A 144,179-nucleotide genomic window follows, 5' to 3' on the forward strand; every position below is an offset into this window, starting at 1 on the left:
TTTCATTTAGTGTTACTTCCGAATGCAGTGTAAACTTTGCCAAAGTGTCACACAATGCATGTGGAAAAGACTTTGATTTAAATCCAGTTACATCTTGAATGACTTCAAACAAGATGTTCTGACCGATTGGTTAAAACATCCCTAACGACTTGCGAACATTTCTTCCCTTATTTGGAGAAACACAACCCGCTTTCATTTACCGAGTGTAAACGTCCAAAATGAGACGGCATGTTCCCGTCGAATTTCGGCGTGGTTCTGCATCGCGTTCTCACTCCGAAAAGCACCTTCAGCCTGCTAAATGAATCCAGTGAAGCGTGCAAAGTATATCCGAGCTAAAGCCAGGATTTCAATGTGCTGCTCTGGCAATACATTTCCTAATCCTGTGACCTACCGAGATATTACGTCTGGAAGGAAATATGTAGGATCAGAGCAGGCTCCCATGATGTAAAACGGGTTAGAAACTCAGGAATGTGAAAAATAAATTGTGGTTGTGACACCTCCACATCCCGTGATGAAAAGCTTTCGAGTTATCTAATGAGCCTTGCATTAAAACAAAACGTTCACTTTGCAAAGGCGCTCTGGTTTGCTGTTCCGCGCTGATTTCAACTCCCTCTTGAATCAGGTCGGGGCGCTTTCCCTCAGCAGTCAGTCCGGCAGGATTTGGAGGACAAGACAGAGTTGCCTTGGTTCTCCAAAAGTTTCTGGAGCAATGCTCATCGTTTATTGACTTTTCCTTTTTGTAGAGATGAGCCGAAGGAGATGGGACGCTTTGCTGGGCATAGCCTTTCTTTTAGTCACCGCGGGTCTCCGTGAAGGCAGAGCCGAGTCGAGGCAGAGAGCGAGGCAATCACCTTTAGATCTCATCTTGAAAGGCTTGGGGGACAGCAATCACGGGGGCAGGAGCACGGTGAAGCGGTACAACACTTTCTATGGCTTGGATCAAGACTACAAGCATTTCAGTGACGAAAAAGCCGTGCTCGTGCCCAGGTTGGACAAGTCAATAGGTAAGAAGAACGCGAGAGTCCCGAGTGCGGATCCTCCACCTCCCAGCGTTAAACTGGGGAGTTTAATCCCAGCGATCATGTTTAATTCCATCTTTCGGGTAAGGGTTTACGGCATTAAAAAGGTCCCCGTTCCAAACCGTCAGCTTGGGTCTAATCCTAGAAAACATGCATCAATGCTTTTCTAATGTGCATCGCAAGAAGTCATGAGTAGCAATTTCGAAATGAACTGATTTATCAAGGGTTAGCCCATTGAAAAGATGCTTTGACATTGTGGATTTCATGTTGCGGGTTACCTTGTTCAAAGTGGGACAAAACCAAAAGCAACATTTTGAATTTAACACTGGCGAGGGGTGAGTAAGGGGGGCATTTTGATCAAAATGACAGTAATAAAATGAAGGCTGCCCCCGCTTATCTGTTAAGACAGTAGAGACCGTTGCGGGATCATGTGCTCCATTTACCCACGGGACACATTATTTCATTTGATTGGACCTCCGCTTTCTGGTTGTAACCATGGCAGAGTTGACTTGAGCTGCAGATGATGAGATATTTGGACACATTTAGAAATGTAGAACTTATCTTGCTTGAAATAAACACATGGAAACATGTGATGAAGACCGAGATTTTAGGTTTAACAAGCCAACTAACCTACATTTGATGCAATAGAGGAAATAATAATGTATGGATATTTATATCAATAAAGACTGCAAATAAACTACTGCAACTTGAAATTAAATCAGTGCGACACCAAATTTAAACGTGTTTCTTGTATTGAACGACAGCTTGGTGCAATTTGGCTTGTAGATTTATATTTACTGAAGCTTCTCATTATGACGTTTTCTATCCTCCTCAAAATGTTATAGAATTAAAATATTACAAACTCGTCGGTTAGGAAATGATACCCCACTTTATTAATGTCACCACGTTTTTAGTGTCAATATTTCCTCCCACTTTTGATTGATTGATGCACAAAAATGTCCATTGAGATGAAAACTGTAGTTGGTACAAAACCAGTCAAAGATGCCAATTCATTTTGATTTTGTAACTTGTGGATCCATTGGTCAGGATATTTTTTTAGCAGACTCTTTTTTCAGTCAATGCGAAAACATCTCAATGTAATTGTTTTATGTGATTGAAATCTGAAGTGTAGAGAAAATTGAAGAAGCAATTCACCAGAATATCATCTTTCTGAAGAATTGTACTAAGTTAAAATCACTTGAAACAACAGGGAAAATCGTATTTTGCAGCCTTAGCCTTCATTTTGGTTTCAATTCCAAACACTTGTTAAGAAAGAGTAATGATTCTTCCCAGTTCTGAAACAAGATATAAACAGTTTTCATTGGACTCTGAAAGAGAAGTGGCCAACTTAACTCATTTTGCATTATGATTAAGAAGTCAAAGTAAATTACAAGCAAATGGTGGAAGGCTGGTTGGAGTGTAAAATGAATCTGATGGCACTAGATTTTAAAAGATTGTGGACACTTGTAATCCCAATATCAAGGAGTGGAATTCCTGATCTAGTGACTGAAGAGTGACTCACATGCTTGCTTGTCAAACATTTCCGACATTCCAAGAGCATAGTAAAATACATTGTTCTGGCGAGTCACTGAGTGTCTGCAAGAGATTAATACATTAATCTGGTGTGTTTTTTAAGGGAGCTAGCATTCTGTCACCCACAGTCAAAGAAGAAGTGACAAGTAAAATCTTCAATACTAAATGACAAAAAGGAGTAAATTTGGTTCAGAAAGTGAAAAACAAATCTCTCTGGAACAAATTGCCATGGTTCAGGATATTACTTTGGTTCATTTTCTTTGAGAGCCTTTAAGTCCCTCGCAATGGATCTTCCAAAAGATACTTTTTACAGTGGGATTAGGGAGATTTTTTTGACCAAAAGTGATCTAGTTCTTCCCATCTTATTTTGGATGGGGAGGGTGGATTGAATGCAGACCAACAATCCACATCTGCTAACTAAAAAAAAGTGAAGAATGGCAGAATCAAGTTCTGCATCATCTTGGGGTCCTGCTGCTCACTGGGATTTTCCCTTGTCCTCAGCCAGATTTCAATCCCTGAAAGATTATCAATGAAGGGATGGGTAACTATTTTGGTGGGTGGAGTTAACAACACAAGGGATCTAAATCAGTGGTTCTCATCCTTTTTCTTTCCACTCACACGTCACTTTTATTAATCTCTATGCCATAGGTGTTCTGTGGGATTGCCGGCAGTGGATTGGCATGTGAGTGGAAAGAGAAATTCTTAACAGATAAGAGAAAGTTTGAAAACCAGTGTTTTCATCATACCTAATTGATTCACTATGTGCACGGTTTCATTACTCCAAAGGTAATGAGCAATGACAATTTTTCTCAAGCAAAATGTTTCAGTTACAATTGGGTTTAGAGCAGTGGTTCATAACCTTCCCACTCATGTATCACCTTAAGCAATCCCTTACTAATCAGAGCATTTATAGCATAGGGATTGCATAAGATGGAATGTGAGCTTAGGGGGCAGTTTGAAAACCACTGACCTTGGTAAACCTACTCCACATCAACCTAACACTTCCCTCCCTCACAGCCCATAACCCTCCATTTTTCATATCCATGTGCCTATCTAAGAACCTTTTATATGTCCCTTTTGTATCAGCGTGCACAATCACTGGCAATGCATTTCAGGCACCCACCACTGTCTGAAAAAAAAAATACTCTGACATCTCTATGAAATGTTCCTCCATTCACTTTAAACAAATGTCTACGGGCATTGGACATCACTGCCCTGGAAAAAGCTGTTGTCCGTCCACCCTATCTAAACTCTCATAATCTTAAACACTTTCAGTCGCTGCTCATTCTCCATAATTCAAAGATACATGAATTTCTCACTGCTAAGGTCAGAGGTTCCCACCTGCTTCAAAAGGTCATCAGTCATCCTGCTCCAAGAAGAGCAGAATGAGCTGCCTCAACGATTATCATCCAATTGCACTTTCATCTACCGTGATGAATTTCTTTGAGAGGTTAAGTCATTAATACATATCTCAATAATTACTGGAATTCAGCTACTGTCACAATTGCTTCACAGTAGATGCAATGTCACTGGCTCTCCACTCAGCTCTAAATTACCTAGAAAGCAGCAACTCATACATACAGCTCCTCTTCATTGACTACAGATCAGCTTTCAACTTGATTATTCCCTCAGTGCTGGTCAACAAGCACTAAACCCTGAGCCTCTGCACCTGTGTGCCCCCCCCCCCCCACCTAAACCCCTGCAACTGAATCACTGACTTTCCTATCAGAAGACTACAGTTAGTACAAATTGGAAATAACGACTCCTCCTCACTGAGAATCAACACAGGTGCATCACAAGCATAAGCCCTTAACCCACTGCTCTACTACCCTACACCCATGACACTATTGAAATGCGATCTATGTTTGTCGCTGACACCATGGTTGACGTCAGAATCACAGACAGCAATGAGGAAGTGTACACGAGAGAGAGAGAAAGATCAGCTAGTTGAGTGGTGTCACAACAACAACCTTGCACTTAATGTTAGCAAAGCCAGAGATTATGGACTTCAGCAGGAAATCAGGAGAACATGAACCAGCTCTCATCGAGGAGCCGGCAGTGGATTGGGACAAGAACTTCAAATTCCTGGGTGTCAATGTATCTGAGGACCTGTCCTGGAGCCTTCAAGTCAATGCATCCCAAAGAAGGCTCGCCACCACTTTAACTTTGAGGGGGGGGGGGGTGTGGTATAAGGAGATTCGGTATGTCACTGATGACTTGAAAACTACAAGTGTATTGGGGAGAGCATTCTGGCTGGTGGCTCACTGACTGATACAGAAGTGTCAACATTCAGGACAAAAAACAAATCTCTAGAGGGTTGCTAACTTGGGCTGTGGCATCAGTCTTTACTCTATCGACGACATCTACAGAAAATAAAAGCAGTCTCTATCCACAAGGACCCCTACCATCCAGGACATGGCCTCTTCAGTCAGCTACTATCAGGAAAAAGGTGAAGGAATCTGATGACGAGCACTCAGTCGCAGAAGGACAGTTTCTTTACTGCTGCCATCAGATTCCTGGATGAACAATCAACCACAGACACTGCCTTACTTTGCATTTTTCTTGTTCTTGCACTATTTTTTATTTATTTTGTATGGCAGTTTATATAAATGTTTGCACTGTGATGTTGCCACAAAATGACAAATTTTGTGATGTGTTTACGACAATAAATTCTGATTTCTTGAAATATCCCAGCTCGCTCTAGCGTTCTTTATAAAACATGTTCTCCAATTCAGGTGGCATCATCTTAAATTTATTCTGTACTGTCTCCAAAGCTTCCACATCCTTCCCACAAATGGGAAAACCAGAACTGAGCACATTACTCTAAGTGATACTCAGGTATACAAAGAGCTTACTGATTTTTGGAATTTCATTATTTATCAATTCTTGATGTTGAAATATTTATATTTATCATTACTATAGGGCTTCACGCAACATGATACATGAAATCAAATGCCCTAATTACATTTTGTAATTTCCAGATAGACACGGTGCCTCTGCAGTCCTTGGGGTGTCATTGCAAGTAGATTGAATGATAATAATTATAAATTAGAAAGATTCAAGTAGTCTGTGCTGTTTGAATACTTTTGTCACAGGCAACTACAATTATCCCAGTCAGCAAGATTGGACATGGCTCCAATCCCATATTGTTAGGCAGCATCAAAGGGAAAATCTGTTTCTTTTGATATGGAGTTTGATTTTTGTATAAAGATCAATGGAGTCGAGGAAGATGAGGGGAAAGGTGATAAGAAGAAAATCAAGTACAAATACATTGAGGGAGAAGAGTTTAATAAAATTAAGTTAATTTCGATAGAGAATTTTGAAGATGTTATAAATGAAGAATATGTAGAATTTTATAAGAGTTTGAACTTTTTTTCTTTTTTTTCTTTTTTTATATAAGGGGAGGGGAAGGGAATAAAAAGTTTATCTGATTGTTTTTCTAATGGATGTTTTTGTTCTCTCGATGAATTATAAAGAAAACTTGGTATTAATGGAAATTCTGTATCTATGTATTATTAATTATGATTTTTTGTATAACATGTGGTTGATATATGATTTTAATATTTGAACTTAGTTTTAAAGTGGATTTCATTTGTTAAATATATGTATTATGTTTGATTTAAATATATGTTTAAGGATATTATTTTAGCTTTGATATTTTTTTGTTGTTAGTAATTTTTTTTGTTGTTAAGTTTTATCCTTTTTTTTGTAAGTGGGGTTTTTTCTATTTTATTTACAACATTGTTAATTAATTCTTCACTCTTTATTTTGGGGGAGGGTTGGACTAATTTTAAATTAGACGATTAATGTTGTGTTATAATTATTGGGGGGGGTTAATTTGTGTAGTTGAATGATGTAGTATTCTAATTTTTATGATCTTATATTTTATTATTTCTTTAAATGTAATTTTTATTTTATTCATGTCATAAAATTTTAAATAAAGTTTAAAAAAAAAGATCAATGGAGTCCTTTAGATCTTCATTAAGCCAATGAACTTCTGTCAACTTTTCAATTTCTTATTGATCATCTTGAGTTCTTTACAAAGTAGCAACATGAGACATCGTTTGGCCATTGTCTTCATATTTCCTTGTTCATGACAAACCCGATCTTTACTTTGACCAGTCATATGATGAGCATATTTGTATGTATCAGTTCTGACAATAGAAATATATTGAATGAAGAATATAAAGTGATGAGATTAAATGCTCTCCTCCCTTGTTAACATATTCATTGGTGTGAATAAAAAAAGTGATGGATCATTAATAACTAAGAATAAAACAAAACATAAAATGATGGCAACACAAAGAGACTTAAACATTACAGGCACTCCTCGACTTATGACCATAATTGGGAGTGAAAGATCTCGAAATGGACATGTCGGAATTTTGCTTGTGTGTGTGGAGTACCAATGTCTTAAAGCAAACTTTTTAATCAAATCCTTTTTTCATCATAGATTTGACGATAAAAACTTAAAGCTTCCTGAATTTGGTGATCAACTTTGGTGAATCTTTCCACATTTTGGTCCGCACTTACATTGTTAGTCGGCATCCCGGGGTCCCAAGGTCCTGTACGTTTGCGTGAGTCTTTGGTTGGTGCATGTACGGTGGGTTTACATACTGGAGTTTGGTTGGCGCACCCTAGCAATATTGAATTTGTGCCCTTAACTCTCACATGCACCAACCGAAGGCTCGCGCATGCGCACAGGAATTAAGATGGCTGTGCCCAGCCTAAGGACTCCAGGATGCCGACAAACAAGGTAAGTATGCACATTTTGGCTCTTACATGCTCTTGATCTCGGTTATTAGCTTGTCAAATACAACATAAACCATGTAAATTTTATATTTTTATTATGTGTTTTTAAAAAAATGATCGTATGTGAAGATGGGCATAGGTCGCGAGTTGGGGAGTACCTGTACTTTAAAATAGCTGTATTTGTTTTTGTAATTTTTGTTCTAATTTCATACATTTAGCATTTCAAGATTATTTTAAGCATCTTGAGTGATAACAGCTTCTAAAATAAATAGGAAAGTGATGTATTTCCAGACATAAATCTCAATGTAAGAGCACTTTTACATGCTTTTAAAAAAAAAAAGTGTTTTGCACTTATTATTCATGTTAATGAAAATCTGTGCAGTAGAAATTGTAATCTAATTTGAAACTTGTGTAAAGATTACAAATATTTGCAGTTTTAACTTGGAAAGTATTAAAATAAATCTATTTTTTCCTTAGAAGTTGTTCATAGAGACCCCAACTTGAAAGGGAAGTTTTTACAGCATTTTGCAGGTAGGAATTATTTTATTGAAGCTCACTTACAAATCATTATTATGATTTTTAAAACTGATTATACTTTAATCTGTGACAAAAACATATTCTTACATGACTCTTCCTACTGACAGCAGGACCAATCTCATTCTCATCAGCGTGCAGTAAGCAATTTCACCGTCTCTATTATAATACTAGGGATTGTTCCAGGCCAGCTTGTAAGTACTTCATCCATTATCATTTATGGAAAAATGTTCATTTTTGTTTTGTGAACCATGAAGGTCTAAATTATTTGGCTGAAAAATAGGCAAATGCAAACAGCTTTGGATTTAATGCTGTTGGGCAATGTTTTTCAAGGAGTGACTAATTGACGACAGAGTTTTTGAGTGCAACTTATAATCTATTGTAAAAAAATTTTTAAAGTTGCGGGCGTTTTTGATTAGTGTATGCCAACTGCTATTTCCTGTTCTAATTTACATATATTAGGAAAGAATATTTTTTGATAAATTTCTAGCAAGCCATCATTGCCTACCCTTGACTATTTTAACTCACTTGAGATGAGGCATATGAGGCCCAATTTAAGTGCTAAATCAAATCCAGTTGATATAATTGGATATATGCCACATTTTAACTGTTTATTTAAAGATCTTGCAATAAATTATTAATTTACTTTCTAGAATGAGGACCAGAATTCAATGCTCGTTCATGCTCTGTTTGCAAATAATGATCAAAAGAATCTTATAATTTCTGGCATTGCTATTCTCAAACATTATTGACGACAGTGACACAAAATCAGATTATTTCCTGTTTTTTAATCAATACAGTGACAGACAATTCTGAAGAGAACAACCAATCTTTTCAAACATTTGCACTGAAGTTAGTCCCAGATTTGGATAACTGATTATAATTCTTGCACTTAATCACTGACAGATACATTGTGGAATTGTTACTCAGGCCACTTGCCAGGGCAGACTAGAATCCTAGAGTCAGAGTGCTATACAGCAGGGAAATAGATCACTTGGCCAGTTTGTCTGTGTTAACCAGATTGCCTATCTGAGCTTGCTTATTTACTGTATTTGGTCATTATCCTTCTAAATATTCCCTAGCCATGTACTGTCCAAATTACTGTTAAATGTTTTCACTGTATGCAATTCTATGGCTTTCTTTGGCAGCTCATTTCATATAATGCACTATCTTATGTGTGGAGAAAATAAGTTGCAGTGTTGCATGAAATTAGGGACTAGTCTGATGGACTCTTCTACTAGTAAATGGCATGGGACTGATGGATGAAGTTACCTTCTTTTTTGTTGTTGTTGCAATTAACAATGGCAAACCTTATCCAGAAGAACTTTGCATCCAAGAATATATTTTATTTTGCTGCCTTTTTTATAATTCTCTTATGTGTACATTTAAAGGCAAAAAGATAAAAGAAAACTTTGCATTTATAGATTACACCTTACGACTTTTGATTATTGCAAAAAAAACCTCCACAGCTACTTACTTGTTTGAAGTGCAGGAGAAGCAGCAGTCATTCTACACATGGCTTATCAACAAAGAGATCTTGATCATTTAATCCATTTCATTAGTTGGTCACGACAATGGAGAATTTCCCTGCTGTACTTTGAAATAGTGCTGGGAAATCTTTCGAAAGAGCCTGGTTTAAAATTTTGCAACATCGTCAGATAATCTTTTGACAAGTAATTTTGGTATTTAAACTTACATACAAATTGGCTTAGAAAACATATGAAGCATTTATTGTTCTTCCAGAAATAGGACCATTGAACAGTACAGCACAGAAACAGGCCCTTCAACCTGTCTATTCTGTGCTGAACTATTTTCCACCTCATCCCATTGATCTGCACTCAGCCCTCTTCCATACCCCCTCCCATCCACAAACCTATACAAATGCATCAAATCAGCATCTATCACTTCTGCTGGCAGCTCTTTCCACTCTCTCACCACCCTCTGAGTGAAGAAATTCTCTTTTACATTCCCCCTTAAACTTTTCACCTTTCATCCTCAATCCATGTCCTCTAGCTCTTCTCTTAGTGGAAAAGGACCACCTGCATTTACTCAATCTATACCCCTCATAATTTTGAAAACCTCTATCAAATCTCCTTTCATTCTCCAACACACCAGGGAAGAATGACCTTACTGATTTATCCCTCCCCTGCAACTCAAGCCCCATCTACATCCTTGTAATTTTCTCTGCAGTCGTTCAATCATATTGCTGCCTCTCCTGTAGGTAGGTGATTAAAATGGCACACATATTCCAAATTTTATCTCGCCAATACCTCATACTATTTCAAAATAACATCCCAACTTCTGTACCCATATTTTGGCTTACGAAGACTAATGTGCCAAAAACTCTCTTTATGACACCATTTTCAAGGAATTATATATCTTTATTGAAAGATTCCTCTGTTCTTCTGCACTCGACAATTCCCTACATTTTATCAAGCAAGTCTTATCCTGGTTCATTCTCCTAAAGTGCAATACCCTGCATTTATCTGGCTTAAATTCCATCTGCCATTTTGTCACCCATTTTTACAGCTGGTCCAGGTGAACCAGATGATTCAGACAGACAATAGACAATAGGAGCTGGAGTAGGCCCTTCAGCTCATCAAGCCAGCACCGCCATTTTACAGATCATGGCTGATCACTACTATCAGTACCCCTTTCCAGCCTTATCTCAATAACCCTTAACTCCTTTGCTCACTAGAGTCTTATCTAACTCTCTTTTGAACATAATCAGCGAATCTGCCTCTACCACCCTCTGTGGCAGAGCATTCCACATATTCACACTTCTCTGGGTAAAAAAAATGTTTTCTCATCTCCTTCCTAAAGGGCCTACCCTGTATTCTTAAACTATGCCCTCTAGTCCTCGTCTCCCCCATCATTGGGAACAAGTAATCCGACTTCACCCTGTCTATCCCCCTGATCATTTTGTATACCTCAATCATGTCCCCCCTCATCCTTCTAAACTCCATCGGATACAAGTCCGGTTTTTCTAGCCTTTCAGCATATGTCAACCCCGCCATCCCTGGAACTAACCTTGTAAATCTGCGCTGCACACCCTCTATAGCTAGTATGTCCTTCCTCAAAATTGGAGACCAGAACTGGATGCAATACTCCAGGTGGGGTCTCACCAGGGCCCTGTACAACTGCAGAAGGGCGTCTCTGTTCCTATACTCCAATCCCCTCTTTATGAAAGCCAACATGCCATTTGCCTTCTTCACAGCTTTCTGAACCTGCATGTTAGCCTTCAGTGACCGGTGAACAAGTACACCCAGATCCATTTGCACCTCCCCACTCCCTTGCTTGTCTCCATTTAAATAATACTCAGCTTTCCTATTATTGCCCCCAAAATGGATAACTTCACATTTGCTCACATTGAATGTCATCTTCCATTCAGCAGCCCACTCCCCCAACCTGTCCAAGTCCCTCTGCATTTTCCTGACATCCTCCTCACACCCCACACTGCCACCCAGTTTAGTGTCATCTGCAAATTTGCTCATGTTATTAATAATCCCCTCATCCAAATCATTTACATAAATTACAAACAACTGAGGACCCAATACCACTCGTCACATCCTGCCATCCTGAAAAAGACCCGCTTACTCCAACCCTTTGTTTCCTATTTCTTAACCAATTTCCTATCCATGTCAGCACCTTACCTCCAATACCATGCTCCCTGATCTTGCCCACTAGTCTCCCGTGCGGTACCTTATCAAAGGCCTTCTGGAAGTCCAAATACACCACATCCACTGGCTCTCCCAAGTCCACCCTCTTTGTCACATCCTCGAAAAATTCCAGAAGGTTAGTCAAGTATGACTTACCCTTAAGCAATCCATGCCGACTAGCCCTTATACTATTATTTCTGCCTAAGTGTTCTGCTATTACTCCTTTTATGATAGATTCCAATATCTTCCCCACCACTGACGTCAGGCTGACCAGTCTATAATTTCCCGTTTTCTCCCTCCCTCCCTTCTTAAAAATCGGCACCACATCAGCCACTCTCCAATCCTCAGGGACCTCCCCCGAATCTATGGAACTTTGGAAAATGTCGACCAGTGCCTCCACAATTTCCATAGCAACTTCTTTAAGCACCCTGGGATGCAGCCCATCAGGCCCTGGGGATTTATCAGCCCTCAGTCCCAACAATTTACTCACAACCTCCTGCTTCTGGATCCGGATATCCATTAGATCCCCTACTTCCCCAGGAAAGTTTCCCAAGTCTCTTGATACCGCATGACCACTACCCCCTAACTGACCATAACTTATATCCTCCTTGGTGAAGACAGTTGCAAAGTATTTGGTAAATTCCTCAGCCATCTCCTTGTTTCCGGTAATAATTCCACCCTTTTCCATTCTTAATGGACCAATTTTAGACCGAACCAATTTCTTCCTCTTCACATATTTAAAAAAGCTTTTGCTATCCTCCATTATATTATTTGCTAATTTCCTCTTGTACTTCATTTTCCCCTCTCTTATGACTTTCTTAGTTACCCCTCTGATGCTCTTTGAAGGTTTCCCAATCCTCTAACTTCCCACTCCGCTTCGCTATCTTATACTTACTCCCTTTGGATTTGATATTGCACTTGATTTCATTAGTTAGCCACGGCTGCCATTTGCATCTCCTAGAGCCTTTCCTCCACTTTGGAATAAATTTGTCCTGGATCCTGTGGAAAAATGTCCAAAAATACCTGCCATTTTTCCCCAGTTGTCCTCCCAGCTAGTGTATCTTTCCATTTTATTTTGGCTAGCTCCTCCCTCATAGCTGGATAATCCCCTTTATTTAACTGCAGTACAGATGCTTCCGACTTCCTTTCTTTTTCCCTTTCTAATTGCAGCTCAAAAGTAACCATACCATGGTCACTATTCCCTAATGGCTCCCCTACATCGAGGTCACTTATTAACTCTGCGTCGCTGCACAGCACGAAGTCCAGAATCGACTTCCCCCTGGTAGGTTCCTCCACTAGCTGCTCCAAGAAAGTATCTCGTAGACATTCAATAAACTCACTCTCTTGTGTTCCTGCCCCCGTCTGATTATCCCAATCCACCTTCATGTTGAAGTCCCCCATAACTACCGTATTGCTACCACTTTGACATGCCACTCTTAATTCCTGATTTATACTTCTACCGATATTTGAGCTACTTTTCGGAGGCCTGTAAATGACCCCCATTATGGTCCTCATGCCTTTACAATTTCTTAATTCTATCCAAACAGACTCTACCCCACCTGTTTCAATGTCTTTCCTTTCAAACGCCTGAATTTCATTTCTTACCAACAGAGCTACCCCACCTCCTCTTCCTAACTTTCTGTCTTTTCTATAGGACGTGTACCCGGGAACATTTATTTCCCAATCCTGCCTTTCCCGCAGCCATGTCTCCGTTACTCCAACAATGCCATAACCTCCCATCGCCATTTGCGCCTCAAGCTCATCCATTTTATTCCTTACACTCCGTGCATTCATACACAATACCTTGATACCATATCTCCTTTCTCCCTCCACCTTTGTTCTCGATGCACTTGCCCCTACTCTCCTATCACTTTTAGTTCCCTTTTTCCTTATTGTTTCACCGTCTAACGGAACCACCCCTATATGCACTCTCCTATCTGCTTCCCTATCAGTCCTGTTCCCTTCCCCCTGCCAAATTAGTTTAAATCAAATCCGACAGCATTATTAAACCTAACTGCCAGTATATTGGCCCCCGTTGCATTCAGGTGTAAACCATCCCTCCTGTAAAGGTCTTGTCTTCCCCAGAAGAGATCCCAATGGTCAATGAACCCGAATCCCTGCACTCTGCATCATTCCTCCAGCCACACATTTAACCTCATGATTTTATTATTTTTGCCCCCACCCACGCACAGCACAGGTAGCAGCCCCGAGATTACAATCCTGGAGGTCCTGCTTCTTAACCTCCTTCCGAGCTCACGGTAGTCCCTCTTCAGGATCTCCTCCTTCATCTTATCCACGTCATTTGTACCCATGTGTATCAGGACTTCTGGCCGTTCACCTTTCCCCCCCAGGATACTCTGAACCCTATCCGAGACGTCTCGCACCCTGGCTCCTGGGAGGCAACACACCATACGAGAACACTTGTCAGGTTCGCAGAATCTTTTGTCTGTTCCCCTGACGATGGAGTCCCCAATGTCCACCTTGTTCCCCTTCCTTCCTTTCCGCACCACCGGTTCCTTTGGTGCAACCTCTGGCAGGTTATCTTCCCCAACTACATCCAATACACTATATTTGTTGCTAAGAGCAGTAGCCACCGGGGTGCTCACCACAGAGCTAGCAACTTTCCCCCCTCTCCTGACAGTAGTCCACTACCTGACCCCCCCCCCAATCTAGGGGTAAGCACTTCCCTGAGCGTTGTATCTATAAATTCTTCACTCTGCCTGATAAGCCTCAGATCATCAAGCTGCAACTCCATTTCTTTAATTTTATTCTTTAATACTTGTGTCTCGTTACATCCCCTGCAGGTATGTCCTGTGGGAAGATTTAAGGTCCTGTCACTTACCTCCTCACTCTCTCTTGCGAGCCTAAGGTCATCAAGCTGGAGCTCCAGTTCATCAACTCGGCCCCTAAGGAACCCCACCTCTTCGCACCTGGCACAGATATGGTCATTTGGGAGGGTGGAGGTCACCCATGGCTCCCAGATCTGGCAACTTGAGCAGAGCACTAACCCCATAGGCATGACTCAGCCTTTTAATGTAATGGAATGTACAGTGCACTCACCTAGGAAGGGCTAATAAAAACAGCCAACCTTTCTCTCCGCCTGCTTTCGCCGAAGCCTGATGAGCCAAAGCCTGGAAGTCACACTCCTTCACTGTGCCACTCACTCACTGGGCCACTCGCTCACTGGGCCACTCGCTCGCTGGGTCACTCGCTCGCTGGGCCACTCGCTCGCTGTCCCTCTTATTTATTGGCCTTTTACCAATTAACCACTACACGCTCTCCTGTACGCCCGCCTGACCAATGGCCGCCTCCGACGCCGACTCCTCTCCGCAGGCCCCGGTAAGAGACTTTTAAAAAAGCTTTCTTACCTGCCCCCGACTCTTTTCTTCTCTGTCCTTCTCCTCTCTCCTCTCCTCTCCCGAATGCAATATATGACAGTTCAATTTCTGCACTTAGAAGTTTGAGTGAATATCTTGTTAGGCCCAAGGGATTTATCCTCCCTTATTTTCCTTAAACAGAAAACACCTCCTCATACTGAAATGCCAGTGGAACTCAGCTAGTCTTTCAGTCTCCATAGGGTACAAAGGTATATTTTTGGGTCTGAGCCCTTCTTCAAGGAAAAAACGTAATGAGCAAATTACAGGAAATCTCAGAGTGCAGACTATTCTGGCAGAGGGAGCAATCCAGACCAATAACGGGAGGATATAGTAAAAGTGGAGGTGAGAATTGGTTATGTCTGTGCAAAAGAACACAGGGAAAATGGAGAGGGACAGAAGGAGGGTGAAGGTGATAGGGGAAGAAGTGATGGGGTGGGGGGGAGGTTTAATGAAAGCCAGAGAAGACAATATTAATGCCATCTAGTTGGAGGGTGCCCAGTCGGAAGGTGAGGTGTTGTTCCTCCAATTTGCGGATGGTTTCAGTCTGGCAGTGCATGAGACCATGGACAGGCATGTCATCAAGGGAATGGGACAGGGAATTGAAATGGGGGCAACTAGGGGATCCACACCATTAACAGACAGAGCTGAGGTGCTCAACAAAGCAATCTCCCAGTCTGCGCCCAGTCTCTCCGATATAGAGGAGACTATAACGGGAGCACCGGTTGCAGTAGATGACCCCTGCAGATTCACAAGTGAAATGTTGATTCACTTAGATGGACTGTTTGGGGCCCCAAATGGTGGTGAGGGAGGAGGTGTGGGTGGAAGTGGAGCATCTCCTGCAGTCATAGGGGTAGATTAGTGGGGAGGGTGGAGAGTCATGGAGGGAGCGTTCCCTGTGGAAGGCGGAGAGGGGAATATGTTTCTAGTGGTGGTAGGTAGCGGAAATGGTGGAGGAGGATGTGTTGAATGCAGAGGCTGGTGGGGTGGTAGGTAAGGACAAAAGGAATCCTGTCCTAGTTGTGCGAGGAGGCAGAGGGGGCCAGGGCAGATGTGTGGGTAAAGGAGGATATGTGGGTGGGGGCTGAGTTGATGGATGTAGAGTGAAAGCCACATTGTTCAAAGAAGGAGGACATCTCTGATGATCTGGCATAGAAATCTTTGTCCTGGATGCAGATGTGATGGACACTGAGGAAATGAGAGAATGGAATGAAATCCTTACATCCGAGAGTGTGTGAAGAGGGTTGGAGTAGCTGTGAGAGTTGGTTGGTTTATAGAAGATAACTGTTGACAGTTTATCTTCTGAGACTGAGGCAGAGAGACACAGAGAGAGAGAGAGAGAGAGGAAAGGGAGAGTGTTAGTAGGGATGGACCAAGTGAATTTGAGGTTGGGGTGGAAGTTGGCAGCAAAGTGGATGAAGTGAAGCAACATTTCAAGGGTCATCTACTACAAAAAATAATTGCGGAAAAATTTACCTCCTACTCTGTAATCTGCATATGGCCCATGACCTCACTAATCTTTTGTCTCTCTTCTATAGACTCTCTGTATATCTCATGAGTAAATACAGATGCAATAAATCCATTTAAGGTCTCTCCTATCTCTCTTGGCTCCATGCATAGATGGCCACTATGATCTTCAAGAAGACCAGTTTCGTTTCTCTAATCTGTCCTGTCTGAACATTGCTGCGATATTTTCCCTGACCAGCAACACCACCCTCCAACTTTATCGCTCCCTCTTTACTACGTCTAAAACAATGGTACCCTGGAACATTGAGCTGCCAGTCTAGTCCACCCCTCCTGCAACCAAGCATCACTAATGGCCACAATGTCATAATGCCACATGCTGATCTATGCTATAAGCACGTGCGCCTTTCCAACAATACTTGCATTGAAATACACACAACTCAGAACATTATTCTCACCATGCTCAATCATTCTATTTCTATCTTTGTCTGCAGGTTTAATAACATTTTTATCCACCATCTGCTCTAGCCTTCTGGTTCCCATCTCCCTGCGTCATTAATTTAAATCTCCAGAGCAACACCAGAATATTGGCTCTGCACTCGTTAGAGATTCACACAGCCTTTCCGTTGCAGGTCCCACGTCCCCTAGAAGAGAGGCCCAATGATCCAAAAATCTGACACCTTCCCTGCTGCATCATCTCATATTATCCTCCTATTTCTAACCTCACTGGCACATGGCATGGGTGGCAATCCTGAGATCAGCCCTGAAAGTTCTTTTCTTTAACTTGGTACCTAACTTCCTGAACTCATTTTGAAGGACATCATCACCTTTCATTACTGGCTGAGTCACGGTCCCTGCACGCTGTTTAATCTTTGATCATGGTAAAAGCTGTCTTCTGTGAATGATTTTCTCCCCATTTCCCCCCCCCCCCCCCAGCAATATACTCATGTGTTACAACGTATGTTCAGACTATTCTTCAGTCTTAAAATACACTAAATCTGTAAATTTAGATTGGGTCATCATTATAACTCAAAAGAGATTGAAATCTTGTTCCATCAACGTCACTGTCATACAAAGACCATCATAGAATTTCAGGAGCTTAAACCAGTGTGTAAACTACTATCGGAAGTCATCTTACACTGGATATAGAAAATAGAAAGATGTTATTCTCTGGCAAACAAGTTGCGTGTTCAGTGTAGCAGATATGATGATTTGAATGCCTTGTGTTCCATGAGGTCCAGTCATCTTGGTTGATTTAGAAGCTACATATGAAGTGAATTAAAATCAATTGGCACCACCTGTACACATTCCAAATCTGAATTTTTGAAAATATGTCATATACAGTAGATCCTACATGCTCAAGCTTTCTTCAAAATGGTTCCATCAGCAAAGTTTATAAAAGGTTTGCCTAGAAGATGCTGGGCGACACAGTGATGTAATTTACAATAATATACAGGGGCAGACATTTCACTGCCTCCCTGCCCTGGTATCATATTGTTTCTTCCAGTGTGATGTCTGATTAAATCTTCCACTGGAAGATTGGCTCCTGGTACAACAGCTTTGCACAGCACAATGTGAGATGGCACAGGATTTCAGTCTCACAAGCCAGCTGCATTTGCAGAGTGGCTCCAACAATACATTAAGTTTTGGTCATGAAGCATTATTTTCATTGAAATGTTTGTGGGGATCATTGAAAATGTATAAAGTAATATGACAAAAAATCATTATTTATCACCAAAACACTAAAAACCCCATTGAGAATAGTTGGTCTAGCACCCTACTGAGGAATGACCTGTAGGATTCCATGCAAAGATGGACAGTGAGTAGGATCCCAGATGCTACTTACCTCGATGGGGATTATAATTTGCAGTCAAAAGAAAAGGATGGTGGGTTTAATGTTTTTAATTATTTCAGTGCATTTAATTGACAAAACTCCCTGCTCAGCATAGCATCATTTTAGAAGCTGTGGCAGCAATTAGGGGACAGGGGACAGGCACAATGGACTCTGGGCCATGCTTTGGGATATTAACAAGTTAGGGTGGGGTGGGGAGGTGAATGTGCAGCTAATGAGATGGATGATCAACTGACGGTGCCCTCTATCTACCAGAAATGACTCAGAATATGTAACCCATCATGTTTCCCTGAAACCCTTTAAAACATTCAACATTAGTGAGTTACTTTACATTCCAGTGGCTCTGTGATTTCACAGGATATGCATGTGGACAGAACAATTACAAATATAATTTCATACAGACAATAGAAAAACATTGTTTATTCGAAGAAAATAAGTTGCATAAATTTCAAAAATAAATGGTGCAGAAACAGCAAAGATGAAAGTCAAGTACAGTACAACTCCAATTACCTGAAATGGTTGGGCAAGGGCCCGTTTCGGATAGACAGTTTTTTTGGACAACTGGTCATTTTCTAAAAACAGCCCAGTAGCAACAGCAAATCAATTGTATCAATGTTTGAACAACATCAGGAAACATTTCTAAGCATTAAAATAATGTTTAAGTCTCACCAAAAAAATGCTGGCCGATCACCGACATCTCCCCACTGAGGCCCCGCCCCTGCCCAGGAGCTCAAGGTGCCCGCTGCTGGCAGAAGCTCGAAGTCCGCTGCTGCCGCTGCCAGAAGCCAGAGGTTCCCACTGCCGGAGCCAGGAGCTAAAATGATCCTCTGCTGCCGGTACCGGGAGCCCAAGATCGGCTGCTGCCCCCAGTCACTTCTTCGGCTCTGAAAAAATTAAACATGTAGGTTAGTTACCAATGGAATGGTAACCTGGAACAACACAAGTCAGATAAAGTCGGGATCATGGTGCACTTCCTGAATAATACTTGCAGTTGTGATTACAGGGATGACAGATGGATATTCAAGTCATGGTGGAACAGGGAACAGTCAGAAATCTGAACCTTTTAAGGATCTGATTTATATCAATGATTTAGATGAAAATTATTAGCAAATTTGTGAATAACACGAAAATGTTTTGTAATGTAGATAGTGAACATAGAACATTAGAGCACAATTCAGGCCATTTGGCCCATAATGCTATGCTGATCCATATATACCTACAAAAAAAAACTAAATGTTTCCTACCTCACAACCCTATATTTTTCTTTTATCCATGTGCCTGTCTAAGTGTCTTTTAAATTCCCCTATTGTTCCAGGTAACATTACCACCATTGGCAATGCATTCCAGGCACCCACAACTCTCTGTGTAAAAAAAACACACCTGATGTCACCATTAAATTTTCATCGCTTCACTTTTGTACAGGTGTCCCCTGGTGTTTGCTATTCCTGCCCTGGGAAAATGATGCTATCTACCTTATCTATGCCTCTCATAATCTTGTAGATATCTGTTCAGTCTCCTCTCATCCCTCTTCCCTCCAAAGAGAAAAGCCCGGGTTCTGCTAACCTTGCCTCATAGGACATATTTTCCAATCCAGGAAGCATCCTGGTAAGTCTCCTCTGTCACCTCTCTATAGCTTCCTATAATGAGGTGATCAGAACTGAACACAATATTCCAAGTGTGGTCTTGCTAGAGATTTATAGAATTGCAACATTACCTTATGATTACTGAACTCAATCCCCCGATTAATGAAGCCCAACATAACAGGGACCTACTTAACTGTCCTATCCACCTACGTAGCGATCTTTACAGATGTATGGATTTTCACCCCAAGGTCCCTCTGTTCATCCACACTGTTAAGTATCCTACTATTAACCGTGTACTCTGCCTTCAAGTTTGACCTGTCAAAATCCAGCACGTCACACTTACCCGGATTAAACACTATCTGCCACTTTTCCTCCCAACTCCGCATCCTGTCTATATTCTGTTGTAACCAATGACAACCTTCAACACTATCCACAACCTATGTACCATCTGAAAAAAATGCTGACCCATCCCTCCACCACTTTGTCCAGGTCATTGATAAAAATCACAAAGCGCAGGAGTCACAGAACAGATCCCTGCAGAACTTCACCTGTCACCGACCTCCAGACAGAACACTTCCTGTCCACTTCAACTCTCTGCTTTCTACACGTAAGCTAATTCCAAATCCATGCATCCTATGCCTCATGACTTTCTGAATGAGTCTCCCATGGGGGACCTTGACAAATGCCTTACCCAAATCCATAATGCACCATATCCACCACCCTACATTCATCAATTGTTTTCATTACTTCCTCAAAAAATTAATTTAAGCTTGTGAGGCATGACCTTCCCTTCACAAAGCCAAGCTGACTATTTCTGAGAAGAGTATAATTCTCTAAATGCTCATAAATCCTGTCCTTAAGAATCCTCTCCATTAATTTGCCCACTACTGAAGTAAGACTTGCTGGTTTATAATTTCCAAGATTCTTCCTATTAACTTTTTCAAACAATGGGACCACATTTTCGATTCTCCAATCCTATGGCACCTTCCCTGTAGCCAAGGAGGACACAAAGATCATTGACCATGCCCAGTAATTTCTTCCCTCCCTTCCCACAGCAACTTGAGATATATCTCATTCAGTCCTGGGGACTCATCAATCATAATGTTTTTGAGAAGTTCCAGCACTTCCTCTTTCTTAATCCAGCACATAAGCTTGTTCAATTTCACCTCACCTTGACCAAGTCCTTTTCTCTGGTGAATATTGAAGCAAAGTATTCATTTAGGACCTCCCCAACCTCATCCACCTTGTCATCCTTCTGTTCTTCACGTATGCATAGGGTGCCTTAAAGTTTTCCTTAATCCTATTTGCCAAGGGCTTTTCATACCCCTTTTCATGCTCTCCTCAGTCTTAAGTTCCTTCCTGGCTACCATATAATTCTCAAGAGACCTTTGTTTTTTCTTCCTATACTTCTTTTTTCCTCTTAACTAGCTGCGTCTAAATTTTGTCAACCATTGTTCCCTTTTCCTACCATCTTTTCCCTGTCTCAACTGGACAAACATATGGAGATCCTAGCATAAGTGGTCCCTAAATATTCTCCACATTACATCTGTGCCTTCTCCCGGAAACATCTCTTCCCAATTTACTCTCCCTAGTTCCTGCCTCATCCCATTGTAATTAGCCCTTCCCCAATTAGACAATTTCCCATTTCATCTGCTTTTTTCCTTGTTCATAGCTCTGCTAAAGCTCAAGGAGTTGTGGTCACTATCACCAAAATACTACCCCACGAGAGGTCTGTCACCTGACCAGGTTCATTACCCAGTACTAGATCCAAAATGGCCTCTCCTCTAGTCAGCTAGTCCACATTACTGTATCAGGACACTCCTGACAAATTGTTCCCCATCTAATCTTGAAGTAAGGTGCCAGTCAATATTTGGAAAGTTGAGGTTTCCCAAAACAACAACCCTGTAATTTTTGTAACATTCCTGTGATTTCAAAATCTGTTTGCTTATCTGTTCCTCAGTGTCCTGAGGGCTACTTGAGGTGCTATGCACTATTCCCAATATAGTGATAGCTCCCTTCCCGTTTCTGACTTCCACCCACACTGACTCAGTAGACGCTACCTCCACAGTATCCTCCCTTTCTGCAGCTGTGATACTATCTCTGACCAGTAATGATACTCCACCCTCCACTTTTACATCCCCCTCCCCCATTTTATCGATTTTAACGCATCTAAACCACGGTAGCTGCATCAGCCCATCCTGTCCTTGCATCAGCCCATCCTGTCCTTGCATCGGCCCACCCTGTCCTTGCATCGGCCCACCCTGTCCTTGCATCGGCCCACCCTGTCCTTGCATCGGCCCATCCTGTCCTTGCATTAGCCATGACTCTGTAACAGCCACAACATCATAATTCCACATATTGATCCATGGTCTAAGTTCATTTCCTTTATTCCTAATATTCCTTGTATTAAAATAAGGACATTTCATACCCTCCAACTGACTACATATATGCTTCTTCCCCTGCCTGTCCTTCCTCACAAATATTGCAACATCCTTTCCACCTGCTTCTCTATTTCCTGACCTCACATTCTGATTCCCATTCCCCTGCCAAACTAGTGAAGACTGTTGCCAAAGATTGCAGTGGGATCTTGACTGGCTGGGCAGGTGGATTGAGCAATGGTTCATGGAATTTAACCATATAACCACTTACAGCACAGAACAGGCCAGTTCGGCCCTACTAGTCCATGCCGTAGCAAATCCCCACCCTCCTAGTCCCACTGACCAGCACCCGGTCCATACCCCTCCAGTCCTCTCCTATCCATGTAACGATCCAGTCTTTCCTTAAATGTAACCAATGATCCCGCCTCGACCACGTCTGCTGGAAGCTCATTCCACATCCCTACCACCCTCTGCGAAAAGAAATTTCCCCTCATGTTCCCCTTATAATTTTCCCCCTTCAATCTTAAACCATGTCCTCTAGTTTGAAACTCCCCCTTTCTTAATTGAAAAAGCCTATCCACGTTTACTCTGTCTGTCCCTTTTAAAATCTTAAACACCTCTATCAAGTCCCCTCTCAATCTTCTATGCTCCAGAGAAAAAAGCCCTAGTCTGCACAACCTTTCCCTGTAACTCAGACCCTGAAATCCTGTCAACGTTCTCGTGAATTTAAAACAGAGAAATGTAAGGTGCTGCATTTTTGGAGGTTGAACATGGGTAGGACTTACACAATGAATGGAAGAGATCTGGGGATTATTTTAGAGGTGAGGAATCTATAAGTAAAGATACTTAGTACCTAGAAAGTGGCATCACAGATTGGGTGGTCGAAAAGTGTTTCGGCTCATTGACCTGTCAGAATATTGATTATGGAGGTTGAAATGTCAAGTTGCAGTTGTACAAGACGTTAGTGAGGTCCCATTTAGAGCATCATGTTCAGTTTTGGTTACTGTGCTGGAGAGGGTGAAGAGAAGATTTACAAGAATGTTATATTGGATTTAGGGGCCTAAAATATGGGGAAGGGTTGAGAAGGCTGGAACTTTTAATTCTTGGAGTGAGGGAGTATCAGGAATGATCTTAAAGAGGTATTCAAAATCATGAAAGGAATAGATCAGACGAGCACAATTTTTGCCTGGAGTAAGGGAATCGGTGATCAGAGGACAGAGATTTAAGATGTAGGAATTGAGATTTAAAAAGAACCTCAGGGATGCCCTTTCTACACAGAGGGAGGTGGGTATATGGAAGAAGCTGCCAGAGGAGGTGGTTGAGGCATGTACTATTGCAACATTGAAGAAAAATTTAGGATGGATTCATGGATAGGATGGCAGATACTGGGACTAATGTGTGTGGGTGGAATATTTTGGTCAGCATGGACAAGTTAGGCTGAAGGGTCTGTTTCCATGCTGTAATACTCTATGTACCAAGAATTCACATCCAATACATTGACTGGTCATTTCTACCCATGGATGTTGTCTGACCTGCTGAGTTCTTCCAGCAATTCAGTAATCCAGCATCGCAGCTTTTGTTTCTCTACCACAACACCCTTAATGGTGTGAACAAGACAATAATATTTTATAGCATAAGGGAGGGGAAATAGTACTGGATTTTTGTGTAAATTAGTTTTTAGTTCACAATGTATTTTTATTCTTCAGAGGGAATGTTCTTAAGTAAATAAATTGAATATTTTTGACTGGGAATATTTTTACTTTTTGCATTCAAAGAGGAAATAGAGCAAATAGCTGAATTGCTGTATCCATGATTTTGAAGGCATGAGATTTAAACTGCTGTATGTTGTCTGACACCACAAATGTGAATCAGAGCAAATTCTACTGTGGCCCATGGCAGATAGAAGTTGATGAGCCAAGTGTGAGCTCCATGAAATAAAAAAAAACAGGTTGGTCTTCCATTCAAAATAATCAAAGTTGCTACTTCTTGGATGACCACCAACATGTTACCTTCCTGAGCAGTTCAGGTCTTCTACAAGCTAACTGACGCTTGGATATATCAGGTAAATTCAGAGGCGTCCTTAGATTATATCTTATTTTGAGCTAGCTTTCTTTCACTCCCATCTACGTCGCAAGTGATCTTTTCTATTATCCCTTTTCCCTCATATATTTGTCAGCAGTAGTACCAGAACAACTCCTCTATTCCAACAGTCATGCGTGGCAGCAGACTTCTGTGTTATTATAAAGAAAGAGAAAATCTGGAAAGTTCTTTTTCTCTATCCAGTCTCATTTAATTAAAAGTTGGCCACAAAGCTAGTTAGAGTAAATAGAAGTTTTTAAAATTTTTTTGAGGCATCCCTGGATAATAAGTACAACACATTTGTTACACCCCTTATCTAGGAAACAGCAACAGATGGATTGCACATATTTTTGAAAGCATTTTGTTTTCCAAGCCACATTTGTAGCTTTGATAAATCAATTTGGAGAAGGCAATAAGCCAGTTTAATTTAGCAGTGATGATCAAGTTTTCTTTCCTTCCGGTGCTGCCTCTTTGACCAAAAATGTAAATAGACTGTTCAAATGCATATCATGAAATTTGATGATCAAACAAAACTTGTTTATGTAAGTTTTGAAGGGTAAAATTTGCAAGAATTTTCCTTGGCCATTCATTCTCAGCTCAAATATAACATGAGTAATGTTCCCATATTCTGTCGATTGTGGAAGTCTTCAGCAATGTGATTTAAACCAGTTCTGGAAAAACCCAGGATGAGTCTTTTCATTTTGCCACACCTGCCATCTTATGTCTTTTTTGAGTGAGAATAGTATTAAAGACAGAAGTAGAATCACTTACAACAGCAAGAATTAGCCTGAAAGTGTCTGGACTTTGTTAATGTGAACCTGTTATCAGCACCTGACCGTGGAGATGCTTGAAATTTAGGACTTAATGAAAGGCCAGTTTGTAGCTCACAATGCGACCTTGTTTCCTTCGTAATATTTTTTTATATGGAAGTATTGCATTAAATGTGGCTTTGTCTGAGTCGATAACCAGATTAATCTAAGCTAGGGTGCCTTATGTCCTTATGAATCTTCTGTTATTTCAAGCAGTTCAGAGAGACACGGCACTCACACAAAGCAAAACAACAGTCAAGATGAAAAGAAAAATATTTCACATCAGAATCTGAAACAATAAAAAAATGGAAAAAGGGCCTGTATGTTTCAAAACAGTTAATCATTTCTCTTTAATAACATAATTGGTGCAAATATTAATTTAATGTCCCCAGCAATAATCTAAACAAAATCTTATTTTCTTGATTTTGTGGTAGAATTATACTATCTATTTAGACATAGAAGAGAGGAGACAAAACTGGATTTAACTGTGACGTGGCTTGTTTCCTGCCTGCATGGATGTGGGTCCCATTTCTAAATTCATAACTCACAATTTTTTGAGCTCCCACAACTTCATTGCATTAACCAAACTTTTGTTGAAGGATTCCTTTTCAAAGATAGTTACAATGAAAAGGCCAGGCCATTGGGTCTGCTCAGCTTAGGCGTCTTCAGGTGCGCAGCTAATCACCAATAGATAATAAAATAAAAACTCCTTGCTGTTGTGTCAGGTGATGCATGGCTGCTAATCTGATTGTACAAGTATCACAATAACTCCACTTGTCAGTGTCAACTCTAAACCTTTTCCTCTGCACTGCCAGTAACAGCTCTAAACACTTTCTCACAGATTCAGAACCAGTGAGCCCTCACCTTGAAAATACTGTTATTTTAAAGATTCTAAGATGAATTATTTTCCTTTGTATCTTCAATGCATGGGAGCATGTTCCCTTTGAAGAGTGTTTAATAATATAAAATTCATAAGAACACCTGATATCCTTGATAGTTTAATCTATTGGTTCTCAGGATACTTGGTTTAGGTAAAGACTAGTCTCTTCTAATTTGTTTTATTTCATTTATAGTCATTTTTAGTGAGGAATATATTTTCATTTAATTAGGTATTTTCAAGAAATTCCCACATTCTTTAGGGTTAGTGTTTGGTTATGATCAAAGGTTATTGTCATGTCATAGTACATTCAAATATAATATATATGATGTACTTCAACTTTTATCTGCTGTGAGGCAAGCAAAGTTTTGACATTTTATCTGCTGTAAGGCAAGCAAAGTTTTGAACTTTACTCGGCACTCAAACAATAGCAGAGAAAGAGAAGGAAAAGAGAATCCTTCAGAGACATCGAGTGTCCATAGATTTGCCTCCTGCACTCCTGCATCCACATGGACTCCAGTTCAAACCATTGGCAATCTGAGCCCCAGATCCAAAGATCAGGAAACCTTCAGCACACAAAGCCCTTTGGCAGCCCTTGCCCTCAGCACCCTTTTGAATCCTGGTTTCGATACTTGGTTCCCATGAGTCGGTCACCAGAAGCCGGCTGCCTGTTTGTGTCCTTCAACCACAAGTTGCCAATTGTCCACAGCCTGTGTCGTCCTTCAGCCACTGACCCCCTGGCTGGTCCATTGTCATGGTCACCATCCTCTAGGGTCATTCCCTATGCTTCTCCTTCTCGGTGGGGGGGGGGGGGGGTGGTGTTCTCCTCATTTCTTGTCCATGCACTGGTCTGCTGCTCCCACAGAGTTTTCAACCCCTCATGATTTGCTGCTCAGCCCAGGTGCCACCGTGTTGGGCATGGGCCCTGAGGATTGCATGATTTAAAAAAAAATGCTGTTAAGTTCTTTTAACAACCTATTTAAAGCCTGCTTTGGGCTTTTGGCATCAGAAAAGGGCAGTATGATCCTGCTGAGCAGCACTATGTCTTCGACCCTGCTCTCTAGGATCTGAACCAGTGGCAGTCCTAGCAGACTTAATTAGACATGATGAACTGATTGTCATTTATTTTTGATATTCTGTCCAGGAGAGGCAGAACCATTTTTTCTTTCTTCTCCTTCCCAGGCCACATGCCATCTTGTGGTGAGGGCCACTCCCCATAATAAGGGGGTTTAGTGCTGATCTTATCAGTACTTTTTCTGTTTATTTTTGTATATTTTCTCATTTTTATTTTTTGGGGATTTCTTGTTTTTCTATATTTGGAGATGTTTGTTTTTATGATTAGCTGTGGAGCTGAGATCTACTGGATTAGGAGATGAGAGTTATATATCTTTAAAATTATATTATGGTGGTAAATAATTTGAATTATGTAATGTTTAATGTGAATGGGATCAATAATCCAATTAAGAGGAAGAAATTGTTAGCTTATATTTAAAAAGTTGAAAGTTGATATTGCTTTTTTTTCAGGAGACATTTAACAGAGAAAAAAACATCAAAAGTTGAAAGGGGAATGGGTTGGTCAAGTTATAGCTTCATTTTTTAATTCTAAGGCGAGAGGAGTAGCTATTTTAATTAATAAAAAGTTTCCATTTAAATTGCAATCAGTAGTTATTGATTCTGTGGGAAGATTTGTTTTGGTGAATTATCAAATTTGTTCAGAGATTTGGACTCTTGTGAATATTTATGCACCTAATATAGACGATGAGAAATTTATTCAAAACACCTTCCTTTATGAGATAAGTGGAAAAAGTATGATTTCACCTAAAATGCCTTTATATCACAATAAACTTTTTCCCTATACTGTTAATAATCAGTTTTTAAAGATATGGAATCCGTTGGGGATTAAAAGGTGGAGGATTGTTTTGAGGCTGGGAAATTTATTTATTTTAATCAAATGAAGGAAAAATATAAAATTCCTAATAATACATTTTTTGTTGTTGTTACCAAGCTTAACTGAAAAGTTAGGTTACAGTTTAAAATTACTTTGAAAATCTGCTTTAGAATTACTACTCACTAAAGGAGATATAAACAAATTTATTTCAGAGATGTATAAATTATTACAAAGGAAAATGTCTAAATTAAATATTCATAAATCAAGATTAAAATGGGAAACTGATTTGAATAGAAAGATGAAAATTATTGGAGAAATTTATGTTGAGATAATATGACAAAACTTATTAATGTAAGTTACAGGTTAGTCCAAAATATATTTTTTTACATCAATTATATTTAACCCCTAAAAAAATTTAAAAATAATTTTTGGATACAAGTTAAACTACTTTTGGAAAAAAAAACTTCTATTTTGATCCAATGTTGTTTTTATTAGGCGATATTAAAATGATTAATTTAAAATTAAGATTAACTATGTATCAAATTGAATTTTTATGATTAGCTTTAGCTGTATCTAAGAAATGTCTGGCTACATTTGGAAATCTGAAATGAAATCTTGTATCCCCCTTGAAAAGATAATTTATAATTAATGGGATAAATATCATTTCTTTTTTAAGGGATGGAGCCCATATTTACAAATTGGTTTGAAGATAAGAGCTCTCAATCTGTCCTGGTGATGATTCTTGGTATCTCAGCAGTAAAGATGAATTATATACATAATTAATTATCTCCTTCTTGCTTTTAGTGGGTAATTGTAGGGGGAGGAGGGTGGTGAGGTAAGGGAAAGGGGTGGGGCGTTTGGTTTTTTCATTTTTCTATATATACATATATATTGTCCACATATATTCTTCTTTATATGTATTTTATTACAATTGAATGTAATTGTAGTTTTAAACTTTTAAAATAAAGTATTCAAAAAAAAATAAGCTATCAAGAAATTTGATTTCTCGTCCCTGGTTTTCCACCACTTATTGCAGGCTCTTTTGTCCTTTGTACATGATGGATGAATGATGCAATCTCTGTTTCCTTAGTTATAGTACTGTATTGGGACTTAATAACCAGTCAATCATGAGGGGGTGCCCACATTTATATTCATAGAAAGGAGTTTTCCTTCTCTCTCCTGCACCTAGTTACAGCCTTTAATGGAGTTTTTCTTGACACTCTTTCCAGTGATTATCACAGCAAAGGCAGTCCAGTTGAGAACCCTTCATATTGCTTCCATCATGAACTACATTGGCCCAAAATCAGTGCATGTTTTATGTATTTCTGGCCAAATTCATAATATTTGGCATAACATCTGATAGGTCTTTAGTGGTGTGTGCAATGTCTGTTGGCACATCAAATATAGAGGTGAAATCCAGACTTCAGAAAAAAGCCTTGAGGTTCAACAAAATTTCAGAAACAATTAATCATTCTTGGCGCTTTCCAATCATTGGGACATCTGACATATTTTCTAATAACCTTCTGAATTCTGATTCAAGCAATATCTCAAGCTTCCTCTTCTATGCCCCTTTTGAACCCACCAATCCCTTTCCTCCAATCCTATAGCTTATAGCCTTGTCACTTCACTCTGTCCTCGCCCACCGGGAGAGCAACTCCTCATATGCCAGGTTGTTGTTCATTGACTTCAGCTCCATGTTTAATTCAATCGTACCCCAGAGGCTCAGTTGGTTGTTTTTCCAGACTCTTTTGTGTAGTCTTCCAAAGGCGCTATTTGCCTTGGCGAGTCTGTTGTCTATCTCATTGTCGATCCTTGCATCTGATGAAATGGTGCAGCCGAGATAGGTAAACTGGTTGACCGTTTTGAGTTTTGTGTGCCCGATGGAGATGTGGGAGGGCTGGTAGTCATGGTGGGGAGCTGGCTGATGGAGGACCTCAGTTTTCTTCAGGCTGACTTCCAGGCCAAACATTTTGGCAGTTTCCGCAAAACAGGTCGTCAAGCGCTGAAGAGCTGGCTCTGAATGGGCATCTAAAGCGGCATCATCTGCAAAGAGTAGTTCACGGACAAGTTTCTCTTGTGTCTTGGTGTGAGCTTGCAGGCGCCTCAGATTGAAGAGACTGCCATCCGTGCGGTACCGGATGTAAACAGCGTCTTCATTGTTGAGGTCTTTCATGGCTTGGTTCAGCATCATGCTGAAGAAGATTGAAAAGAGGGTTGGTGCGAGAACACAGCCTTGCTTCACGCCATTGTTAATGGAGAAGGGTTCAGAGAGCTCATTGCTGTATCTGACCCGACCTTGTTGGTTTTCGTGCAGTTGAATAATCATGTTGAGGAACTTTGGGGGACATCCGATGCACTCTAGTATTTGCCAAAGCCCTTTCCTGCTCACAAAGATAAGCGTATACAGAGCCGTTATCATACCCACACTCCTGTTCGGCTCCGAATCATGGGTCCTCTACCGGCACCACCTACGGCTCCTAGAACGCTTCCACCAGCGTTGTCTCCGCTCCATCCTCAACAGCCATTGGAGCGCTTTCATCCCTAACATCGAAGTACTCGAGATGGCAGAGGTCGACAGCATCGAGTCCACGCTGCTGAAGATCCAGCTGCGCTGGATGGGTCACGTCTCCAGAATGGAGGACCATCGCCTTCCCAAGATCGTGTTATATGGCGAGCTCTCCACTGTCCACCGTGACAGAGGTGCACCAAAGAAAAGGTACAAGGACTGCCTAAAGAAATCTCTTGGTGCCTGCCACATTGACCACTGCCAGTGGGTTGATAACGCCTCAAACCGTGCATCTTGGCGCCTCACAGTTTGGCGGGCAGCAACCTCCTTTGAAGAAGACCGCAGAGCCCACCTCACTGACAAAAGGCAAAGGAGGAAAAACCCAACACCCAACCCCAACCAACCAATTTTCCCCTGCAACCGCTGCAACCGTGTCTGCCTGTCCCGCATCGGACTTGTCAGCCACAAACGAGCCTGCAGCTGACGTGGACTTTTTACCCCCTCCATAAATCTTTGTCCGTGAAGCCAAGCCAAAAGAAGACCCCAGAGGCTGATGGAGCAGCTGTCCTCAGCACTGGATCCTGGACTTCCTAATGGAAAGACCACAATCTGTCTGTGTTGGTAGGAGAATATTGAGCATTGTGTGCTCAGCCGACTCCTGTTCATGCAACTAACCTACAACTGCATCACCAGATCCAGCTCCAACAGTGTCATCGAGTTTGCAGATGACACAACAGAAGTTGGCCTCATCAGCAACAATGATGAATTGCACCACAAAGAGGTCAAAAATCTCGTGAAATGATAAGAGCGTAACAACCTGAGTCTCAACATGGACAAAATGTAGGAGATGATCATGGACTTCAGGAGGTCCAGGAACAACCACCCTTCACTTCGCATCAATTACTCTGTAGTGGAGAGCACTTGGAATTCATTTAACCAGTGACACTCAACATCTCCTCATTTGTCAGGAAAGTGCAACAGCAACTGCTCTTGAGAAGACTGAAGTAGGCAAGGCTATCAGCATTAATTATTTTAGCCTTCAATAGGAGCTCTATCAAGAGCATCCTGGTTGGCTGATTCACAATGTGGTATGATTACTATAGAGAAATGAATTGGAGCTACATTCTCTGGAACATAATAATGGCAGAATCTCCCTTCCCCCCTCCCACCCCCCCCCCCCCCCCCAAATCAATGTGATCTACTGGGATCATTGTCTGAAGGGGCCTGCAAAATCATTGAGCACCCCTTCCAACCTGCACACAGCATCTTTCAACTGCTCTCATTGGGGAAGAGATACAGGAGTATCAGAGCCAGCACTACGAGGCTGATGAACAGATTCTTCCCAAGGGGAGTGAGAATGCTGAATCATCAAATAAACTGCTCACACGAACCATCTGAGACTATTGTATTCTTTTTTAAAAATTTTATTTATCAATACATTTATTATGAATCAATTACAAAGCATTTGATATACAATCCAATTTTTCATACATGACATTTTTAATAGTTTTACCTCCTCCCTACCACCCCCAACTCCACACCCTCCTACTAAAGAAAATATCCCATAGAAAAGAAAGAAAAAAAGAAAAAAAGAAAATAAATACTCTTCAACTAATCCATATAATTCCCGGTAACATATATATATATATATGTATGTATCATTTCTGAGAGTTAGAAATGGACATATTATAAATATTGCTTAGTCAACCAGGATTCTCCTTGCCATACTACTATATTACTACCAATTATTAAATATCATATTACAAGAGAGAATCCAAAAGATTATTTCACTACTTAATACTTTTTTAAAATTTAAAACGTAATATTGATAAAAAACAGAAATTATATTAAAATAATGGCATCTTATCATCAAAATGGGAAAAGGAATCAAAAACAGATTGGCCTCTTATTTGCATGTTTGGACACCAGATCTTCAAAAAATCTTTAAATCTATTTCTCAAATTATAAGTAATTTGTTCTAGACCAGTGGTTCCCAACTTTTTTTATGCCCCGCACCCCTAAAAGCAATTTAATATGTTCTCGCACCCCTTAAAGTAATAATTAATTTAAGAATAAAGGTGAAGGTGACCAAAACAAATATGTATAATCAATTTTTAATAATATATAAACAAAAATGAAACATATAAAAAAGAAAAAATATTACAACAAATTAAAAGTTGCATAAACCCTACAAAAAAATTAAATTTTCATCCATGCGTGAAATTTCTTTCAAAAAAATTAAAGAACTAATGTTCACATGTTCATAAACCAATTTAAATTTAATGACTCTTTTGTTCCTGTTTATTGCTTAAGAGCTTTTCAAAACGTGGCACTTTGTTCCTGATAGCAATCAGCACGTCTGCCTGTGCACCCAAGCGATTTCTAGATTTTGTCTTGACTGACACAAGGGCACTAAATCCAGACTCGCATAAGTATGTCTTCGCGAATGGGATGAGCACAGTTAGTGCTTTTTCACAAAGTCTTGGAAACATGTCCATTGCCGAACACCAATATTGTTCCAAAGTGTTGCTTTCAAACTGCATTTCAAGAACATGATTTGTGCACAGTTCAATAAGATCTTCCTTCAGCTCTTCATCATCCGACATATTATCCAAATTGAAGGAGTATGGATTTATAATCCATTCTTCAGAAGTTTCCAGTTCTCCTCCTCCAAAATATTCATCAAATGACTTTGATAGTATTTCCAAATGATCCACAATTACTTCACACACACTTGGAATTTGGGACTCATCATCATTTCTTTGAGTGATGGAAAATTTGAAAGATTCCCTCTTTTAACTCGTCGACACCAAAGATGTAACTTTTCTTTGAAAGCATTTAACTTTTCGCAGCATTTCAATATGTTTGTTTTTCCCTTGAATAGATACACTCAGGTCATTCATATGAGTGAAAATATCACTCAAATAGACTAGCATTTGGTTGAATTTTTGTGATTCCATTTCTCTGGGCAGATAGTAGTCACATTCCTTTAGAAAAGCTTTGACTTCTCGCAGTTTGAAGAAGCGCATTAAAGCTCTCCCACGTGACAGCTAGCAGACTTCCGTGTGGAAAACCAAAACTGAATTCTCACTTCCAAAATCTTCAGAAAGCGACTTGGAGGCAGTGGTTCAGAGCACAACCCCTAATCCAGTTGATGGTCTTCACAGAAGTGTCAAGGACCTTTTTCAACTTTGGAGGCAATGTTTTTGATGCCAAACCATATCGATCAAGAAAACAGTGGGTACCTTGCAAATGTGGAATCTCTTGTTTCATCAGTGCAAAAAATTCTGATTTATTTCCTAGCATTGCAGGGGCACCATCGGTACACACAGAACCAATAATTTGGATATATAAGTCATATTTCACAAAGATTTCCTTCACACACTGGAAGACATCTTTTCCTTTTGTGTTTGTTTTCAGATCTTCACAGAACAGGAAATCTTCCATTCCGACACCATCATGGACATACCTCAATAATGAGATGAGTTGACTGCAATTTGCAACATCAGTTGTTTCATCCAACTGGAGAGAGATTTTCAAGGGACTAGCCCTGATATCTGCGATAACTTGGTCCAAAATGTCCAAACTCAAATCACCAATTCGGCTCTCAATAACATTATTTGATAACGTCACTAATTTAAGCTTGTTTGAGGTTTCCTTTCCCAGAACAATTGTTGCCATTTCTAATGTACATGGTTTTATCACCTCTTCTGCAATTGTATGAGGCTTCTTGGATTTGGCTACTTTATATGCCACGTGGTATGAAGCCATCAGTCGTGGTTTGTCAGCAGATATAAAACCTAATTTTTGGAAGGGTTGCTCGAGAATCAAGGCGGGCCCTTTTAGCTTTTAATGATTCAACATCATGGCCTGCAACATCTGGTCCACCATGCCGGTTGTTGAAGAGTTCCTGCAGTTTAGATAGCTTCAAATTTGCGTTTGAAAAGACAGCATCACAAAGGGTTTTTGCAGATCCTCAGTTGTTCTGGTGCAAGTGAAACCAAACTGCACATAATCATCAATCCATTTCCTTTTCTTTGACATAATGAAGGGTTCATTAATAATTTACATAACACAAATAAATAATAAGAAATAGAAATCAAATGTAATTCACTACAAATCACGAAACAAGAAGTTTGGCCCCCATTTTAAATGTCCTGATTTAAAATAAGTTATCGGGCGATGCCATTTAAAAGGGAACAGCCGTCGAAATGAGCTAAAATTCATAGAGAATCTCATTCTATTGAATAGAGAAAAAAGAGGGCATCCCCATCTTTAATTTGGACTTTTAAAACAATCAATATTTTTATCTTGATTATATAGGACAGTACCCTTAATATAAACAAAAAAAACTGAAATGTTATCTTGCACCCCTTGGGGGTGCAAGCACCCCAGGTTGGAAAACCCTGTTCTAGAGGAATACAACTTCAGATTTAATTATGCCAGGATTCCTGCATTAAATCAGTTTCTAGTTTCCATGAAACCATAATACATTTTCTAGCAACTGCTAATGCAATTTAAAAAAAATTCTTTCTGCAGCCAGCTAATATTTGAGTCTGAAGATATAACAGATAAATCTCTGAATAAAAATAATGCAGGGTTTCGAGGAAACAAAATCCATATAACTTGCTTTAAGAAAACTATCAAATTAGTCCAAAACTTATTTAATTTAGAGCATGCCCACGGGGAGTGTAAGAAGGTTCCACTTTCCTGTCCATGTCGAAAAAACTTATCTGATCAACTCTATTTCAAGATATAAAGCTTTTGAGGTGTGATGTATAGGTGGTGTAAATAAAATTATACTGAACCATTTTGTAGCAACATTAATAATACCTTTCACATTATCTCAGCCGAATTGTAATCAGCTATAAGTATATTTAAATTTTCTTCCCACCTATTTTTGGATTTAGTCAGATTAGTCTTTTTAATCCCTTTTAAGAGTAATTGGTACATAACTGATATATATTGTTTAACATTCAATTAGTTATAACACCTTCGATTTCATAAATTGGTAATAACCAATAACTTGACAATAATTTGTTCCTCAAATACACCCCTAATTTGTAATATCCAAACATAGTATTGTTTTGTATTCCACATCTTTCTTTTAATTGGTCAAATGACATTAGTTGTCTATCCTAATATATCGTATTCCTTTATTTGACCAATCAATAACATTCTTATTACCCACCTTAAACAGTAACAATGTATTGTTTACTAATGGCATATTTGCTAGTCCATATATCTTTATTCCTATCAACCCATACTTCATGTCATACTTCAACTAAGTGTCTAATTATTGGGGTGTTCACTTTCCCTACTAATAAAGTTTCATTCCTTTTATACATCACTTCTTTTAACTTTTGCTCTCCAATTTTACTCATTTCAGCCTTTACCCATGCTTCCTTGTCTCCCTCTTCAAAGAAAGAGGAGAGAAACCATAATTGTTCTCCATTATAATAGAGTTCAAAGTTAGGTAGTTGTAGCCCTTCTTGTTCATATCTCCAAGTTAATTTTTCTATAGCAATCCTTGGCATTTTACCTTTCCATAAAAAGTTCCCAACTATCCTATTTAAATCTTAAAAAAATTGTTTGGGAACATTAATAGTTGTTATGCCAATACATTAGGTAATGATTGAAATAAATTTTGGACTCTTGGAAAGATATTCATTTTTATACAATTAACTGGTCCTATCAAAGTTATAGGTAAATCTATCCAATGCTGTAAATCTTCTTCAATTCTTTTAAATAAAGGTCCATAATTAATTTTATAAAGAGAATCTAAAGATGTGTTTATTCTAATATCCAAATAATTTATTCCTTCTTTAGGCCATTTAAATTTTGAGGCTTGGCTACATTTTGTATAATCACCTACTGTCAAAGGTATTACTTCACTCTGGCTCCAATTAATATTGTAACCTGACACTGTCCCATACTGTTCTAACAATTTCTGCAAATGATTTATTAAGTTCTCAGGATCTGTCAAGATTACTAAGATACAAAAAGAGCCGGGGATAGAGGCCATTTCTGTCTAGTAGATCTTCCCAGGCAAATATAGTTTTACATAATACCATTAGTTATAATTTGTCCTCTAGGTTCCATTTACAAAGCTTTTACCCACTTTATGTACGGCCTAATCCATATCTATCAAATGTATGAAATAAAAAGTCCCACTCAACTCTATCAAAAGCCTTTTCTGCATCTAGTGCCACTGCAATACTTGTTTTTCCTTTCAATTGTACCCAATGAGTCAGACTTATAAATCAAGTTACATTGTTTACCAATTTTAAATTTCTAATAAAACTTGTTTGGTCTTTGGAATTATTTTTAACCAAAATTAATTAAAAATCTATTAGCTAACAATTTTGCCAATATTTTGTAATCTAAATTCGATAAAGATATTGGTCTATAAGAAGCTGGTATTGATGTATCTTTGTCTTTTTTCAAAATTATTGTTATGATTGCAGTTTTAAAGGAGTCAGGTAGATCACCCTATTTGGTCACTTGTGTCAGTATTTGCATAAAAACTGGGATTAAAACATCTCTAAATTCTTTATAAAATGTGGATGTAAAACCATCTTCACCTGGTGATTTATTATTCTATAAAGAAGTTATGACCTTTGCACTTATCATAAAAGAAGTACCCAATCTCTGTTGCTCAGCTGTACTTAAGCTAAATAACTTTACCTGATTTTTAAAAACTCAAGATTTTCCCGTTATCTTTTAGTGACTCAGATTGATACAGATTAGAATAAGATCTTTGAAATGAATCATTTATATTACTAGGTTTGTATGATATTGTGTCATTTCCTATTTTAGTTGCTGTGATTACTTTAGATTGCTGTTCCATTTTTAGTTGCCATGCCAGTACTTTGTGCACTCTTTTACCTAGTTCATAATATCTTTATTTACTACTCAAGATTACTTTCTCCAACCTAGAGGGTTGCAAAGTATTATATTGTAATTTTTTCTTTAACAATATTCCTTTATTTCAATCCAAGGAATGTTTCTATAGATCCTTCTCCAATATTGTTATCCCCTTTTCCAAGATATTAACGTGAGACATAAAAATCCTTTTTAATTTTAGCAGAGAAGCTTGTTAGTTGACCTCAAAATAAACTTATTGGCCATTGTATCTTAATTCGTGGCCAAATAAAGTTTAATCTGATCTCTAACAAACTGACAAAATTCCTCTCTCTTCAGTAATGTATTGTCAAATCTCCATCTGACAGTTATGTCTTGCATATCTTCCAAATTAATTACCAATAATATGGGGGAGTGGTCCAAAATACATCTCACTTTATACTGAACTTGCTGTACTCTACCTTGAAGTCTTTCTGATATTAAAAGCATGTCAAGTCTTGAATAAGAATCATGTTGATTAGAATAAAAAGAATAATCTCACTCTCTAGGGTTCTGTTTTCTCCAAATATCCACAAGGTTAAGTTCCCGCATTACATTTTTGGTTTTATCTGCAGCTTTAGATTTAATAATTGACTTTGATGACTTATCCAATAAAGGATCTAAACAAAACTTAAAACCCCCTCCTACCAAAATATTGTCCGTAGCTTCACTTAAATACAACGAAGTTTCCTGTATAAATTTACTATCATCCAAGTTCAGTGCGTATGGATTCAATAACGTCCCACATTCCGAATATATTTGTCAATTAATCATTACAAACCTTCAAAACGGGTCAAGAATTGTATCATTTACAATTATCAAAATATTCCTATGAATCAAAATTGCTATTCCTTTAGCCTTAGAGTTAAAATGTGATGCAACTATTGTACCTACCCAATCTCTATTTCATTTTGAATATTCAGTTTCCGACAGATGTGTCTCCTGCAAAAATGCAATATTCACCTTCATTTTCTTTATATGGGATAATACACTCTTTCTTTTTATAGGGTGCTGAAGCCTGTTAACATTAAAACTGACAAATTTCAATTCATTAGCATTGTAATATCATAAATAAATCAATCTCTGGTCTCATAATACAATTAATTTCCTTCGTTCTCCAACTTCTCAAACACTGTAGCACAAGACAAAACTGAAATACCATCTGCAAATATTTAAATACATATAGAAGAGTAAAGAATAGTAAAGAAAGAAATAAGACAGATCCCCAAGCAATACCATAGCACTCTAGGGCACCGCTAGGTCCCTCCATTATTCGGATTGCAGATGGATTCACAACAGTGTCCGTAATTCTACAGAAGCCAGTCATAGGGGCTCCTACTCTTCTGAGTTATAAAAACAAATTTCTCTATTAAAAAAGAAAACCAACAATGCATACAGGCATACAGACTCATTATCTTTCAGAAGGAAGACAAACCATAGTCTTTCAAGTGCCCAGACTTCCCTCTTTTCTTTTCATGAGAGAAAGTTTTTCAGCAAATTCATGAGCATCTGCTGGGTCAAAAAAGATTTGACTTATTTCTCCAAGGATAGAAATCTTCAGAGAAGCTGGATACTGCAAAATAAAATCCTTTTTTTTTTCCACAGCTTACTTTTAATTGGATTGAAGCTTTTACATTTTTTCAACAATTCAGCACTAATGTCTGGATTAAAAAAAAGGTTTTCCATCCACATCCAATGGGGCTTTCCTTTCTTTAGTATTTTCAGCTGTCAAATCTCTAGTATTTTTTCTTTATAGCGGAGAAACGTAACTAAAATAGGGCATGGATTCTCATCAGGTTTAGATTTATAGACTCTGTGTGCTCATTCAATTTGAATTTCACCATATTTTCTTGCAGTAGTTATTGTTGCATAAATTGTAACATATTAGAGCCTTCTTTACCTTTTTTCAACCCAATAATTTTAACATTGTTTCTTCAGCTAAAATTCTCCAAAATGTCCATTTTCTCAGCTAGTTTTTAGTGAGTTCTTTAATCGTATAATTTCTCTCATATGGCCCATCCATTTGTAAAGCAGTGTGTTCCATCTCCAAGTTTTTTTTTTAACCTTTTCTTCTGTCTCATTTTGTCTCTGTTGGATCCCTTTTACCAGATCATACACTTTGTTGATTTTAACATCTGAGTTCTTAATGTCTTGTCTAATTAAAGGCAACTGTGAGAGTTCCTTTATAATATTTTTCAAAGAGCCAGTGACATCCTTTTGGTATTGTTTAATATGGTGCAGGATCAATCAGTTCTGTAGCTTCCTCTGATAACTCTTCTCTGTCATTATCACTATCACTTTCTTCTATTTTCCCTACTGGCTCATCTATTTCTATTTCCCCCTCTTCCCCACCAACTGCTTCTTCTTCCTCAGGTACCTGAAATTCAGTCTCCATTGATTGTTGTTTGTTAGTTTCATTCTTTGTTGTGTCCTCTTCAGTCTTCTTCCTGATCTTCGGGACCTCCATTGCTGTAAACAGTCACTCCGTTATAACTTTGGATATCCACCGCACATGCGCTGTTAAGTCACACCCCTCCCCAACTCACCCAGGCATCCCTGCTGTTGCAGGGACGCCTCAGGTTGCTGGGTGGCAAGCCTAGTCGCCCGACAATCAAGTAGAGGTGCTGCAACTGTTGGTCCTTTCCTTGTGTGTTGGCTGTCTGTCTTTCACCTGTTTTGTTTTGTCTTCCTCCTCTGTTGTCCGTTTTGTTGCCATGTCAATTGTGTTCTGTACGTCTTCACATTCAATTTAATTGAGTTTTAAATTTGTTCTGTCCCGGAGGGGAAGGTTTTCCACTTCTAGTCTCTACGTTATCACGAGACATCCCCCGACTCTTATATTCTTGAAACAATATTTATTTGTATAGAGATAATACTTGTACTGCATATGTATTAATTTGTCTGTATGTGTGTAATGTCTGATTGTGTGTCTGTATATTTTTGAACTGAGGTCCAGAGTACTCTGTTTTGTCAGGTTGTACTTGTACAATCATATGACAATAAACTTCACTTGACAATCCCAAAACCTATCCACCTGCATCTGGGTTTGGATTTGTGTTTAGAGATGTATGGCTATTAAAAAATAGTGTCTCATGTTTTGGAACCTGGGTGGTACTAACTTCCCACGCAACTGGTTTATGAACAAAAAAAGCCATTGTTGAAATATACAGCTCCACTCAATAGCATCATGCATTAGGTTTTTCTTTCAGTAATATGAAGGAAGTAAATTCAAGGAACTTCAGTGTCCTGTCCAATTGATACTTAGCACCTGTGAGCCAAAATGCTACTCTATAATTCCATAATTACTATTACTGATTATTTGAACTTAAATAATTGAGCTCCAGTCTCTTGCCCTGGTAACCTTCATAAATATTTCTGACTACTTTTCTCACTTTTACAGATACGAAAGAAACCCAGGATAAATATTTAACATAATGGCTTGAGATAAGGCTGGTGGCTGATTCTGATTCAATTGCTTTAGAAGAAAAACAGTGACCGCCTTTTACTTTCTATGAATGCTGTGTGATTTGCTGAATTTCATCAGTTTTTCATGTACTGCAAGAGTCATTGGTATTTGTATTAAAATATGAAAATTTAATGTATATTCTCTCAGTTGTCAACACTCCTTTGGCAGTATTTCACACTTGATCTCATCAGCCCCAAAGTATTCCCTCCATCTGGAATACATTCCTTAACTTTCTCCAGCTCTTAAAAGATACTGTTGGCCAAATGTATGGCATTAATGTGGAAAGTGCAAATTAGCTTTAACCTGTTGTGTAAAGAGTTGAATGCAAATGTAACCATGGAGAAAATGGATAAGAAGTAGAAGTATCCCCAACTACTTTCCCACTGTTACAGATAAAGCTGGTGACTGATTCTGATTTCATTCATTTTAGAAGAAGGTTAAACTTTCCAATTATGCTTACAGGACCCTCCACTTGCTTCAGACTGGATTTTACAGGATCTAAATACTGATAGTTAGGGGATGAATTTGGACAGTCATGGTCAGATTAATGACTTAATGAAGGCAGAACATCAAGTCTGACCAATTTGAATGAGTTTTTCTGAGAAAGGAGGTGACAAAGATGGTCGATAATTGTAGGATAGGGGATTGGATGTTGTCTATGCAGACTTCAGTAAGTTATTTGTGGTAGGCTGATTCAGAAGGTACAGATGCGTGGTATCCATGGTGAGTTGATAGTTTGGATGTGAAATTTGTGCAAAGAAGACAGAGTCTAGGGATGAAAGCTTGTTATCTGGGCTGGAAGACTGTGACCAGTGGTATTAATATATAAATAAATGACTTGGATGAAAAAGCATATGGGTAGATTAGTAAGTTTGCACTTAATACAAAGATTGTTGGAGTTGTGAACAGCGAAGAGGGATTTTAAAAACATAGCAGGATATATCTCAATTTTGGATAAGGGGTGATAAATCATAGATAGAGGTTAATGCGGAAAAGTGTGAGGTGTTGCATTTTGGGAGGGGAGGTCAAATGTAAGCAGAATGTATATAGTTAATGTCAGGGTTCTAAAAGGTCTTGCTGTGCAGAGGGATGTGGGACTGCAGATCCATAGATCCTTGAAAGTGGCCACACAAGTAGATGGGGTGATAAAAAAAAAGGCATTTGGAATGCTTGGCTTCATGGGATAGAACAGTGAATATTAAAGTAAAGAGTTCATGTTGCAGCTATATAAACCTTTGATTAGGCTTTTTTGCCATATTCGGTTCAATTCTGGTTGTCCCATTGTATGAAATATCTGGAGGCTCTGGAAAGGGTACAGAAGATCTTGCCTGGTTTAGATGGTACAAGCTATGGAGAAAAATTGGGCAAACTCAGGTTGTTTTCTCTGAGTGCAGGAGGCTGAGGTGTGACCTGATAATGTTTTATAAAATAATGAGAGGCATTGATAGGATGGACAGTCAGATTGGTTTCCCCAGGATAAAACTGTCACACAGTAGAGAACGTGTTTAAAATGAGGGGCAGGAAGTTTAAGGGAGATTTGCAGGACAAATATTTTACAGAGAAAGATATGTGCTTGGAATTGGTTTCTGCTGTGATGGAACCAGGTACAATAGTAGCATTTAATAGGCTTCTAGATAAATTCATTAATGTGAAGGGACGGATGGATTAGATTCAAACAATAGAGGTTTAATTTAATTTGGACATCATGTTCAGCACAGTTATGAGGGCTGAATGGTCTGTTCCTCTGCTGAACTTTTGATGTTCTATAAATTCATTGAAAGACCCTTCACATAAGGCTTTACCACCTCCTTTAAACCACTTCCTGCATCATTTTATCATCTGACAATACAGCTAATCTTTTCCTTCCTGCATGCTCATTCATATCATGTAGACATCACAGCATATAAATGCATTTTTTTTTAGTAGGAGTTTAATCTATATCAGGATCCTGTTTGTTTTAAAGGGGGCAACAATGGTGTAACTCTAGCCTGAGGAAAAACATATTCTCCTGAATATGTCTTAAGACCAGGAGATATGGTCATACAATTTAATCAAGATATGCCCATCATTATATTTTTAGCAAGCTAAACATGATGTAGCCAAGTATTTACTAAGACATGAACTTATTTGTGGTTCTCATGTGAAATCCTGCTTTGCTATTTTAATGCTCAGCAATTCAGTTTTATCTGACAATTTTACATTGTGCATCTACAGAATACTCTATCGAGTGAATCCAGCAATAAATCCCAACTTCTTCTTTGGAATTTGCCAGTTGTACAAATACAATATAAATTTTTTTTAAAATCAAAAGGGTTTTTTTTTCCCTCACTAAGCCATTTGCTTTAATTTGCACAAGAAATAATTTGTCAAGCAAGTACTCTGGAAAAGTGATTACTTTGCAACTCCAACAGTAGGAAGAGCCAAACTGTGTAGAATGGATCCTGGGTGTCTTGTACCATTATTCAATTAGTTAATAGGCTGGATTGACCAGATCTTCATCCATTAGGTCTGAAAAATATGGTTAGCTCATTGCAGTGTGCCTGTAGCTTATTCTACAATTTTGTGCAGAATTCTCTGAAAATCAGATGATTTCCTGCTATGTCTCTAGACTGAAGGTTAACCCCAAGGGTGGCATCTCATCATGCTGAGATGAAGGGATGCTAAGATAAACATCACATATAAAGCCCCACTTGAATGATAGCCTCAGCCACTGCATCATTGCAGGAGGTTGTGAGGGGGTTAAGGAGGAAACTTACTGAATATTGAAAGGATTGGATAGGATTCATTAGCAATGGTGTCAGAGGTTATGGGGAGAAGGCAGGAGAATGAGGTTGAGAGGAAAATTACATCAATCATGTTTCAAATGCCAGAAAAGGCATAAGGGGGAAAATGGCCTATTTCTGCTCCATGACTTTGTGTGTTAGAAGCAGTAGGATCTATGGATGCTCGATGCCTCTTTGCTTCTCGGTGGTGGCACCATATTTGTCTTTGCATGGCAAACAAAGGGAACATTTCTGTGCAAATGACACTAAATAGACTCTTGATTGTGAAAATAATAAGTAGTTAATTTTTAACCTTATTTCATTTATTTTTAATGCTTGTAATTAACTTTATGGATTTAATGTGTTTTTATATGAACTTGTATGATGCTGAACCAAGCCATGAAAGACCGCAACAATGAAGACGCTGTTTACATCCGGTACCGCACGGATGGCAGTCTCTTCAATCTGAGGCGCCTGCAAGCTCACACCAAGACACAAGAGAAACTTGTCCGTGAACTACTCTTTGCAGATGATGCCGCTTTAGTTGCCCATTCAGAGCCAACTCTTCAGCGCTTGACGTCCTGTTTTGCGGAAACTGCCAAAATGTTTGGCCTGGAAGTCAGCCTGAAGAAAACTGAGGTCCTCCATCAGCCAGCTCCCCACCATGACTACAAGCCCCCCCACATCTCCATCGGGCACACAAAACTCAAAACGGTCAACCAGTTTACCTATCTCGGCTGCACCATTTCATCAGATGCAAGGATCGACAATGAGATAGACAACAGACTCGCCAAGGCAAATAGCGCCTTTGGAAGACTACACAAAAGAGTCTGGAAAAACAACCAACTGAAAAACCTCACAAAGATAAGCGTATACAGAGCCGTTGTCATACCCACACTCCTGTTCGGCTCCGAATCATGGGTCCTCTACCGGCACCACCTACGGCTCCTAGAACGCTTCCACCAGCGTTGTCTCCGCTCCATCCTCAACATCCATTGGAGCGCTTACATCCCTAACGTCGAAGTACTCGAGATGGCAGAGGTCGACAGCATCGAGTCCACGCTGCTGAAGATCCAGCTGCGCTGGGTGGGTCACGTCTCCAGAATGGAGGACCATCGCCTTCCCAAGATCGTGTTATATGGCGAGCTCTCCACTGGCCACCGTGACAGAGGTGCACCAAAGAAAAGGTACAAGGACTGCCTAAAGAAATCTCTTGGTGCCTGCCACATTGACCACCGCCAGTGGGCTGATATCGCCTCAAACCGTGCATCTTGGCGCCTCACAGTTTGGCGGGCAGCAACCTCCTTTGAAGAAGACCGCAGAGCCCACCTCACTGACAAAAGGCAAAGGAGGAAAAACCCAACACCCAACCCCAACCAACCAATTTTCCCCTGCAACCGCTGCAACCGTGTCTGCCTGTCCCGCATCGGACTTGTCAGCCACAAACGAGCCTGCAGCTGACGTGGACATTTACCCCATCCATAAGTCTTCATCCGCGAAGCCAAGCCAAAGAAAAAGACATGAACTTGTGTTTTTATGTTTTTTTATTACTTAATTTCTTTTAATGAACACAAAATATCAGAAGACCATCACAGCTTTAGTTTCTGCTACCTGCAGCCTGAATGTGACTTTTTTTCCCCCATTCTTCCCTTTGGAATGGCTGCAGTGCCAAGTCCAGCAAGGTCTCGTGACTAAAAGATAAAATCCATCAAGCCATCCTGTGAAAGATAAGGTGCACACTGGTTCCAGTGATGGCAGATGCTGGAATCTGGAGCAATATGTGGATGTTGCATGACATGATTTTCCAGCAGTGTGTTTTTGGTATCTTAGCTTAGACTACCTACTGTGAATTTCACATTTTACTCTCTTACCTGACAGAATCTTATCAACATCATTCTTAAAAATTCCTGCAAACCTAATTCTCAAGTTTCATTTATCAACTGAGAGATTGTGAGGGTAAATTACATGTGTGATTACTTCCATTTTAGAATTTGTGATCTTTGGGGCAAAGATGACTATCAAGGCCTTCATCACATCTGCATCTTGGATTAATTATTTTTAGTTTGTGTTTTTTTTGAGATTGGTGAAATTACCTTTTTAATTTTTTTTCTCTATCTGGATTTACTCCTTTAATCTTTGCTTTCATCAATATTTCTTTTTGCTATTTGGATTGACTTTCTTGGTGGATTTCTTGCACAGGACAACAACAAAAAATGAGATGCATGTCTCTAGGTCCTAATTCTTATCCATTTTCTGTCTGGTTACATCTGCATTCAACTCTTTATGCAACAGGTTAAAGATAATTTGCATTTTCCACATTTATGCCATAAATTTTGCCAATACAGTCACCTTTAAGAGCTGCAGAAATTTAAGGAATATATCTTCCAGATGCAGGGAATAATTTGGGCTGATGAGATCAAGTGTGAAATGCTGCCAAAGGAGTGTGATTTTGACACCTGAGAGAATATACATTAAACTTTCATATTTTAATACAAATACCAATGACTTGCAGTACATGAAAAGCTGATAAAATTCTGCAGATAACACAGCATTCATAGTGTGGTGATATGTAATTACACCACTAGGTCACCAGTGGCACATAAAGCAGCCCAGAGCGACAGTCTAGCCTTCCAGGTTTGTCTTGCAGAGAGACAAGACCTCTTAGTGTACATATTGGTTTATTAAAGCTGTCTTATACTTGCACTGCTGGTGCGGTTATTGTCAGTACAATATGTCATAGTTAAATGTAGACACATAGAAAGTAAAAGGTGATCACCATTTTGGATCTGAGCCCCTTCGTCAGTAATAATATCCAATAATTATTAGTTTATTGTAGGATATGATTTCTGATCAATATTTTTATCACTAAGGTTGCATATTTGGCTTCCTGCACAACTAATGGCTTTGATATACAAGTCAAATTAATTGAATTCCAAGGAAAAGTTAGCATGTAGTGCAAATTCAAAGCAAACATGAAAAAAAAACAAAATGTGAATACAACTTTTGGTGGATAGAAAATTGTAGAGGTTCAAAAATATAGACTGCTGAGTAAAAGCAATTAATTCACAGAAATACATTGAATGACAGTAGTGAGATGTTCCAAACCACCTGCTGCCTTAATGAAGCCTATATTTGATATGAAAACTTCTTTGTATCCATTTCTGAGGTTGGAGCTTACACTGTGAGCTGAGCAATGTCAAATTTGTAAGACTTCGTCTTCAATCCTATAAATGAAACTAACAATTAAAATGAATCCATGTATGTCTATTGATTGATCTCATGATTTGACCCCAAAATATCTGTGAGTAGTAATGAGCAAGTTGGAAATCAGGGCAAGGCACAATCGGGATAATATATTGAATAGGATTTAACCAGTACATCAGCAAATCATCCAAGCTGATGTTTGAAAAACTAAATTTTGCCTGTACTTTTGGTTATCAGGCAATTCTTGTTAGCACACGAATATGGCAATGCATGTTTAGAATTGAAATTCATTGTCTATTCTCCCACTTGAATTATTAGAAACAAAACAGGGTGGGTGCATTTATAGCCTCATGTGCTCAATTCTTAAAAATTACAACTGCAGAGGTCTAGTTGTTGTCACAAGTGTAAAATTTAACAGTATTTGCCAGAATTAATTACTGAGCTTATGGACAAACAAATGAGTTTCCATTGCAACATTGGATATATTGGTCAAGGAAATGGAGAGGAAGTATGATGTTCATTCTCAGAGGACCAGGAAGACTTCCAAGTTAGGGTGACATGGTTAGCAACACCATCATTAATTGGGATTTGAATCCAGGGATATCTGTAAGGAGTTGGTACATTCTTTGTACAATATAAATGCAACATGCAAGCGCTCTAGTTTTCTCCACCTTTCATAGCCTGGAAAGGCTTCTTACCATGCCTTGTGTCTAAATTAAAATTTATACTGAATGGCAGTGGAAGGGGAAGGTGCAGATGCAGGAGTGGGTCCCCAAGACCTGGATGTAATTGGTTCAACATGTTCACTTAGCATCTTAAAGCACTTGTTGGGTTATCGAATTTGCATGAAAATAGTTTGAGTACAATGAGTGGTATCCTGCATGAAATGTGAACCCACAAGGATAAAGGTGAAAGAACATTAAAAAAAAACAGGTGCAGGAGTAAGCCCATCTGGCCCATCGATCCTGCTGCACTATTAACAAAATAATGGGTGATTTGGCCATGGAATCAGCTCCACCTATGTGCCTTTTCCCTATAAACTTTAATTTCAAGCATCACACTGACTTTAAAATATTTAAAGAGGCAGCCCCTATTGATTTCACAGGGAGAGGTGCTCATACTGCCTATGCACTTTTCTTGGTTTTGCTGAACCACTGCAACAAGGTCCAGAAACAATAGGCAATGAATAAGTTGCATGAATTTTAATGTGGAGCCTTAACCAGGCAGGATGGCTGAAGATTAATTGGGTGCTGTGATACCATTATGCATAATCCAATTGGACATCTATCAAATCACCAAGAATTTATAGAAATTATCATAAATTACACATGAATGTATAATTTTAAGTAAGAATTGATTGTGAATACAAATTGTTGATTAGCTCTGCTGAATTAGATTGTGTATGTAAGAAACAACACAAAAACCTTGATAACATGATTTTGACTGCAGGCGGCTTCTTCTTTGTTTGAATGTGTATTTGATTTATTGCTTATGGAATGCTTTTTATTTGCAAAAGAATATTTTGAAGAAATCCATTGAACTAAAATGTTTTGGACTATTTTTTTGATCAATCCTAAGAACCAAAGTTTCTGATAATAGAATTTTCACATGCAGCATAAAACCATCAGAGTCTGTACATGCACAAAGAAAAGAATTGTTCAGTTACGAGGAAAGATCAGGAAGTAGGACAAATGAAAAATTCTCACACAGTCTAGATCAAAATACAAGAGAAACCATGATCAGGCACCTTCTCTTATTTTTTTAACCAATGTGACAACCGTGCAGCTCCCTTAAACTTTCCCATTGTGATTTTTTTTAAAATTTAGACATACAGCTTGGAAACAGGCCATTTTGACCCATGAGTCCATGCTGCCCAATTTACACCCAATTAATCTACACAGTACATTTCGAAAGGTGGGAGAAAATGGGTGCCCCATGGAAAACGCACACAGGCACGAGAAGAACGTACCAACTTCTTACGGACAGCACAGGATTTGAACCCCAGGTCTGATTGTCAAGGCATTGCACTAACCACTAGATAAACCATGCTGCCCCAATATACACATGTATTTAGCCAAATACAGACTAGGGCATGCTTCTCATTTGGCCTAAGCAGTGTCAAGATCAAACTTTATTACAGCCTTTACTCCAACTCATTATTTTCCGATGCCTCAGGGCGATGGAATTACCATCTCTCTCACTTCAGATCTATTGACATTCACCTGTTTTTCAATAACAATATTTCCCTAACAAAAATGGGATGGCATAGTTGGCAACGCTTTGACAGCGTCAGCGATCGGGACCGGGGTTTGATTCTCATGTTGTCTGTAAGGAGTTTGTAGATTTTCCCTGTGTCTGTGTAGGTTTTCCCTGGGGGCTCCAATTTCCTCCCATTGTTCAAAATGTATAGGATGTTGTGGGGGGGGGACTGTAGGTTAATTGGGTGTAAATTGGGCAGCATGGACTCATGGGTCAAAATGGCCTGTTACTGTGCTGTATATTTAAATTTTAAAATGTGAATTTTGCAACTATTAAAGGGTAGAGTTTTGATATGTTAGAGTTAATTAATGTCTCTGTGTTAAAAACCTTCAGATTATTATAATACAGTGAGCCCACCTCACTGACAAAAGACAAAGGAGGAAAAACCCAACACCCAACCCCAACCAACCAATTTTCCCTTGCATCCGCTGCAACCGTGTCTGCCTGTCCCGCATCAGACTTGTCAGCCACAAACGAGCCTGCAGCTGATGTGGACATTACCCCTCCATAAATCTTCGTCCGCGAAGCCAAGCCAAAGAAAAGAAATTATAATACTGTTATTCTGCAAACATTGTAAAATTTATTTTTTAGAATTTTACTGGAACTTTTTGTTTTGCAACCTATTTCACAGTAAGCCTGTCATGTGTGAATGCTTAAATTGTTTGTGTGATTGCTATTTGATGATAAAGGATTTTTCTTTAATATTTCATTCCCATTCTTGACAGAGAGAAGTGAATGATAACATTTACCAAAAATGGTGCAACAATTATTGACTGGAAATGGGATTTCACGCACAAATTCTGTGCTGAGTTTTATGTGCAGTGTCACTACCAAATCACAAGCTCTTTACAAATATGTGAATGGTGAAATTCACCTTTTAAACATTGGGTGTTTCCTTTGTAGTTTTAGTGCTTTGAAGTGCTAGTTGCATCATTCCCAATGACAGCTGTAAATGACCATCAGAAGTATGTCACTCTCCAAGATAAGTGATAGAAACAGTGCAAAGACGATCATGGGAGAAGAGTAAGGATGTATGTGTTCACTGTGTTAGACAAAGCCCCTCTCCTAATACCCATTCCAACATCCCAAGCTATTTTAAATCTAGACAGTGTAAGGAGTAGTGCAGAGAGGTTGGGTAAATATTTAATATTTTAATTTCTGTGAGCCACAGATGAGGAAGTATCTTGTTTACTTTATTATGTAGAATAGCCACCTGCCATCAGCTTTTGTTCATTTACTGCTCTTTCTCTCTCTCCCCACCCCGACACTCCCACCCACTGTCACCCGCCCCTCCTCGCCTTTCCAGGAGTTTGGTGTCAGAACTGACTAGAATGAATCAGTTCCATGAGATAACTTTTGACCATCACCAGTTTTTAATTCAGTGAAAATCAAGCTTGAGACCTGAACTGCGATTGAGTGTCAAGCAGAAAAATTATGCGAGTTGTGAGGGTTGCATTTATCCCAGTTATGTCCCAATTATTCCAGCCCCACTTGAGGTGGCTTTGTAATTTAACATCATCATGCTTTAGTACCAGGTCACAGATTAGAAAGCATTTTGGAAGTTATTGAAGTTTAAAAGGCTCTGAACACCTGTAGATTTTTAATTGAAATCTATTATATCAATAAAGATCTGATTTTATTTATTGAAATTTGATAAAATGCACTTCCTTGCTTATGAACTAGATGATTTCATAGTTTTATTTGGGGTGCTCTTGGTTTTACGCTGAACATAAACCTTCAATAATTGTAAAAATGTTCGAGAAACCCAACAAGTTGCACAGCGTTATGTGGAAAGATAAAGAAACATGAACATAATGTTTTGGACCTGAGCCCTTCATCAAGGTATGAGCAAAAGGCAGGCAGGTACCTGAATAAAAAGGTGGAGGGGAGTGGGGTAGGGAAAGGAGAAGAGCACAGGCTCACAAACAAGAGCTTATGGGTGGATGTGAGTGGGAGTGGTCGAGAAAATGTGTGAAAGGTGATAGGAGAGGGGATAGCTCTCTGAATGGAGAAGGGAAAGGGGTTGTCAGCTGGAGGAAAGGGGACAGAAGGATGGGGAAGAGAGGGAGACTGGGAGTGGCCAAGTGGAAATGGGAGAAATCATTGTTAATGCTATCTGGTTGGAGAGTGCCCAGATGGAATATTAGGTGTTGCTCCTCTACTAATCTGGTGCTCCCACTGTGGCCTTTTCTACACCAGAGAAACTGAATGCAGCTGGGAGATTTTTTCCACTGAGCACCTTTGTTCTGACTGCAGCAAAGACAAGGATCTCCCCATGGCCAACCATTTCAATTATGTGCCTCTCTCCCTTGCCAGCTTTTATGGGCTTATGCACAGCTAAATCATGTCCATCCATAAACTGGAGGAGCAACACCTAATATTCCATTAAGAAGCCCTCCAATAGGATGGCATTAACATCAATTTCTCTGGTTTCTATTAGGCCATTCCTCTGTCTCCCTCTTTTTTCCATCCCTCTATCTCCTTCCCTCTAGCTCTCCTCCCCTTCCCTCAGTTACCCCTCCCCCATTACTTCTCAGCTATTTTCTCTTGTGATCTCCCACTCATCTGCCACTTCCGCTACCACACCTGAGCCAGTCAGATCTTTTATCGATTTTCTTAATCACAGCATACACTTAGAAGGAAAACTCAACCCAAAATAAAGACTGTTAAGATATGGTCAGAAGGAATTTCCTTGCAGCTGCAGAATTGCTTTGAAAGGACTAACTGGGACATTTTTGAAGATCAGGATTAGGAGGTGCATACATTAGCTGTAATCTGTAATATGCAGAACCGTGTTGACAACGTCACTGTTGACAAATGTATTTGTGTGCATTCCAACCAGAAGCCCAGGATGACAAAGGAGGTCAAAACTCTTCTCCAGGATTGTAACATTGCCTTCAGGTCTGACAATAGAGCACAATATAGTGAGCCAACCTGAAAGGAGGCACCAGGGATGCTAAAGTGGCTTATCAAAAAAAAGAGAATTGAGGAGCACTTTATCAATAATGACCCATGGAGAGTATGGCAGGGCATCCAACATTTCCCCAATTACAAACCAGCAATGGTATGACTGTCAGCAGTGATGCCATGCTGGCCGAGGATCTTAATGGTTTTTTTACTCAATTTAATGAACACAACACCCTCTTTGGTGTCCAACAGCTATGTCCTCACTGTGCAGGAGTATGATGTGAGATGGGTGCTCAGTCCGGTGAATCCAAGGAAAGCCACCGGCCCTAACGGTGGGACAGGAAGGGGGCTGAAGGAATGTGCATACCAGCTCACCAAGGTCTTTACAGAGATCTTCAACCTGCCCCTGTCTAAATTCATCACCCCACCTTGTCTGAAATCTGGCACTATCATCCTACTGCCGAAGAAGAATGACATTGACACGGATCTGTGCGTGGAAGGTCGTGTTTGACCAATCTTGTTAAATTTTTTGAAGAGGTGACTAGGAATGTTGATGAGGGTAGAGCAGTGGATGTTGTCTATATGGACTTCAGTGAGGCCTTCGATAAGGTTCCGCATGGGAGGTTAGTTAGGAAGGCTAAGTCCTTGGGTATTAATGTGGAGATAGTCAAATGGATTCAACAGTGGCTGGAAGGAAGGTGCCAGAGAGTAGTAGTAGATAATTGTTTGTCAGGATGGAGGCCGGTGACAAGCGGTGACCTCAGCGTTTGGTATTGGGACCGTTGCTGTTTGTCATTTATATTAATGATTTGGAGGATGGGGCACTAAATTGGATTAGTAAATATGCAGATGATACTAAAATAGGGGGAATTGTGGATGATAAAGAAGGTTTTCAAAGATTGCAGAGGGAATTAAACTGCTTAGAGGAGTGGGCAGAAAAATAACAGATGGAGTTTAATGCTGATAAGTGTGAGGTGCTTCATTTTGGAAAGAATAATCAAAGCAAGACATATGTGGTAAATGGGAGGGCATTGAAGAATGCAGTGGAGCAAAAAGATCTAGGAATAATGGTGCATTGTTTCCTAAAGGTAGGAGCGCATGTGGATAGGGTGGTGAAGAAAGCCTTTACTATGCTTGCCTATATAAATCAGTGTATAGAATATAGGAGTTGGGAAGTTATGATGAAATTGTACAAGGCATTGGTGAGGTCAAATTTAGAACTGTGTGCAGTTCTGGTCACCGATTTATAGGAAGGATATTAACAAGATAGAGTGCAGAGAAGATTTACAAAAATGTTGCCTGAAAGATTGAGCAAATTAGGTCTTTATTCCTTAGAACATAGAAGGCTGAGAGGGGATTTGATAGAGGTGTTTAAGATAATGAGAGGGATAGATAGAGTTGATGTGGAAAGGCTTTTCCCATTGAGAGTAAGAGAGATGGATACAAGAGTCATGGGTTGAGAGTTGATGGGCAAAGGTTTAGGAGTAACATGAGGGGGAACTTCTTTATTCAGAGAGTGGTTACTGTGTGGAATGGGCTTCCGGGAAAGATGGTGAAGGTAGGGTCAATTTTGTCATTTAAGAAAGAGTTGGATAAGTATATGGGTGGGAGGGAGATGGAGGGATATGGACAGAGTGCTGGTAAATGGGATTAGAGGAGGGTACTTGGATCAGTGCGGACTAGAAGGGCCAAATTGGCCTGATTCCATGCTGTAATTGTTATATGGTTATATTAACGTCCTCAATGACTACTGTCCAGTAGCACTTACATTGGTCATCATGAAGTGCTTTGAGAGGCTGGTCTTGCAACATAGAAAATCCAGCCTCCCACCCACCTTTGATCCATTGTCAGTTTGCCTACAAGGCAAACAGGTTTACAGTGAATGTCAGTCCCACTGCTCTTCACACTGCACTAATCCACCGTAAACACCAAGGGAGCTATGTGAGGATGCTTTTTACAGACTTCAGTTCTGCCTTTAACACCATCATCCTGAGTAGACTGGTTACAAAATTTGCTAAATTAGCATTTTCCAAATCTATTTTCTCTGGATTAAAGACTTCCTAACAAACTGCCCCCAGACTCTTAAAATTGACACTCATCTCTCCTCTACCCTTTTACTTAGTACCGGCTCCCCACAAGGGTATGTATTAAGTCTCATCCTCTTCTCCCTTTATACCCATGATTGTGCCTCCATGTATTCTAGCAACACCATCAAGTTTTCAGGTGACACACTGTTGTTGGATTTGTTTCAAAAGGAGATGAGACTGCCTACAGGGATGAAGTCCAAAGATCGACAGAGAACAATCTTTTCTTGAACTCCTCAAAAAAAAAGAAATTATAATAGACTTCAGGAGGAACAGTATAGTTCCAGACCTTTAATATGTCAATGGAGACAGGTTTCAGGGTACGCACTTTGCTGAAGCTCTCTCTTGGACTACCAATACTATTGCAGTAGTTAATAAAGGCACAACAACAAATCCATGCCCTGAGGATTCCTAAGAAGGTCAAACTGCTGGAGAAATTGCTGGTGTCCTTCTATCGCTGCTCCATTGAGAGGGTGCTGGCCTTCTGCATTCTGCTATGGTTTGCCAGCTGCTCAGCCACAGACAAGAGGGACCGTCAGAGGGTCATCAGTTCGGCCCAGAAGATTATTGGCTGCGCACTGCCCTCTTTGGAGGATTAACACAGATCTCGCTGCCTCAGTAGAGTAGCTAACATCCTGAAAGACCCTGACCACCTTGGTCATCATCTGTTTAACCTGCTGCCCTCCAGTAGAAGTTTCAGGTCCATTAAATCATTGACAAACAAACTTAAAAACAATTTTTTACCTCAGAGCTATACATGAACTGAATATGGCTAAACATTGAATATTGTATTGTTTTATTGTGTTGTTGTTTTTATATTTTATTGTTTGATGTGCGTGTGCACTGTCAGGATGTGCGCTTAATTTAGTTGTACTTGTGCAGTGACAATAAAGGCTATCTTATCTCCACCTATGACCTTTTATCTGTGACCCTGTGCTCTTTGCCCCACTTCTCCTCCACCATATTAGTGAAGAGCCTGCTTGCTATTTTGCTCATATCTTGATGAAAGGCTTAGGACTGAAACATTGGTTATGTATCTTTATCTTTACTGTGTTAAGAATGCTGCATAACATGCTAAGCTACAATTATAGCACCTGCAGACTTTCTTGTATAACTTCAATAATTGCAACATTTGATTAAAATTGTTGACAGGAGTAATTGTTTTTAAAAAATATTTCATTATAAAATGCCATTTTGTTTTTTTTCTGCTTCAGACTACAAAAGGTGTGCAAGGTTGCTCACAAGATTAGCCTTGAGTCCTATGTGTGCACAACACTAAGTATTTTGCCATGTAAGTATAAACGCATGAAATGTTCATATACTTAGAAGCTGAACCCTGCAGTGATAGTTAATACTGGAGTGTTCAGGGTTAAGGCAGGATTTGATTAATTTTCAATATTTGCAATGTTAAAAATGTTGGTCTATTTTAGAAGCTGGTTAGATTGGCATTCCGAAACAAGCAAGATACCAATCACATGAGCAAACTTGGGAATCTTAATAAAATTTTTTTAAAATGACGAAGATTTGCAGAAAATCTAGACACTTATTCATGTGCAAAGAAATTATAAATATCTTCTGCATATTTGTCACTAAATTAGTAAGATTAAACATAAAATACAGGTATTCCTTGATTTATTAATGTTTATTTATAGATTTTTCACTGTAACACATTTCACTTTTCATAGTAAACATCTTCAATTTGTGAATCTTTGCCATAATGAATAGAATAGGATTCTCTACCCAATAGAATATAAAATACTAAAATACCCATTTTTTTCAGTAAAACCAATTATATCAATTTCTGACATTTCTCTCGCAAAATGTTTTCCAATAATGCATTCCATTCTTAATACAAGATGTTGCAAAAATATTTTCCCCCACCCCCCTCCTCCTCCCCAAGAAAGAAAAAGAATAAAAAACCTAAACTATTTATTAATCACTATTCATATTTCCCTACATAATTCTGTATCTTCTAATTATTAATTGAGAGGAGTGGGTGACGTGGATGATGTGGATGGACTTTTGTTAACAAATTCCATAAATAGTTCCCATATCTTAAAAGTTCCCAATCTGATGCCTTAAACTATAAGTAATTTTTTCTAATGGTATACAATTTTGTATTTTAGTATTCCATCTATCCATCATAATAAAATTTTCTGTTTTCCACATTAATACCACTCATTTATTTGCTACAGCTATTGCTATACTCAATTGTACTTGATATTTATCTAACTTCAATTTTATATCTGCTTCATATATATTACCAAGTAAAAATATTCTTGGGACTTTTTGCATTTTTATCTTCATAATTTGTCTTAATAATATGCTCAAATCGTTCCAAAATTTTAACACAGGACAAAACTGAATGTAGAAAGGTCCCTACTTCTTTGTTACATCAAAAACATTTGTCAAAATAATTTGAGTTAAGTCCATTTAATTTATATGGAGTATAGTATTAATTGATGTAAAATATTATACTGTACCATTTGATATCTAACATTCACTGTATTTATTGCACTCCTTTGCACAACCTTGACCAAAGTTCTTCCTGAATTTGCATATTTAAATATTGTTAAATGCTGATAAAAGATTTTTTTTCAGATTTCTTCTTTATGACTTTTGAACAAATGAAAGTCAAATATGAAATACAAAATAATACAATTTTTTTCTTATTATCAACTTAAATCATATTTAAAAGGGAAATTAGGCACATATCTAAGACTCCCTGAACAAAGTCAATTTGAATATTTAATTACAGATACATTTATTGAGAAATGTATTACTAATATGTATACAAAATTACAAGATACTATGGGTAAACAAAATTATATAAATCAAAACAAAGATGGGAAAAAGAAAAAAAGAACTTTCTCTATTGCACATAGGGATGTCATCTAACACATATGTTTGGAGAATTAATTAAAACAATTCAGAGGAGATTCTCGCAGGTCTAGAGGCATAGGAAGAACAATTTTACAAATTTAAACCTAATATTTAGGTATATGGGTGTCAAATTTGCATATTTATTTCTCAAGCTATATGTAATTTTTCCAAAGAAATACAAGTTTGAATTTCTGCCTTTGACCTTGCCATACCTAGACATATATCTATTTCCAAGTAACTGCTATAAATTTCCTTGTCACTCTTAATGCAACTTTAACAAATTCCAATTGATATATTGATAATTTTAACTTAGGTCTTGTTCCTTCAATATTTCCTAATAGAAATAAATCTGAATATTGCAGAAATATGACATCTGTATCTTGTTCCAAAAAAATTCCCTAAATCCACCCCAAAATATCTTACCTTAGGGCAAGAACAAATTGAATGAAAAAAAGTTCCCTCATGTTCACTACACCTAAAACATTGATCTGATAAATCTGATTTCAATCTATTCATTTTCTGTAGTGTAAGATAAAACTGATGTAAAACATGATACTGAACTAATCTCTACCTTACATTAATAGTATTAGTCATGCAATCCCTACATTTATCTTCCCATCTTTGTTCATCAATTACAATATTCAAATCTAATTCCCACCTCTGTATGGATTTACGAACACCATGCTTAAGAGTTCCTACTTTCATAAGAAGTATATCATAGAAGTACATTTCATAACAATTCCTCTCCTGTTAAGAAGTTCTACTTCAGTACATCTAGGCAACAACATGGTTGATCCTAACATCCCTCACATATGCTCTTAATTGAAAATAACAAAAATTATTATTTTGCATTAGTCCATATTTATTTCTCAATTGCTCAAATTAAATTAATTGGCCTCTTTCATAACAGTCTTCAACATTTATAATCCCCTTATGAAACAAAATATCCAAAAATTGATTATCTTTTTTTAAAAAGATATGAGAATTTTGAAGTCATTTTGGGTGATATACATCCTCTTAAATCAATTTCATAATTTATTTTATTCCAAATATTATTCCAACAATGGTATTTCTTTACCACCAACCATCAATTCTGCATCCCATTTATATATAAATTCTTCTGCTTTTCTCACTCCTATTTTATTCAATTCTATTTTAACCCATGCTGAGATTTCTTAAAGAAATCTTATTTGTGCTGTTTGATAATAATTTTTGAAATTAGGAAGCTGTAAGCCTCCTAATTCATATTTACATGTTAACTTCTCTATAGAAACTCATGACGTTTTACCTTACCAGAGGAATTTCCTTACACATTTATTCAAATCTTCAAAACATTTTTGAGGTATTAAAATAGGTAATGTTTGAAAAATGATATGATAATCTTGGGAATATATTCATTTTAATACAATTAATCCTTCCCACCAAAGTTATAGGTAAATTAATCAATTAAAAAAAAATCCTCCTTAATTCTTTTAAGCAACTATAAATTATTCCATTTATATAAATTATTTCAAATTATTATTTAAAACCCTCTTATGGCCATTTAAACTGGGTATCTCTTTGACATTGAGTATAATCACCTTCTGTTAATTAATGGTATATTTTCACTCATCCCAATTTATTTTATAACCCAAAATTGTACCATATTCTTCCAATTTAACATATAATTTTCATAAAGATTCCTCAGGCTCCCTTCTTCACCTTCCACAGGGATCTCTCCTTCTGTGACTCCATTGCCCACTCATCCCTTCCCACTAATTGACCTCTTTGGGCCCTATGCCCATTCCCCATAACCTTTTATGGCCTAGCTAATCAAGAACCTATCAATCTCTCCCTTAAATAAACCCAATGACTTGTCCTCCACAACTGCCTGTAGCAACAATTTCACATATTCATCTTCCTTTGGTTAAATACCTCCACATTTCTGTTCTAGGAGGAGACTCTTTAATCTTGAAGTCTTGCACTCTTGTCCTGGACTCTCCTACCAAACTTTCTACATCTACTCTTTTCATGCCTTTCAATATTTGACATGTTTTATTCAGATCCCCCATGTTCTCCTGAATTCCAAGATGTACAAGCCAATAACCATCAAGTGTTCCTCATGATAAACCTGAATCGTTCCCTGAATGATTCCCTGAATCATCCTTGTGAACATCCTCTAAATTCTCTCTAGCATTAGCACATCCTTTCTTAAATGAGGATTCCAAAACTGTTCACAGTACTCTGCAAGGTCTCACCAGAGCCTCAAAAAGCTCCAACATCACATTTTTATTCTATTCCTCTCGAAATTAATACCAATATTGCATTTGCCTGTTTATTTCTTCAACCAAGCGACACGATATTTTACTTTTCAACATTTTATTCCATTTGCCATTTCTCTGCCCATTTTCCTAATCTGTTTAAGTTCTTCTGCAGCCTCCCTGTTTCCTCAACTCTACCTGCTCCTTCACCTACCTTATCAACTGCAAACATGACCACAAAGCCATTCATTCCATAATTTAAATAATTGATATGTAAGGTTGAAATACTGACCCCAGTGAAACAGCATGAACAAGTGGAAACCAATTAGAATATGACCCCTGTATTCCAACTCTGCTTCCTCCCAATCAGTCAATGCTCCATCCATGCAAGTATATTTTCTGTTATATCATGGGCTCTTATCTTGTCAAGTAGTTTTATGTGTGGCACCTTGTCAAAGGCCTTCTGAAAATCCAAATCTCAACATTCACTGCATCTCCCTTTCCAGCCTGCTTGTCACTTCTTCAAAGAATTCCAACAGGTTTGTCAAGCAAGATTTTCCCTGAAGGAAATCATCTTGCCATCTGCCTCCAAGTACTCCATAAACTCATAATTGAAAATTAACTCGTATCTTTTCAGTCTCTGACAGTTTATAATTTCTTTCTGCTGCCTTCTTCCCTTCTTGAATAGTGGGGTGACATTTGCAATTTTCCAGTCCTCCGGGACCGTCAGAAAATATTGATTCCTGAAATATCATTTCCAATGCCTCTGCAATCTCTACTGCTATTTCTTTGAGAACCTGAAGGTGCCATTGATTTGGTTGAGGTGACTTATCTACCCTTAGACTATTCAACTTTCTGAGTAGCTTTTCCTTTGAGTGCATTCACTTCCCTTTCCTGATACCATTGGAAATCTGGCACACCATTAATGTATTCCACAGTGAAGACTGATGCAAAATATTCATTTAGTTTGTCTGCCATCTTCTTGTCTCCCCTTATTAATTCTCCAGTGTCATTTTTTGTCGCCTCTCTTTTACTCTTATAAACTTGAAGAAGCTTTTCGTATCCATTTTGATGAATGGAAAGACTGAATACAGACTGCAAAATTGTTTTACTAACCCCATTCACTCTGTCTGCAGCAATGGAAGAGATCTCTCAGTGGCGAACTAATTTAAATCTGTGCCCCATTTCCTTGCTGACATAATTGTCCATGGGCCTCATGCACTCTCAAACCAAGGCCACCCGTAAATTGGAAGAGCAACACCTAATATTCCATCTAGGCCATCTCCAACCGGATGGCATTAACATTGAGTTCTCTGGTTTCTGTTAGGCCACTCCCTTGTCTCCCTCTCTTCCCCATCCCTCTCTCCCCTCCCCCTACCACTTCTTAGCATTTTTTTTCCTCATGCCCTCCCACCCATATCTACCTAACCTCTTACCTTTGACCCTGTAGTCCACCCTCTGCCCACTCCCCCCCCCCCCCCCCACCATTTTATTCAGGTGTCAGCCTACTTTCTGCTCATACCTTGATGAAGGACTCAGGCATTAAATCATTGGTTATGTATCTTACTTTTGCTACATAAAGAACACTGCATGACAACATTTTTAAATGTAGACACACAATGACTCCATGCCGTCTAAATACACCCAAATGACCTACAACCCCAGTAGGTTTTTGAGTGGTGGGAGGAAACCAGAGCAAATACACATAGACATGGGGAGAATGTACAAACTCCTTACATACAGCAGTAGATTCAAACCCTGGTAGCTGGCACTGGAGCTAACCGCTACACTAACTCTGCCATTCTTGCTGAGATTCTCCAGTACTTATTTTTGTAAACTGCAATCACAGTATCTGCACATTCTCTTAGTTAAGTTCTAAAATGAATACACAACTTGCTATATTTAAAATTGTTTACATGGGAAACTGATGCACTTCCTAATCCATTTTTTTTTGCAGTCCCAAGACATTGAAGATGGAAATCTGTGTTGCCTCAGAAGTGCCTTGAAAATGTCCCCCAAATGGATTGGAATTACAGCTGATGTTGCTTTGGTTTACAGCATTATTTATTTAACTGCTGAATGCTTTTTAATTTCCATGTGAATGTGTATGTGTGAGAACATTCCACTTTGTGTGCTGATTAAGCATCTTTGATTTATTACATTGCATAGAACTCAAGATAATTATTTATTGAAATACTTTCTTTATAATGATCTGCACTTATAAAATAATTTAAAGAATACTCAAATCCCAAAGGGAAACACTATCCTAATGAGTTCACATATAGACCTTCCTTTTAAGAAGCTGCTAGCAATGGATCAAGACAATACATTTCGAGCCTTAGTAGTTCTGTTGAACAGTAGTGCCAAAATGGTGATATTCTAATCAATAGGATGGGAGATGTAGGATTGTGTTTATAAAGATATAAGATATGAATAAATGAAGCCCTCATTATTCTCAGAGCTAATTACCACAAAAAAATTCAATGATTGCTTTGAGTTTGCCCCCTCCCCCCCTTATTACATTCCATAGGAGCTCTAAAATGAACTTTATTCGATACAAATTAATAATGAAAATGTAATTTCTTTAGTTCTGAATTTCTGATACAATGTACTAAACATTGAGACTATAAACTCAAAATGTACCTTGCTTTGGAATAGTATTTCATAGCTATAACAAATTACCATTGATAATGGCACTTGTATAAAACAATGCAAATAATGTAAATATTGGAAAAGGCTGGAATACAACAGTGCTGTTTGAAGGAATAAATTATAGTAATAACAAATATTTGGCTATGTATTCTGAGTTTATGCCATTTTTGGCTGATGTTATGAAAATTGGGTGGCACTGGCTCTATTACTGTGCTGTACGTCTAAAACAAAAACCAGTCCCATCGGCCTGCATTTGGCCTATTCTGGTATCACCCAAGCATTGAACCCCAGTGTAGTGACCTCAGTACTATCCATAAAAAAGCCGCTCGGAGGCTGAGTGGGCTCTTTGCTTTCTTGTGTTAGAGGAATTCATGATGAAGTCCAGATGAGTTTTAAAATGGTTTATTAATTAACACAAAAGAACTTGCAACATCCATGGTAAAGATCTTAAACTTGGTAACAACTAATTTCTTAACAACCAGTCTCTTTGGTAACGTAACGGTTGACAACAGAAAATATCAAAGCCTCACTCACCCACCATCTATTTCCGCCATTACAGTCAATGTAGACTAACTAACTGCTCCAACTCCTGCGCATGCACCAACTCAGCCCCCTATTCCATAGTGCGTGCGTGCAGCCTCCGGACCCTGGGACGCCATCGACCCCTGTAAACACAGTAAACAATGAGCCTTTGGCTCTTCAGCCCATAATTATTGTTTCAAATAATAATTACACAATTATAAATAACAATCAAATACAGTGCATTCCAATATGATGTAGATCTTCTTTCTTCATAGGCCAGAGGTTACCAGTACATAAAAGTCTATAGTTGTGTTGGTGGGCAAGGTTAAATAGAAAGTCAGTGTTTATGTTATTTTTCCACCATCACAGCATAATAAGAACCTATCTATGCCTCTCATAAATTTGTAGACTTTGATCACAACCCCATTCATCCTTCTACATTCCAAAGAGAAAAGTCCCATTTTTGGCTACCTTGCCTCATAAAACATGCCCTCCAATCCAGGCAATATCCTGGTAAATCACCTCTGCACCCTTTCCATAGCCTCCACATCCTTCTTATAATGAAGCAACCAGAACTGAACAATACTCCAAATGTGGTCTCACCAGAGACAAAGCTGCAGCATAACTTCTCTACTCTTGTACATAATCCCTTCTATTAATGAAGTCCAGAATCCCATAGGCTTTTTTAACTATCCTATCTACCTGAGCAACTACCTTGAGGGATGTATTGACATGAACCCCAAGATCCCCCTGTTCATTCAAACTCTTAATTAACTAACTGTTAACCCTGTACTCAGCTTTTCAATTAATCCTGCCAAAATGCATCACTTCACAGTTGTCCGGATTGAACTCTATTTGTCATTTTTCTGCTCAACACTGCATCTTATCTATGTCCTCTTGCAACCTGTGACAACCTTCAGCTTCATCTACAATTTCTCCAATCTTCACGTCATCCGCAAACTTACACAACCTTCTGTATCATCATCTAGATCATTTATAAAGAATCAAGAGCAAGGGACTGAGAACTGATCTCTGTGTCACTCCACTAGTCACTGCCCTCCATGCAGAGTACCTCTCTTCTTCCTACAAGCCGATGTTTTATCCAGATAGCCAAGGTTTCACTGGTCCCTTGCCTCTTGACCTTCTGGATGAGTCTCTCATTGGGACCTTATCAAATGCCATACTGAAATACATATGGACCACATCTACTATCCTACCCTTATCAATTTCTTTTATCACTTATCGAGTAACTCAGTTAGGCTCATAAGGCACAACCTTCCCTTTACAAAGCCATGCTGACCATTCTTGAATAAATTATACCTCTCCAAATGCTGGTAGATCCTATCCTTAAGAATCCTTTCCAAGAGCTTACAAATCACTGACATGAGACTCACCAGTCGATAATTCCCAGGACTCTCCTTATTACCTTTAAAAAAAAAACGACTCTGGTGGTGTGAGCAGTGGAAGAAACACAACCACCATGTTGAGGGCCATTAATGAATGTTTTTATTCAAATTCAGCGTGCCCCTTTAAGGGCAGCATGAGCTCAGTCACCTGGTGCATTGAGACATCATAATCACTGCCCAGGGTGCACGCTGGAAGGGATGCTGGAGTCAGAGAGAAACTTCTGATGATGCCATTTCCCCATGGCTGCCCCACCACGTGGCGATACAAGCGGGGCCGGTTTGCCATGAGGATGTGAGCCGCCACATGATTACATTTGTCATTTTCCAATCCTCTGGCACCTCCTCCATAATCAAAGAGGTTTCAAAGACCGTAGCTAATTTCACAATTTCCTGCAATTTCTTCTCTTACCTCCCACGGCAACCTAGGGTATATCTCATCCAGCCCCGGGACTTATCAATCTTGATGTTATATAGAAGATTTAACACTTCCTCTTCCATAATCACCACATTGTCCAGCACATAGTCCTGCTCTATTTCGACTTCTTTGTAAATACCAATGCAAAGTTTTCATTCAGGACCTCCCCTACCACCTTTGCTTCTAGAGACATGTTGCTTCTTATCTTTTAGTGGTACACCTTCACTTTTGTCATCTTTCTATTTTTTAAAAATATATGAATAGAACACTTTGGAGTCATCCTTAATCCTGCCTGCCAAGGCCTTTTCATGCCACCTTCAAGCTCTCCTAATTTCCTTAAGCTCCTTCCTGGCTTCTAAATATTTCTCATGAGCCCTATCTTTTCCCTGCTTCTTATATCTAACATAGGTTTCCTTTTCCCTCTCTACAAGTCACCTTACCTATTTCATCATTCATGGTTTCCTTTTCCTACCATTTTTTCCTTGTCCTAGTGGGACAAAGCTGTCCTGGACTCAGCTTAATTGGTCCTTTAACTTCCTCCACATTACTTGTGTGCTCTCCCCTTTGAACATTCCCTAGTTCCTGACTAATCATTTCATAATTAGCTCTTATCCAGTTAATCACTCTCCTATTTAACCTGAGTTTGTCTTTTTCTATAGCTATACTGAAGCTAAGCGAGTTGTGATCACTTTCACCAAAGAGCTCCCCCACCATGAGATCTACCACTTGACCTGGTTCATAACCCAGCATCCGATCCAACATGGCCTCTCCTCATGTCAGCAGGTCCACATACTGTGTCAAGAATCCTTCTTGAACACACTTAACAAATTCAGCCCCATCTATCCTCTTTGCAGTCAGGAGGTCCCAGTTAATATTAGGGAAGTTAAAATCTCCCATGACTACAATCCTGTATTTTCTGCTCCATTCTAAAGTCTGCCTGTTTATCTGTTCCTCAGTGAACAGGAGACTATTTGGGGGCCTATAGACTACCCCCAGCACAGTGATTGCTCCCTTCTTATTTCTGATTTCCACCCATACTGACTTGGTAGACTCACCTTCCTCAGTTTCCTCTGTTCAGCTGTGACACTATTCTTAAGCAACAATGCCACTCCCCACCTCTTCTTCCTCCCCTCCTTTTTTTTTCCCCAAACAGCTATACCCTGGTACCTGCATCATCCAATCCCATCCTTTCTCCATGCAGGTTTCAATAATGGGTACAACATCATAATTCCAAGTAGTGATCCATGTTCTAAGTTCATCCCCTTTACTCCTTCTACTCCTATCATTGAAATAGATATATTTCAACCTTTCTAACTGGCTGCATTTATGATTTTCCCCCTTCCTGTCTTTCCTCAACATAGGACATTGCGTCCTGCTTTAATCCTACTAGCCAAGTGCTTGCATTCACAATCTGATTCCCATCCCCTGCCAAACTAGTTTAAACCCTCCTGAACAGCTCTAGCAAACCCTCCTGCCAAGACTTTTGTCCCCTTCAAATTCAGGTGCAGCCCATCCTTTTTTATATAGAGGTCTGACCTTCCCCAGAAGTGATCCCAATTATCTAGAAATATCTAGCCCTTGCCCCCTGCACCAACTCTTCAGCCATGCATTCATCACCCACAGCTTTCTTTTAGTACCCTGTCCAGCACATGGCACAGGCAGCAATCCTGAGATTACCACCCTTGAAGTCCTATCTTTTAACTTACTACCTAACTCCCCAAATTCCTTCGTGAGAACTCATCTCTATGCCATTGGTCCCCACATGGACTAAACATCCAGCTGCTCCCCTGACCCTTTCCAAAATGCTGTGGAATCAATCCTAGACATTCCTGACCCTGTCACTTTAGAGGCAACAAACCAACCGGGAGTCTTGATACATTCCAACAAACTTCCTGTCTGTCCTCCTAACCAACAAGTCCCCTATTACTTTGACTCTCCTCTTCTCAGCCTTTCCCTTCTGAGCCTCTGTGCCAGATACTTGACTGCATCAACCTATCCCTGGCAGATCCTCCCCACCAAAAATATCCATAACAGCAAACGTATTGTCAGTGGGAACATCCACAGGTATAATCTGCACTACCCATGCCTTTTTACTCCCCTGACAGTCACCCAGCTATCTGTGCTGTCTATTTGGGGTGACTACCTCCCTGTAACTCTCGATGACTGTCTCTGCTTCCTTAATAACCCACAGTTCACCCGGCTCCAGCTCTAGTTGCTGAACTCGGTCAGTAAGTAGCTGAAGCTGAATGCACTTTCTGCGGGTGTGGTTGTCTGCAACAAATATACCTTCCCAGATCTCCCACAGCTGGAACAATTCACAACCCTAGCTAACTTCATTAACTTTGAAGGTTGGTAATTTTTTTGCATTCAGTATGGTTGTGTGAAGAGGCAAAAGATTTTTTGGAAAGAATTATGTGTTATCTTAGAGAAGATACTAAAAGTGAAGGTTAAATTAGATCCAAGAATTTTTTTGTTGGGAAATATAAATGATGAAGATACCAGGTTTGAATTAGATAAACAGAAAAAGATTTTTTGAGTCTAGCAACAACAATAGTGAGAAAGTGTGTAGCTAAATCGTTAAAATTGGAAAATAATGTTAAATTAGAAGAATGGTTTTATCAAATAAAATATTGTCTCCGATTAGAAAAAAATAGTTGTAATGAGAGATGGTTATGATAAATTTTGACAAATATAAGGAGCCTTATATGAGATTTAGAAATATAGACTAATCCTGACATTCTAATCCAATTCCCCCATGAAAATATGGTACCGTCATCAAGAAATATTTTATGGTATTATTAATGTGGTTATAATTAATACGGCCTAGGTAAGTTTAATTGGGTTCTCTAACTACCTCTGAGGTAGGTCAGGGACCCGGTTGGATTCTGAGAATCCATGGCCATGGATTCTGAGAATCCTAGGCCATGTCCACAGGTGATTTGCAACCAGGTATGGTCCAACCTAGGAGGGGAGGCAGGCCCCTCCAGCTCGGGTAAGAAACCTGCATAGGAGAAGGCCACTCCAATATAAAACCTACGACCCAAGGACCTCGCTGCCACGTCCCAGCTTGCTTGGCCACGGCACACGAACCATGGGTGTAAAGAGTGGGGCCAGTACTGCGCACACTGCACTCCACCTAAAAGCTCCTTTGCGCAGGCCTGAGGTCAGGTCCATGTCCTCCCCCTTCATGTCCTCCCCTCAAAAGATGCTCACAAACTCAAGCTAGCATGCTGGAACATCAGAACCATGCTAGACAAGGCTGACAGCCACCGACCTGAATGTCGGTCTGCCCTCATCGCACATGAACTCCTCAGACTTAACATCGACATAGCCGCTCTCAGTGAAGATGTAGGCAGATGTAGGCAGCCTCCAAGAACGTGGCGCGGGCTACACACTCTACAAGCCTATGGATGAATGATGCCTATCTGGTGTAGGCTTCATGGTCAAGAACTCCATTGCCTCCAAACTCGAAAACCTCCCGACAGGCCACTCGGACCAGATCATGTCCATGCGACTCCCCCTTCAAAACAAGCATCACATCACCCTCATCAGTGTCTATGCTCCAACCCTCCAGGCAGAACCAGCAGAAAAGAACAAGTTCTACACTGATCTGCGCAACCTCATTCAATGCACCCCTACAGCCGACAAGGTTGTCATCCTTAGCGACTCCAACGCTCGCGTCGGCAAAGACTCAGAAACCTGGCCAGGAATCCTGGGCAAGCATGGTGTCGGCAAGTGCAATGACAACGGGAGCCTCCTGTTGGAGCTCTGCGCAGAACAGCGGCTTGTCATTACAAACACCCTTTTTCAGCAGAGGGACAGCCTGAAGACTACCTGGATGTATCCCCGATCCAAACACTGGCACCTCCTGGACTACGTCCTGGTGCGATAAAGAGACAAACGAGATGTGCTCCACACCAGGGTCATGCCCAGCGCGCAATGCCACACTGACCACTGGCTGGTTCGCTGCAAGCTCAACCTTCACTTCAAGCCAAAGTCTAGGAACAGTAAACCCCTCAGAAAGAGGTTCAATGTTGGAGACTTGGAGTCAGACGAAATGAGAGAAAACTTCCAGGCAAACCTCAAAGCAAAGTTTGAGGATGCAATCCACCTCACGGACTCGTCTCCTGAAACCCTCTGGGATCAGCTGAAGACTGCCATACTGCAATCCACTGAAGATGTACTGGGCTTCTCCTCCAGGAAAAAGAAGGACCGGTTCGACGAAAACAACCAGGAAATCCAGGAGCTGCTGGCAAAGACGCGAGCTGCCCACCAGGCTCACTTTGCAAAGCCGTCCTGGCCAGAGAAAAAAATGAGCCTTCCATCGCGCAGGCAGCCATCTTCAGCGCAAACTCCGGGAGATCCAAAATGAGTGGTGGACTAGCCTCGCCAAACGAACCCAGCTCAGCGCAGACATTGGCGACTTCAGGGGTTTTTACAAGGCTCTAAAGGCTGTGTACGGCCCCTCACCCCAAGTCCAAAGCCCGCTGCGCAGCTCAGACGGCAAAGTCCTCCTCAGCGACAAGATCTCTATCCTCGACCGATGGTCAGAACACTTCCAATCTCTTTTCAGTGCCAACCGCTCAGTCCAAGAATCTGTCCTGCTCCAGCTCCCTCAACAGCCCTTAAGGCTAGAGCTGGATGAGGTCCTCACCCGGGAAGACATACAAGGCAATTGAACAACTGAAAAGTGGCAAAGCAGCAGGTATGGATGGAATCCCCCCAGAGGTCTGGAAGGCTGGCGGCAAAACTCTGCATGCCAAACTGCATGAATTTTTCAAGCTCTGCTGGGACCAAGGAAAGCTGCCTCAGGACCTTTGTGATGCCATCAACATCACCCTGTACAAAAACAAAGGCGAGAAATCAGACTGCTCAAACTACAGGGGAATCACGCTGCTCTCCATTGCAAGCAAAATCTTCGCTAGGATTCTCCTAAATAGAATAATACCTACTGTCGCCGAAAATGTTCTCCCAGAATCACAGTGCAGCTTTCGTGCAAACAGAGGAACTACTGACATGGTCTTTGCCCTCAGAGAGCTCCAAGAAAAGTGCAGAGAACAAAACAAAGGACTCTACATCACCTTTGTTGACCTCACCAAAGCCTTCGACAACGTGAGTAGGAAAGGACTTTGGAAAATACTAGAGCGCCTCCGATGCCCCCCAAAGTTCCTCAACATGGTTATCCAACTGCACGAAAGCCAACAAGGTCGGGTCAGATAAAGCAATGAGCTCTCTGAACCCTTCTCCATTAACAATGGCGTGAAGCAAGGCTGCGTTCTTGCACCAACCCTCTTTTCAATCTTCTTCAGCATGATCTGAAACAAGCCATGAAAGACCTCAACAATGAAGACGCTGTTTACATCTGGTACCGCACGGATGGCAGTCTCTTCAATCTGAGGTGCCTGCAAGCTCACACCAAGACACAAGAGCAACTTTTCTGTGCACTACTCTTTGCAGACGATGCCGCTTTAGTTGCCCATTCAGAGCCAGCTCTTCAGCGCTTGACATCCTGTTTAGCGGAAACTGCCAAAATGTTTGGCCTGGAAGTCAGCCTGAAGAAAACTGAGGTCCTCCATCAGCCAGCTCCCCACCATGACTACCAGCCCTCCCACATCTCCATCGGGCACACAAGGAGTGCCTAAAGAAAGCTCTTGGTGCCTGCCACATTGACCACCGCCAGTGGGCTGATATCGCCTCAACCTCTTTTGAAGAAGACCGCAGAGCCCACCTCACTGTCAAAAGACAAAGGAGGAAAAACCCAACACGCAACCCCAACCCACCAATTTTCCCTTGCAACCGTGTCTGCCTCTCCTGCATCGGACTTGTCAGCCACAAACGAGCCTGCAGCTGACGTGGACTTTACCCCTCCATAAATCTTCGTCCGTGAAGCCAAGCCAAAGAAGAATTAATACAATGAATGTGTTCTTTCTTTTCCTATCTGTAGGGGTTAGGGATGGTGGGGGTGAAAATTGAAAATTATTTAGTATCTATTGTGTAATATTATTTCAAGTTAATTTGAAATGCATGAAGATACTAATAAATAAAATTTTCAAAAAAAAAATCTTTGAATGAAAACTCCCTTGATAAGACTTACCTTCTTGGATTCAAGCAGCAGTTCTACTCAGTCGCTGCTCGATGAAGGTGCTGAGAGATGAAGGTGCAACTTTAATGCCTCACACCATCACTGGTTACTCCTGGGCCTGTTTCTCCGTTTAGGTAATGCTGAGTCTATGAACACAACGACTGTGCAGCTCGAAACAATTTTCTCAATTCCTCAAACCTGTAGCCAAAGATCCAATCACTGCCTCAACACTTAACATTAATAAATCTCTTAAATATTTAACTCTAAGCATTCAAACAAGCATGGGTTTAATAGAGCAAAGACCATACCCCACACTCCATATTCAGAGTCGGTGTCAGAACAAATCTAATCATCTAATCAGGAGGCATTAGGGTAACTGTCGGAGGTGGGGGGGGGGGCACAAACTTCTGTTCAAGATTCAATCTATCATGTAAATGCTTGATAACAACCAACCCAGTTACAATTTAAAAACATGCTGCAAAGTCTTTCTTACACACACAGCACAAAATATAGTCTACTTGTAAGCCATGTCCTTTTTTTTCTCTCTCTCTGTCTGTCTTTCTCTCTCAAACACACACTGCACCCCGCGCATCATTAGAACATCATTTGAAATAGACTACCAATGCACAATCACTCAAACAGCTGTTGTTGAGAATCCAAGAGACTTTTATTCATTGAAGAACCAAGGTACATCCATGCTGACCTGCACTGAGGAGGAAGTCATCTTTATCCAGGAGCCTGTGGGAATGGCCACAGGTACAGTTGGCCAATGGGTGTGCCTGACCTGTCAATTATATGCAAACATTGGATACCACATTCACCACTTGTTTTCTTAAAATAAAAGAGTCCAGCGGGGTGAAGTGGAACTTACAAAGTCACAAATTAAGTTTCTCAGATAGTTTGGTCATTTGTTAGGATTGTCGTAGTCCTGGTTGTGATTGCAGTTCAGTGACGGGATCCTGGATGCCTGTATGTGCTCACCGGTGCTGTGTTGATGGATAAGCGCTGATGAGTCTGGTGTATCCACCCTTGGGGCAGGGGCAGGGTCAGGTGCTTTGTGTGTGCTCAATGGTGAATGTTGTGTGGAGTGATCCACAGAGGTCTCCAGGGCCCCTGGGGAGCCATCCCTAACAGAAATGGTACCTTTGTAATCATCAGGGTATGCCACATAGGCACATTGGGGATTGGTATGGAGAATGTGTAACCTTTCGACCAGGGTGTTGGACTCATGGCTCCTCGCATACTTCTGGAGTAGGACCAGCCCTGGGGATTGTCAGAAATGCCGGCAGTATTGCAGGTTTTCTGGGAAAGAAAAACAGACATTCATGCAGTGTGGCAGTGCATAGCAGTTTCCTGATAGAATGGAGTGTCTCCTGAAGGACCTCTTGCCAGCGGGAGACTGGGAAATCCTTAGACTGCAGGGCCAGGAGGACGGCCTTCCAAACCTTCGCATTCTCCCTTTCCACTTGCCCGTTCCCCCGAGGGTTGTAGCTTATGGTCTTGCTCGTGGCAATGCCCCTGGCCAACAGGCACTGGCACAACTTGTCACTCACGAAAGAGGACTCCTGGTCTCTGTGGATATAACTGGGGAAGCCAAATAGAGTGAAGAGACTGCACAGGGTCATGATGACTGTGGTAGCGGTCATGTCCGAGCAGGGGATGGCAAATGTGAAATGGGAGTATTTGTCGATGATATTGAGAAAATACACATTTTGGTCAGTTGAAGGCAGAAGTCCTTTGAAGTTGACACTGAGATGGACAAAGGGGCGGGGGTCTTTTATTAAATGCATGCTATCTAGTTGGTAGAAGTGTGGCTTGCACTCAGCGCAGATCTGGCAGTTTTTTTTGTCATGGACCTGATCTCGTCAATGGTGTACGGCAGGTTGGGAGCTTTGATGAAGTGGAAAAACATGGTAATTCTGGGATGCCAGAGATCGTGGTGGAGGGTTTGTAGGCAGTTGTTCTGCATGCTGGCACAGATAGAGCATCAGGTAGCTCATTAAGTTTCCCTAGCCAGTTCAAGATATCATAGTTGTAGGTGGACAGTTCAATTCTCCACTGCAATATCTTGTTGTTTTTGATTTTACCCCTCTGCTGGTTGTTAAATAGGAATGCATCTGCATGTTGGTCAGTTAGCAGAGTGAATAGTTTACCAGCAAGGTAATGATGCCAGTGCAGCACTGCCTTGATAATGGCTTGGGCCTCCTTCTGGACTGAAGAGTGTCAAATTTCTGTGCCCCGCAGGGTACATTAAAAAATGCGACTGGCCTGCCTATCTGGTTAAGGGTAGCTGTCAGGGTGAAGTCTGACACATCGCTTTTCACCTGGAACGGGGTGGATTCATCCACAGTGTGCATTTTGGCCTTGGCAATGTCTGCCTTGATGTAATTGAAGGCTACACAAGCCTCCAATGTCAGAGGGAAGGATGTGGATTTGATGAGGGGGTGGGCCTTGTCTGCATAATTAGGGACCTATTGGGCATAATAAGAGAAGAACCCAAGATGCCTTTTCAGGGCCTTCAGGCTGTAGGGAGTGGAAGTTCCAGAAGTGGCTGCATGTGTTCAGAGTCTGGGCCAATGACTCCATTCTCAATGACACAGCCGAAGATGGCAAGGAGGGTTGTGTAAAATATGCATTTGGCCTTATTATACATAAGTTTGATGAGCTGAGCAGTTTGGAGAAATTTCTGGAGGTTGATGTTATGGTCTTGCAGGTAATGGCCGCAGATAGCGACATTGTCACGATATGGAAAGGTGGCCTGAAGCTCTACTGGTCCACCATGCAGTTAATCTCCTGCTGGAAGATTGAGATGCCATTCGTAATGCCAAAGGGGACCCACGTGAAATGGTAGAGGGCCACCTCAAACCCCTTATACTGGAAGTTCTCCGGGAGGATAGGGAGCTGGTGGTACGCCAACTTCAGGTCAATGGTCAAGATCCAGCACTGTGCAATTTGGTTCACCATGTTGGCTATGTGGAAGGGGGTATGCATCCAATTGTGTGTATCTGTTGATGGTCTGACTGTAATCGATGACCATCCTGTTCTTTTCTCCGTTCTGCACTACTACTACCTGTGCTCTCCGAGGGCTGGTGCTGGGTTCAATGACCCCTTCCTTGAGTAAGCACTGTACTTCTGCCTGGATGAAGGCCTGTCCCCAGCACTGTACCATCTACGTTTAGTGGCAATGGGTATACAGTTGGAGGTGAGGTTGGTGAATAACGACAGGGGAGTAATTTTAAGTATGGAGAGCCCACAGGTTGTGCGTGGTGCGTGGCTCAGTTGTTGGCCATGTATGCTGGGGGGGACGGGACGTGGGGGGCTATGGAGGGTGGGTGGAGCACAGCAGTCCTTCGAAAATTGAATGTTATATACAGTGAGGGCTGGATGGGGCCCATCGAACTTCATCATCACGCTTTTAAGGTGACATTGAAAATCAAGCCCCAGTAGTACATCAGTGCTGAGCTGCAACATTACCAAAAGTTTAAAGTCTTTATAGCCTGTACCCCGTACTGTTAGAGTCATCATGCAGTAGCCCCGGACATCTGCCTTGTGTGACCTGGAGGCAAGGAGACCTTCTGACTCATTGGCAATACCATGAGAGAAAGATGCCGCACTGTGTTGGGGTGTATGAAGCTCTCTGTGCTCCCACTGTCAAATAAGCAACTCGTCAAGTGGCCCTTTACCTTAATGTCCATCATCGACCTGACGAGCTAGTGTGGGCTGTCCTGGTTGAGTGTGATGGAGTCCAGTGTTGATCACTGCTCATCACAGCTGTGGAAGACAGTAGCACCCAAGATGGAGGCCACCATGGTTTGCACATTGCGCTGCTGGCACCCGGTAATGGCGGTGTCCAGAAAGGCAGCCCCCACAATCCATATGCGGCACTGCTAGGAAGCAGTTTTGACACAGATTTTGGCGTAGCGTCTCTTCTTCCCGCAGCTGAAGCAGGTTGAAACCTTTGCTGGGCAGTGTTTCCTCTGGTGCTTGCACAGGCTGCAGAACTAGCACTTCAGGTGCTCCCAGAGCACCGCAGCTGTGGTCGTGTTGCCAACAGGACAGGGCGATGGTGGTGGGAGGCGTTCACGGAGCACTGCTGCCGTTGTCGGGTTGTTAGCACAGTCAGAGGGGTGTGTCCTAAGATGCCAGCATCCAGGGTAGCCATGAGTTGTCCGCATTGTTGGTCAAGTATGTCTTCATGTTCTGGAGGGCCACCTCTAGCATACCTGCCAGCTCGAATGCTCTCCGCAGAGTGAGTTCCCCTTGTTCCAAAAGTCTCTGGGGGATGTACTTCCACCTGATCCCATGATGTAGGTATCTGTGATCAGGTCCTCACTGTACTCCACACCAGTCATGGCTTTACATTCAGAGGCCCTGCTGAGGGATTGTATGGCCTGAAGGTACTCAGCATTGGACTCACATTGGATCACTGTTTGTGGGTCACAAGTAGGTGTCTGGTATAGACAACATTGATCTTCCATAGGTACTGTCCTTTGAGGATATCCATGGCCTCCTGGTATGATGTAGCATCTCTGATCATGGAAAACACCAGGGTGTCAACCTGGGAGAGCAGCAGGTGCAGATTATCGATCTCTGACAGCATGATGGTCGAAGATGCCATGTAGCCAGAATTGGAAGTTGGTGATTGAGGGTTGATTTCCAGCTTTTCTGGCTTCAGGATCTGCTCCATTGTAAAAAAAAACTTTCAGTGAATAAAATTGATGCACCATCAATTACTCAAATGACTGTTGTTGAGAAACCAATAGGCTTTTGTTCACTGAAGATCAAAGGCACATCCATACTGTTCGCTGACCTGCAATGAGGAGGGGGCAGTGGAACAGTCTCCTACATCAGGAGCCTGTGAGAGGGGGTACAGGTACAGTCGGCCAATAGGTGTGCTTGAGTAGATAATTATAAGCAAATAGTGGTTTACCACAACCATATACTAACTTTTTTTGAAAATTTTATTGCAAAATACAATATAAAAAACAAAAAAAAAACTATAAACTATAACCCCTCCCCCCTACTAAACTAAAAAAAACCCAGAGCCTAAAATAATGATATTAAATATTCTCTGCTTGGTATGCCAACTCTACAACATTTACTTAAGTTCTATTGACATATACTTTAAATACAAACCCCGCATATCTATAAAAAATAATTATTTCTTAAATTGTATGTTTTTTTTCTAGGTACAAACACGACTGGAGTTCATTATGCCATCTTTGCAAACTCAATTCTACATCATTTTTCCATGTAATAGCTATACATTTTCATCTTTAAAAAGATGAATATGGTTTAATCATTTGTAACCCCATAAATGGCACATTAATATAACCTAATAAACACATCTTTGGATCCAATTGCAAATCAATCTTGAACAAACCTCTCAAAAACTTTATAATTTCCTCCCAAACATATTTAACTTTCTTACATAACCAAACTGAATGTATAAAAGTACCTTTATGCTCTCAACATCTAAAACATAAATCTGTTAAACTAAATCCATATCTCTTCAATTTCTCAGGAGTTAAATAAAATTGATGCAAAAAATTATAATCATAATGAGGAACTGGTCTCGGTCATCTCGCGCAGCAGGCCAACAGCCTCCATTCGTATCTCTGCACCAGAGGTCAGCACAGAGTCAATCTCAGACAAAAAGAGATGTTATGTCATTGAAGGATTTTAGAATGACTGACACAGTGGCAAGATGTCCCGTCACAACATTGTGTCCTTTTGAATTGTACAATCTAGTAAGGAGATAAAAAGTCCACTCCACCCCCCCCCCCCCCCCACCAACTTTGTTATCAAAAGTCTCTATCTTCCCTCGTAAAGGCAACTGGTTTTCTGCAATAATCTGACAACATCAATAAGGGAGGCAACATAATATCTGTTCTTTGTTCTGTGTTGAAAAGTGTTGAAATCTCCTTTCCAGTATTGACACACCTCTCCCACTCCTTCCACAGTGTACGGCAAGAGATATACTCCTTTGAAGATTCACGTTTATGAAATCCCCAATCTCTCTACACAGCATTTTTCCATTTACGAAAGTCACACTCACAAATGCATCCAGTGTCCGAGAGGTACAAAGTTTGGCATTGAAGTCTTGGCCTGTGGGTGGGTGGAGTGGCACAATAAATTATTTGGAGGGGCATGGCCTGCAAATGATGCCAAACCTGGCCATATTACATCTAGATGTTCCAGAGCCTTTGGTACATTTGAGCCAAACAGCAACTCTATCTCAGAGCCAATTTCAGGTAGATGAACATTCCTTGGATGAGACCACCTATCAATATCATTTAATTTGGGATATTTCTTTTGTACAGAGGCATAGTCTTCTGGGCGTATATGCCTGGGAGATCTCAAAAATTGTCTCTGTCCAGACTTGAAACAATGCTGATTTCAATGACCTTCCTTTGACCTATAGCTCTCAATAGAATTCTTGACCTTCTTCCCTGAAGATGAATATTATTCACTGTGGAAATGATGCAGTACTGCTTGGGTCTAGAAATGTATATGTATGCACTGTTGCATTCCCCTTCTTGGCCTTGACTTGTACAGGCACTATTGAGTGTTTGCAGTTACCTTCATAGGCCCAGGTAAGACCATTTGCCTGAACAGAGGCTACAGAACAGTTTTCAGCTGCTTCCTTTTTTTTGCTTGTTCCTTTCCTGTTTCTTTATTTCTTTGGTGGACATGCAGCATTCTGGGATGCTTTAAATCTCATATGTTGCTGCTGAGTCACTTTCTGCAGTTTTTGCTGATGTGTCCTTTACACAGAGAACAAAACATAATCTGTATTCCTTTAGGAAAGAGATTGTCTCACTATGTGCCAACTTTTCCAACTGTGGACACATTTCCAGAGCATGCCCACCTCCACAGAACAAACAATTCTTCACAGCAGGCAAACTCTCCTTTTCATTAGTTCCTCCATCATTTTCCTTATCTGCAACTGTTACCCTTTTATTCTTAGACGAGGCTGTGACGTGGGCCTCCCCACATCTCTGCTCACGGTTGGAGTGTCTTTGATATCTACAAAGACTGGCTCTGTTGCAATCTTCACTTGCCTTTCGAGGAAATGCACCCTATCCTTAAAGTTAGTTCTTTGATTGTACTGTTTCTGGAAATCACAGGCCATATTTTTTCATATATCTTTCAGCCAGTAGGACAATTTCCAAATAGCAGGCTTGTCAAGTTCATGCATGTGTTGATGTCTTCCATGGCATTACATCATCATCTTTGAGAGAGGGTGTGTGCTTGAAGAGCTTTTGTGTCATCCGGTTTTATCGACGACCATGAAGGAGCCTTCTCCATATAAGCTGTAGCAATTTTATGCTCGTCGCCAAAATGCTCCTATGTAGGCAACTCTTTACAAGTTCCCTTGGCTGTTCCTTTGTGTTCTGTTCCAGATAATAGAGACAATCTCTGAGATTTTTGTTCTTGCTTTCAATACTGAGTTCAAAGGATTTAATGAATGCTTGGTACTGAAGTGGGTCACCATCAAAAACTTGAACCTCCTTCTTGGGCATGGAAGAAAAATACTGTAGCTGGATTAATTGATACAGTGATTTCATTTTGCCTTTCCATGACAGAGAGTATGTTGCTCTGTTCACCGTTGCCTGAAGCAGGTAATGTTGCTGGTGATGTCACATGTTTCCCCAGATTTTTGATGCTTGACTAGAGTGTCAAGGGAGCTGCATTGAAAGATTGGGTTTGAGCTACTGTCCTGCCTGTGGTTGTTATTATTGGTGTTTGTGGATTGGTAACACAGTGCCTTGGGAGGATTTTTCCATGTGTATGCGTCCTGTAACTGTGGTACAAAAGGATCTGCCTGAACATTAAATGTTTTCCTTTCCTGTTGTCCTTTCTCAAAATATGACTCAGAACCATCAGACACTTCAGAGAAGTTACTTCAAACACCGGATCCCTCTGAGGCCCTGGCCTTGGCCATACTTGCAGCATTGCTTGCATCCAGCTCTAGCTGGTCCTTTTCTCACCTTAGCTGCACCTCCTGCTCTTCCTCTTGTTCTTTGTAGCACTATTGACCAAGCACATTAGACAGAGCTTTAATCACCTTAAGACATCAACACATCTCACATGTTGCTGGCCCGATTTCAAGGCAGGTACTGAGGGAGGAATTTGGGCATAACAGCCTTTATGGGGATTACTGGGGTGAGGAGTCACAGGTGCAGGGAGTGGGCCAGCTCATGTAGAACATACATACAGAGCGATACAGTGGTTGCATCACATTCTTCTAAGGCATATTTATCCTTAAGCAATTTTTGTTGTGCAACAAGAGCAGCCATTTCAGCCTCAGCCTTTATACATGGACTGGAAACGCTGGAGCTTGATCCAGAGAAACTTTGTTTGCTTCTCCTGCTTCCAATAGTCACCTGGTGTTATTTCATCCTGCATGTCTGATGTTGCCTTAATACTTAACTCTTTCTTAGAGTTACTAATTTCTCCTCTCCTGGAAATAATGAACCAGATTGAAGAAACACAAAACATGCCAGATTCATGTAAAACAGCAATAATTACAGTAATATCAAAGATGGGGTAAGATCCACTAACACCAGCATCGTATAGACCAATATCTCTACTTAACTCAGATTATAAGATAATAGTAAAATTATTAGCAAACAGATTGGCCGACTGTATACCAAAAAGAGTAAAACTAGATCAAACTGGATTTATTAAGAAAAGACGAACAACGGATAATGTCTGTAAGTTCATTAACTTAATCCATGCAGTACAAGGAAATAAGACACCAACAGTGGCTGTTGCTTTAGACTCAGAGAAAGCCTTTGACATGGTAGAATAGAATTATTTATTCAAAGTATTACAGAGGTTCAACCTACCAGAGAAATATATTAATTGGATTAAAGCATTATATAAGGGTCCAATGGCGAAGGTGACCGTAAATGGATATATATCAAACCAATTTAAATTAAGCAGGTCAACTAGGCAGGGATGTCCACTATTTCCCTCACTGTTTGCTTTAGTAATAGAACCATTGGCAGAACTGATAAGAACAGAAAGTAAAATAAAAGGGATAAAAATAAAAGAGAAGGAATATAAAATCAGTATTTGCAGATGACATCATAGTATACTTAACAGAACCAGAATTATTAATAAAAGAATTACATAAGAAATTGAAGGAATATGGAGAAATATCGGGGTACAATATCAACGCAAATAAAAGTGAAGCGATGCCAATGAATAATGCGGATTTCACAAAGTTTAAAAAAAAATCACCATTTAAATGGCAAACACAAGCAATCTGATACCTAGGTATTAGACTAGATAATAATCTAGGCCATCTATACAAATTAAATTATAGGCCATTAATGAAGAAATTACAAGATGACTTAGAACATTGGAAAGATTTACCACTAACACTGATAGGGTAAATTGCATTAAAATGAATATATTCCCAAGGATGCAATACCGATTTCAATCTTTACCAATTCCCTTAACAGAGAAATTTTTCAATGAGCTAAAGAAAATAATAAGGAAATTGTTATGGAAAGAGGGAAAACTGAGGATAGCGATAGATAAATTAACAGGGGGCTTTGCAGCTACCAAACTTTAAGAATTATTATAGAGCAGCTCAATTAAGATATCTATAAAATTTTTATCAAACAAGGGAAAAACCAGATTGGACCAGGATAGAGCAAGATAAAATAGGGGAGAAGGTACCAGAACATATACTTTATAAGTGGGATGAAAAACTGGTGCAATATAGAAGTTCACCAGTACTGCACCATCTGCTCAACATTTGGAAGAAGATTCAAAAATAAATTACCAACTACCAAATTTATTACTGACGCAAAATCAACTAATCCCTTTCACAATAGATAACCTTTCCTTTAGAGAATGGGTGAGAAAAGGGATTAAAAGAATAGAAAATTGTTTTTTTGGAAATAATTTATTATCATTTGAACAAATGAAGTACAAATATGGAATAACTCACAGTACATTGTTTGCATACCACCAACTGAAAACTTACTTAAAGGACAGATTGGGAAGCAGACTGAGGTTACCAGAAGGAAGCAGCTTTGAATATGTGATTACAGACACAATGATAATTAAAAGATTTATAACAAACATGTACATCAAGCAGCAAGAGAAAGAAAATGATGAAATAAGCTGTAAACCCAAACAAAAGTGGGAACAAGATCTAAACATAAAGATAAAAAATGAAATATGGGAAAAGCTATGATCCGGAACTATGAGAAATACAATAAACACGAGGTTATGCATGATACAATATAATTGGTTACACAGGCTATACACCATGCCCCAAAAGTTAAATAAATCGAACCCAACAGTATCAGATAGATGTTTTTGCTGTAGGAAGGAAGCGGGAACAACAGTAAGTGCAATTTGGGCATGTGAGAAAGTGAAAAAAATTTAGGAAGACCTAAATCAGATATTAAATAAAATCACAAAAAGCAACATACCAAAAAATCCAGAGATCTTTCTTCTAAGTAATATAAGAAGTAAAGAATTAGGCCTCGAACTGGATGAAGTGCAAAAAAGATTTATTATGATAGCCTTAGCTGTAGCAAAAAAATGTATAATGTCAACTTGGAAATCAGAAGTGAGTCTGAGAGTACAGCAATGGTACATGGAAATGAATAAATGTATTCCATTGGAAAAAATAACATATAATTTAAAAAATAAAGTCACATTATTTGAACAAATTTGAGAACCGTACATGGAACACAACAGAGAGGGTCTACCGTGGACCTCCACCCCCAATTGATAAAATGAGAAGAAGACAAAATGAACTGACCCAGTGTGTAAAAATAGATGACACAATTTTCTTGTTTATTTTCATTATGTGATGACATTGTTTAATTGGTTTATTGTATTGTATATGTTGAACATTTAATGCATTTGGAGGGGGGTGGGAAGGAGGGAGGGAAAGGATGGGGGAAAAAGAGGAGAAAATGACACTGTGTATATTCAATACGGAAATGTTTGTGTGTATTTTGGTTAATATGGTTCATAGTGTTAAAAATAAAAAAATATTAAAAAAATACTTGACTCTCCAGTTGGAATTCCACATCTTTTGCATCTTCACAACCATTTTGTGACACACCTTCAGCCATTTTCAAGTTGCTGACTTTCAACTCAGTCAATGTCTTCTGCAGTGGTTTTAATCGCACCTCAGCAGTGATATTGGTGGCAGCAGCATCTCCATCCAACTGTTCACCGAGCTCGAGCAGCAAGCATGCCCAGCATGAGCAAAAGCACAAAATCAACAGTCCGTAATGGACAAGTGGCAGCACCTCCCAGCTGTGTTCAAACTAAATAAATACACAGAAGGAATCCCCAAAAGCAATCTTATCGCTTCTGATGGCTGTGATGCGCTGCTGTCAGCGAGCGAGTTTCCACCACAGCAACAGTCAATGATGTCGCTGTGATTCTCAACAAATGACTCTGCCAGCATGTTCATAGGACATTCTGCTCTAGGATTAGAAGCCTGGACCCTTCTGTGGCCGTTGCTCAGACTGATGGAGGCAGATTGCTATCACTGGCATTTCCAACTTGGCTGCCATATTGCTTTCAGTATCGCTCAAAACCAAAGAGGGAAATACCAACAATATCCAATTCAATTCTGTTCAATAGTTTCTGTTGACTAAATATAGTGACTACTATCCATAAAAAAAGTCGCTCGGAGGCTAAGTGGGCTCTTTTCTTTGACACATTAGAGAAATTCACGATGAAGTCCAGGTGAGTTTTAAAACTGTTTATTAAATAGCTTAAAAGGACTCTAACATCTATGGTTACATTCTTAAACTTGGTAACATTAAATGTCTAGTGACCTGACTCTTCAGAAACGTAACATTTGATTCCATCAATAATGGTCAACAGAAAATATCGGAGCTTCACTCACCTACCATTTATTCCATCATTTCAGTCAATGTAGGCTAACTAACTACTCCAACTGCACACAACCCCCGTGCAGGCATCAACCCCCAGTCCATAGCACAAGCGCACTGGAAGATACTGGACACGTGCAGCTTCTGGACCCCAGGATGCCTTCGATGCCCTCAATGCCCATAGCCAAACCAACAATGGTAAGCAATGAGCCTTTGGCTCTTACACCCATATCAACTTCTTCACTGATCAAATACCAGAATGTGCACCCCTTGGTTATCTCTGCTTAACATCTTTTAGGCTTTGACTCTGCCTCCATCCTCCTCCTCTTCCCCTACTTAGTTCCAACTACCTATCGTTTCCCCTCTTCACCTGGTTCCAACTATCGCTTGCCTGCTCTTGCCCTATCCCTCTTGCTCTCACTTCTATATACTGTTCTGGCTACTTCTCTCCTACGCTCTCAGTCCTGATGCATTTTCACAACATTAAAGATTGACTATGCTTCTGTTGCCACTGATATTGTTTGACCTGCTGAGTTCCACCTGCTGCTTGTTTTTCTACTCAAGATTTCATCATCTGCAGTTGCTGTTTTCTCCTGATGCATTTCACTTCTTATTCTTTCAGAATCAGAATTTATTTTCATGAATTTGTCACAAGATCCATTGTTTGGCAGCAGTATCACAGTGCAAACATTTGTATAAACATATTGCAAAATAAATTAAAAACAGTGCAAGAAAAATAAAACAATAAAGTAAGGCAGTGTCTTTGGTTAATTGATTATTCAGGAATCTAATGGTAGCAGGGAAGAAGCTGGCCTTGTGACACTGAGTGCTCATTTTCAGGCTCTTGTACCTTTTTCACCAATGGTAGTAGAGTGAAGAGGGCACGGCCTTGGTGGTTGGGGGTCCTTGAGTATAGAGGCTGCTTTCTTAAGAAACCGTCTCTTGCAGATGTCCTTGAAATCTGGTGCCCTTGATATTGCAGGCTGAGCTTTTTCTTGACCTCAGCATTGCCACCTCTTTACCAGACAGTGATGCAACCAGCCAGAATGCTCTGAATTTCAATGTCTCTCACCGAAAAATGCACTCCCTGAGTCTAACCCAGGCCAATGCTTGCCTGATTCTCACCAACACCCACACACCACTCTCACTGAGACCCATTCTCATCTGAGTCTCATAATTGGCCAACACTTCCCTGAATATCACTGAGACACAAGCTCACTGGGTCTAACCCTAACCCACACTCCTCAGTTACATAGAGGGCTCAGGTTGCCTTTTCTTGCACTAAAATCACACAATCTCTGAGCCTCACATAAGCTTGCTCTTTCTTGAGATTCCGAGGATCCCACTCTCTCAAGTCTCACCAGGGTTCACATTCCCTGAAAATTCACCTGAAACCCAACTCCTCTACTGAAACTTTATTAAGTTCATTGGAGAAATGATCATAACATTGTGTGACATCAACATTCAAAGTTCAGATGTCATGATGTCATGACATCACGTACAACCCTGAGATTCTTTTCCATGCAGGCCAAGGAGAATTCTACTTATTGGTAGTGCACAAAAGTGTACTCAAGAAAAAGATACATATGCAAAAGAGAGAAATGGATACAAACTGTGCAATATAGAAAAAAAAATAATAAATATTTAGTAATAAATATTGTGCAAAATAAGAGTTCTTAAATGAGTCTCTGCTTGTTTGTTGTTTCATTGAGTCTAATGGTGGAGGGGTAGCAAATGTTCCTGAACCTGATGGTATGTCTTGTGGCATCTATACCTCTTTCCTGATGGCAGTAGCAAGAACGGAGCATATCCTGGGTGGAGTGCATCCTTGGTGATTGCTGCTGCCCTCCAACGGCAGCATTCCATGTGGATTTTCTCAGTGCTGCCGTGATTTTAGCCTGTGATGCTGTGGGCTGTGTCCACTTCCTTTTGCAGGGCTTTCCATTCAGAAATAGTGGTACTTCCATACCAGGCCATGATGCAGCTTGTCAGCACACTTTCTACTACGCATCTGTGGAAGTTCACCAAGGTGAACATAGATGTCATGCTAAGCCTCCTGAGAAAGCAGAGAGGCAGACATTTTACAAAAAAATGTGACAACCTTAGTGTGTTAGGTTCAGGAAAGGCCCTCTGAGGTAGTGACTCCCTGAAATCTAAATATTCTCATCCTCTCCACTACTGATCCCTCAATGAATCCTGGATCATGCACTTCTGATTTTCCCTTCATAAGGTCCACAATCAGGTCTTTGGTTTAGGTGACTGAGCGGCGAATAAAAATCTAATTGAAAGTCTGTTGGAAAATTCAAAGGAATAACATTTGATAATGCAGAAAGCCAGCTAGTTTCAGCACCACTTAGTTCCAACCCTGCTGGATTATTTGAGATTTACTATATTTACTGATACATATAACTAGTATTATTAATTGTACAATAACAGTGTAATTTTGAGAACCCATCATATCGAGTATTTACATCCTGTGTAAACATCAAGTCCACGCTGCTGAAGATCCAGCTGCGCTGGGTGGGTCACGTCTCCAGAATGGAGGACCATCGCCTTCCCAAGATCATGTTATATGGCGAGCTCTCCACTGGCCACCGTGACAGAGGTGCACCAAAGAAAAGGTACAAGGACTGCCAAAAGAAATCTCTTGGTGCTTGCCACATTGACCACCGCCAGTGGGCTGATATCGCCTCAAACCGTGCATCTTGGCGCCTCACAGTTTGGCGGGCAGCAACCTCCTTTGAAGAAGACCGCAGAGCCCACCTCACTGACAAAAGGCAAAGGAGGAAAAACCCAACACCCAACCCCAACCCACCAATTTTCCCCTGCAGCCGCTGCAACCGTGTCTGCCTGTCCCGCATCGGACTTGTCAGCCACAAACGAGCCTGCAGCTGACGTGGACTTTTACCCCCTCCATAAATCTTCGTCCGCGAAGCCAAGCCAAAGAAAAGAAACATCATGTAGTTTTTATTCAAATTGATGATGATTTTTATTGACACTGGTGATTTCATTTATTGATTATGGTTGTTCTATCAATAATAGAATGGTAGGTCTGTCATTTCAAAATATTATAATATAAATAGGTTGAAGGCCAGTGCATGTTCATTGATAATGATTTATATTAACCATACCTTCTGATAACATCTCTCTCTCTCTCACTCTCTCTCTGCTCCCATACTACAGTGCCAACCACTTCAATGCACTCGCCTGACTGCACTGAGGTTTTGATTGTGGGGGCGGCCAAGTGGCAAGTTTCAGGCAGTATGTTGTCACTGAGATGCAAATTCCTCTCCTGCAAAATACTTCACTAAGGAAAATTGTTTCATTTTACAATCTATTTTAAAGGCAATGATGAGTTTACTAGAAGACTTATGTTTTGAATGAAAAAAATAATAATTTAAGAATCACAGCCTGGGAACTAGCCCTTCTGGCCCACAAGCCCCCACTACCCATGTGACCTACTATCTTGCAAGTCTTTGGAACGTGGAAGGAATCTGGAGCATCCAAATGAAACCTGGTCATGGGGAAAACATACTAATTCCTTACAGACAGCACCGGTTTGAATCTGGGCAGTGGCGCGGCAATAGAATTGTGCTAAATGCTATGCTAACCCTACTGCCTTTAAAGTGCAGGCAACATTCCTTTGTTCCTGTAGGTTTACGTAACTTTAGGCGACTCCAGAAAATGGCAAACAATGGTGCAACGTGGCAATAACAACTTAGCTGAAGATTGTCATTCATCCCTATAAATGTTGCAGGTCTGAAAGTTGGGTTCTTTCAGCCGCTTTGCACATTTTGAGAGTTACAACGAAGGGCAATGGCATGACCAAACTAATAGTGTGGAGGAAACACAGAGGCTGCAGTAGGATTTAGACAGATTAGAAGAATGGGCAGAGAAGTGGCAAATGTAATATAATGTCAGAAAGTCGACAGTTATGCACTTCGGCAGACTATTCTTTAAATGGGGGTGAAAATCAAAAATACCTAGATATGAAGGGACCTGGGAGTCCTCATGCAGGATAGCCTGAAGGTAAATTTGCATGGAATCAGCGGTGAAGAAGACAGATGCAATGCTGGCATTCATTTCAAGAAGAAAAGAATATACGAGCAGTGATGTAATGTTGAGGCTTTATAACGCACTTGTGAGATCCCATTTGGAGTATTGAAAGCAGTTTTAGGCTTCTCATTTATGAAAAGATATGGTGACATTGGAAAGAGTTCAAAGGAGGTTCACTAGGATGATTCTGGGAATGAAAGGGTTATCTGACGAGGACTGTTTGACAGCTCGTGATCTGTACTCATTGGAATTTAGGAGAAGGAGGGGAGATCTCATTGTAACATTTTGAATGTTGAAAGCCATGGACAGAGTCGATGTAGAAAGGTGGTTTGCCAAATGGTGGGAGAGTTTACGACAAGAGGGCACAACTTCAGAATTGAAGGGTGTCCGCTTAAATTTCTTCAGCCAGAGGGTGATAAATCTATGGAATTTGTTGCCACAGACTGTTGTCATTGAAGGGCAGGTCATTGGGTGTATTTAAGACTGATTGATAGGATCTTCAGAGATGACTAGGCAATGGGGTTGAGTGGGAAAATGGGTCAGCTCAAGATTGAATGGTGGGAGAGACTAAATGGACTGAATAGCCTATTTCTGCTCCTATTTCTTACTGCATCAATGATACTGATTGATAATAATGTCTGCCTCCCAGTAAACATTTGGTATGCATAAACATATACTCATCAATGTAGCATTTGGTGTTATTCTGCCATAAATTTGCATGCTCATTGGACCAGGACTTCAAAAGAACTGGTAGACCTAATGTTTGCAGTTTTAATGTTGGAAAGGTTCATTATATTGACATTGGATGGAAGCAACCTGGCTTCCAGTTTTTTTCTCTGAATACTTGGAGAAAGCCTGGTCTCATCAGCTCCATTTTAATACAGATGTTTTTGGTTGATACTATTCTCAAATTATTTGTTTACACTTATCAGCATATTCAATGCCAATGGCTAAATATAAATCTCAAGATATGACAATAAATAGAAATAACAGATTGCTTTTCTATTTAACTTCTTCATTCTGCAAATAGAATCAGTAATTCTCACAAAATCTGTTTGGTGGACAAGGGGCCTATTGAGTTCTAATATAGAAATGAAGTGGAGCTAGAATTGCTAATGAGTGAACAAGCATGGGAGATGTCTGCTGGATTTCATGGAGAGTTGCAAGTTAATAATCAAAACTTCCTTGTATCTAAAAAAAAATAGGTTTTTAAAAATAAACAGATGGCTTTGAAGAGTCATGAGAAGAAAACATGGCTTGTCTCGTGGTTTTAACATTTGAATGTTATATAAGCAAACTATTTGTGCAAAGAAGTAAAGGACAATAATCAGATTAATCGTGAATGATAAAGCGATAACCTTTTGTAAGAAAGATAGAAATAACAGGAGACACAGGGAGAGGGTTTGATAAAATACTGAATGAAAAATAAGGGCTGAAGTAACCTACATTTCAAAATATTCAAGAACATTTAAGCAAGCAAAAGATATGGAAAAAAAAAGTTTTAAAATGAACCGTTATATATACCTACACAAATTGGCTGTTTGCAGATGACTCAAAAACTGATTGGTCAAGATGACATAACTGTGACATTGCTAAAATATGGTTTTATAGAAGAGCATATTTTTTAAACCGAGTACCTGAAAAATAGAAGGAATTACCAGAATCCATGATAACCTAGACCAAGACCAAATGGAACAGGATGCAAAGTGAATATCCATAAAACCAGTTTCCTGTCCTTCATCATCCCATGTCTATTGCTCACTTCAAACATGCTAATGTGAATCAGGATTGACTCACGGCTAAACTTCTATTATTTGTGTGAGCTTTGCAGCAGATAGCAAAATGTGAACAATGTTATTTACAGGGAATTATGATGCATTGAATTGTATTAGAAAATTGAACCAACCTCAAACTTAATCAACCTTTGACTCTTTCTAAAAGGAATAGCAGTTAATTTCCAGAAAAATTGAAACCGGAATGGGGAAGATGAGCAGTTACTGGAGAATATTAACCTTTAGATATGTAATGGATAGCACTGAAGATAGTAGGAACGAAAGGGGGTGGGAAGCCAACAGAAGCGAGACAGAGGGCTGAAGAAAAGAGAGAGAGAAAGAGACCAGGGGAAGGGCTTAACAGAAATTGAAGGTCGATATTGATCCTGTTTGGTTGGAGACAGTACATGAGGCATTTCGCAGTACATGTGACCATGGTAAGACATGTCATTGTGGCAACAGGGTATAGCATTGAAGTGGTTTGGCACTTGCTATTGCAGTGAACAAAACAAAGGTGTTCAATTAAGTGATCTCCAAGTCTACATCCAATCCCCCCAATGTACAGGAGGATGTAGTTAATGACCCCTTACACAGCCACAGATGAAGTATTGCTTCACTTTAAAGGATTCTATGGGACTATGAATAATGGAGAGGGAGGAGGTGTAAGTGCAAGCATTGCACTTCTTTCCTTGATAGGGAGAGGTACCAAGAGAATTAATGGTCGAAAGGGATGAGTGAAGGAGAGTCACCATAGTGATCCTATGGACATTGGAGGGAGGAGGGGATGGTAGTATGTCTGGTGGTAGGATCCCATTGTAGGTGGTAAAAATCAGAGAATTATGCATTGGATACAGAGACTGGTAAGGTGGTCAGTGATGACAAGGGACCCTGTCTTTGTTTTAAAATCTTTTTTATTAATCATTTCATAGGTAAATAATTCCTGAGGAGAATAGAAATACAATTAAAAAGAGAAAAATATCACAATATGACATCATATGATATAACATATTAAAAAAAATAATCATCTGGGCTTCACCAACAAAGAGAAAAGAAATAAAATTAAATATAGGCTGAAAGGGAAAATAATTATACTAGGTCATGTGGAAATAATCTATAAAAGGTTGAGAAATCTCTTCAAATTTAGCAGAAGTATCAAATGTACGACTCCTAATTTTCTCCAAACTTAAACATGACATAATTTGAGAGAACCATTGAATCAAATTAGGTGGATTTGAATCTTTCCATTTAAATAAGATAGCTCTTCTAGCCAAGAAAAGCCACTTCTGGAATTATAATTCCAAATATATTTTAGGGGACCCCTGCCTTTGTTACATTGGGAAGCGGCAGGAAATGTGGATGAAGGCCAGATTTAAATTTAGATATACATTAGGTAACAGGCTTTTCCAGCACATGAGCCTGTGCTGGCCAATTACACCCAATTAACCTACACCCCTCATTTTGAGGCATGGGAGGAAATTGGAACACTCAGAGGAAACCCACACAGATATGGGTAAGACATATAAACTACATACAGACAATGCCAGATTTGAAACCCAGTCGCTGATGCTAAATCAGCATTGCGCTCTCTACATTAACAGTGCCACCCAGAAGTATATGTTCTTCTGTTCTATCGAAGGAAAGAGGGACTTACAATGGAAGCTATTGTAAGGTAAAACATCATGAGATGGGAATGTGTAAGGAGTTACCCTGTACAGGGCTGTAACAAGATGTGAATGCATCCTTGTACTTACAAGATAAGAGAGACATTGATGGATTGAGAGGCAGGAAGCTAGCAGGGAAAGGATAGCAACAGTTTTAGTCATTGGACAAGTAATGATATGATGATGTTCTAAGCACGTATCCAAGGGTATAAAAAATCACCATTTTGCTGATAACGGCAGAATGCATTCTCCGACTAACATGGTTAGTTGCAAGTGTTACAATCCGGTAATAAAGAACAAAGAACCCTGATTTCGACTCAGTCTGGTGTTTGTCTCACTCATTCATGAACAAAGCAGACCTAACACTATGCATTGACAGTTCATCATATTAATCAGGGAGTGATCCATTTGATGAATATATTTTCTGGTTGTGACGAAGGGAATTTGAATTGAGGAGTTAACTCTGTTTCTCTTTCCACATATGCTGCTTGACCTACCTAACGTTTCCAGAATTAGGTGCTTGATTTTTCATACTTCCAACATTTGCAGTTGTAGATTTTCATTGACTCTTGAACATGCACGTGCTGCCCTCTGAAGAATTCTGGTAATGTTTGTGCATGTTTATTATAATGTTGACCACTTTCCTCTTGTATGTTAGTCAACTTTCTTCTTGTTTCCTCTTGGTCGTCTGGTGGATGGATTTTGCTTGGCAGGGTTGTCCTGTACTTTCTACCATTCAGAAGCTCTGCTGGGGATTTTATGTCGGCCCTCAAGGATGTTGCTCACAGTGACAGAAAAGTGAGATAGGGATCTTTCTTTGTCTCTCAACACTTTGTGAGAGTGTCTTTAATTATCTGTACATGCCTCTCAATGAATCCATGGCCCTTGGGGTAATGTGGTGATGATGTAGTGATGGTGAATCCATATTCTGCAGCCATTTCTCTGAATTCACACGATATGAATTTGGTCCCATTGTCACACATCACTTGTTCGGGTATTCCCTGTTCTGTGAAGAGTGCACATACTGCTTTCAGGTCCTTCACTTTCCTGATGAAGGGGAATTTGGAGTAGTAGCAGGACACAATCAGATACCATTCTGGGTTTTTTGTGAACAGGTCTGCTCCCACTGTGTGCCATGGCCTGGCGGGTATTCTCGCAGGTATCATCTCTTCCTTTAGTTGTGTACTTCTGGCATGCCGGACATGTAGCCACCATGTTTGCGATGTCCTTATACATCTTCTTCAGCATGATGCTGAACCAAGCCATGAAAGACCCCAACAATGAAGACGCTGTTTACATCCGGTACCGCACAGATGGCAGTCTCTTCAATCTGAGGCGCCTGCAAGCTCACACCAAGACACAAGAGAAACTTGTCCGTGAACTACTCTTTGCAGACGATGCCGCTTTAGTTGCCCATTCAGAGCCAGCTCTTCAGCGCTTGACGTCCTGCTTTGCGGAAACTGCCAAATGTTTGGCCTGGAAGTCAGCCTGAAGAAAACTGAGGTCCTCCATTAGCCAGCTCCCCACCATGATTACCAGCCCCCCCACATCTCCATCGGGCACACAAAACTCAAAACGGTCAACCAGTTTACCTATCTCGGCTGCACCATTTCATCAGATGCAAGGATCGACAATGAGATAGACAACAGACTCGCCAAGGCAAATAGCGCCTTTGGAAGACTACACAAAAGAGTCTGGAAAAACAACCAACTGAAAACCTCACAAAGATAAGCGTATACAGAGCCGTTGTCATACCCACACTCCTGTTCGGCTCCGAATCATGGGTCCTCTACCGGCACCACCTACGGCTCCTAGAACGCTTCCACCAGCGTTGTCTCCGCTCCATCCTCAACATCCATTGGAGCGCTTACATCCCTAACGTCGAAGTACTCGAGATGGCAGAGGTCGACAGCATCGAGTCCACGCTGCTGAAGATCCAGCTGCGCTGGATGGGTCACGTCTCCAGAATGGAGGACCATCGCCTTCCCAAGATCGTGTTATATGGCGAGCTCTCCACTGGCCACCGTGACAGAGGTGCACCAAAGAAAAGGTACAAGGACTGCCTAAAGAAATCTCTTGGTGCCTGCCACATTGACCACCGCCAGTGGGCTGATAACGCCTCAAACCGTGCATCTTGGCGCCTCACAGTTTGGCGGGCAGCAACCTCCTTTGAAGAAGACCGCAGAGCCCACCTCACTGACAAAAGGCAAAGGAGGAAAAACCCAACACCCAACCCCAACCAACCAATTTTCCCCTGCAGCCGCTACAACCGTGTCTGCCTGTCCCGCATCGGACTTGTCAGCCACAAACGAGCCTGCAGCTGACGTGGACTTTTTACCCCCTCCATAAATCTTCGTCCGCGAAGCCAAGCCAAAGAAAAGAAAAGAAGTAAACTGCTGACTTTGCATTTCTCCATTCCCATGTGGTCTTGGTGCATTTTCTGGAGAATTTCCTTTTTCATTGTCTCTGGTATCAGCAGAGACCCTGCCAGCAGTACACCATTCTCCAAGGATATGTCATCCCTGACAGACCAATACTGACATATTGTAGGCTGCACCTGTTTTATCCTTTCTGGCCATCCCTGTATCACCTGTTGGGAGAAGCAGCTGCAGCTCCTCATCCTTTGCAGTTTCTTCTTTAATTAGGTTTAGTTTGTTATTGGTTACCCTGACGAGGTGATGTATCTCGATTTCCATGTCATTCATTTCATATTTTTCATTTGGGGAAAGATGTGACAAAGCGTCGGCAAGCACCATTTCCTTCCCTGGCCTATACTTCAAGGTAAAGTTATAATATCAGAGCCGGAGGAGTAGACTCTGTAGTCTGGCTGGTGCCTTGCTTAGGTTCTTTTTCTGGATGTGTTCCAGCAGGCGATGATCACTCTCTACCACAAACTGTCTTCCATAGAGGAATTTGTGTAATTTTTTGCATCCATATATGACTGCCAACAACTCCCTTTCAATATTGGTATAATGGGTCTCTGCTGTTGTCAGGACTTTTGAGGCAAAGACTATCGGTTTTCCTTCCTGCACCAGTGTTGCACCAAGGCCTCTGATGGAAGCGTCTACTTGTAATAGGTGACAGTTTTTTTTTCTCTGTCATAGTAGCTCAGTTCTACTTCTCTGCAGACCACTTCCTTAAGCTTGCCGAAATCCGATGGTGACCACTGAAACTCCACATCCACTTTCAGGAACTCTCTGAGGTTGGCTGTGTGGTCTGATATGTGTGGGGTGAAGGAACTCGTGTACTGGACCAGGCCAAGGAATGGTCTTAGTTCCTTTATTTTCTTTGGGTGGTTCATTTCAGCAATGGCTGTTACCTCCTCTGGGCTTGGCCTGACCCCTTCAGGTGTGCACACCATTCCAAAGAACTGGTGCTCCTCCACCTTAATGATGCATTTGTCTGCATTGAGTTTGATGCCGGCCCCTCTTGATCTCTCCATGGTCTCATGTAGGTGGAGATCGTGGGTTTTCCCGTCTCTGCCAAAGATCTGGATGTCATCTGCAATGCCGACAGCACCCTTGCATCCCCTATAGGTCTCATCTATCTTTTGCTGGAAGATGTCTTGGCTCACCTTTAGGCTAAGAGGTAGGTGTAGGAACTTGTACTGGCCAAATGGAGTGTTGAAAGTTTTTAGCAGTGTTGATTCTTCATCCAGCTTCACATTCCAATACCCATTCTTGGCATCTAGCTTAAGCTGCTTTCAGGTGCCCAGAATACTTGACTGTAAAGCCACCTATTCTACCCCAATGCAGCTGTCGGGTGGCCACCTGAAAGTGGAGAACCCGGCCAGGAGGAGCACTTACCTAACCCTCCTCCTATAGGTATATTCTCCAGCTCAGAGAATCCCCCATTGTACCTGAAAGCAGCAGCAGGCAAAGTGGTTAGCAGCTTTCAGGTGGCTAGCAGTCCCCGCTGCCTGACTGTCCCCCGGCATAGGACTACAGGGCTGGGGCGGCCGTTCAGCCCTGATGTCTCGCGCCAGGGAGCTGTGAGGCAGTGGGGAGGGGGGCTGTCAGGCTGCAGGGAGGGGTGCTGTCTGATGGCTGCCCCTGACCTGACTCAGGAGCCAGCGTTTGCTCTGCGGCACCTCTCCCCACTGCAGACCTTTCAGGTGGCAGAACATCACTTTCAGCGCTGCCACCTGAATGTCCCTTTGCAGACACCCGCTGCTGCTCTGGAGCCACATTCTCCAGGTGATTCCTCCTGAAAGCAGCTTTACTGAAGATTTTGGATCTCGCTGGTTCAGAAGTGATGTCTTCCAGCATTGGTATTGGATAGTGCCCTCTTTTGATTGCTTGGTTTAAGTCTTTGGGGGTCCAGACATATTCTTAGGTGGCCATTCAATTTTTCTTTTACTACTATAGAATTTACACAGTCAGTTTGCCATTACTCGTTTTTCATCCATTTCTTCCAGCTCCTGCTTTAACCTTTGTTTCAGTTCTATTGGGACCTTCCGTTAATTGGTTAAATGATTATTGGTATATATTTTAGGTCTATAGTAATGTGGTATTCAAAGTTCCCAAAATAACCGACTGTGTCATCAAAGCATTCAGGGTATATGTCCATAAGCTCGGCTTTATTTGTGATCGGAGGGCGTTACTCATGCGGGGTGTCACTATTGATCCTCTTGGACATTTTCTTTTCCCTGATCTCATTGTTTACAGAGATTAGCTGTAATTTCTGACATCTATTCAGGCCTAGGATTCCTGGTCCATTGGCGTCAACCACAAAGAACGTGCATATGATGCTCTTTATGTTTGCCTTTTATTTGGACTTTCCCTAGTTGTTTAATGACGAGGCCATCATAGGCTGTGAGCGTGACATTTACGGCTTCTAGTGTGCCTTCCTCTGGGTACCCATTCTTTATGTGCTTGGGTAACATCTGGCGGTACAGTCTAAGCGGGAGGACGTTGCTTTGTGATCCTGTATCTAACTTTATTTTCAAATTGAATATTATTGGTTTGTTTCTGATCTTTCTTTTTACTTGGATCATGGTGTGCAATTCATTTTTTTCTCCCTTCCCTTTCTTGGACATCTCATGGAGGAGTATTGTTTCGATGCCAAGCATCAGTGAATTGGAGTCACTGCTGTCACTTCCCTCAACATCGTGTACTTTTCTTCTGTATTCTCGGTTTCTCTCTCTTTTCATGTCAGACCTACACACCTCTTCCCAGTGATTCACCTTCACACAGGTCCTGCACTTCGAACCATATGCAGGGCATTTCTTGCGGTCATCAAAGGGGTGTATTCTGGCGCATCTCCTGCAGTTATCGGATGTCTGCGACTTTCTTTGTGTGCATTTTATGGCATCAAACCTTCTATCTCCGTGCTGCATGCTGGCCTGCATGGAGAGGGATTGCATTTGCCTCCTACTGGCCTCGAAGGCCCTAGCTGCATCTACCGCATCTGCTAGTTTCAAGCTGTCTTTTCCTATAAGAGCTTTCTGCATTTCAGGATGAGCGCTTCCCCAGATTAGTTGGTCCACTATTCTCTCCTCGATTTCTCTGAACTTGCATTTTGCTGCCATGTTCTTTTGCCTTGTGAGGAAATTATCTACTGACTCCTCAGGCTCTTGTTTTAATCCCTGGAACTCGTATTGCTTTATTCTATGGTTTGATTTCGGTTCCAGATGAGAGGAAATTTTTTTAACTATCCTTTCTGGGTTATTTTCTTCCTCTTCAGCCAGCTCCCAGCTATTAAACAGATCTAGTCCTCGCTCCCCCATCCAAAGAAGGATGTAACTTATCTTTTCCTCTGGTGTGATTCCCTTGAGGGAACTTTTGAATGCCAGGTTGCACTTCTGCTTGAACTTTTTAAAAGCCTCTATGACCTCATCAGCTTCCCCATCCCTGACTGGGTGTAATGTTGCTGCTGTGGCCATTTTCTTCTCCAGCTCTGGTCGTCAGGTAATGCTGCTTTTTTCCTTTGTTTCTTCTCCTTGTATTTATTTTAGTTTATCGAGATTTTTTTTTCTATATGGTGTGGGTTTCTATCAATCCCCTCACTGCTACCATGTTATGTCCTTGGTTGTATCATCGGAGGTCTAAGAAAGGGCTGGAAGTTTAGAAGCACAAATCTTTACTCACATTAGATAACTGGTCATGTATTGACATACTGTCGCACTGAGCATGCTCACCACTCAAGCGTGATGCAGCTCTTACAGTCTTGCAGTGTTCATGCTCCAGAATAAAATAGTCCCAAGTTTCCTCTGTATATAACACAGTCTTTTTTAACTCAGTGTTGAAGTGTAGGCCTTTGAAATTTGATGCCCAGAATTAATGTCAAACTGATGGGAAGACTGGAGTTGTGGCAGCTACAGACTCACGAATTCTCCTTGCATTGCCTTTGAAGAAATGTCCATCCACATGAGCTGTGGTCATAACACTCCTAGTCCTTCAGTAGGCAAGACTCGAACTGGGTGGCCTCCACAAAACTTCCAAGACCCTGGCACCGGTCTCCAAGTGACCTTCACAGTTAGTCACAATCAAAATGAAGCACTTTGCTTTCCAAAAAAACACTCTTGGCACAGGTCAATCCACCAAGAAATCCCAGTCATTCACAGAGCACTCTTTCCTCTGAATTCCACAGAATGGCTGGCCACAAGCTGCTTCAAAAAGCTGTTTTCTCTTCAGCCGTTAGAATGATTCTCCCCTGCAAAATTACAATGTCTGCAAATGTATCAAATCTGGAACAGACTATGACAAGCCTTCCCTCAGTTCTTCCAATGTATTGCATTGTTGCTGAGCTGTGACTTGTGATGGTGCTTGTTTGAAATGTTAACTGTAACCATTCAGTTCTTCCTGTCTATACTATCCCTTACAATGCTAATCCTATTTTACTAAAATGGGAGCTTGTAATAATGGTTTGGACCAGAAAGGAAAAAAGTGGGGTCATAAATTAATTGTTATTTACTTTCTCTTACCATGACTCCATCTGTTCTTTTCTAGTTCAAACTACTTTTATTTGTGACACCTCTCTCGTCCTCTATCACTTTGACAGTTTTGAGTTCCCAGCATTTCAACATCAATTACAATCATACAATCTTACGATACCTCTGCCTCACCTCAGGATAACAGAACATAGTACAGTACAAAACTGCATGGGTCCTTTGGCCCACAGTGTTGTGCTGATGTATATAAATCTATTCCACTGTCAATCTAACCTTCCCGACCTCACAACCCATTTGTCTTACATGATGGGCTTATTTTAGAATCTTTTAAATGTCTCTATTATACCAATCTCCACCATCACCTCTTGCAATGCATTCCAGGTATCTACCACTCTTTGTGTAAAACAATTATCTCTGATGTCTCCCCTAAACTTTCCTCCACTTACGTTAAACAGATGTCTTCTGGTATTGCCCATTGCTGCCCTGGTAAATAGTGCTGGATGTCCACCATATATATGCCTCTCATAATCTTATACACTTCTATGAAGTCATCTCACTTTTTCCATTGCTCTGAAGAGAAACATTGTAGTTCAGTCAATCTTTCTTCATAAGATATGCTCACAAAGCCAGGTAACATCCTGGTAAATTTCCTCTGCACCCTCTCTAAATCTTTCCTACAATGAAGTGACTAGAACTGAAATTAAGTGTAGTCTAACCAGAGTTTTATGGAGCTGCATCATTACCTTGTGGATCTTGACCATAATCCCCTGACTAATGAAGGCCAACACATGATATGCCTTTTTAACCAGCTCATTAACTTGCTCGCAACCTTGGGATCCCTCTGTTCCTCTACACAGCTAAGAGTTCTGCCATTAACCATGTATTCCACCTTCAAGTTTACCTTCCAAAGTGCATCACTTCAGACTTTTCCAAATTGAATTCCATCTGTCATTTCTACATACAACTCTGCATCCTGTCTCTATCCTGTTGAAACCTATGAAAACCTTCCACCTTATCCACAACACCTTCAATCTTGGTGTAATCTGCAAATTTACTGACTCATCCTTCCACTTCCCCATCCAAGTAATTTATAAAAATTACAAAGAGCAGGGATTCCCTAAAAGACCCCTGTGGAACACCGTTTGTCACCTCCAAATATTAGAATGCAAATATTAGAACATGGCAGCAAAATGCAAGTTCAGAGAAATCGAGGAGAGAATAGTGGACCATTGTCAAATGATAAAGTGTCGCCCTTCTTCCTGCGACCCTACTTTCTAAGCTTTCTGCACTGCCATTTGCAGGCCCAACACATAACCTAAGGAACAGCAACTCGTGTGAACAAATTATAACCATCTGGACTCAATACTAAATTTGGAGAGTGTTTTTTTTCACTTGCCAAAAGGGTGTGAAGGCTCAGTCACTGAATACTTTGAAAACAGAAATCAGTAGATTTTTTTTTAAATAGTAAAGGATTTGGATTTAGTGCAAGTAAGTGTTAGCGTGCTAAAGGATCAACTTTGATCTTATTGAATGACAGAGCAGACATGTTATGTTATTATGTTCTAAACTGGCTCCAACACTTTGTCTAAGTGGAAATTAAAAACATATTTTCTCTTTTCAGTAGTTTTTCATCACTTTCCTTACGTTATTTCTTCATTTTAAAATATTTTTCATTGAGTTTAATGAAAAACAAACTAAATACAATGGAAGATGAGGGTCCAGCAAAGCATACCAATCTACCACATGCATATGCCTTAATTAATAAAATTGTGGTTATTGTAAAGGTTAAAACCTTTTGTCTTTCAATTCTTAGTTATTTTTGTGTCTGTCTCTTTATGAGAGCTATTGTTTGTGGTGTTACCATAGTGACTAATATCCAGACAGACTAACAGCTTGCTCATTATTCTTCAGGATGTAGAGAAGGCGTGAGCAAGAGAATTTTTTCTTTGAATTGTGTTCTCTTTAAATACTTTTTTGTCTATTTAAATACTGTTTTGCATCTCTTTTAAGTTTGTTTATTTCTTTAGGCTAGTATCTCAAAGCTTTTGTATCATTACACAGTGAATGCTTTGTTACTCATAAGACTTAATGTGAAGTTATGCAAAATGCTTATCTGTTTTATCAATGAATTAAAGCTACATAAAGCAGCAGTTACAGAGTTAGATTATTGCATTAAAGAGATAAAAATTTGGAAAACTAGCTCACACTTTTGGAAGATTATACTGTAAAATTAGGATATATTAGAATAAGGAAAGTGTCATCTATAGTAATAAACCATAAATGAAACCCATATCTTATCAAATGTGACCTTAAATTTCCTGATGTTATGTCTAATTTTCTCTAAACTGAAAAAGGGCAGGGTTTTCTGTAATTATTTCAAGTGGGTACATGAAAATTCATCTTTCCATTTCAAGAGGGTTTAACTTCTGGCAAGCTTTGTAGAAAATGCTAAAACGTGTCTTTGATTTGACATTAAATTTATATTATCATCTTTGGAGAAACCAACTATTACTATTAATGGGCAGGGTTCAAGATTAATCCTGAAGATATCTGAAAAGGTTTAAAAAAAATCTGTCCAAAAATTTCCTAATTTGGGACATGACCAAAACATGTGTGTCAAAGAAGCTTCAAAAATGTTACATTTATCACAGAATGGATTGATATCAGGATAAATTCAAGACTGTTTAACTTTATAAAAGAGCACTCTATGCACCACTTTAAATTGAATCAAATTGTGTCTAGCACACAGAGCAGAATTATTTATTAGGCCTAGAATTAAGAACCAATCTTACTCTGAGAAGGATAAATTAAGATTGTTCTCCCATTCACTTTAGATTTTTCTTAAGGAAATTGTCTTTGTATTTAATATTTTGTAATATAAAGCAGATATTATACCTTTATGTACAAAATGTAGTTCAAAAAAAGTTCATCTATAAAATTCAGATCAGGAAGACGTGGAAATTCTGGAAGTTTAGATAGAATAAAATGCCTAATTTGGTAATACCTAAATAAATGTTTATTTGGCAAATTAAATTCTACCATCAATTTTTATGTAGATGCAAAATTTAAAGCTTTTAATTCCTATCTGATTTCATTCTTCAAAACCTGCATCTAAAACGTAAGGCTGGAAAAGATGATTAGACAGAATTAGACTAGTGAACAAAAATCCCCCAAAGCCAAAAAAAATTCCTGAAATGAACCAAAAGTCATTACTAAATTCTTTGTTAATTTTGAAATAGAAAAAGGTACGAATGTTCCTAAAACTGCACATATCGATGTATTTTTAAAAGATTGCAACTCATTTTCACTTAGGGTGGTCGTCTATTTTATCAAATCGTAACAACAATAACATATTGCACAACAATAGAATCTAAAAATTGGGTAATGACAAACCGCTGACATTTCTTGCATTCTGAAGATAAATTTTATTTAATCGCGAAGTAACAATGATTCAAATGGTTAAAAAAAGATATAATCATTGGTAATGACTGAAATAAATACAAAAAAAATTTGGCAAGATATTCATTTTGATTGAATTAATACCATTGTCAGAGAAAATGGTGACCATCCAGATAATATTATTTTAATTTGATTACTATGACCTGAACTTGTGAATATCAAGGTATTGTTATTTCACACAATGCCCCAGTAATTTTAAATTTGGAATATTCCAATATTCCAGTGACTAAAAAACAATGGTGATTTGACACTACTTAACGATAAAATTGTTTTGATTTTTCTAGAAAAAAAATGCAAAATTTCTTTGCTGTTAACTCCAGAAATTTCTGATTTGATAGTATGGGATACAATGAAAACCTACTCATGTGGTCAAATTACTTCATATACAGCTCATATGAATAAAATGATTAGGAAAGAAAGAATGGATTTGATTAATCAGATCAAACAGATTGATTTACAATTTGTGCAAAATAAAGACCCAGAATTATATAACAATTCTTATTGAACTTAAAACTAAATTTGATTTATTTTCCACCCATCCAAATGAACAACAGATACTGAGGACTAAAAGTCAATTTTATATTCATGGTCAGAAATTGGAAGGAACTTCAGCTAAAAAAAAAAACAAATTAAGAGGATATGTCTCTCTGATGGTAAAACCTTAAAATACATGATGTTGAAGGAGATTTTTTTATATTAAACTTTATTCTTCTAAGTTTAATAATGAATAAGATTTGATGAAGGATTTTTTTTAGATAGTTTGAATTTATCTACTCTTTCTCGTGAAAACCAGGAAAGTTTGGAGACTTCAATATCACAAGATGAATTATAAAAGGCAATATCTTCTTTACATTCATGCAAATCTCTGTGTCCTGATGGGTTTCTGGTTGAGTTTTATAAATTACTTTCTAAATTACTTTCTAAAGAACTTGCTTCACAATTACATTTGAATGAGTCATTTCAAGAAGGAAAGTTATCTCCTTCATTTAGTGAGGTTTCAATTATCATAAAAAAAATGAAGGGCCCAGAGGATTGTGCATCCTTAGACCTTTCTCTTTACTGAATGTCAACATTAAGATCTTATCAAAGATCTTAGCTCATAGATTAGAGAATATTCTTCCTGGAATAATTAATATAGATCAAACTGGATTTATCAAAAATAGATATTCTTATTATGTCATTCATAGACTATTAAATATTATGCACTCTCCTTCCACACATTTGAATAAATATATTTGCTCTTTAGACACTGAAAAGGTGTTTGATAAGGTAGAATGGGAATATCTGTTCACTACCTGAGCAAGATTTAATGTTGGGCCAGTTTTTGTTCAATGGTAAACTTTTATATGCATGCCCAACAGCTTCAATCTGTACCAATTTCCAACAATCAAATTTTTTTTTTAAAATTACATCGAGGTACTAGACAGGGTTGCCCTCTAAGTCCCCTGTTTTTTTGATCTAGTGGTGGAACCGGTAGCTGTTGCTTTATGTGCAAATGAAGATTTTAAGGGATTATTATTGAACATCAGTTATCTTAAGATAAAAATAATGATTTACATTTTGAGTCTAGCCCAGAAACCTCAGTTCCAAAAATATTGTTGCTTACACATTTTAATAAATGTTCCAGCTATAAATTTAATTTACATAAGAATGAAAGGGCTCTCTTACTTTATACTATAATTTCCCTTTCAAAATAGTGTAAAAACAATTTAGATATCTAGGTATCATGATAACTAAATGAAGTGCCAGTTGATAAAGTAGACAAAGATGATGTGGTCAAACAATAATCATGGCTTTTATTAGCAGAAATTCATGGTACAATAATGAAAGACAATAGGAGCATATACAATTATATCCAAGGGGAGTGTCCTGAACAGTAGAGATAATGCACAGCCAATGTTAGTACAGCAAGGCTCGCCAGAGGGGAGACAGGCAGCTTGGCAGACATTCACCACAGTCTCCCTCCAGCAGAAGAAGGGTTAAAATCAAAAGGACAGCTGCTAGGAAAGACTGAAGCAAGAGATACATGGATACCATGTTTGGCCTTGAGAATACTCTAACAGCCAAAATACACCAGTATCTAGCAAGCAATTGAAATATAACTAGATGTTTTATGAATATATCAGCCTTTCAGGTTGTTTACGAATTCTGGTGCTTCTCAAAACAGGTGGCTCCTTTGCAACTTTGGGAACTGGTACAGGTCCTGGGTCTGTAGTGGGGGAATGACTGACTTCAGGACCTGCTCCAGAATTGCCAGCGTGAGGCAGTGGAGCCTCAGCATGGCCATCTGAAAGCTTAATAGGGGTCACAGGCAGAGGGGGTGAGTCCAACCTCTCAGGCTCACTCTGAGTAGGGATGCGAGGAAGGGGCGAACCAGGCAAGGCCAGATCTCTTAGGGGTACAGTGTCAGTACTCCCATTTGGGAATTTAACATGAGCGTAGTTGGGGTTAGTATGCAGTAGCTGAACTGGTTGGACTAGGGGGTCTGTTTTACGTGCCCGAGCATGGCTCTTCAGCAGCATGGTTCCAGGCTCAGATAAACAGGCTGGCCAGTCCATCACAGTTCCTGATTTCCTAAGAAATGAGGAAGGTTCATGAGGTGTTTGATTTGTTGCAGTACACAATAAAGACCGAATAGAATGTAGTGCCTCGGGCAGCACCTCCTGCCACCGGGTAACAGGGTAACCATGTGTTTCTAAAGCAAGATGAACAGTCTTCCAGACTGTAGCATTAGCCCTTTCAACCTGCTCATTGCCCTGCGTGTTATAGCTTGTGGTACAGCTGGTGGCAATCCCCTTTCGTAGCAGGGCTCGCCGCAGTTAAGTGCTCATGAATGCTGAGCCTCTATCAGTATGAATGCAATTGGGAAAACCAAAAATGCTGAAAATTCTGTCAAGTGACTTAATGACAGACGCTGACGAGGTGTCAGGGCAGGGTACCGCAAAGGAAAACCTGGAATATTCGTCAATTACTGAAAGGAAATATACATTTTTGTTGTTGGAAGGTAACGGCCCTTTAAAATCTCAGCTAATCCTCTCAAAAGGTCAGGTTGCCTTGATGAGAGTGGCCTCCAGAACTTTGAAGTATTGCGGTTTGCATTCTGTGCTTTTAGTCAGTTTCTTGACTTCTTCCAGAGAGTAAGGAAGATTGTTAGCCCTTATGTAGTGGAAAAATTTTGTGACTCCTGGATGGCACAGTCTATTATGGATTTCTTTTAGCCCCTCCAATAGCAGATCGTGACAATGCGTCAGAGGGATCATTTAACCTGCCAGGTCTGTACTAGATCTCATACTTATAAATTGAGAGTTCTATTCGTCAGCGTGCCATCTTATCGTTCTTGATTTTACTTTTGTGTTTAGTACTGAACATGTAGGCTACAGATTTCTGACCAGAGACAAGTAAATTTCTCCAGTAGTGAACAGCTTCAATAATAGCCTGGGCTTCTTTTTCAATGGCAGGATGTTTAAGTTCAGGTCCACGTAACTTGTGGGAGAAGAATGTCACAGATCTGCCCTTTTGATTAAGGGTTCCTGCCAAGGCACAATCTGAGGCATCAGTTTCCACTTGGAATGGGACATACTCGTCAATGGACGAGAGTGCAGCTTTGGCAGTATCAGCTTTAATTCTCTCAAAAGCCTTCAAAGTCATTGGAGAGAGAGGAAAAGATTTAGTGTCAAACAGAGGGCATGCCTTTGTGACGTAGTCCTGAACCCATTTGCAGTAGTAGGAAAGAATCCCATACACCTTTTAAGTGCTTTTGCTGAGTCTCGGGGTTGTAACTTCTTAAGGGGGGTCATTCTTTCTGGGTTGGGGAAGATTTCGTGGACAATGTACCCCAGAATGGGGAGCTCTGTTGCGTTGAACACACATTTGCCCTCGTTAAATGTAAGGTTGAGTTCTTTAGCTGTTGCTAAAAATTTCTTTGAGTTGTTGTCATGCTCAGCCTGTTTTCTCACAGATAGTGACATTATCCAGATAGGGAAACGTACCCTGTAACTCATACGTCCTAACAATCTTATCCATTTCCCTCTGAAACACAGACACACCATTAGTGACCACAAAAGGTACCCTTTTACATTGGTATAACCCCCCATCAGCCTCAAAGGCCGTATAGGGCCGTTCCCTTTTTTTAATGAGGATTTGGTGATAAGCTGCTTTGAGGTCGATAGTGGAGTACACTTTGTATGCGCTATCTGATTAATCATTTCATTGATGCATGGCAGGGGGTAGGCATGCAGGTTCATGTAACGGTTGATTGGTTGTATTCAATAACCAGTCGTCTCTTAGTGTGATTTTTCACGACTACCACTTGGGCCTGCCATGGACTCTTACTAGGTTCAATTACTCCCTCTTTAAGAAGTTTCTGGGTCTCAGCTTTGATAAACTCACAATCCTATTTGATGTAAAACAGCTCTTAGTGGCAATCGGCTGACACTCAGGGGATAAATCAATGAAATGGGAAGGAGCAGAGTGCAGTAACTAGCACAGGGAATGGTAAGTGTGGGTAGTGGCCCACCAAAATTTAACACAACACTATTCATCTGAGATTGAATATCTAATCCCAGTACCACAGGGGTGCAGTGCTCCGGCATAATAAAGAGCCACACATCAGCCAAACAATATCCCTGCAAATTTAAAGTAACTTTACACTTGTCCCGTACAGTTTTTTATAAGTTCACTACAAGCCATCTATATCTTTCGGTTCGCTGGATATCTCCGCAAATTTAAGGCTCTGGCAACTCTCTCGTGGATGTAACTGTCAGTACTTCCCAAGTCCATTAGACAATCAAGAGTCTCATCATTCACCTCCCCTTTCATAGTCGACCGTTCCAGTCTGTAACATCCCTTAAGCTTTGGAGTCAATTGAGCTATCACAGGGGATCTCACCTCGCCATAATTTGAAGTCGATTCAGTCTGTTCGTCTGAAGATTCCCCCTTTTCACAGGTGTCTTCCATTCCTGCAGCTCCAGGATGCATTTTCTTGGTGCTTCTCTTCTTCTTCTTATCAGTGGGAGTACTTTTCGCCTTGCACGCTTTAGCGAAGTGGCAAAGTTTCCCACAATAGCGGCAGGTAGCAAATCGAGCTGGGCACTTCTGTCTGGGGTGCCAGCTCTTATCACAGAAGTAGCATTTTTCAGGAGTTCGCCCTTTTCTTCCCTTCGGGGTTCCAGCACTCCTGGATGTTTCCTTTTCAGTTTCTAGCATTTCACTGGACTGCATGGCACTTCTCAGTGTTTTGGCTAGAGTGACTGCCCGGTCGTAGGTTAAGGGTTCTGTCTCCAGCAGCCTCTGGAGAGGCTAGAGGCTTCCATTGTCCATCCATTCCAAGACCCCACCTACTGCCACATTGGATGTGTTTATCGTCAAGGCGGTCGGTGCATGCATTTGTGGATGGACCAACAATGTTACCTTCGCTAGGACGTCTTTGGACTGTTGGAATGCTACCGTCGACTCCTTTGTCCACGAGTTCTTTGGCACTGCTGGACATGAGGTCAAAGAGGATTTCATAATATGAATTGCAGAGGGTAGAAAGCGATGATAGAAATTGACCATCCCCATAAATTCCTGGAGTCCATTGATCGTATTGGGCCTCGGGAATTTAAGGATGGCTTCCACCTAGCTAGGCAATGGAATGACACCCGGCTGCTAATCTGATATCCCAAGAACTTTTTGATAGAGGACTGCCTGAATTTGCACTTGGCAGGGTTTACAGTTTGCCCAATCTCCTATAGTAGGCGGCAGAGTAAATACAGATGCTGTGTGTGCTCTTGTGGGTGTGCCTGGAGGCAAGTATGTCATCCAAGTATACAAAAAAGAAGTCCATGCCATGCTCCACTGTGTCCATTAGTCACTCGAATGTTTGTGCAGCATTTCTGAGCCCAAAGCACATTCTCAAAAATTTGAAGAGGTCGAAAGGTGTATGATGGCTGTCTTGGGCACATCCTCTGGGTTTACAGATATTTGGTGGTACCCACACTCCAAGTCAAGTTTAGAAAATATCCTGGCCCCATGAAGATTAGCTGTAAAGTCCTATATATTGGGCACCGGGTAGTGCTCTGCAGTGGTAGCATCGTTGAGGTGCCTGTAATCCTCGCAAGGTCTCCAGTCTCCTGTGGCTTTGGGCACCGTATGTGGTGGGAAAACCCATGGGCTATCAGACCTGCTCATGATTCCAAGTCTCTCCATTTAGTGGAACTCTTGTTTTGCAAGCCACAACTTGTTGGGCATCAGGCATCAGGCTTGGTCGTTTTGAGGAGGTCCTTGACTGTGGATGTGGTGTGCGACGCCACATTTGAGTGTGCCAGTGGAGAACTGGGAATGACAATATCCAAAAACTCTGCAAGAAGTTTGGCAAATGCGTTGCTTGAGTTGTCAACAGCGTCTAGGGGCAGGGTGGGTAGTTTGACTTTTCCAAGGCAGGAAGTCTGGAATGTTGTGGTGTTCACCAACCAGCACCCTTTTAAGTCCACCATCAGTGAATGGGCTCTGAGGAAGGTGGCACCCAGCAACAGCCAGGGCACAGCAGCAAAAGTGGACTCCCATGTGAACTTATTGTTGTTGAATTTCAGGAGTAAAGTCCCTGTGCAATACATACGAATCAAATTGCTATTCACCATAGTAAATGCTGAACCCACGATCCTGGTATGGGTGTCAAAGCCCGAAGGAGCAAGTAACTAACCTTCACAACCGTGTTGGCTAGAAATATGCACTGGGGAGTTCATTCAAGACGTAGAGTAGGCTGTTATGGTGACCAGCCGCCGTAGCAATTAGCAATGACTGGCCATGCTGCTTCCTGTAAAAGTGCAAGGGTGATGGCAGCGGCGAGCTCCAGAACCCCAGCGTTGATGGTAAAAGCACCAGGTGGTCGTTGCGGAGCATACTTGTCTGGGATAATGTACACCCTCATCGCCGGTACTCATGGAGCCTGGAACTTTGGATGTGACGCAGCGCTAATTTCTGTGGGCCTTGTGCCTTGCTGTTTCGTGCACCACAGAATGTCTGCATGGGCAGCCACTGATCGAGGGTTATCAAAGTCCTTGTTAGCCAACATGAGGTGGATGTCTTCTGGAATATGCTCTAAAAACATCTGCTCGAAGAGCAAGCAAGGCCTATGGCAGTCTGCCAGTGCTAATATGTCATTTATCAACTCCAAAAGGGTGCGGCACCTCAGGCTATCGATACGGAGGAGCCGTGCAACTTGCTTGTGCCGTGAGAGACGGTAAATCCAGAGAGGGAGGGATTTTGGGCTTATTACTTGCCGAGAGCTGGTGGGCCCCGAATGAAATCCACTACTCGATTGGCCGTGTTCTGGTTGAGGGCATTTACCACATGATAGCACTTAAAGGTGTCCATTGCTATCTTGCGCATGTGGAACTGTTCCCTAGCCTGCCCAAACCAAACTTCAGGTTGAGTCATCCAAAAGACAGGCAGTTTCCATGGTGGGTCCAAAATCCATTTGGGCCCATCATGGTCACCAATGTAACAAATGTGTCGCAGTGCAAAGTGAAAAATGTGAAATTGTTCAGACATAGTTGATTCGATGTTCAGTAAAAGTTGTTTACTCAAAGAGTCACGTGCAGCTTTTTAAAACCCTATGCGTTCCAAATTTCGTCATTGCATTGCAATGTCATGACGTCATTCGGAACCTCCCGAGCCGGTTCGATTAAGCCTCTGGTGAGCTGCAATTTTTTGGTGATTTTTATCACTGAACTGGATGAGGAAGTGGAGGGGTGAGCTAATAAGTTTGCAGATGACATGGATTCAAGATTCCTTCATATATTGTAATAATGTACAAAATTTGTAAATGTTTGCTTGTCATATAAAAACACTAAAAAGGTGCAATTATCACTGGTTGCATCCCAACAATAATTAAAAAAAAGAGAAGCAAAAGAGTCCCTTCAAGTATCGAGAGACAATCTCTGCAGCTGCACCACTTCCTGTCCATGATGTTGGTGAGCCTGAGCTCCCAGTTCCCAATCTCTGATACAATGCTCCAATCTCTTTCCAGAGCAGATAGTCCAGAAGGTCACAATGCGACAGAGACAGGATGCAGAGTTGCACAGAGAAGTGGCAGCTAGAGTTCAATCTATAAAAGTATATAGCTTTGAAGATCAAAATGGTGTTCATGGTTAATGGAAAGATTCTTAGCAGTGTGGAGGAACAGAGGAATCTTAGGGTCCAGGTTCACAGATCCTGCAAAGTTGCTGTGCAAGTTAATACTGGCACAAAAGCTGCCCCCTCCCTCCTGGCTCAGAAGAGAAGGGGGGAGAAGAGGAGGGTGATGATGATTAGGGACTCATTGGTTAGAGAAGTGGATAGGAGGTTCTGTGGACAAGATCGAGGCTCCCGGATGGTATGTTGCCTCCCAGGTGCCAGGGTCAGGAACATCTCTGATCGAGTTCATTGCATTCTGGAGCGGAAGGGTAAGCAGCCAGATGTCATGGTCCACGTGGGGACCAATGACATAGATAGGTGTAGGGATGAGGTTCTGAGGAGGGAATATAGGGAGTTAGGAAAGAAGTTAAAAAGCAGGACCTCAAGCATGGTAACCTGAGGAATGCTGCTTGTGTCACATGCCAGAGAGGATAAGAATAGGAAATTGTGGCAGGTTTTGGGATGGCTAAAGTGTTGGTGCAGGGGGCAAGGGTTTAGATTTGTGATCATTGGGATATTTTCTGGGGAAGGTCTAAATTTTACAAAAAGGACGAGCTGTACCTGAAGTATAAGGGGATCAATATCCTGGCGGGCAGGATATTGGGAAGAGGAAAGCTGTTGAGAGGGTTTAAACTAGTCTAGCGGCGTGGTGGGAATCAGAATATGAGTGCAGAGATGAGGGTAGAACGACATAAGAATGATGCTATGTGTTCTGAGTTGGTGAGGAAGAACAGCCAGTGGACAGAACATAAAGGTAGCCAGTTAGAGAGTTTGAAATGTGTCTATTTTAACATTAGGAGTATTAGGAATAAAGAGGATTAGTACATGTATCAGTAGTTTAGACTATTATATTGTGGCTGTTACTGAAACTTAGCTGGAGGAAGGGCAGGATTGGCTGATACAAGTGCTGGGGTTTAGAATTTTTACGAAGAATAAGATGAAAGGTAGAAAAGAGCATTACTGGTCAGGGATAGTATCACAGCAATAGAAAGGGAGGATGCTGCAAAGGGAGTATCCACTGAGTCAGTGTGGGTGGAAGTTAGAAACAGGAAGGGAGCTATCACTGTGCTGGGAGTAGTCTATAGGCTCCCAAATAGCTCTCGGGACACAGAGGAGCAGATAAGCAGGCAGATTTTGGAATGGTGCAGGAAATACAGGGTTGCGTTGTAGGGTGATTTAAACTTCCCTAATATTGATTGGGACCTACTGACTGCAAGAATGATAGATAGGGATGAATTTGTCAGGTTGTACAAGAAGGATTCCTGATACAGTATGTGGTTCAGCCGACTGGAGGAGAGGCCACAGTGGATCTGGTTCTGGGGAATGAATCTGGTCAGGTGGTGGACCTCTTGGTGAGGGAGCATTTTGTTGAGAGTGACGACAACTCCCTTAGCTTCAACATAGCTATGGAAAAGGATAAAAACATTCAAACTTGAAAAGTGCTTAACTGGGGAAGGGCTAATTATGAAGGGATGAGGCAGGAACTAGTGGGAATAAATTGGAAACAGATGCTCAAGGGTGAAAGCACAGGAATAATGTGGAGGGACCAAGACAAGGCAAAGATGATAGGAAAAGGAAACAGTAGCAACTAGTCAAAAGGAAAAAAGAAGATATTAGATATTAGAAGAAGAAAACAGGAAGAGTTCGTGAGACATGTAAGGTAGTCAGGAAAGTGTTTAAGAAAGGACTTAAGAGAATTTGAAGGGGGCATTGAGAACCCCAAGGTGTTCTATGCATATGTGAAGAACTGAAGGAAGACAAGAATGAAGGTGAAGCTGTGAAAGGATAAAGGAGGCAAAATGTGCTTGGAGGCAGAGAGGATTTGGAAGCTGTTAAATGAATACTTTGTGTCAGTAGTTATGGCAAAAAAGACCTTGATCTCAGTGAGGTTGAATTGAACAGGCTTATTTGCTGGACATTGTGGAGATTAAGGTAGTGGAAGTGTTGGATATTCAGAAAAACATCAAGATTGATGTCCCCGGGGCCAGATGCAATATACTCCAAGCTGCTGCGGGAAGTGAGAAAAAAAGATAGCTGGGGTAGTAGCTATGATCTTTAAATCCTCTTTGGCAGCAGGGGAGGTGCCAGAGGATTGGAGAATACCTTGTTTAGAAAAGGTAATAGGGAAAATCCTGGGAATTATAGACCAATGAGTCTTTTGTCAGTGGTGTGCAGAGGATTCTTAAGGATAGGATTTACAAGCATTTGGAGAAGTACAGTCTACTCAAGGATAGTCAGCATGGTGTTGTGAAGGGAAGGTCATGGACCAAGAGTCTAATTGAGTTTTTTTGAGTAGGTAACAAAATAAATTGTTGAGGGTAGGGCAGTAGATGTAGTTTACATGGATTTTAGCAAGGCATTTGACAAGGTCCTCCACGAGAGACTCATCTAGAAAGCCATGAGGCACAGGATCAGTGAAACCTTGACTGTGTGGAAAAAATTGGCTTTTTGGAAGAAAGCATAGAGCAGTCGTGGAAGGAAAGTTCTCTGCCTTGATGTCGGTGACTAGTGGAATGCTGCAGGGATCTATTGTGGGACTCCTATGCTTTGTGATTTTCATAAATAACCTCGATGGTAAGGTGGAAGGATGGGTCAGTAAGTTTGCAGATAAAATGAAGGTTGGAGGAGTAATGGATGGAGCTGAAGGTTGTTGAAGGCTACAAGAGGATATAGACAAGATGTAGAGTTGGGCAGAAAAGTGGCAGATGTAGTTCAATCTGGTTAAGTGTGAGCCAATGCATTTTGGAAGAACAAGCCAGAAGGCTGAGCACAGGGTTAATGGTTGGTTACATAAGAGTGTAAACAGAGGGACCTTAGGGTTCAAATCCATATGCCCCTCAAGGTCTCCACACAGGTTGATAGGACAGTTGGGAGGGCCTATGGGATGATGGGATTCATTAGTCGGGTGGATTGGATTCAAGAATGGAGAGGTCATGTTGTAACTCTACAAATCTCTGGTATTGTGTTCAGTTCTGGTCACCTCATTATAGGAAGAATGTGGAGGCTATGGAGAGGGTGCAGAGGAGATTTAACAGGATGTTTCCTGGATTGGGAAACAAGGTTAGCAGAGCTGGAACTTTTCTCTTTGAAGCATAGAATGATGAGAGGAGACTTGACAGATGTCTGCAAGATTGTGAGAGGCTTAGATAGGGTGAACAGCCAGTACCTGCTTCCAAGGGCAGGATTAGCAAACACCAGAGGACATGTAACCAAAGTTAAGGGAGGAAAGTTTAGAGGAGACATCAAGCATCGTTCTTTTACACAGAGTTATGGGTGCCTGGAATGCCTTGCCAGGAACAGTGATGGAGGCTGAAACATTGGGGGCATTTAAGAGAAAGACAGACACATGGATGAAAGAAAAATAAATGGTTATGGGGTAGGGAGGGTTTAATACCTTTTTTTAAAAGGAAGGGATATATAGGTCAGCACAACATTGAGGGCTGAAGGGCCTATCCTATGCTGTATTGTTCTATAATGGCTAAGAAATCATATGGGTTGCAGGCCTTCATTAGTCGGAGGATTGAGTTCATGAGCCATGAGATAACATTGCAGCTCTATAAATCTCTGGTTAGACCTCATTTAGAGTATTTTGTTCAGTACTGGATGCAGAGGAGATTTATTAGGATGCTGCCTGGCTTTGGAGAACATAGGAAAATTGCATGTAAATTGGGCCTTTTCTCTGTGGAGCAGCAAGGCATGAGAGGTGACTTAATAGAGGCATATAAGATTAAGAGAGGCATGGATAAGGTGAACATTTTTCTTGGGACCACAATGCCCAATACCAGAGGGTATCTGTTTAAGGTGAGAAGAGGAAAGCTTAGGGAAGATGTCAGAGGTAGGTTTGTTTTGCACAGTGAATTGTGGATGCCTGGAATGCATTGTAGGTGTTGGTGGTGCAGTGAGATACTCTAGGAATATTTAAAAGAGTCTTGAATAGACTCATGAAAACATTAAGTTATAGGTTGTGAGGGAGAGAGGGACAAGACTGTTGGTGGAATAGGTTTATATATGTCAGCGCAACATCATGGGCTGAAGGGGCAATAATGTGGTATAATTTTCTATGAAACAAGCACTTTTTACTCTTAAGTTACTCATTTATTAAAGTGTAAAGGGAGAAACTGAGACTTGTGATAAAGTGGACCATAATCAGAGCTCACAGAATTAAGATGTTTGGAAAAATAAATTGAGTATCTGTGAGGGATTATTATTTTTACAGAGTGAGTCTTATAATTTGGAATGTACCATAGAAAAGGGTTGAGATTCCACATTGTAAATAGAACTCAGCCCAGAGGTGTTTTCTTAGCCTAGGAGTAAAAATTTGGAGCCAAGATATTTCAGACATTTACCTTAAACAGTTCAACAGTGAAAGCAACAATATTTAAACGTAACATTGAGATGACATTGTGGTGCACTGTTAGCCAGAATCAGACACACACAAAGATAAAGACTGTACAACAGGCTTTAATCCACAAAGACTTCCACAGAGCCAGGCTGGCTGTGGCTGCAGCAACTCTGAGTGAGGCCTCGGGAGGCCGGCGCAGGCTTATATTCGAAGGGTGATTGACACCTGACCGGGTGGGGCTTGATCCATTCAGGCTGACTGATTGACAGTCGGCCAGGTGTTGTCCTGTCCCCTTACACTCCTGCAGGTACTGCAGTTACTGCCTCCTGCAGTAGGCTGGTGGTGTACCACCACAAACATGTTTATTATCTGCTTTACAATGAGGGTGAATACTGCTGGCTGGACTCACAGCCTCACTTGGCACCTCACTTGACACCCAGCCATGCAAAACTTTAATCACTGACTGACATTGTCAAAACTACAAGTCTGGACCTACTGCCTGATAGATGGTGCCACATCTGTCACCATGGCTCCACATAAGAGTCAATCCCAGTCTTCTTTGGATTCCTCAGCACTATCCTTAGATCCCTTGACAAGCACGCCAGGTGCAGGATCTGAAACCTTACAGATTACACATCATGTGGATTGGAATTTAAAAAAAATATTTTCCATAAGTTTAAAGTTATTAATTACTTCTCAGTATTTTATGATTTTCATTAGCTTATTAAAATATATATATATATATATATATATATTTTAGTTATTTAGTTTAATTTTGCTAGCTTTAAACTGCCCATGAAAGTTAGAAAGTTTTACAACTTAAACTTGGGCTAATCCCCAACCTTGTTTTTTGACAAGATATTCTATGGGTGAGATCTCTGCACCCTTCTGCCTAACTTAGTGCCCACCTCAGTGGTTCAAAGTATTAGCGAGCTTGACCTGTGGCCAGGTGAGCATTGAGTTGCAAGTATGACCAAAAAAAGTTAAGATGTGAAAAGTGAGCTTCTGCATATTTTTTCTCCTTCTATGATAAACATGAATCAAGGACATTTTTTATTTGTAGTTTGAAAATTTAACTGGTCTTTAATACAATTGCCTGTTACTTGTCCCTTAGTTTTCATCATATGTCAAATCTATTAACTTAATATAAAATAACTTTTGGGATTCAAAGCCAGTTTTCCTTTTGAGGGTGTATTATTTTAATGACTATTGAGCAGTGATTCTGACTATAAGAGGCGCTTCAAGCAATTTCTACCAATGGTGAATCTGTCAGCCTCACAGCAGGCGAAAGCAATTTCATGTAATATGACACTGTTTTATTACAATAACAATAAATTGAATCTTGAAATCTTGATTTAAGATTCATTAATAGTGGAATAATTAGCTGGAGGACAATTTTTTTGATGAAAGGCAACACATTACACTTTTGGGCAGATACCAATTTTCCAGTGCTGTTACTGCACTGTCACATTTGGGTATGGATTTAACTAATACAAAGGGACAATTAAGAAATAAACAAGACTAACATGAAGATTGTTTAATGTCTGTGTGAAAAATCACACTTTGCTGCACAATTTCAGACTATAATGAAATTGGAAGCTGGTGACTTTGTGGTATAACCAAGAACATTAATGTTATATATAAACTAATATATAGCATCTTTCAGAAAGGGTTAGTAGGTTTATTTATCTATTTAATTTTCTGGGTTGATTTTTAAAGTTGGGTGGGGGCCTAGTGGACAGGTGCATGACATTAATCGGGCAGGAGAATTTAAAAAAGGAAGGATAGCTTACCTTGGTGAGGAGTTTTCAGCCAGGTGACTGCTGGTAATTGACTATTTTGGTAGGGATTAATTGGGAAATTAAGAAATAGTAAGTCTCTTTTTAAGTTTATCAAAATTGAAGAGCAGGTGATGGAGGCAGTAAGGGCAATTGAGTGCTCTGATTACAGGACATGGGAGGTCAGGGACAGCACAGATGTTCCTGATGACTACACCTGCAAAAGGTGCATCCAGTTGCAACTCATGGAAGACCAGGTTAGGGAACAAGTTGCAGCTGGATAAATGGTGGATCATAAGGGAGGCAGTGATAGATAGGTGTAATAGGGAGGCAGTCACCCCAATGGTTAGGGAAGTGGGTGACTGTAAGGAAAGGTGGGGGGGGGCAGTGCAGAGTACCCCTGTTGCTGTTTCCCTCAACAACATGTATACTGCTTTGGATACTGTTGAGGGGAATGATCTACAGGGGACCTCATGGAGGTTGGGTCTCTGGCACAGGGGCTGGACCCAAAGTGTTCCCCAACACAAACCTGTCACCTGATCTATTTCATTCCTAATAGGAAATCCAAAACTTCCTTTCTAAGGAAGGAGGGGGGGGGGGGAAAGAGTAGGGCTATTGTAGTTGGGGACTTGCTGGAGCAGATAAGAGGTTTGTTGGATGGGATCAAGGATCCCTGGTTGGTATAGTGCCTCCTAGGTGTAAGGTCAGGGATGTCTCTGATTGAATCTGCAGCCTTCTAGAGGGGGAGGGTGAGCAGCCAGAAGTTGTGGTTCACATGAGGACCAATTATTTAGTTAGAAGTGGGGATGAGGTCCTGAAAGGGATTACATAGAGATAGTGAAGAAGTTGAAAAATAGGACCTCAAGGGTGGCAATCTTGGGATTGCTGCCTGTGCCATGTGCTAGTAAGGGTAGAAATAGGAAGTTGTGGAGGATGAATGTGTGGCTCATAAGCTGGGCAGGGGCTTAGATTTCAGGATTATTGCAATCTCTTCTGGGGCAAGTCAGACCTGTATAAAAGGCTGAACCTGAACTGGAAGGGGACCAATATCCTGGCGGGCAGGTAGGCTAGAGCTGTTGGAGAGGGTTTAAACTAATTTGGCAGGGGGTGGGAATCAGAATGAGAATAGGGAGGAAGAACACCTAGACTGGAAGGAATGGAGGGAACAGAATGTAAATATAAATGAAGGAAGGAGGAGGGTAAAGGTAGTTGGTAACAAAAGGAGTATATGTGGAGGACAGTCTCTCAAGTGCATATATTTTAATGCAAGGAGTATAGTAAATAAGGAGGATGGCCATGTGGGAATACAATATTGGTGCCATCAGTAAAACTTGGTTGCAGGAAAGCTATGTTTCGCAGTTAAATATTCCAAGATTCTGTTGCTTTAGGCATGATAGAACAGGGGGGATGGAAGGTGGAGGAGTTTCATTGCTTATTAGAGAGAACATTACAGCAGTGCTGTGGCAGGATGATTTGGAAGGATTGTCCAGTATTTGGGTGGAATTGAGGAATGGCAGAGGCATGAATACATTAATGGGAGAGTATTGTAGACCACCAAATGGGCTGAGGGAATTAGAGGAGCAAATTTGTAAGAAGATTACATGTATGTATAATAAACATAAAGATGGTAGTTGTGGGAGATTTCAACTTTCTGAACATTAACTGGGACACCCATAGAATAAGAGGGTTGGATGGGGTAGATTTTGTTAAGTGTGTTCAGGAAAGGTTTCTGAATCAATACATCGAGAACTGACTCAAGAATGGGTAGTTTTGGATTTTCTATTAGGAATTAAATAGATCAGGTGACATGTTTGTGTTGGGGAACACTTTGGGTCTAGTGATCACAATACTATTAGTTTTAGGTTAGAAATGGGAATGAATAGAGGTGGGCCAAAGGTTGAGATTCTTGATTGGAAGAAAGCAAATTTCAAGGGGATGAAAAAAAGATTTGGAGGGGGTGGATTGGGATAAGTTATTTCAGGGAAGAATATAGCTGATAAATGGAGGATATTCAAAGGAGAAGTTCTGAGAGCACAGAGTTGGTATGTCCCCATGAGGTTAGAAACTGTAGGAACCCTTAGTTTTCAAAAGATATTGGGAACTTGGTTCGGAGGAAGAAGGTTATGTACAACAGGGATAAACAGCAAGAGATGGATGAACTGCTTGAGGAATATGTGTATTTATAAAATAAAAATAAAAATCTTAAGAAGGAAATTGGAAAGGCCAAAAGGAGATATAAAGCTGGTTTGGCAGGAAAAGTAAAAATAAATCCAAAAGGTTTTTATAGATATATTAAAAGTAAAAAAAATAATGAGGGATAAAATTGGACCCCTTGAAGATGAGGAGGGTAGGCTCTGTGAGAAGCCAGAGGAAATGGGTGAAATTTTAAATTACTTTTTTTAAAATCAGTATTCACTAAAGAAAAGAATATTGAGCCAGATGAAGTGAAGAAATATGGTAGGGAGCTCATGGATAATATAAGGATTAATGAGGAGGTAATGATGGCTATATGAAAAGATCAAGGTGGATAAATCTCCAAGTCCTGACAAAATATTCCCTAGGACCCTGAGGGAGGTTAGTGAACAAATAGTGGGGGTGTTGACAGAAATATTTAAAATGTCATTGGCCACATGAGAAGTGCCGGAGGACTGGAGGGTGGCTCATGTTGTTCTGTTGTTCAAAAAAGGATCCAAAAGTAGACCTGGTAATTATAGGCCTGTAAGTCTGATGTCACTGGTGGGTAAATTAGTGGCAAGTGTTCTTAGAGATGGTATATACAACTATTTGAAAAGACAGATTGATTCGGGTTCGTCAGCATAGTTTTGTACATGGTAGATGTCTTGGGTAAACTTGTACCTCTCACTTTGTTCATTTTAGATTGGTCACAGTGTTTGAACTACCGAAAGAAAATAGACACACACACCGAGAGCAGTTCAGATTATACAAATGTTTATTACAAATTCAAAAGCTGATTTCACACTACAATATGCAAGCCCTTCCCAACTATACTTATCAATGCTTGGACTGGTCCCAACTGCCGAAGCGAGGCAACGACTGCACACTTGTAGTAGGTTGTCAGGGCACCGGTAGCAGCTTCTCCACCTCCCCTAACCGGGACGTTGGCTGGACTCCAGAAGTTCTTCTTCTTCTTGCTGAGAGATGTTGCCACCTCTCGGAGAGTCTCCCACTTCAGCAGCGGGACCATGCCTTATATTACCAAAAAACTGCTTACCCAAGCACCTATTCCCAGCACAGCAAGAAAGATAAGCAAGCAAGCTAGCATGCTAGGTTAATTAATGAATAACATAATTTTCAGCTTATCATTTTTAATACAATGGTTTATTCTACATCAAGACTAGACCTCTGACAGTCTGTGACCAAAACAAGCAGGAAGATTAAATGTTCTCGGTACACAGATGTCCTTTCTCCAGATAACAGCATCTCTGGCCCCTCGGTGGAATTTTGCTTATGTCTACTGATTCTAAAAACAATTAGGTTCTCAGCCTTGCAGAACCCAGAGCTGCAAGTTTTTAAAAAAAGGTTCTCAGCTCTGCAGAACCAAGAGCTGGAAATTTAAAAAAAAACAGGTTAAAAAATAGGTTAGAATCTTCCATTACATTAGATCACGTCTAACAAATTTTATAGATTTTTTTGAGGAGGTCACTAAAAACATTTGAGGGGAAGGTGGTGGATGTTGTCTATTTGGACTTTAGTAAGGCTTTTAATGAAGTTCTTCATAAGGAAGATGGAAGCATTAGGTATTAATAATGAAGTAGTGAAATGGATTCAACAATGGTTGGATGGGAGATGCCAGAAAGTAGTGGTGGAAAATTGTTTGTTGAATTGGAGGCCGGTGTCAAGTGGAGTGCCTCAGGGATTGATACTGGATCCACTGCTGTTTATCATATATATTAATGATCTAGTTGATAAGGTGGCAAATTGGATTAGTACATTTGCAGATGATGCAAAGGTTGGTGGTGTTGTGAACAGTGAAGAAGATTATCAAAGCTTAAAGGGTGATATAGGACTGTTAGAAGAGTGGGCTGAAAAATGGCAGATGGAGTTTAATACTGATAAATCTGAGGTGCTACATTTTGGTAGGATTAATCAAAATAAGACATGCATGTTAAATGAGGAGTGAAGTGGGACAAAGGGATTTAGGAGTCATGGTACATAATTCTCTGAAAGTTGAATCACATGTGGATAGGGTGGTGAAGAAGGCATTTAGTATGTTGGTTTTCATAAATCAGAGTATAGAACACAGGAGTTGAGATGTTTTGGTAAAATTGTATAATGCATTGATGAGGCCAAATTTGGAATAGTGTGTGCAATTTCAGCTGTCGAATTACAGGAAGATATAAGCAATATGGAGAGAGTGCAGAGGAGATTTACGAGAATGTTGCTGGGGTTTCAGGGTTTGAATTATAGGGAAAGGTTGAGCAGGCTGGGACTTTATTCTCTGGATCTTAGAAATTTGATTTGATCGAGGTATTCAAAATTATAAGGGTGACAGATAGAGTCAATGTGGATAGGCTTTTTCCCCTGAGAATGGGGGAGATTCAAACAAGAGGACATGGATTGAGTGTAAAAGGGGAAATGTTTAAGGGAAACATGAGGGGAAATTTCTTCATGCAGAGGGTGGTGGGAGTATGTAATGGACTTCCGGCAGTGGTGGTAAAAGTGAGGTTGCTGTTAATATTCAAGGATAGATTGGATCGATAAATGGACGGGAGAGATGTGGAGGGTTATGGGCCAAATGTGGGTCAGTGGAACAAAGTGAGACATAATGTTTGGCATGGACTAGTAGGGCCATATTGGCCTGTTTCTGTGCTTTAAATGGTTATATGAAGAGAAGATTGGCTACATCCATTTTCTGAGCAGAAGAGAAAGAATTAATTTTTTAAAAACAATTGGTAAAGTAGTAAGAAAACCTAAGATATTTTAAAAATGCAGTGCGCAACTTGAGATTCTAAAGCCTGAACAGAAGCAGGTAAAGGTGCAGGTAACCTCTTAACATATCTTATAAATTCAACAAGTACATATGTAAAGGAATCTGGAGAAGTGCTTATGGACTAACTTATCTATGTCTCAGTAGATAGAGCCAAAGTGCAGGAAGCTACAGCAGGTAGATGCAAACATTTAATAATCAAATACAAGTAATTAACTTCCAAATCAGTAGGATGCCTTAAAGCAGTTTCAACATATAATGAACTATTGTTAATAAATTTATTCTTTCCAAAGAAATTATATATTCACCTTAGATAGAGCAGACAAATATCATAGGCTAGTTCCTGGAAAGGTGAGTTTTATCATGTGGAAAGATTGAACAAGTTAAACCTCTATAACTTTAAAGTTTTATAAGAATGATTGATAGTTTCACTGGAGCATATACCTTTTAGAGGGCTCAAACAGATAGATATAGATATGTAGAACAAGGGCTCAGTGATAGTTGAAGGTAAAACACACTTTCCACTGACATATATTACAAACCCATCAACTCCTACAACTACCTTGACTACGCTTCCTCACATACTGTCCCCTGCAAGGATTCTATCCCCCTTCTCTCACTTTCTCCGTCTCCACTGTATCTGTTCCCAAGATGAGATCTTCCAGTGCAGATCTTCCGAAATGTCTGCCTTCTTCCACAAATGTGGCTTCACCTCTGTAATATTACAAAGTTATTCTTGATTGCTAATGAGCTTGCATTTCATACTTAGTTGATTCTGGTTGCTGCCACTCCTCTTTGGAATTTAGATTTTAGAAGGCGCCTTTCTTTAAATTCTAACTGTAACTCTACTATTAAGTTGACTAAAGCTTGGAAAGCAGCCATCAAGTTTTTCATTCTCACAACAATTTACTCAACTTAATTGTCAAGCATAGAGTGGTAAGGAAGCCCAAGCACTTAGACATCAACCATAGTTCACTGACATCTGCCAAGGAGTGGCAACACTGGCATATGATTTTCATGAGCTATGTCAATTACTATGGAGGCAAGATACTGAACAAGTACAGAACATTATTAGGCTGCATGAGTTGCAATATTTTTGAATACATAGAAAGATGTGAAAATTTTGATTGCTATCTTGAAGTTGAGACTCCCAGTAAGGTTTTTGCCAGATATCTACTGGTTACCAGGCAGCAGAAGCCAGGAGAATCATTAGATGATTTCTTTAGGGAGTTGGAAAAATTGAAGAGAAACTGTAATTTTTGAGTGAGGAACAGCATGATGCGTTCATTGCTGGCATTGCCTCACCTGCAATGCTTGAATGACTCTTAGAAAACAAATACTGGACTTAGTCTGCTTATAACCAAGCTTCTGCATTAGAAATAGCTCAAGGCAATAATGATGCAGTCACTTCTTATAAAAGAAGTGACTGCTATCATTAAGGCAGTGTGCAAAGGTACCACTTTAGCTTGGTTTCTGATCCGAGGTCAGTGGCCTTACCCCAGTGGCCCATAGAACTGCAATAGTGAACCCTGAACCATCATAGATAGGTGAGAAGGATTCTTTAGGAGGGCTGCCTGATAACCTTCTAGTTCCTCTTGAGAACCAGCTGTGGAAAAAAAAATGGAAATGTTTCTTCTGTGGTTTCTCTTACCATTTATGGGATAACTGTCCAGCATGTGAAGCTACTTGTAGTAAATGTGTCAAGAAGGGACATTATGCCCAGGTGTGCAAATCCAAGGACTCACTAAGCTTAGTGGCAACAGTGGTCAGTTCTCAGGTGCCACAAGGATTCACTTAAGCCACAACCTTTGTGACTGTGATTGGTAAAAAGTTAAGTGTTCTGTTCGATTCATGCAGCACTGGTAGAGACACTAGTGAGAAAGTCACGTGGGAACTAAAATGAAAGGTTCACCCATCCAATAAAGACATCACTGTGGCTCAGAAAACTTTAAATACTAGTTCCCAAGGATATGTAGTTATTGACCTAACTCTTGGTCTTAATAGCCAGTCATGTGCTGCCACATGACTTGCTGTATCGAAGGACCTATGTTCTGACTTAATAGTTGGCCAGGATTTCCAGTGTCAGCATCTGAGTGTGAAATTTGAATACAGAGGACTCTTGTCTGAGCTAACGGTGAATGGTGCTGATCATTACTGTGCACAGAGAGCAGCAAAAATAGAAGAGCTATCCCTTTTTTCAAACTTATCGCCAAACTATAAACCAATTGTTGCCAAATCCAGACACTTTAGCAAAGATGATCAAGACTTCATTGCAGAGGAAATTTGCCAATTACTTTCCGAAGGCATAATTGAGGTGTGTGTATCACCATGGCGAGCCCGAGTGGTAGTGGTGAAGGATCCTACTGACACAAGAAGCGAATTGTGTGTGGATTATTCACAGACAATCAATCAATACATGGAATTGGATGCTTACTCCTTGCCAAGAATTGATGAAATAGTGAACAAACTTGCAAAATATAGTGTGTTCTCTACCTTTAACTTGAAAAGTTCCTACCACCAAGTCACTGAAGAAGTAAGATAAGATATATATGGGTTTTGAAACCAATGGATATTTATACCAATTTTGAAGGATTCCTTTTGGAGTCACAAATGGGGTAGCCTCCTTCTAGCGAGCTATGGACAAGTTAGTTTGAGAAGAGAAACTGCAAGGTGCCTTCCCTTACATTGATAATACCACTATTGCTGGACATACACAAGACAGACATGATCAAAATTAAAATAATTGCTAAAAGACCATCAGTCAGAGACACCTAATACTTAATGATTCAAAGACTGTGCAGTTTGTGAATTCCATTAATGTCTTTCGATTCTGTGTGGAGAATGGTATCATCAAGCCAGATCCTGAGAGATTTTGCCCACTACAAGAGCTTCCTCTGCCAGAACATTTGAGATCCTTAAAAAGGGTACTCGGGGTGTTTGCTTATTATGCCAAATGGATTCATGGGTTTTCTAACAAGATTCAACTGATGGTAAATACAAAGAAGTTTCCAATGGGGGAAAAGGCCCTGAATGCCTGAAAGCCACCCTGCATTTGCTTCATGAAAACCTGCCCTTTGAGGTAGTGTAACGCATCTGATCTGGCTATTTCTGCTGTCCTTAATGAAGGAGGACAGCCTGTTGTATTCATGTCAAAGATGCTACAAGGAAGTGAATTGCATGACCACATTGTAGAGAAAGAAGTGACTGCCATCATTAAGGCAGTGTGCAAAGGTACCACTTTAGCTTGGTTTCTGATCAGAGGTCAGTGGCCTTAATGTTTGACAGTAGAGTGTACAAAGATAAAGAATGCAAAGTTTCAAGAATGGAGGCTGGATGTTGCCAAATTTAGTTACACAATAAAGTACCATTCTGAGTAAGAAAATATGGTCCCTTGCTCATTTGGTTGGGTGTAGACTTGTTCAGCCTTTACTATCTACACACTTGCTGACATTTACAATGGACTTTGTCATTCAAGAATAACTCGGATGCTGCATTTTGTTAGATCAACAAATCTCCCATTTTCTATAGAAGATGTCAAGAAGTCTTATGCTTCATACAGGGTCTGTGCTGAACTAAAGCCTCAGTTCTACCACCCACCAGGTGGGACTCTTATCAAAGCAACAATATCTATGGAATGGCTTAGTATTAATTTCACAGGATCCTTCTTTTTACAACTTTGCATCATGCATATCTACTTAGAGTAGTTGATGAATACTTGTGTTTCCCTTTGTCTTTCCATCTCCCAATATGTCTACTACAACAGTGATCAGATGCTTGGATCTGCTATTTAGCCTCTGCAGATGCCAAATTACATACACTCTGATTGAGGCACCACCTTTGTGTTTTAGGATCTGAAAACATATCTCTCCCAGAAGGAGGTTGGCACAAGTCATTCTATCCCATTCCACTCAATCAAGAATGGCCAGGTAAGGAGGTTCAATGGCATCATATGGAAGGTAGTCCATTTGGCCCTTAGATCACAAAACCTGCTGAAGTAGCATTGAGAACTGGTGCTTCCTGAGGTACAACACTCCCAAAGATGGTTGTTGTGTTTATCAACAAATACTCCAGCCCAATGATTTTTTTTGCATTCTAATGCCGTACATCCCATGGAAATTTGCTGCCTTCCAGGCTAATGATCCCTGGACCCATGCTACTAAGAATGTTTCTGAGGAGTTACAAGAATGAACCACTTGTAGATCAAGTTGAACTCCTTGTTAGTAATCCAACATATGCAAACATCAGGTTCCCATAAAGATAGGAATCAACTGTGTCTGACTTGGCACCTTGTCCAGAAGCTCAGGAAATCTGCATATCTCCTATTGTGAAACAAGATAAAAGAAATCTGGTGGTACCAATATTGAAGGAGGAGGAAGATATGACATGCCATAGTGTGGTTGTTGATGAAAAAATAGCTCCACAGGAGCTAAAGAGATCCGGTCATGTTCCGAAGGCTCCCAATCAATAAGGATGGGTGTAGTCTCGTGAAGTGTTGCTTGATACTGCTAGTGTTTTGTTTGGTTTTTTATAGGAGGGAAGAATGTAATATTACAGTTATTCTTAATTGTTCTAAATAATTCTAAATTCTAACAGTAATTCTAACTAACTGTACAATTAAGTTGAGTTAAGGTTGGAAAGCAGCCACCAAATTTTTTTCCATTCTTACAACACCTTGTTTCTGGTCACAGGAAAAAAACTTGAATCTCTCATGTGATGTTTTAATGTGGGGAAAATCTTGTCATCAGAGTGTCCAAAATGAAAGCTATCTCATCAATTTGAAATCTGTTATAGATGTCCAAACCATCTTTACCCATCATGTGCAAAAATGTAGACACTTTCCACTTTCCATCAGTCTGTCCCACTCCACTAGCCTCTCAATAAATGTTGAATCACTGCTTGAATCATTTTAAATGATCACCTATATTGTCGGTAAGCTGCATTAGTGTGGGAGGACTTATCCATCCTTGTGAACCATTGCTTTCTCTTGCTCATTCAGACACTTCTGACACAATGTTATGCTTGTTCTTTCAAGAAGAATGACTTTTCATGGGTTTAATACTTAGATGACTTTATTTTCCTTGAGCTGCCTCAATTCATTTCCAACTGACTGTATTCATTGCATCCTGGGAAATGTAGTTTTTATTTACATGCATAATAATGCACTCCCCTCTCTGCTTTCTGCAGGCACCACTCCTTTCATGACTCCCTTGTTCTTTTTCCACCAATTGTCCCCTTGGCACTTATCCCGTGACCACAGGAAGTGTTACATTCCACCTACTCTTCCTCCCTCACCAATATTCAGGATCCCAAACTCTACTTCCAAGTGAAGTAGATTGGGATATGGGGAAGTGCAGAGAGACCTAGGGGTTCTTGTGCACCAGTCACTGAAGGCGAGCATGCAGGTACAGCAGGCGGTTAAAAAGGCAAATGGTATGTTGGCCTTCATATCAAGAGGGTTTGAGTATAGGAATAAGGATACTTTACTGCAGCTGTACAGAGCCTTGGTGAGACCACACCTGGAGTATTGTGTGCAGTTTTGGTTGCCTTATCTGAGGAAGAATGTTCTTGCAATGGAGGGAGTGCAAAGGCGATTCACCAGGCTGATACCTGGAATGGCAAGAATAACTTATGAAGAAAGATTGTGCAATTTGGGATTGTACTCGCTGGAGTTTAGAAGATTGAGAGGGGATCTCATAGAGACATATAAAATTCTGGCAGGACTGGATAGAATGGATGCGGAAGGAATGTTTCCAATGGTGGGGGAGTCCAGAACCCGGGGCCATGGTTCGAGGATAATAGGCAAATCATTTAGAACCGAGATGAGGAGGAATTTCTTTACCCAGAGCGTGGTGAATCTGTGGAATTCATTGCCACAGAGAGCAATAGAGGTAGGTTCATTGAATATATTTAAGAGGGAATTAGATATATTTCTTCAGTATAAGGGAATTAGGGGTTACGGAGAGAAGGCGGGGACGGGGTACTGAACTTTAAGATCAGCCATGATCTCATTGAATGGTGGAGCAGGCTCGAAGGGCCGAATGACCTACTCCTGCTCCTATCTTCTATGTTTCTATGAAGCAACACTGGTGAATCTGCAGTTCATCCATGCTGAAGGGTCTGGACAGAGTAAATGTGACAAAGTTGTTTCCCGTGGTATGGGAGTTTAGGATGAGGCCACAATTTTAGGATAAAAGTGTGTCAATTTTACACAGAAATGTGGAGAAATTTCTTTAGCTAGAGGGTCATGAATCTGCGTTTATGGAATTGAGGTCCATATATAAGGTGTTGAAATAATATACAAGGTTCTGTGAACAGTGTTAATTGTTTAGGGGCTGTTGCCGCCTCTATTTTATTTTCAGAAAACTTGTATATTCAGTTAGTGATGTGTCAGAAGAATTAAGATACAATTACTATTTAACTATTATAATTTACCTGTTCTGTAAAAATCATTTCAAGGTGATATTTTGGTGTTGTTTGACTAGTCACCTGATTGACAATGATCTGATTTCATGGATCTTTATTCTGAGTTATGGCTTTTGTGGCAATGAAGAGGTCCAATATTTGAGCCCATGCCTTGTCCATTCTTTATTGTAACATAGTAAAGTTGTGGCACAACCGAACACAACTAATGGGCCATCACCTCAACCAGGTGCTTCGTCCATTAACAGCACATGGTTAATTGGAGGGAGCCAGTTGTGTTATTGTAGCTGTTTCAGTCGGCTGTGCAAAGTCAGGTGGCCAAATGTTATGAGGGTTAAGACAATGTTTCCATTCAGTATTACAGAGTGTCCTCTCAGCCCACAAAAAAATGCTGATATGTGGAAATGCAAATCTTTAATGTTTCTCTGGGTGAAGCAACACCGACTTGTGCCATTCTCCCCACCCATAATACTCATGGCAATCTTATGATCTAGGTTTTGAAGTTTGTCTTCTGAATATTTCATTTCTATCAGAAACAAGTGCAGTGAACTGGAATTCACTGACTGTGTATTGTTCTGATGGCTGGCTCCTCCCTTGGCTCCACCCTCACCTACCCCGATATAAACCCTGGTTTTCCCACTTTACCTCAGATTCACCTGAGGACTTTAGTGTCTATTGGCCATTAATTGTAAGTTATTAAAAGTGTGTCTGTACTCCTCACTTGTCTCTGAGTGTGTTCAGTTGTGTTACAATTTTAATAGCTTAACTTTGAAATGGGATGGAAGCCCTGTTGAAGCCAGGTATGCTCCAGATCGACCCTCTGTCCCCTGAGACCCTGGAGGAATTTGCCTACTCACTGGAGTGCTTCCAGTCCTACCTGACCGCTGCACAAGACATTTTCAACTCGGATGGTCTACGGAGATGGGCATCTCTCTCTCAAATCAGCCCCAAAGGGTACACTGTAATCAGAGACTGTGCTACCTATGGGTCAGCCATAGAAGGCTTGAAGGCACACTGCAAGCCCACAGAATGATGTTTGGGTGAATCGCTGGGTGATTATGTTCTTGAACTGTGGGTCCTGACCAGAAAATGCCTCTGTGATGCAGCCAGAGCCCAGATCAGAGAGGAGGAACAAATCCAGGACATCCTTGTGGCAGGAGTGAGATTGAGGTACATGAGGCAGCGACTGCTGGAGTTGTGGATGAAATATTTGGCCAGCATCCTAGAACTAGCGAACACTTGAGCAGGACCAACTGGGAACTGATTACCTTGTGGGCGAAAGTAGTGCCTTTTCAGAGGACCAGGTCATTGGGGTGCCTGTAATCCCCGCAGCCCCAGCGCCGACTGCTGCAGCCACACGCGGACTCCATGTGTGCAAGAGCATTGGGTGAAGATCTGCTGGGCTAAAGGGAACCCAAAGAGGGTGACCACATGTGCCACCCCAGAATCATTGCTTGACCTGTGCCCATGACCCGAAATGGCAGCCTCCGCCTCTCCATGCTGTTCACCACCAGTGTCTTGCTGCGCCTTCTGGCAGGACCCACCACCGCAAGTGAAGCTTTGCGGGAAGCCACGGTGGCCATCTTGCTGCGCCTCAAGATCGACACCACCAACTGTAAAAAGGGGGGGATGGGAATTTTGTAATTTCTGATTGTATGTACTGAAGGATTTGTGTGCTCCTGTGTTGCTGGGCCTGGACTTCCTGTGTCACCTTAAAAGCTTGACCATGGAGTACTTTGGCCCACTCCCTCCAATCACGGTGTGGGACGGAGGGTCCCAAAAGCTGGACTCCACTTGCGGTTTTTCCATATTAAATATTGATTCCCCCCCCCCCCACCACCACTGTTTCCGATCCTGACTCCCGATTGTAAATCAATAGCCACAAAGAGCAAGCAATACTGTGGTGTGCTGTTAGCCAGAATCAGACACACACCAGGTAAAGACTGTACAACAGGCTTTAATCCACAAAGACTTCCACAAGCCAGGCTGGCTGTAGCTGCAGCAACTCTGAGTGAGGCCTCGAGAGGCTGACACAGGCTTATATCCCAGAGGGTGATTGACACCCGAATGGGTGGGGCTTGATCCATTCAGGCCGACTGATTGATAGTCGGACAGGTGTTGTCCTGTCCCTTACACTCCTGCAGGTACAGAGGTTGCCCCCTGGAATAGGCCGGTGGTGTACTACCACAGATACAGTGCGGCGGATCAGGAATTTATCTGAGCCGAGACACAGTGGCTGCTCAAAGAAAACATCATTGTGCCAAGCAACAGCCCATGGAGAGCCCAGGTGGTAGTCATGAAAGGGGAAGAAAAGTCCAGGCTAGTGATTAACTACAACCAAACAATTAATCGCTTCACACTCCTGGATGCATACCTCCCTCCCTCGAATTTCGGACATAGTAAATTAAATTTTGCAGTACCAGGTCTATTCGACCATTGACCTGAAAGCTGCATACCATCAGTTACCGATCCGTTCCGACATCTGTCCCTACACAGCATTTGAGGCAGATGGATGGCTCTGTCAGTTCTGGAGGGTCCTTTTGGTATCACCAATGGGGTTCTCTGTCTTCCAGAGACAGATGGACAAAATGGTCGCTGAATATGGGTTGAAGGCCACGTTCCTCATCTTGACCATATCACCATTTGTGGACACTCTCTGAAAGACCATGACCCCAAACTCCAGAGGTTTCTCCACGCAGCCAAGGGCCTGAACCTCACGTACAATTCCAGTAAGTGCATGTTCAGTCAAACCGTCTGTTGATTCTGGGCAATGTGGAGGAGAATGAAGTTATTGGCCATGACCCCACGGAATTCACTCCTTGTTAGACTTCCCAATCCCAAGGACCATGAAAGCCTTAAGGAGGTGCCTGGGCTTATTCTCCTACTATGCCCAGTGGGTCCCTCAATACGCGGATAAGGTCTGCCTCTCTTAAAGTCCTCCTCTTTCCCATTGTCGGCCGAAGCCCAGATGGCTTTCAACTACATTCAAAGCTACATCGCAAAGGCCACCGTGCATGCAGTGGACGAAAATGCACCCTTCCAGGTGGGAAGCAATGCTTTTGATGTAGCTCTGGCTGCTACTCTTAACAAAGCGGGCAGGCTGGTAGCCTTTTCCTCCCGCTCCCTACAAGGCCATGAGCTTCAGAACCATCTGTAGAGAAAGACTATTGTGTCTACTGGCCATTGACTGTAAGCTATTAAAAGTGTGTTTGTACTCCTCACCTGTCTCTGAGGGCAATCAGTCGTGTTACAGTAGACTAGCTTTATGTGCTTGCTTGCTTTTGCTGATAGCATGTATTTATGCCTAAATTATTTATTTATCAGTGTGCTTGCTTTGTGGACCTGCTTTGGAGCGAGTTGCTACTCTCAGTAGCTGCGTACCAGGAGCATTCTGCCTTCTCTCCTAAACACGGCAATTTGCCTAAGGTGAGAGCTCATCTTGCTGCTATGTGACTTCTAAACTTGTCCATTGTAAATGAATTTGAATGAGTCTATTTCTTCCCTTTCGATGATTTATGTTGGCCCTTCAGATCTGTAATTCATGATAGTGATGTTGTATTAGATGATTTGAGTTGAGTTATATTCCAATTTTAGCCACAAGTGTGTGGGGGGAGGGGGTAGAGAGAGAGAGAGAGAGAGAGCGAGTGTGTGTGTGTGTGTGTGTGTGTGTGTGTGTGTGTGTGTGTGTGTGTACAATTATTTTCAGAAATTCTTTAACCAATGCTCCGCTAAAGTTTCACCCTAGAAAACGATGCCACATTCTTTCCTATCAAAATGATGGAGCAATAAATTTATTAAAAACAGATCACTACACACAAATTTAATCTAAGTAATATGTGCCATTTCTGCACATGGAATGGTAGAGCTAGTCATGATCGCATGTTAGTATTTCCTCTCTTAAAACCAACAGGCACTCCATCAAATGAGTTGCTGAACTTGATATCCGCTATAGCAAAAAACTTTGAACAAGAATGAATGGTTGCGAAAATAAAACCTGTCACAAGAGAATTTATTGACAATGTAGATGAGAGGGCATTTTAATGCCAGGATTAAATATGGGATTTCTTTGAGTAAATTTATTTTGAATTATAGGCTACACTTGTCACGAGTTACTGGTTTCTCTTTCAAAGTATAGTTTTACCTGTGCATACTCCTCCCCCATCCTTAATCACACTTTCAGACATAAGATAAATGGACATAGATGCATACAGGGCTAGGGGATCAGTGAGGCTGAGGTGGTTGGGCATTAGGAGTTAGATGGGGAGGGTGGGGCGATGGATGGGACTAAGTGAAATTCACTTACCTGGATCAAAAGTTAGACAGCCTGTCCAAGGCGAGCTTTCACATGGTTGCTTGTAACTCTACGGGCACAGCTACCTTCATTGACCATCCCTGTACCAGTTGATGAGGCAACACAAGCCACCATGTGAAAGTCCACCTTGGACAGCCAGCTGAACGCTTGCCGACAAGATGTGGAGCAGCTAGACTGAGCATATCTTCCGTGAGTTGCAACTCTTTGCTGCAGTTTTCTCCCACTCATTTAATGATGGGACCTTATTGAACAACCACCATTTTGCATATCCGCATTACATAGAACAGCAAGTCAAACTAAAAGCTGGAGCATAAACAAATTTATTTTTTTCCCCAAATAATGCCCGGTTATTGCCCCTGAAACCTATTAATGAGGCAATACAATTCACACCCATCAGTCACTGTGTTTCAAGTTCATTCATCCATTTAGCCAAAAAAATCTCAGCAGCGGGTTGAACCGCAGGAGTTCATCATAGAATTATATGATATTTACTTATCTCCCACACTAACTGAGCATGATGCACCTGTGGGTGGGAGGGAATGTCTATATTAATTTTTCACTTGCCAGTGCGTATGTTTGACGTCACAGTGATGGGAAATGCTACTGCACCACTCACCACACCTCCCTCAGCTCCAGAAGCTGGCTCCCAACTCTGTTCACCACAAAGGCAACACTGGATCTGATTTATAGGCTGTCACCATAAAAGGAAAATGTATTTTTTTTTGAGATGGCTTTAATGTCACCATAAAAAGGGCTATTGTTTAAGATCTGGAGTGGTTGCAAACTTACAAATAGAGTTAGAGCAGTGTTTGGTCTCACTAACACATCTAATTCAGTGACTGAGGCAAGTAAGTCCTTGGAATGCCAGAATTATGCTGATTATGGATGAGTCGGCTTGCCTCACCAATAAAAATGCATCAAAACTGTCAATAAGATTAATATATTCTCCTCACCCTTCAATATCATATCCTGGAATATCCAAAGAATAATCCACATGGTTTTGCTAGTTCAGTCTGTGAGGCCGTTCATATATTTAAGGGTTCTGAAGCTTAAGTTCCTGTCCAATTGTTCTGAGATAAGTGGATTGTTTCCTGCAGGGAGACATTAAACAGTCTGTCTGGCAAACAGAAGCTGTTTTTCAGATTCCTCTGTTGTTTGCTCTGGACATTCTTAAGCATAGTGATGGATATTTGTGCATGTTAGACAGCTGGTTGACCAAACCAAAGTACATATTATAGCTTAAACTTCTGCTTTGTTTTGAATCTTTGTTTTCTAGGATTTGCTATTTAATATTTGCTTTTTACTTGCATGTTAAATTGTAGCCCTTTTGGTATATATAAATTAGAACAGAGAGATGGCTTAAAATGGAGCAGCAGGACTAATTAATACTGCTCTTGAAATCCCACACTGGGTTTTTAGGAGAAATCTCATTAGTGCGAGAAAAACAGTTCCAGCATAAAACTTCCCTAATTGATGGCAATAATATCTCAACAACACTTTTTTTGACTCCACAATTTTTTTTTTAACCTCAATGATTTAAAAAAAACACCTCCTCTTATTTATTCACATAGCAATCAACTTTTACAATCCCCGATTCCCAAAAACAAACCTATTTGAATGACCAGCATTCCCACACAATACTTTGCTATTTCACTTCATAGCACCTCTCGGATGTCTTACTTACTCCTCAGACAGAGTGAGCCTTCTTTGGTTCTTCAATAACTCTTTTGCATCTAAACTTAACTTCTAATTGTGATTTGCCTGCATTTAACACTTCTGCTGGATGGCATGGAGATGGACTGGAGACACCAAAGAAAAAACTGAAAGCAAATTGGACCATATAGATCAGGTAATTTCATGACATAAGCGACAAATTGACCACATATCAAATCTCATTTATAAAAAAATAGCATTGGCGGTTGTGAAAAAATGTATTGCGATCACTTGCAAGTCTGACTCCCCTCTACTTATAGCATAATGGACTGCAGAAATGAACAGCTGTATACCTATGGGAAGAAATAATAATCACATACAACTTAAAAAATAATTATGACACTTTTGTAAAAGTCTGGCAGCCGTACCTGGACCACATAGGGGCCCAGAGACAGTAATGAAAAGGAACAAAAAGGTATAAAAATAATTATCATATATATATAAATGTAGTTTCCCCAACTGTACTCTATGTACTTAAAATATATGTAAGCTCTAATGGTGAATGGTTCTGTATGTATGGAAGGGGAGGAGGGAGGGACTGTTTTGGTTTTTTTTTGTTTTTGTTCATTGGGTTTGTGAGAAAAAGTTTATTATATTGTATAATTTTTGGAAAGAAAACCCAAAAAATAAAGAGATTGCTGTTCAAGATCTTATCCAAATCGGAGTTTACACTGATCGCTCAGCTTGTTCACAATACTCCAATTGTCACTAAAATCTGAGATCCCTGAGCTCAAATAGAAGACCATAAATGTACTGGTTTTTCTGTTAAGGTCAGTGTCTCAGCTTCATAATCTCAGGGTCATCGTAGGCTACATCTGGTTATCTCTGCCACATTTGACAATTTTCTTCTCATGGCTGCTTTAAGAAGAATCACTCAAGGAAAAAGGATCATCTACTTTTTCTTCAGTCCACAGGATTAGGCTACGAAGATAGTTTTGCAGGCTTCCTTGAAGTACAAGCTTTGATAAATTGCACCTGTCCTTAAAAAGATTTTTCCAGGAGTGCCTTGTTGTACTCTGTACGGTCGCCATCTTTCCTTACATAATGTCCTACACTTACCACCTGGAAGATGAAACTACAACTCAGAAAATGGAAATTAATTCATTTCAGCCCCTTTCTGTTACTTACCTGATTCCACATTGCCATTTATCTCAGTTGTTCAGTGGCTCCAAAGAGGAGAGATTCGGAACTTTTGATATTTTGTTTGATGGAAGATTTATAATTTGTCAAGAATTTAGATATTTGATCACTTGAAGCTGAAAGAAAATTCTCTCTCTCACTCACACACGCACACACACACACACACACACACACATTCTCTCTCTCTCTCTCTCTCTCTCTCACTCTCTCTCTCTCTCTCTCTCTCTCTCTCTCTCTCTCTCTCTTTCCCACAGTGCGCACACAAATTATCAGGTTTGAGTAAAAATTTATTCACTCATTTAGTGCACCAAAATTTCATTGTGTGATAGAAATTTGCTCCCAACATTTTGACTTTTTTTTTGCAAAATTTTACATTGTAATCCTGAAGCAAATTATCATTTAAATGCCTCTTTAAGGGAATCCATCAATTTGGTGGTGAGCATTTGACTTGCTTAACATGACTAGCTGATTTGGTAGTTCTAAACTGTCATCTGGTCTCCAACTTTGGAACTCAGATAGTTAAATAAAAGGATCTTCAATTTTTTTACATATCAATTGGTGATGATTTCTATTTAATGTTGCTATAATTCTAAAAGCATTTAGTGCCCTATTAGAGAATGATGATCTGTAAAAGCTATCAAATGTGACATGGCAAGCACTGAAAGGATTGTTCTAACTTGAAGACTTCTAAACAAATCATAAATTCCCCCAACATGATTTTTCCCCAGCATTCATCTTAAAGACCAGGATGACTGGGAGACAAGGCAGAGACTTCACAGAGCAATCGATGTTGCTGGAAGAGCAAAGAATAGCTGCAAGATAGAGTGGTATAGGATTGGGAGGGTGAGGCAGAGGCCTTTTAACATATGTGCCAAATATTTGCAGCAACCAGCAAATAAAGATGCTGCATTATGACTGGATCCTTAGGAGTGCTACTGGAGTTAGCTATTTGGGTCTGAGGACATTATTTCATCCAGTCCATATGATTGTTGCTGGAATATGGTTTCAGTAACCACCTCTTCTCCACAAAGATAGGTTTTGTAGTAGCATTTGTCCTCTGTTATTTAGCTGCTACTGTGTCTGACTTTAAAGTGTATTACAATTAAAGAGGTAGGGAACTGCTCCATTGAATATCATGCAAAATATTGAGGAGGAGTCCTTGTCATAAGAATTGCTGGAATATGTGCAAGTTATGAGGTTTGTGGTTGCAAAGCTGTTGCAATCACATACCTATGTTGGGAACAGTGCCAGTTACCACTGATGATGTGATGAGTGGGCATGTGTGGGTTAGTTCAGAAAGATGCATAGGTTGTGATGGATCTTGGAAGCAGGATGAGGAGATTACGAGGGTCAGGATCACCTGTGTGGTGGAGAGCCAATGAAAAGGTCAGAGGGATTTGGCTGGGTGGTGTTTGGTGGGATGCAGAATTTGGTGTGATGACTGAGATGAATAAAAAGAGTTGACTCAATTTTGTGCTGTGTGGTCTTTAAAATATGTGCATACTGGGTAAATGACTGCAGCTACAAAGCTTCCTTCAATCATTATAATTGTACAAGGCGAAGGGAAACCTTTGAATGTTAGTCCAGGTCCTCTTTGATGAAAATTGTTGGTTGATTCCAATGAACCATCAATAAATAAAAATGGTAATCTTTCTACCCAACCTGTAAATCATTCCTTGCTGTTTCTACTTGAGTTTGCATTACCCTTTACCACAGAGGCATGTCTGTTGTCAGTCTCATTTATTGTCAGGGTGATGCCAAATGTAAACTTGAGGAAACACTCATCATATTCCTCTTGGACAGCCTCAAACCCAATTTTTTTTCCAATCTTAGATAACTCCCAACTCTATCTAATCCACTAAATCCTTCTTTACTTATGCTGATTTTTACTTTTCCCTCTAATGGAAAACCCTCCCCCCCACAGAGACCTTTCTCTCTATCTCCCTCCAGACCTCTCCCACAATATCCCATCACCCTGCTCCTCCCCAGCTTCCTTCCCCCCCTCCCCCTTAATGTCACTCCTTTCTACTTGAGTCTTGATAAAGACTCCAGATCTGAACTATTGACTTGGCTATTTCTCTTCATGGATGCTCCCTGACCCATTGGGTCCCTCCAGCTTCTCATTGTTTACACAACAATAAATATATTCAGCTCTGTTTCCTTTCCCCAGAAAGAGCAGGTATCACTTACTTCGGGCCTTACTGCACCACTCACTATGTGTCCTCTAGTTGCTGGGGATCTCACGGAGGATGTGGGTGAAATGTGGCACATTTCAGGCTTGTGACATGTTCCTGTTTCTAATGCAGAAATTGTTAAGATTTTCAAGCGCGCTGATGGACCAGAATGAGTCCTTACTAAAGCTGCCGAGCAACGATAAAGATGTGCTAAGCAGGTTTAATTTTTTTTTCCCATTTTTCCTTGGCCTGTCATGCAAAGATTGGAGGAGTTGGACAGTGGAGCGCTCTTCCTTAAAGTGAATATTACATCTTAAATCTTGGTTGAAATATATTAATTTATTCTGTCATCATTCTTGATTTTTCATTGGAGTATTAACGGCCATTGAAGCCTCCAGTTTTGTAACTTCCACCTGACTGTGCTCACAAATGACCCCTCGGGATGACCTCAGCTCTATGGGTTCATGCACCTCTTACTTTGCCGCTGAGGTTAGTTGTGGATACAGAAGAGATGCCTGATGCTAAAACCTGTAGCTAAAAACAGCCTGCTGGAAGAACACGGTGAGTTGAGCAGCACTAGTGGGTGAAAGGTAATTGTCAGTGTTTTTCTTTGGAATCCCTTAGCAAGGCTGCGGGAATGCAAACTTTGCCACAGGTGAGGAAGGAGGAGCTTCATTTTATTCTATTTATTGTTGTAAGGTGGTTTATATGGATGCTTTCACTATGATGCAACCACAAAACACTGAATTTCATGACTTGTTCATGACAATAAATTCTGATTCTAATTCTGAATGGGTTGGAATTTTCTCTTCTCCTGCTCTTAATGCTGGGCTTTGGTGAACACCAGGTGTAAGGTCCTTAGTGGCAACCCCAAAAACACCATCTTCATTTGGAGTAGTTATGGTCAAGAATTCGCCGGAACTCAAGGTGGTTTTGAAAACATCTTTTAATCTTTTCCTTAGTTGACCTGCTAACCTCTTGCAATGACAGAACATGAGCAACATAGCAGTTTCAGACATTTGCTGTAGGCAGAGGGACAATATACCCCGTCCAAGAGAACAATTGAATATAATTGGAGCCTTGATATTCATTGCCTTACTGCTGACTGGTTCTTGTCAAAAAAAATTAAACAATAATAACATTCTGCTTATAAAGATCTTCTTTATTTTAGAAAGAAATGGAAAGGAGCTCCTGAGAGCATAAGAAAGACAAACCCTTATTTTTATTGCCCTCAATAAATACAGAAGATGCAAGAAATAGTCACCAGGCTGCAATTGTGGGGAGAGGAACAGAGTTAACATTTCATGTTAAAGACCCTTTATCAGAACTGAGAATGAGAGCAATGAAGCTTGATAACAAGATCATCTAATCCTTGAGTGAATGTGGGTAGTGAAAGAAAGAGTAAGACCACAGACAAAAGAACACAGACAAAACGATGTTGGAGTTTCAGATTTCAGAGCAGGAAGGCATGCGCAGCAGATCAGGCTAAGTAGGTCCCAGTTGCTCACTGACCAGATCATCTACCTACACCTTATCGCGGTCATCCCTTTGTCTTTACCCTATCAAAGACATTACCGCTCCCTGACCATCCCTGCAACATTTCAAGCTTCATTTGTCTCTTTTGCAATTCAGTAAAAAGGGCTTTGACTAGAAATGTTATCTGTGTTTCTCTTCCTACAACTATTGCCTGACCTGCTGAGTATTTCCAGAATTTTCTGGTTTTACATTAGATTCCCAGCTGTTGTATACTTGGTGCCCAAATACAGCACCAGGTACAAGAAAGCATCATGACTATATCAAAAGGAATAAAAGGTAGCTTGCTAATGTTTTGGGCCTGGAACTAAAATATTCCACAGTGGATGCCAACTATTACAGAAAATGCATGGACAAGTATGTTCCTACGATGACTTTCAGGGTATATCCAAATCAGAAGCAGGGAAAAATCAAAAGGTTCACAGACTGTTGAAGACAAGATTTGTAGCATTTAGGTCAGGAGATTCAGAGATATAGAAAGACCAGACACATCCGCCAGAAGACCAAAGTGACAATTGGAGGCCAAGCTGGAGTCTCAGGCAGATGCTCAACCATTGTGGCTCAACCATCTGATAAAGCAAAACAAGGCAAGATGATTAACACTTCCGGACAAGGTCAATGCCTTTAGTGGTCTTTAAAAAGGCAGAACAAGGATGCACTCTTGCGAGCCCCCACTGCTGCCAGTTTCTGAGGCTGACATGAACAGAACCTTCAGGAGATTGAATTATCAAAAAGCATCTAGCCCAGTCTGTGTACCTGGCTGTGTCCTTAAAACCTGTGCAAACCAACTGACTGAATTTTATGAAGACAATTTCAACCTCTTGCTAAAACAATTTGCAATCTCTACCTGCATCAAAAAGTACACATCAGTGCCTGACGATCAAAATGATCTGCCTCAATGACTATTGGCTATTGACACTGATGAGTACCTTGATGGAAGCCCTTGAGAGGTTAGTTATGGAGTAATCTAAATCCTTTATCAGGAAGGACCTGAACCCCTGTCTATTTGTGTATTGTCTCGACAACTCAACAGCAGATGCTATCTCAATGGCTCACCACACTGCAGTAGATCATGTGGACCATCAAGCTGTTGTTCATTGACTTCAGCTTGACCTTTTAGCTTTTGGATTTAATAATTTAATGCATACTATAGTATTTTTTTACAAATTATGTGTTTGGTTTCAGCATTTAAGATTTTTGGTGCATATGTACATTGTCTAATGTAGATGACAATAAAATAATTTTTATCATTGTTAAATTGTTTTTATGGATATTTCAGTGGAGTTATATTTTGCTTTAATTGCTTCCTAGAAATCACAACGTAGAATTGTTCATTCATTCATCTTATTTGACAATGAGAGCAGATCATCTCCATTCCCACATCCCAGAAAGTATTCCCAAAAGTTACATTTTGTGCAGGAACAATAAATTTTGTGATATTTGAGTCAGGCATATTAGCCTGTAATTCCTTGACAGTACTTTTTCACACATTTTTAAAACACTGGTTAAATTCTGGGCCAATTACTGAGAAAAGATAAACTGACAAACGAGCATTTCATAAGTTAATTGATAAAGTTCACATTTGGAAGACAGCCTGCATATGAAGGTAAGTTTTTGCATCATTCGCATCCAATTTACAGATTATATATCTTGAATTCAAACTCATTCCTGTTGAGAGTTCTAATCCTTAGGTGAATGTTCATTTTTTTTTAAAAATACCCAAGTAACTAATGAATCATTCTATAGAGAACAGAATCTGAAGTCTTCCAGACAGGTTAATAGTTAAAACATGTTGCCAATTTAGAAGGGAAATAACACTTATCATAATATTCAATTTTAAGGAAATTAAATGACATCTGTATATATTTAATAATTTTGGATTAAACTTACTGGGAAGGTAAATAAAAGGAATATTGGACTTTGTACAACTTGTGTGTCTGTAATTCTTCAAAGCACATATAAATAACAAGTCATTTACAAGAGCAGTTATATATGTAACACTCATCAGACTCAACAATTGCAGGGGCGGAGGACCAGTGGGACAGGGGCAGGGATGGGGCAGAGCTGTGGTGGGGCAGGGGGAGTTCCAAGGCAGAGCAGGGGTAGTGCAGGCACAGAGTAGGGGTTGGGTAGGAGTAGAACAGGGGCACACAGTAGCAGAGCAGGGGTGGGATGGGGCAGGGGCAGAGCAGAAGGACAGCAGGAGCTGGGAAAGAGTGGGGGCAGGGCAGGGATGGAGCAGGGCAGGGATGGGGTAGGGGCAGAGCAGGAAGACAGTAGGAGCAGGGCAGGGATGGAGCAGGGGCAGAATGGGGCACAGCAGGTTCTGGGCATGGGTGGGACAGGGACAAAGTGGGGGCACTGCAGGGGCAGAGTGGGGCAGCATAGGGGTAGTGCAGGGGCAGAGCAGGGATATATCATGGACGTGCGGGGACAGTGACATCGCATGGACAACGCAGTGCAGGTGGTTTTATTTTGAGAAGCTTGAAAATATAGTTTTCCCTCAAGTCCTGCCAGAGTTAATGGCAAGAACTAATTCATGTTTTTGTTTTCTCTCTGTTTCCTGGTCACAACGAGCCAGATTGAGAAACTGAAAATTAGGGGTGTCAGAGGGAGAGTGGGAGAAATAAGGGCATGGAGCTGAGGAGTATACTGGAGCAAAGACCAGGGGTGCAAGAGTTGTTACCAGTAATATGTGGAGAATATGAAATTGGTTGAGTGGAGGGTTGATAGTTGACGTGATACGAAGAGGCTGTTTCCATGGCTTGTTGGTGAAATAAACTAACACAGATACATGGTAACTTATTGGAATAGGGATGCCTTATGTGGAGGTTGTAAGGGGAAGTTGCTTGATGACAAAGGAGGACTATTGGCCAGTTGCAGAGGAAGTATACAGCTAAGCATGGAGGGGTGAGAAAGCTCTAATATCCCTTGTTGCCCCCAAGGACAATTACTTTCTCAATCAAGGAATACCTTTCTCCTTTTAGTTGCTGGTTTTGGGGGACTGGGAGCAGCTTGGACAAGGGTGGTAAATTTAGTGACCTTGCTGTTTCCTTTGTTTTTGTATCAATTGTACTCTGGTAAAGAGTTGTCTCTTTTATTGTTTTATTTTCATTTGCTAACATCCTTATTTGTACTTTACAATTGAAATCAGTCTCAGTTGACAGTATGTGAATAGTTAGATTTAGAGGGGTTTATTATGCTTATGTGGAATAAAGTGTGCTTCATGAAGCTGTTTCATTGATTTGAAAGTAAACAGAAGCAGATTGTACAATATCAGACAAAGTGTATGCCTGGTATTTGGTTATTGATTTAGAAGAGATACTGTATTAAGAAGAAATAATTGAGTTGCAAAATGTCAGTGAAGCGAGAATTCGTTTGAGTGCAGGCTTGAACTGGTTGGCAGTGAAACAAATTCAAAACTGGTGGAATTGCAAATAGCAATAAAGGTTGTCAAATAGTACAGCAGGATACAGATCAGTTGCAAAGTTAAGGAGAGAAATTGTAGATAGAGTTGATCTGAACAAGGGTAAGAAGTTGCACTTTGGAAGGTCAAATTCAAGAGGAAAGTATTGCAATAAATGACAAGACCTTAGAACAGTGATGTATGAGTGATCTTGGGGTGCAAGTCCATCACTCCCTGAAAATAGCAAAACAAGTGGATAAGATGGTAGAGAGGCCATGCGCCATACTTGCCTTCATTAGTCAGGCATAGGGTGAAAAAGCTGGCAAGTAATATTGCAGCTGTATAAAACTTTGGTTAGGCTACATTCAGAATATCGTATTGTTTTCTGGTCATTGCATTACAGGAAGGATGAGGAGGCTTTGGAGAAGAGGCATTTTTTTGCACTACGGACAAGTGATAATTTGGACTCACCCAAAGGAAAAAGAATCTCAGGATTTTATCTGATACCATGTATGTACTCTGACAATAAATCTGAAATCTGAGAAGAGGTTCACCAGGATGTTGCCTGAACTAGAAGCTAATTGCAAGAAAGAGAGAATGAACAAACTTTATTCTTTTATTCTGGAGCACAGGAGACTGACCTCAAAGGCTTTGGGATGTAGATGGAAACTGGAGGAACCTGGACAACCTATATTGTCGCAGCAAAAACATACAGACTTCATACCATCAGCACCTGGAATCAGGATTGAACTTATGCCACTGGAACTGTGCTGCAATAACACGACCTTCCTTACCACTACAATGCTCCCAAATTAAACAAGAAAATCTGCAGATGCTGAGGTTGAGCATCCATAGAAAATAAAGGGTAACCAACGTTTTGGTCCTGGGCCTTTCACGGTAGAAACAATGAAACAACAAAATAATGTAGGGTTCAGGACACTGCCCTTAGAACACCAGAAGCTATGTCTGACAGCTACAATGATTGACCTCCATCTAATGCAAATAGATGTTTGTATTCTGCATAGAGGTCTGTGACCAGACATGTTCCATGGGGATCTGCTGTGGGATGAGGAAGTGGAAGGGTGGGTTAGTAAGATTGTGAATGATACAAAGGTTGCTGGTGTTGTCATTGTCTGGTTGGTTTCCAGAGATTACAAAGGAACATTGACAGGATGCAGAGCTGGACTGAGAAGTGGCAGATGAAGTTTAACCCAGAAATGTGTGATGTGGTTCATTTCAGAATGTCAAATTTGAAGGCAGAATACTTTGTTAATGGGATGACTCTGAGCAGTGTGAACAAACTATATCTTGGTATCTGCGTTCATAGGATACTCAAAGGTGCTGCACAAGTTGATAGTGTTGCTAAGAAGGTGTGTGGTATGTTGGCCTTTATTAATCATGGGTTGGAGTTCAAGAGATGTGAGGTAACGCTAGAACGCTATAAGACCTTGGTTCATTTCTGGTCATTTTATTACTGGGAAGATGTGGATGCTAAAAGAGAGGGTGCTAAAAAGATTTACAAGGATGTTGCCTGGCTTGGAGAACATGTTATGAAGTAAGGTTGACAGAACTATGACATTTTTCCTTGGAGAGACAGAGGATGAGAGATGACCTAATAGTGGTGATCAAGTTGATGAGAGGCATTGTTCATGTGGATGGTCAGAGGCATTTTGCCAGGGCTGAAATGCCAACGCCAGCAGGTATAGTTTTAGGGTGCTTGGATCGAAGTACACCGGAGATGTAAGAGGTAAGTTCTTCACACAGAGAAATGGCTGCATTGAATACAATGCTGGCAACAGTGGTGGAGGCAAGTATAATAGGATCTTTGAAGAGACTATTAGATATGTAAATAGAACAGAAAAAAAATAAAGTGTTATGCACCAGGGTCATTCTAGGCAGTTGGTCGAATACATTATTATGTCAGGACAACACCGTGGGCCAAAATGTCTGTGCTATGCTATAGATTTCTATGTTCTACATTTTAACCATTTATACATGGAATAGTCCCTAGGTATGTTTATGGATACATATGAAGCACATTTGGATGTACACTAGTTTAAAAACTCCTTTAGAATATCTACCATATGCATTGGAACATTGAGGACTTGATTTCTTTTTAATGGAAGTTATACATGTTTTCCACTTCCCTTCCTCATCCTGCCTCATCCAGCAGCTTTCTCCTTTCACGTTGGAGGCACAGAAATAGAATTATACCATTTATTCCATGAAAAAAAAATCAAGGGAGAAGTTGTCGAGCTCTAGCCACAGTGCTTTGTGTTAAAAGTACAAAATGTAATTTCTCTAGTGAATGTCAATGCACATCACTAAAACAACCTGAGCTTCTGTCACGTACATAACAACAGATGTCGCATGTAAATTAATATTAAATATTTTTCGATGTAATACTTTTAGTAAGTGTGCTGGAGAAGTGCTATACTTTTTATCTATCTTACTGGTTTCTTCTAGCCATTAACAGTTATGATTTGCAATCAAAAAATGGAAGAAAAATAGCACTTCCGAAGCTGAATAATAATGAGTATTTTGAGAATTTCAGCATTACAGTTTGGGCCTGACTCATACAACCCTACTTTACTCCCAGTTTTGGAAACTCAAACTGCTGGGGTTTGGATTTCAGAATCATTTGTATCCTATTCCCCTGTTACAGGTATTATGAGATTAATTAACTTAAGTAGATGGAAATAAGAGAGAAAATCTAAAATCTAAAGATAAACCAAGGACTATAATTATTCTTGCAGTCTACCACAAATGTTTTTTTTTAATCAACAAACAAAGGCAATTTTGGTCTCCATTTATCATTTGTACTTACATTTTGAGGTAAAAAATATTCTAGAGAACAATTTAGCCTATAAAAAGTACAAAATGAAGGATGACAGAAGTTGGCTTGCTTTTGAAACTTGTAATCAATACAAATAAAAACAGGAATTACCCTAGCATTGATTGAGTTAGCCTTCAGGGATGCGTGGGATACCTTTGGTATTGAATGAACAGGGTTTCCCTGTTCTAATAAGAAAAGGATATCACTTATATCACTTATCACTGAGATGAATAGAGGAGATTAGTCAAAGTGACAGATCATTCAAAGATTTATTTTTCAACAGAGCAACTGAGAAGGAAGATATGTGGGATGAGCTTAATAGAATAGTTGAAAATCTGTGATTCACTTTGTGAATTGAAATACCCTGTGGATAGTAACAAGGATTTGATTATGTTTCACAAGCAAATTTAGCCATCTGTAATGCATAAAAGGTCTCTGTGATACAACAAATGTACAGCTATTATTTGCGAAGCAAACTCTGTCTCTAAACGAATGGGTATAAGAAACCATAACACCTCATGCAATAAAGAGGAAAAAAACATCTGTCGAAACATTGGTCTGAAATGCTATTTAGTTGGGAAACTTTACTGTGTGCCCAGTGACAGAAAAGACTGGCCTTCCACTGATGCAGCAGGTTTCAATCATCCAAGTGGATCCAGAGAAAGATGGAGGCCACTCTTAATGATAACAGAAAGAATTTGGCAAATGTGGTTAGCACAGGTTCTTTTCTAGCAAAGGTGTGTTTGCTATGTGGGAGGCCTTCAAAGATTACCCTTTCAGAGTACAGAGTTTGTATGTTCCTGTCAGAATTAAAGGCAAGTCTAACATATAGGGAACCTTGGTTTTTGAGGGATATTAAGGCCGTTTAGAAGAAGAAGGAGGCTTATTGCAGATGAAGTACTTGAGGAATATGAGGAACTCATGAAAACACTTAGAAGAAAATAAAGAGGGTTAAAATAAGGCATAAGGTTGCTTTGACAAACGAAGTGAAGGAAAATCCTAAGGGCTTCTACAGATATATTCAGAGCTAAAGGATATTGAACCTCTTGAAGATCACAGTGCTCATCAATGCATGGAACCGAAAGAGATAGGGCAAAACTTAAATAGATTTTTGCATTTGTATTGTGACGGGCTATATTATATTACATGTAAATATGTTTTTAAAAGAGATAGATTGTGGGAGATTTTTGCAAAAGACAATGGAACTTTTGAAATTCCTTTCAAAAGCAGGTGCAAATGGAGAAGCCCGGGCTCAAGTACTGATAAAGATTTTCAAGGATTGGATTTGGAGCCTTGGGAGGGGTTCTGGTTTTTACAAGCAGAGAGAGATAAAAGAACAAATAGGATTTCTCTTAGAGAGAGAGAGAGAGAGAGAGAGAGAGAAAGAGAAGTCAGTTCTGCAATTGAGGCTGTAACATGGCAAGCTGGCAGGCTTGTTGAAAACCCTATTTTGAAGAGAGGTTGTGAGTTCTGAGTTCAGTCTGTTAAAAATTCTTTTAGTCCTTACAAGAGGAAATGGCTGGCTAGAGTATTTCTCCTGAAATAATGGAAACAAGAGGAACTCTGTGGTGACCTGGAAGAAGAGGCTATTCTTTGGAAAACC

At 40.4% G+C, this 144,179-nt stretch overlaps 1 protein-coding gene across 1 annotated transcript; it reads left to right on the forward strand.

The window, feature by feature from the left end:
* The first annotated feature begins 667 nt into the window (after positions 1-667).
* On the forward strand, positions 668-61,753 carry alkal1 (ALK and LTK ligand 1). Its single transcript, XM_069915431.1, has 5 exons — positions 668-1,004; positions 7,782-7,835; positions 7,949-8,032; positions 55,107-55,183; positions 60,973-61,753. The coding sequence occupies exons 1-4, from the start codon at positions 746-748 to the stop codon at positions 55,169-55,171; spliced, it is 462 nt and encodes a 153-aa protein (XP_069771532.1). The 5' UTR covers positions 668-745; the 3' UTR covers positions 55,172-55,183; positions 60,973-61,753.
* Positions 61,754-144,179: the final 82,426 nt, after the last annotated feature.

The sequence above is a fragment of the Narcine bancroftii genome, chromosome 2 (genome assembly GCF_036971445.1).
Source record: "Narcine bancroftii isolate sNarBan1 chromosome 2, sNarBan1.hap1, whole genome shotgun sequence".
Classification (NCBI taxonomy): domain Eukaryota; kingdom Metazoa; phylum Chordata; class Chondrichthyes; order Torpediniformes; family Narcinidae; genus Narcine; species Narcine bancroftii.

Bases quoted from the DNA above. Each gene is read 5' to 3' on its own strand.
- alkal1 (XM_069915431.1), top strand. From the start codon at position 746: ATGAGCCGAAGGAGATGGGACGCTTTGCTGGGCATAGCCTTTCTTTTA. The intron at 7,836-7,948 runs GTAGGAATTATT...TCCTACTGACAG, and splicing joins GTTTTTACAGCATTTTGCAG to CAGGACCAATCTCATTCTCA. The intron at 8,033-55,106 runs GTAAGTACTTCA...TTTCTGCTTCAG, and splicing joins GGATTGTTCCAGGCCAGCTT to ACTACAAAAGGTGTGCAAGG.